This window comes from Maylandia zebra, linkage group LG10, assembly GCF_041146795.1.
Source record: "Maylandia zebra isolate NMK-2024a linkage group LG10, Mzebra_GT3a, whole genome shotgun sequence".
Taxonomy (NCBI): Eukaryota; Metazoa; Chordata; class Actinopteri; order Cichliformes; family Cichlidae; genus Maylandia; species Maylandia zebra.
In genome coordinates, this window is record NC_135176.1 from 24,831,781 (window position 1) to 24,975,959 (window position 144,179).

Here is a 144,179-nt window from a genome sequence, read left to right on the forward strand (position 1 = left end):
TTATTAGTATTATTAGTTGATTTCCAAATATTCAGAATTTTGTGTTACTTCGATTTAGTGACAGCCTATTTATAGCAAACCATTGCTCGACTGTATCGAATTATTTGTTGACAGTATCAAGCAGTTGATCCAGATTTTCTTCACAACCAAACAAAGTTGAATCATCAGCAAACAATATGCATTATAAATTCACAAATACCTTACATAAATCATTTATATATAAAAATAAAGGACCAAGTACCAAGCCTTGTGGAACACCACATGTAACTCTTTATAATTATGGGCTTGTGTTATTTACACTGACATACTGGTACCGATCTTCTAAATAACTGGTTAACCAGTTCTGTGGCATCCATTTTTTCCCCTGTAACTGTACTGTTCATGCAAAAGTTGTTGTTTATTTAGGAATTCAGTCAACCTTTCATGCAACCTATGAAGCATGAATTAGATGTTATGTTCGTGAAATAAAAATGATATGCTTTAATAAGGTCTTGTAGGTGCATAAAGCTGAAAACAGGTCATTTCAGCCTTTTGTTAGGTGGTTGCTAGGCAATTTGATCTTGTCATAATATTTTATATAGAAAGGAACCTTCAGGAGCATTAAATATGCCTATGTGTCAAGTTTGGTTGCTCAAGTTAATGGGATAGGAGGTTACTGATCCATCCATCCGCAGTTATCCAGTTCGAGGCCTGGCTGTTATGGGGAGAGAGGCAAGGTACATCCAGGACAGATTGTGAGTCTACAACAACAGTGGTCTTCCCTTTTAACTATATATTATGCAAAAGATGTCAAATCTGAACATTTGGCAGATATAAACTAGATTTTATGTTTTAAAATAAGTGTGAACCAAAAAAGTAACTGATGGTTCGGATTTCTTAAAAGGTGTTTTAGAACGCACTTCAAGGCCGCTTCCATAAGGAAAGAAACAAAAATGCGAAACCTGAAAATGTGACTTACAAACTGCTTGCATTTGAATATTTGAAACCGGGACAATGGCAGCAACAGGGGCAGCTGCTGCAAGTTTATCATTCATGACAGTTTGGCTGAGCTGCGGTTAGCTCGCTCAATAATGACACATAACACAGAACAGAAAACTAAACAGTGGCTTAAATTGTGTGTGCGCTGTGGAGGTTCCTCTTCACTGAAATCTCAAACCCAAAGTGTTTGAAATGAGCCAAAGCACAAAACATGCAGCATCTTGAGCTACTATTTGTGATACATGTTTCATGGCAACAGTAATCCAGAAGCAATCTGATGTGAGCAGCAATTCAGGATTCAGCCTGTTGGTTTACTTTGCTATGAATGTCGGTTATTGTTCTCATAGTTATTTGAAATGTAAAAAAAACTACATGTCTTAGAGAAGAATGAGAATAAATACTTCATTGTAAACCTTTTCCTACTTTCCAGACAGTCCTTGCTTTAGATTAATTTGAGTGTGGTTTCAAAATCAGTGTGCAGGGATTTAAACACAGTTGGAATGGGGCTATAAAAATGTTATCTGTCACTGTCAATATCTGCTTTTATTGATTGATTTGAAGCCCGTTATTGTCAACAATTTGCTGATATGCTGATAATAGATGCAGATGAGACATTGATTAGGATGGATGGCACCCTACTCAGGTCTTTGAGGTGTTTGAAATTGAATTTTAATGGCTTCCTAATACACTGAAATATGTCTACTATTGCTCAAAATCAACATAATGCCATGGAAAGCCATCATTAGTTATGTTTCATTTGGGGTTTTATAGTAGTATCCTTACACCCAGAAATAAATGTTGATCTCCTTGTGAGAAAAAGTCTATGGGGTCATATTAGACCAAAGCGGCTTTTTTATTTAAATTAAAGTTTTGGATCTAAACGGAGACTTGGCATGTTTACAGGATGCAGCAGCTGTAGTACAGATTTCAGGATCATGTGAACTGCTGCAGGGACCTGGTGGCAGCAGAAGGAGAAAACAAACAGAAGCTGAGCAGCATTAGTGTAAGTTGAGGGGGAGGCCTTGGTTTAGCAGAGATTGTTTTGTTTCTAGATGGGCTGGATTGCAAATGTCAGTCACACAATGGGTAGAATATCCCTGTAACAGCTTTAAATGCAAGTTTTGGACTCCTTCACCATAGTGCTGTATATTCGACTTGTCAAATACTAATAACTGCGCCACACTCATGAAGCCTTTGTTTACATTTGTTAATGTTGCTTCCTCCTTTATGCAGTTGTGTCAGCAAATACCGTTTCAGTCTGGTCTTCTTGTTGCTTGAAAAGATTTCCTCCATAGCCCACTATGGTGAAACTTCAGCCACGGCCACATTAACCTCTTACAGGGCCCAAGGGTAGAAATTATGTTGTCGGGCCCCCAACGCAGAATGCTGTTTGGGTAGCTTTATCATGTGATCAGAGACACTGGGATGGACCTGTGCTACTGTGGAACATCACCTGCAACATTTTCAGTAGAATTTGACTAATTAAATACAGCTTTATAAAAGAATGAGCACCATCTCATAAAGGATAATGCACTGCAGTGGAAAAAATTCACAACTATGACTGATAATCTGCTTCTTTGTAATGATGTCGACTAGTGTGTGTATGTGAGGTGGGGATTGGGTGTATTTTAAAGCTTTTTCATAAACAACTAGTATTTTTTATTTAATATCACTGTAGATTTTATAATAAAACTACTAATAAAGCTTTGCTTACAAATTAAACTTAGATTTTCTTGTGTTTATTTGTTTCCATGTTAGCATCGGCTTTAAGGCTTTAGCCATTTTAAAAGCTTAGCTACGAGTTATCATGTCACTGTTCAGAAACAGTCCTTGAAATCATTTTGAAATCCAGCAGAATTTCTTTGTGATACTGGAGTCCTTTTGCTATATTCTGCGGTGGTCTCAAGTTGCTGGGCTTCCACTAAGGTTTTATTTAGGTATTTTCCACCCCACCCCCTCCATCTGATTTGCAGAAAACCATTAAAAACTGCTAGCATTTCTTTTTCTTTTTTGTGGGGTTCAAAGGATGCCTTTAAATGTCTTGTTTTCTTCAGCAACCAGAGAGATGCACTTAATCTTCACAAATGAGGAACAGCAGTCAGTTGGATTGTTTTTTTTGTAATTCTTCACAATTATTATCAATATAGTTGATCAATTAATGTCTTGTCTAACATTTTCTGTCTTTTCTTTTCGTTTATTACATCTGGTCTGTGTTTTAACTCTGTAATGTGGGTAAAAGAAGGGGCTCAAAATGGGATAAAACACCATTATCATTATTTATTGCTGGCTCGGTTGCAGTAGTCACATTTGCTTTCTTGTGTGTCACATTTCCCTGTTTGTGTAGTCTGCAGAATGCAATGTGGGAATTTAGCAGAACTCACTCAAGTATATTTCGAGCACTGGGGGAGAAATAGTATGCAATTAACAGGATATTCAAAAAAATATGTGGTCATTGTATATAAGGAAAGAAGATTTTAATTGCTTTATCGCATAAGTGATGACCTATTATTGTATTAATCCCGCACCAGGTGTAGTTTGTTTGTATCTGGATGGATGTCTGGTCATGAAATGTTGGCTAGATTTAGTTGCAGAATTTGGAGAAGAGAAAATAAGTGTTGGTTATGTGCTGGGAATGTGTTGGAGTTTTTCCCAAGTGGGGCACACCTCCGTGGAACCTGTAGACCCAAACGTGCAGAAAGTACCGGTGATACAGTGAACATACACCTGGTTTACTTTTTATTCTATTATATTCTTGTATCTCCAACAATTCAGGAGCAGTGGGGATTTCCTCAACAGAGATACTTTAGTTCAAATATTTACCGGCTATAATGCAGCGTGTTGAACTTTGCCCTCCAGGTTCGGGCGCATTCACGTCTTTATTTTCGACTGGAAACGGGTATTATGGGAAAGGTTTACGACCGCCTGCGCTCTTTGTTTTTGTTACGAATCACCGTGAGTCTTTGGCTGCGCGTTGTCCTCTCGTCAAACATTTCTAAATCAAAGCGGATGGCTGCAATTACACCCGGTGCGCATGCCCGTCTTAAGTAAATGTTCCGTGCGTCCGTGCGCTCAGGCGCGCCCTAGGAAAGAATTTGCAGCCGGGCACGCAGTTGATATGACTGTTGTGACTTGTTGTGAATAGTGAAATCTCAATGACAAAAGAGCGTCAGCAAGGCCACAGCAGAAGGTTAGAGAAATAAAAACTGTAATAAAAATGTGCAATAGTCCTTTAAAGGAGCATAACCTCATATCTAATCGGATCTGGAGAGCCATCCAAGAGCCACAAACTCACCCCATGTTGATATTTCATTTTAAATGAATAAAACGACTTTAAAAAGAGGGAAGATCTCCACAAACGGTCATGTGCTGAGAGTGGAGGTAAGATTATGTCAAGATACAATTATGACGAAGTTGTGGAAGAATAATATGAAGCCCCCTTAGAAGACATAATTCATTCACACTTACTTTACACGAGCTTGAGTCACACTGCATTTTATGCTTATTAAATTACATAGACACCTTCATTTTACATGAAGTATCGAGAATAATAACCACAGAATCAAGGTAAACTTACAGTTGAGCATGGGAAACAGAGAATTTGATACAAAATGTCAGAAGGTGAGTATTACCTTAAGGAAATTGCTGTGTGGACCGTGTAACTAAAAAGTATAAAAAGTATTAGTTAAAAATTATTTTCAGTTTACATTGGAGTTTGCTGTCTTATTGAGATATGTATAAATAAATCATTTCTTTTCACTATCCAGTTGTTTATTAAAGTGTTGCCTCTAATCCAATATCCTCTAAGACCCAGCGCTATCAGTTAAAGCACACACTGGTGGCTGCTCCAGCAGCGCACTAATATCAGTCTAATGGTGAGTAATATAGATATGGGGATTTCTGCAGGTGTCAGAAAACAAGATAGGGTATTGACTGAAATCATTTTGTGTGCACGGGCTTGTCGCCAGTTGCATTTTTTCCTCCCCCCGGAGGTGCAAATAAAATATTCTAGCCCACAAAATATCCATGTAGATGTAATTAGATAAAATGTTCCCTCCAGGTGTGTTTGAAGATGTTTTTACTTATTTATTTTGTGAAATCTGCTCAGTGTATTCAGCATTTTTCGCCCCCTTCCAGAAAGTTTAACTGCCGTGTTTGTCAGTCCTTAATGTTCCTGAATGCGCACTCCAGGTTTCCACACACGCTGGTGGAACTCTTAATAAGCAGCTCAGGTTTCAGGTGATCTGAAATCATCCTTTTAGTGGGACATAATCTCCGTCCTTTAGTACGCAGACAGAAATAGCTCTGTGTTGCAGCAGAATAGCCAGGTTTGAATGAGCCCCCAATCTAATCTTCTGTATAGGGAGTGAAGGGAACAAAAGTCGAGTAAAATTAACCATAAATCTATTACTGGAAAATCCAGTGAGCGCTGAGATGTGTTCATTAACACGATGACCAAATAATAATGAGAGCAGTTCATAGAAATGTAGCTGCTGAGGTCCCAAAGTTGGGTCAGGTGGATTTATCTACCCACCCTCCTCTGAAATAAAAATGATATTAAAGGAGCTTCAAAAAACAAAAAAACAAACAAAAAACAAACAAACAAACACATAAAATCAAATATTATAGTTAAAGCTCGGACTGATTCCACTTTGTCGAAATAACCGCAAAGGATTCTTCATCTTTCTAAGGTAATTCCCCTTCCCTTAAACTAAGTGGACCACTACGCTGGGGATATTTAGCCAACCTATTTATTTTTCTCATGTTTTGAGGGGGGAAACCCGGAGCCCGAGTGCTTGTCTCCTTAAACAAAGACCTCTCTAAGACATGTACTTGAAATAAACCTCTCTTTTCCTGGAGTTTATTCAAACAAACATGTTACCATAAACACATGAGGACTTTGAATCACCTTTTGTATACAGTTTAGGCTAATGAACGTACTTCTGCAAAGTCTTACATTATTGTACAAAACACGTTGCACTCAAGTTAAACATGCAGGGTCTCTCTCTCACTCTCTCTCTCTTTTTTTCTATTGGAGCAAACAAAATGAAAAGCATTTCAAACGGGAGGCGTCGTGGAGTCACCCTGCATATGCGGTAAATAGAAAGCACACAGAAGCAGTATAAAGTATGTACAGTAAAGGCCGGATTTTCTTCTGTTTTCTCATTGATTCGTTACATGCTCGATTTTTTTTTGTTATTATTATTATTTTGATGCAAATCCTCGCTTTGGTCGAGTCAGTCTTCAAGAGTAAGCAAGCACAAAAAAGAAAAAAAAATCCCACCGTCTGTTTCACATGTTAGACCTGTATATATTTACATTTAGATATGTACAGTGCAGCCATGTAACACGTCTTCATCATTAAAAAAAAAAAATCCAAAAAACCTGGACATTTAAACTGCTGTGCAAGTTCACTGGTAAACACATGTAACCCGCATTATCCACGTTTTCTTTTTCATTTTCTTTTTCGAAAAAAAAATAAAAAATGATTGCAACTAATCCAGTTTAGTCGTCTTTGATACCCCCCCTCCCCTGATCCGCAGGTAGCCCATAAGCTATGACACCGTGTCCGCTTATCACATATTTATATATATATATATATTTGTATTTTTAAGGCCCCCCTTTTGGCCCGTCAGCTGTTGTATTGACAGGCGTTCAGGCTGGAGCCCGGGCTCTGCAGGCCGCTGTATCCAAATGTTGGATGCTGTTTGGATTTAAGTCTGAGAGAGGCCAGGCTGGAGTTGCAAGTGTCCCGGTAAACGCTGTACGGTGAGCCGGGAGGCCCGTAAGGACAAGCCGATGATGACATAGCTGAGTTGATGCCGGATGTCCCGATCCCATTCAGGTTGCTGATGTTGTTAAGACCTGGCGTGGGCATGCCGGGCACCGCGGAGTGGCCCATCCCGGAGGCCATGGTCATGGAGGAGATGGAGTTGGGGGCCGAGAACATGGACTGCGAGGTGAGGGGACTCATGGAGTTGAAGAAGGTGAAGTTCTTGGTGGACAGCGGTGCCGGAGTGAGGCCCTTGTTGGTCCAGTTGTTGTAGGTATAAGCCGGGTACATGTCGTCGTAAGGCTGCATGAGACCGCTGAACTGGGGCAGGTAGCTGTTCTTGCAAAGGTCCATCTGCTGGTTCCGCTCCCGCTTCCTCCACTTAGCCCGGCGGTTTTTGAACCACACCTGGAAGGGACACACAGAACCGTGAGCATTAACCACAGCAGAACGCTGTAAAATGTAAAATTAATTTTCTTGTCATAAAATAAACCTGCAACGTTGCTACAGATGATACAGGAATGACTCGAGTCCACATCCGAAGCAGCATTTCAAGCTCGTGTGATATTCAGTTCATGAAGCATAAGTGTAATTTTTTTTTTCTTAAAACGACACTAATGATCATTTATTGATGTCTGAATCATTTATTTCCACATATATTGTGGCAACAAGCTTCAGACCCCGCTTTGGTGCCCTTGAATTGTTGCCTTTAAGGTGAGTTAGTGTCTAGGGTGCCTTAAAACGTTTCATTAAAAGGAAACAAACAACAACAAATTAAAAAAAACAAACAAACAAAAAAACCCATTACAGAATAAAGGCATTTTTAACTAAATTATCTTTGAATTTTATAGCGGTTAATTGTTGATGAGTTAAAATCTTTTATAGGCCCACTGCATATTCAGCAGTTTCAGCTGCGGTCCCATTTTCAATGTTCTCAGATGTCAAATATCAACAACTGCTTTTTAATTTATGATTAGTTACGAAACACGCACTTCTTTTGTTTTTTAAAAATACCAAAACAGTTACTTACTTTTGCTTATTAAGATGAATCCGGACATTAAAAAGAAAGGATCCTTTTTTGAGTGAAATGCATATTCAGAGTTTCCATACCCGAGTCGACAAACTAGCCTTGGAGTCAGGGGGAGCAGTTTCTGCTGACGAGCTACAACCCGGTAAAATAAATACAAAATCAGCGAGACTGAATGAGTGGACATCCTTTAAGTTCATGTGGACGACGACTGCGGGATGTATTAATCCTAATCAGTGGACTGATGTTAGAAATTCGTTTTGGTTATATTCATATAGACTATACAATATATTCGACACTCTCTTTACAAATGTAATTTTTCCTTCCTGTAGACTATTTTGCCCTTTACAAATAAACTAGCAAATACATTAAATCGTTTATGAAAACTGTTTCCAGGTGTTTTGATATTATACATATTAGTATAAGACTACCACACACTTGTACATCACAACGAGAATGTGTGTTTACACCAGATCTAAGATGGAGGTGCATTAATGTAGATTTTTTTGGCCTCATTTCTTACAATGAAATAAGAAGTATTTCTAAAGATAAATCAGTGTAAATAAAAGGCGTGTGTGTCTGTGTAAGTCAGACGTAAAACCAGGTTCACAGAGCAACTCGAACGGCTCCGCGGATGACTCGAAATGAAACAGAAAAGCGCTTCTGGATATCCTCACACCTTATCAAAACCTAACAAAATACTAGTCGCTACTCTCCAATTCATTGTTAATTCATAGTAGAAACAATTTACAACTGGTATCACCAGACGGCCTCGCGGAAGCTATTTATAGTGGTGCGGGAACACTGTGCGGCCGACAAATTGTCCACAAAGACTTGAGCGATGTGACAGAGAGCTGTGGAGGAAACACTCAAGACTGCAGAGCCCAGCCTCGAGTTTCCTGCACCCAGCTATAAAATGCATGCTTTGGATTTTAATGACATTTGCACGACGAAAACCACGTTAAGAATGTGAGTATAATGACTGACGTGTCAAAGTGTGCTTGTAAATATTATGAAATTATATTTAAAATCATAATTGCATCTTATTTAATGTAAATTGATCTTTAAAATATTTCCAATTATTTCAAATTTCACTGAATCTCAAACATTCAGCGTACCATCACCCCCTTTTTTTAATCCTAATATTATTATTTTTTTATTCCTAATGAAAAAGGGGAACGAAAGAAAAAAAAAAGTCGCTGTTTAAATCTGAACCTGCTCGTGACAGCAGTGAGTTTCTTGGCTCAAAATGCATAAAAAGCAACTTATTTTCATTTTACACCTCAAACTGAAGATATTATAAGAACTGTGCTGATTCAAATATTATATTATTATTGTTATGATTCATTTTTACTCAAAACAGTTTAAAAATGTAGCTAGAATAAATATAATACATGTAAGTCATATTCTTTAAAAAGCCATCTATATATATATATATATATATATATATATATATATATATATATATATATATATATATATATATATATATATATATATATATATATATATATATATATATATATATATATGAGGAGAGACGTGAACGCTCTCCGTGGAGAAAAAAAAAACAAGGGTCCAGATTTTCGATGATGTCATCAAAATGCGAATCATCCATTGGCTACATTAGCAGATACACCCTTTGAAAGGACCTGCAATTTCCAACAGATTCAACTACTTTTTTTTCTCCTTACTTTCTTTTTTAAAGCTTATCTTTCTTCTGAGTTTTCAGCACGAGACGTGTTAACATGACTGCGTGCCATTAAGGCCTGTAACGTCCTCTGTGCCAGTATTGGGAATTGTGCACGTGCTGTAATAACGGTAGATTTACTTTTGGATGCACCGTAGCTGACAGCTGACAGTCAGGGATGACTGCAACTTAATATGTTAACAATATTCTGCTGAAAACCTCCGAGGTCTTTGGAGACGGATTTTCGTAAGCGTGTATTTGAAATGTATCACAGATTTAGTTTATTACTTCTGATCCGTTTAAAGTCACCAAAGTCTGTATGTGACATGGACTCTGTTAAAAATAGGAATAGTGACTAACGCATGAATTCAGAACCTTCAGGGAAATGTACTGACTTTAATATACATCTGATTTCTCGCTGTACTGACAAACAGCATAAATGAGTCTGTGACATCCTTATTTGAAAATTTCTACAAAGTTCTGTTTTTCTTTTTGTTTTTGTTTTTTTAATACTTGAAATTGGGTAAAAAGTCTTGTGGAACCAAGTTCAAAAGTTACATATTTTGACAATTTAAAAAATATATAATTTTAAGTTATTAAAAAATATCTTCTTCATTTTCTTATAATTTTTTGTTGGTTTTGGAAGTTTAATAATTGCTGTTTTTGATGAGCGTCTACTTGGCCAGCTTGTCTTTATTCAAACTTTTCGTATGGTTTACGCACGGCCGCTATCTTACCCGGACTCTCGCCTCGGTCAGGTTGGTCCATACCGCGATCTCCTCCCTGGTGCTCATGTCAGGGTAGCGATTCCTCTGGAACGTGGCTTCCAGCTCTTGCAGCTGCTGGCTGGTGAAGTGAGTCCGCTGCCGCCGCTGTTTTTTCTTCTTGGGGTCGTCCGCGTTTCCGTCATCGCTCCTGTGTTCAGCGTTTCTTTCCTTTTCTGTAGGTGACAAACCGGTGTGAAACAGCAGTACTCCTATAACATATTTTGAATGGCATGCAAATAAGGGAAGTTTAAACAATGAAGAAGTTAGTGTGTGTACGTCGACAGTTCAATATTTCCCACGAGGATTGAGTACAACGACGTGGATTTTTTTTTTTAAGTAAAGCAATTGAAAAAGACCCACCGCGATGAAACCAACCATTTTGGCTAATTTATTTACGAAGTCATTCATAAAAAATAAACCTCAAAAGAACAGAAACAAATTAGTCACACATTCACAAACGTGTGTCAGAGTTAGCCATCGGATCGCTCCGGTTTTCGCTTAGAGATCAATATCTTTACGATGAGGTCTGCCCACTCTTATCTCCCAACTGTCTTGTATTTTGTGTCCTAACAATTGCCTCGTTAAACTTAAGAGGCCACACGCGCAAAGGTCAGTCACACACACACACACACACACACACACTCGCACACACAGAAAGGGAGCTAGGATTTTGAGAGTTTCCTAAAAACAAAAAAAAGCTTAAAATCACGACTCAAGATTGTTATTTAAAACGATTTACTGTCGTGACTGATAGCTAAAAAAAATAGAACTAACTGACCTTGGTGTATTTTCTATTTGCTTCTCGTGCGCCCTGAAATACGCGAAGAAAGGCCAGAAAGGCCTCTGTTTTTTTCCCCTAAAATTTTGGAAAAGCTGAATAATAAAAAGTGTCTCCGGGAACTGTCAACACAGACCGCTTGGTTTTTAGTTTAGATTTGTGGATAGCTCCAATATTTATAGTTTGCTCTAATGCATTCACTGACAGCAGGCCAGGCTGCTCTGCACATTTTTCCCTGACACATCTCGGGTTCCTGCCAAATGTTTGGTTCTGGGAGCACAGTAAACAAAAAATGGGGAGTAACTGCACAAAAAGCGCTCACAAACACAAACACACTCAAATACTAAGATTTGATGGAAACACATTTTAGAGTTTGTCGTTTTCGTGCACGCTGCCCGATGACACACGGAAATAAATCAAGCAAACACAAGGGATATAAAAGTTAAATATTCTTTCTCTTTGTTCTGTAGCTTTTAAGTGCTGGAGATGCCTCTCTGACAGTTCGCCGTAAAAATGCTTACGGACACGTAAAATAAACTGTTACAGCACTCAGTGGGAAAAAGAATGGAGAGGCTAAAAGCACTCTGACTGTGTACCTGCCAACTCTGTGTCTGAAGACTCGCTGCTTGAGTTCTCTACAGTTTCTCGACTGCTGTTTGAAGTTCTCTGTAAATGAAACGCGGGGGCCACGTCGCGGGGCGGCGGTGCTCTCACTGCCTCTGCAATTCTGTCCAAATTCATCCCACCTTGAAGAGAAGGGTGCGTAAAAAGAGGAAACGGGGTGAATCCTGTGGATCGCGAGGCTTTCTTTCAGAGCTACGCTACAAAACATCCACCCGCTCTCAGACACACACCACGACATGGGATATTTAACCATGCAGGTTCGTTTGTTCTTCCACGCAAAACGTGCTTCGAGAGAATAGAAGAAAGAAAGGACAAAAAAATCACACGGCCCCGTTCCCCTCCTCTGAAGCAGTGACAGCCCTGTGCGCTCTCCTTCTATCCGCAGCAAGGAAAAGCTTCCACCCGCTGTGACTGAGAACAAGCTCCGGCTCTCCAACCCTCACATCAGACCCACCCATTAGCTGCGTTAAACCTCCCCAAAACAAGTCCCACCCACTAAACGTGACCGCTGCAAGAAAATACCCACCCAGACAAGACAAAGTCTGACGTCGCGCTTAACAAAGTGAAAAGGTGCATTTAATTAATTTTAGATTTATTAGACGTATATGTCGCATTTAGATCAGGAAATTTCTTCCAGTGTGAGTGGAGCGAAACTATAAGAGGTGACTCATCTGCTAAACACTCCTAACAAAAAACCTGCCACGGTGGCTGTCTGCTCATTTGTTAGTCTTAAGGCTAGTTATTGTTATTACTTTGTATTTTATTTCATTTTATTATTTTTTGCAGTGTACGCTTTGTCAATTATCGAGAGCGCACAAAGCGAAGCTTTGCTTTCAGGAGTAAAAAAGGGGCCTTTTATTCGCGCAGGCATGTTTGAAATGTGTCCAAAGCAATGCAGCTGGGCGCGCTTATACACACACGCTCGGCCACACAATGTATATCTCGGATATGTACCGAGCTGAATAAACATTTGCCATCCAACACGGTCCTGCCCAGTTACTGTGTCTCCAGTATGAAAAGTGCTCGATGATATCAGGCTCGTTGTGTGCGTGAATACGAGCGCTGTAACCTGACAAGAGTCGCTCTGTCAGCTCGCTCATTCACAAAGAGACAATCGGGAGTAATACACGGAACATTACATCTCTCATTATTTAACAGGATGTGTTTGTCCGTGCACCACATCGTTTGAACCACATCAGTCAAAGAATAAGTAATCTATCAGCAGCAGCAGATCGGTCTGCCCTGCACTTTGCCTAAACAGCCACCACCTCACCACTTCAGACATTACTGATATAATATATTTAAACTCCAACAACATGCACTCAGAATCCAACCGCTATAGATCCCAGCCTTTCAGTGACAACCGCAATATGACAAATGGACCGCTGCGAATGATGACACATTTGACTTTTGTGCGTTTTGTTGGCTATGACGCGCAAACAGCAGCAAGCAGTGGCTTGATAAAGGAGCCCCAACATCACCAGAACATAACGTCTTTGTATCCATTAGCAGTGCTAATTCAAACCAACCTCATCCCGCTAAAGATGGAAAACAAGTAAGATTAAATTAGATGCTACAGGGATTATAATCTGACATTCAGGTATGCGCAGTACTCGTGGTGCTTTAGAGCTAAGTGAACTGTAATGTGTCCGTGTGCAAAACTGAAGAGCTGAGTTGCTGATCGTAGTCTGTGTCGCACTGGCTATTTTCTTGTCTTTCTTGAATGCACAGATGCAGGTTAGATAATATTTAAAGTTTTACCCAAGCGCGGGGCTCTTTTATAGGATGGCAGAAATAGATTCCATGTAACTTTTGCATGAGAAAAGCTCTGCAGGCATTCTGCCACAGACTCGCCAAGAAGTCTCTGTTTTAACCCAAACCATGAGCTTTTCATCCACCAAACCAAGTATTTCGTTGCCTAACCAAATTGCGCATGAAAGCTGAAAATAATGTAAAAGAAAAGAAGGCCAGCGTAAAAAGCGTTTGTTTCAGACCACTATGAGTAACCCTTTACATTAAAGCAAAATGTAAAGGCCTTTACTCGTGTAACTGGAATCTGTGGGCAAAAGTCTCCATTTAGCATTAGGGTTTGAGTCATTAGACGCACAGAGTGTATAAATCACATTTCTTATTTGAAAGTTTGAGTTTGTATTTGAGATAAATATATTTTCTATTTAAATGTGATGTGCCTGTAGGTGTTTTGTTATAATATGACAAACACTTACGGGCAATAATAATTTATTGAGTTAAATCACCTCTGAGTGACCAGAAATCACAGGTTTACTGAATGTAAAGAGTTCCAGATTTCTCTTTCTAAGCTGATTAAAGATCAGTATAATTTGGCCACATCTTCGATATGAGACCAGCTGACCTGCTGGCTTGCTCGGCCAGTCTGCTACCTCCTTCAGGTAGAGTCGCACATCAGGCCTCAGAGTCTCAGGCTGACAGACAGTCAGACTGTCACAGGCGCCAGGGTCGAAGACTTTCGGCCATTGTATGAGCGTATGACTTTTGACACGAGATCCTCGTTTTGTTCAAAACGCCCCCGAAGGGTTTTTTTTTTTTGGCAAAGAATTGTGTTAGCTCAGCCTTTCTGCACAGAGAGAGTGGCACGTGTTTTCATAGACATCTACACTGAATGCACTCAAGAAATTTGAATACAGCGAAACTCATCAACGAACTTTTTAAATTTTTAGTGCACAGTGTGTAACTGTTGTATTACTATGGCATAAGTATTTGACTAGCTAATATGAATGCGTCACCTTAACCTACTGAGGATCGCAGTCAACAAGTTTACCGCCGCAGCTTACCGAAGTGCTTTTGGGCACGACACCAGCATCGCCTACCTGCTTACTCATATTCCAAGATGGTTAAATGGTTTGGACACAATATTTGAAAACAACAAAAGTTCATCTGCATCTAAACTCTGGAGTAAGAAAGCAGAAAAGGCGTTGATGAGGTGAACTCGAGGACCTCGTGACCAGCAGGTGGTCTTTACTATTCAGGTTGCGAAGGTTGAGTGAAAGAGACTACCTGTTGGTAGCTGGTAGGGTTTAGTGGGAGATAGTCTATCAATGAAGTGCTTAAAGCTCTAGCTTGTTTCAAGATTGCAGCGGACTCCTGAAAAACTAAAATCAGCCTAGAAAAAAGTCTTATGTGCCATAAAGTATTAGCAAAAGCAAAAGCAGCGGTAAAAAATAACAATAAACCCAGTGACTCTTGAGGTCAATATTATGGGATTTACAGCACAAAGAGATTCGCCATGGCGGAGCTCTTATGAATTCTACTTTGTTCTGTCCACATGTTCCTGGCTGATAGATGGGGGTAATCTAAATACCCAGCCTCCTCAGCCTCCATCTATGCCCGCGTCCCGCTCCTCCAGCACTCTGGAGGGCACTTGCGTGTGATGGATGAGTTAAAAAGCCTTTCCATCCGGCAGGACAGGTTAAAGGCCAGTGGCTAAGCAAACACTCATATTTTTCCCCCCAAGAAGTGAAAATAAACTCGGCGAACGCCGTGAATCACACACAAAAATACAGTCTTGGTTTATTTTTCTCTCCAGGGAAAGCGAGCACAGTAAAGCTAACCACAGGACCGAAAAAACAAAGCATATAGAAAATTAAAGCTGGCGAGCTGATTCAAGAGCAGTACAGCAGCGGAGATGTAACTGGACACGGTGCGTAACTGGAGAAGGACAGAGCTGATTATTGCCTTGGTGATGGTTTCCCTGCTTGGTCCAAGGCCTGTTTGACCTGAGGTCTGACAACCAATAAACAGCCTGTGCAGGGAATGCAGGTGTAAATAAAACAACGTCTAATAGCCAGCACAGGGAAACACCCATAGGACAAATCCACTAAACTGCAAGAATATGTAAAATTTCCTTTTAAACCCCTTCATTCGTTGTTAAACCAGAGCCAGTCCGCCACACGTTCGGTCGTTTCTTTTAGTTTTACATACACGCGGTGTTGATATTTGAAAAGAGAGTGGTTCTTAATATGTGAAAACATAAAAATATACATATACTGCCTTTTAGGGTGAAACTTGATTGCTACTGCATATTATTATTTCCTCGGGGAACGTTTTGTGAAAGGTTGCACACGATGTTTCATTTAAATTTCCCCCAAACCTCGAAATTATTCCAACTTTTTTACGTATCTTTTTAACGAATGGGAGATTCTTGGTTTTTTGTTGTGATTAAATCCAGAAAATACTGATTGGTTTATTTTTATGTGAGTTACGACTGCTGGATCTGAAGAAAAAAATTAAATGAAATATTTTCCACTGAACAGATTGGCATGTTTATGTGTCGTTTGTAGCATCTGGCTTGATGTTGCTTCGTTTTTCCTTTTGTTTTTAGTGTTTAAAAGATAAATGGTTGGGATTTATCACCAGAAAGATGAAAAAAGTTCATTGTTTGTATATGTACTTATTTATCTATTGCCGATGCCAATTTCACAGAGCTCCATAATCATTTTGCAGCTAATGAATCACAATATCCATTCTCTTCCGGTTATGCAATTGGGGGTCGCGGTCGGGCTGGAGCCTATACCAGCTGTCATAGAGCGAGAGGCGGGGTACACCCTGGACACGTCTCCAGTTTATCGCAAGGGTAACACAGCGATACAGACAACCACTCACTCTAGACTTGTACTTCACAATCAGCAGTCATCCTAACATCCTTGCGTTTGGACTGTGGGAGGAATCCGAGACCCACAGAGACACGGAGCGAACATGCAAACTCGACACAAAATCGCCTCAGCCGGATTCTAACCCAGTCCTAACCACCACCACACCACCGTGGATCTGAATATATATATGGATATTTTGAAAAGTCAAACATAATCAACATGTTAAACTGAGCACAGAAAAATGTCATACCAGATTCCCCACAAGAAATCACATTCTTCGACAGATTCAGTTCCATTCCAGTTGCCTGAAAAACACAAAAAACCCCAATTAAATCAAACTTTCTCCTCCAAATAAAAAAAAAAAAAAATAAATCAAAGAGGCTAAACACACCTATTCTCATTAAACCACATCATATTATAGTTACCATTACAATGTTGTTGTTTTTTTAATATTGAATAAATGAAAGTTTGTTTAAAAAAACAAGTCAGAGCAGGCTGTGTCACAATCCTACAACAGCAAGTTTAATTCTTTCTGGACCCTTGGCTAATACATTTGTATTAAAATTGATTGTGAGAAGAAACATGCAAGACAATTAAGGACAATAGCAAAATTAATAAACTGATTAATACAACTTAAAAAAAATAACGCGAATTTTGTGGTAATATTTATTCGTTTTTAAAGAAAGGATTTTCATGTTTTCGGCTCGCAGAATGAGAAACACCCTCTCCCTTGCCCATCACAGACCCTCAATCCCCCCCCCCCCCCCCCCTCTCTCTCTCTCACACACACACACACACACACACACACACACACACACACACACACACACACACAGAGCGAAAGACTGACCCTCTTATCTAGAGGAATCCCTTTGCTGCTTTTATGTCCTCAGTAAATCTTTACTCAGTACCCTTCGTACTTTCGTCCTTCGCGCTTCAGTGCGCGCACACGCTTGTACTCTATATTAGTTACTCTAAGTATCTAATGTAGTGTTTTTCTGGGCTACAGTGGGAATAATGTTGTAAGGTGCAGCTGGCTGACTCTAATGCTCAGACAAACTATTGTCACACTCGCTGCTGCAGTTCTATGCCAGAAATCGTTGCTGTGCGCAAAGCTCTATTCGCTCAGTCTCTACTCCAGGTTTTTGAAAACCAAATGGCCAACAGCATGCTCTTCCTAAAGGAGTCGGCGCTTTTAAATATTTTATTTTCTTCTTCACGCTGGACACATCTTCCCCTCTGATTCACATTCCCAATATCTTGAAGTGTTAAAAGGCACAGAGCTACCTGCCCGCCGACACCTTCTGACCAATTCCCACAGCTAAAATCCACTGACCTGACACGACACCGTGCGTGCCTTACTCACCAGTTGGTTCCCAGCAGAAGACAGAAAAACGGAATAAACCCTCACGGTTTCCCCATGCAGGTGTTCAGTAAATCCACTTTAGCGTCAGCTGCGCGTAAATGCTGCGTCCGCGGTAATCAGCACTTTGGTCGTCTCTGTGACGATACCTTGGTTTTCTTCACTGCTCTGCTGCACGCCTAGCGTTGACGTCATCACACCGCAACCCCCCGCTGCCGCCGCCACCACCACCACCACCTCCCCCGCTGTCACCCCCCAATCACTGGTCTCCTTTTCATCCCATCGCATCTTCATTTGAACTTTTCTTAAAAAAAAGAAAAAAAAAAGACATCACTGAATTCCTCACCTGTGCTGCCATCATCACCTGACGTCACCTTCTTCTTCCTCCCCATCTTAATTCACGATTTTCTTCTCCGCAAAATATGTTCTCAACGCCTTTTTCTGACTTTTACTTTAACATAGGAAAGCAACAAGTGATGTAATAATAATAAACCTATTTGGTGTGTGTGTGATTTGATTTTCATCAGAGGGTGTTTGTCCTCACACCGATGACCATCAGCTTGAGGAAAGAAAAAAAAATCTATTTTGAAGAATTCACATAAAAGAAGACGCACATCCTGTTATATGTAGACATATATATATATATGTGTGTGTATACATATAAAGATAAAGATAAATGTTTATTTGTTTATTTATTTATCACAGTTTAAATAAATTTAAAAAACCAAAAACTGTAAATCACACACAACCACACATCTTAAAGTTTTGTGTAACACATAGGTTAATTAATTAATTCATTTATTTTAATGTAATGACTTAAGTTGTTTTTCAAGCACGAAAAGATCCCAATATTTTGCTGACACAGGCGACAGCATTTTATTTCTATAAGTTGGCATCAGGCTTTTGCGTGGTTGCGCACTGGCCGTATTTTCCTCTTCGATAATGAACCGGGTCGGCAAACAATAAGCCGTCTGACCATTGTGAACCTCTCTGTTAGCAGATGATTATTTAACGACTAATTGTTCATTTTTGCACGCAGGGTCCAGATTTGTTTTGTCCTTCAAAGTAAAACATTCGATCTGCATCCCATTAAAAATGGTCTGAGGTTTTAAATGGAGGAAATATGACCGAGTTGTGAACAAGCGTTTGCGCCCTAAAAAGGGGAAATAATTAGGCTAATGTTTTCTGTAAAAGGAAGACGAAGCCATTCAGGCCTTTGTGTGTCCGTGAGCGGTTGCAGAGAGAGCGAGAAATAGAGTAAAAACGCCATGCCAACAAAACAACTCTTGCAAAAGCAAATAAACGGAAGATTTAGGTCGGGTAAACTCTGCAGCGTTGCTGTATCAACGGACAAAAAGCATGAAGAGAGACGCAAAGTAACAGCGAAGGCCACAAGAAACACAGACAGAGATTAGAGTTGTTCCACCGTAGCCGTGGAAGGACTGCATCACCGATTAGGCCACGAATGAAAATAAAACAAAGAAAATATAATAAAAAAACCTAAAAGAAATTTATTTTAAAAGAAAAATGAGTGACTGAAAAGTTATTACAAGTCCTAATTGTCTTTGCTAGATAGTTGATCCTTGGGACAAAACACACTTTCAGGCCGGATTTCAAGCGTCCGCAGCCAAGATTGTGCAGCCCACGCACACAGCCGGCCCCACCACTGAACCACCGCAGAGTTCGTGTGGCAGGGAGTATTTCCAGCTTCACATACTCAATTTACAAGCTCCTTCTTTTGGCCTGAGACATGGGAGAAAGTGCGAAATTTGTCCCACCCTTACACTTTCCTTTTTAACTCGGCCAAGAGCTGCGCACAAAGCAAAGCCCAGCTCTGAGAGAGGGATCCCGGAGGGATTAAAGGCGAGCTGCAGGCCTCCCTTTAGGACTCGGAGAGACCTGCTTCCCAAGGTGCCTCTTGGAGACAGGGAAGGCTGTATCTGGTCATGTTAATATTTATCCTGTGCATGCAGGAGATACTAAGGAATCCACAGACCCGAAACTGCAGAAAAGCCAGACAATTTGTACCATAATCATTTACTGCCAGGAGGTGCTTGTGCTTAGAATCAGGAGCCACTTTTTGCTGGATATTACTGTCACAACCAAGTTTATTATGGTAAAAGACAATAATAACTTACAATTAATTTACTTTTAATGTAAATTAAAAGTTTGCAGTTAAACCAACTTTATGCCTCAGACATGTGCCTCTGCTTGGCTGGAGCAACAAAGTAAATGTGTTATGGCTCCTTTAGACTCCAATACTGACTCCAGCTACTTCGTATGAAATTGTATCCAAAAAATAGTAATAATACTCTATAAGCATGTGTAATTGTCAACCTGTGAGACCTGGGATGCTAAATAATGAGTCTTTTACTCTCTGTCTCGCGCACACACACACACACACACACACACACACACACACACACACACACACACACACACACACACACACACACACACACACACACATGCTCACACTCTAATTAGGCAGTAGGCTGGCAGGAGAATGCTGTGATTACTCCACGAGTTACTCGAAGAGTTAAGTAGTACCCTGAAGGTGAGGCAGTGGCCTCTTCTCTCCTGTGCAAATAGGTGGAGGGATTGTTAGGGCTGTTAAGAGTGTATGTGCGAAGGGGGAGGAGGTGTGTATCTGTGGCCAGGAGCTGTCTGATGGTCACCTCTGCAGCATAAATAGTTATTCCTAAATAACACAAGGGCTAATCCAAGTTTGAGAGGTGGAAAAAAACAAGCCCAGAGTGCACAAAATGCCAGACTGCTTTTTGGAGAAGTCGGAAGGGTGAATTTGTGTGTTTGGGATACATTTAACACACACACACACACACACACACACACACACACACACACACACACACACACACACACACACACACACACACACACACACACACACACACACCAAGCATTGCACATTTTATATTTATTGTATTTTTTTGCTCTTGCCAAGCCCACAAAAAAACGGAAAGAAAAGAAAAGGCTCTCATTTTTGTGTTTTTCTCTTCACTGTGGCCTTTTCAGCAGTGACGCTCAACAATGGCCACATCCCTGATGATCATAGTAAAGCAGTGCTGGTTGCATTAAGGCCCATTTCCGCTGAGCGAGGCTTATAGAAGTGCTTTTGCACCACGTGCAATCCAGACTCTGTAGAATCAATCAGGAAGGTCTTGCAAGCTTGACGCCAGGCTGCTCGACGGGATGGAAAACCTTTTGTAACATCACAGCCGACCTTCTAACTCAGAGCAGAGCTGGAGAATCTGCCGGCATGTCAACAAGCTAAACACCCAACCAGCCAGCCTGCCCAGATGCTCAGACGGACACACGACAGCCTGTTATACACACTCTCAGCAAGCAATGCCGAGGTATTTACTGCATAAAGTTTCCACTACTGTGGATATATCCTCTTCAAAACATTTAAGTGGACAAGGATGAAGTCATTCTCTCATCACTAGGGTTATTATAAGGAATGGATGCTTCCCAGTTGCCTCCCCCCCCCCTTTGAAGAAGTCCCCCTTGAAGTGTGTTGAAAACACAGATGTCACAGTTTCCAATCGGCAGTGAAATTAGTGATGTTTTGATTACACTGGGCTTGGAGATTACTAACATAAACAGGTCTTGTGCATAGATCATCTTTTCAAGAGGAGGCATCATTCCCTTTTTCCACTCTGTCCAAACTCGGCAGCTCTCTCGGGCTTAGTGCTGATGAGAATCGGACGTCCAGCTTCCAGTTTTTCATCTGAGCATAAACTTAATGCTGACTAAGTGATATTTCCTTTTGTTGTAATGTTTCACTGGCTAAACTAAAACCGGCTGACCTGGAGAGCCTTACTCAGCACCAGAGTGACAGAGTTTCACTTCTTTATTAGATAAAGCAATAAGATTTACTCATCTTATTTCATTCATGCTTTTTATATCTGACAGACTGACTTTAATAACAAATTAGTACTGTAAAACAAAAATCTGAAAACGATCAGCTGAATACGTATGATTGTTTTTTAGCTACAATAATAAAAGGACATTTAATTTCTATTGCACCAAATCACAACAGCAGTTGCCTTAAGGTACTTTATATTGTAAGGTAGAAATCCTATAATGATACAGAGAAAGCCCCAACAATCAGACGACCTTCTTGAGCAAGCACTTGATGACAGTGACAAGGAAAAACTCCCTTTTAACAGGAAGAAACCTTCGATAGAATTCAATTCAATAAAACTTTATTGATCTTGAAGGTTAACCCTGAAGGAACCGGGCTCAGGGAGGAGCAGCCATCTGCCGAGGGGAGGAAGACAGGACAAAATCAAAGCTGAATTGAGTTATTGTGCATGTTGATTGGATGACATAGCTGCAACAGGTTAGCTGCGTGAACCCCATTTTCCAGTATTTGGAGTAATATCTGTAGCAGCCGACCACACTGACCTAATTTCCTTCAACTGACCTGACACCATAATTTCAGCTATGAAACTGAGTAATTCTGTGTGTTCTATGCATAAATTGTTAAATTATAAAATATATAAAAGACAGAAAGAGCTTCCAGGTCTGAAAAGCAAAGTCAAGCGGAGCCACGGAGAATTCAGGGTATACTGATTATGTACATTATTACTGACAAGTCACCACAATATAAGCGTGTATTATCCCTCTGTAAACATTCGATGTAAGGCTTCACTAACCAATGGAAGCCATTATAGTCCATCCTTCATTTCCAGTTTATAGGTCTAAGTTGGCATTCGATTCCAGCTGCTCAAATACAAAACAAAACAAAAAACTTCACGCAGTAGCTGCACATCTCTCGGTGCTCTCTTATTACATTTTATTCATCAAGCCAGCTGAAAGTTGAGAAACGTGCAGTAGCAGCATTGACACAAGAGATCACCAGCATCCAGCAGGAGTTCATGTCCAGAGGCAAAGAGTCTTAAACAATAAGCCATCGCCATGTTCTGGACGATAAGATGTTAAGCCTCAGATATTTGTTCCACAATGAGGCTTCCATATCTGTTTATCCCTCCAATCCACGTGCACCATAAATGATAAAAACTAATCCAGAGGAGCAGGCCTGTTTTTTATTCAGGAACACCTTGAGCTACAATGGACCAGTGGTGCTATAATATCTGTTATCCCAAATGGGATTAACATACTGATTTCACTCACTGAGGGAGTTTCTCTATGTCTGCCTGTTGCTGTGTATGCTATTTAATTTGATAATGATTTAAAACAGGTAGAGAATTTGTGCTTTTTAATATCAGCTACATGAAAAAAATCCTATTTTTCCCCCGTTTTCAGTTTTGATAGATTGTTTTATTTACTATCTCTTTCTCCAACATCTGGATTCTGGCCTCTGGAGCAGCACACAGCACTGAAAAAGCTTAGCTGTGGACGCGATCTGAGATTTATGGTGGTGGCTTATAGCACTCTGCTGTGTATGGGATAGCGTTGTCCTGCTTCGTCCCACTAAGTTCGCTGTACTCTCACCCGCTTTCACTCCAGGCTCTGGCTCGTCGAGGAAAACTGTCCGCCCACTTTTCCCCCTCTCAGTCTGCTTCTGTCACCAGCGAGGGACAATAAAAACCTCGAGGTCATGTGGCTGCTCTGGTTACAGGGTTTTGACTGTCGGATTTGCAGGAAAGTGGCTGAACTTTGGTGCTTCACATTCAGATGATTTAACTGATTTTTGATGGGTTTTCTCACCATGGCAGTTTATTTGCTTGACAGAATAAACCTCAAGTATTTAATTTACTTATCCACTTGTGTGTAGCAGAAATAAGTTGAACACAGTGCCAACTTATCATCGCCTCTAAAATTGATATGATGAACTACTTTACAAAATAAACTATTAGAGAAAACCACGATTGCTCATTTAGAGCCCTGCATTTGGGCAGTCTGATATTCATTCTCTCACTACCAACTTATGTAGGAAGCATAGCCATCACCATCTTGGTTTTTAAAACCGGCTGTGACGAGTGACAGGCTGATCTGACTGAAAGCACTGCACACTTGGATGGTAGTGACTTGTAAAGCATACTCTACTTTATCCTCCTTTTTGACTCAAATGGAAACCACAATTTAGAAATGAATACCATCATGTGTTCAACTAAATCGAGGGAGGGTGCAATCTTTTTATTTTTATAAATATCTGTATAATCTGGCTTCTTTTTGCAACCACAGGAGTTGCTGCCTGCTGACAAATTGGAAAGAATGCAGATTTAAGCCAATTGTGTATTGGTTTCACTTTTCAAACCCAGAATCCTCATCCATGTTTTCATTTCAGTCAGCGTTGAAACTAAAAACTCCACATTCATCTGTTATGTGCCTCATTTGAGTATACAGCGGGGCTTTTAGAGCTCTTATTCTGAAAAATGCTGCTTCTGTGAGGCTTTGCTTGGGTGAAGTTGCCAAGAAGTTGTTGAACAGTGAGTACAATGAGAAGTGCCAAAATCACAGTTTGTGGAATGGCCACTTGAGGCTGGCTCCCGTGCTAAAACATTTGCAGCACGACACATTAAACATTTTTTTAACCTGGTAGAAAAACAGATTTTTGTTTTAATAGCTACTTCATCCCTTTGAAACCACAGTAGTATGGAAGCAACAGTGTTTTTATGACCTCTCCATTTGAAATGTGTTAATCCAATTCAAGTTTGCATTATTAGGGCTGTGGCCGCTTTGATTGACAGTTGGATACCAGGACAGGTGAGTATAGCTGGTAGATGTCTGCTGAGCTTCAAGCCCTTTTACATCACTTTTTATGTAATTATTTCAGGAACAATGTGGCTGACCATGCGGTACTCTAAGGAGCCTGTATATTAAGACTTTTTAGCAGACATCCTTCTGTTTGCCATGAATTCACACAGTCAATGCCAACTTTCTATGGCACTTAGCATTAGCTGATAACTCCATAACAGCAGTCCACTCTGATGTCCATATATGGTCACCTCAGGTGCAAACCCCCCCCCCCCCTCCCTCCCCCAAACAAATCAAAAACATAAATAACTAATAAATAAAGAAAATAAAATTAGGAAAACCCCTTAAAAGGAGTTTGCAAACCAGTGCGTGACTTTGGCCATCTTTTATATACAGTTTACGTGATAGCGCCTTTAACCGCTCAGTTTTTGCACAGAAAATGACAACAAATACAAGATTACAAACAGTATAGTATTTCATACCTTTGTGTACTGTCAGCTGCTCGATGTTCCAGTTATCAGTAATGCCAGGATCAGATAACAGAAGTTTTAAAACACTAAACTATTTGGAAATCGGGCCAGGTCACACATGTAAGGAGAAACTTGACAGATATTCTACTCTCACTCAAAGTGACTTTGGCAATAATAGAATAACATCCACACTGCAGGAAATTATAATCGTCATCTTGTCAGAGGACAACACGCACGACCTCACGTGATGTCATGGGGGCGTAGATGTAAACAAAGATGGAGGCTGTGGTTGTAGCAGCATTACTTTGCAGTGAGGTGGAAAAACACAAGGTTAAACTGACAACAAAGTGGTTGGATAGACACTGTCAGCACAAGTTGTCTATTCAAGGTAAGACTTTGACTGGCAACAGTATGGTCGCTTATATTCCCTTTGATATTATGGGTCTCAGATTTGTCTTTGTCGCAGCTGATACTATCAGCATGCAAGCAAGCAGTTTGGGAGGTTACCAGATAATCTGGGATGACCACTGGCACTCTCAAAATAGAAATTAGCCTACTTTAATGTAGCCTTATTGTGGTATAAAGGCTTCCCAGTGGGGTGGTGCACACTGTGGTCATACCCATATCAGAGGTTAGTTATTTGTGCAACTGTGTTTTTCAAAAAAGTTTTAGTTTACTGGTTGAAATGGACTGGCATACATGTCATTTTTCTACTTTTAGTGACCACGAGTCCAGGAGGGCAAGGTTCTAACCTCAGTGTGTGGTGAAAGTGTCAACTTCTGCACCACTGTACCACATATATGCCAGAATGTTAAAACATAAACAAGGAAACATTCAAACTTCGTTAAATTAAATTTTACATAATTTTGTACTTATTCCTCATATTGAACATTAAAGGAAAAATTGTGTTAGTACCTTTTACTGCTTAAAAATATACACAGCCTCCTTGGAGTCCAGTGACTCATGAGAGTGCAAAGGCCAGTGTCGGAAATCTAATTAGGGGTGGATTGTTGCTAAATGTTAAATCCAAAACTCTCATAATCTGAGCCTGGCATTGTGCAACAAGGCCAATGCATTAAAAAAAAAAATCATAGCTTTTATATAGAAGCATATTTCTTAAACTTGAGTTCTATTTTAATGAAGTATTTTTATATAAAAACCTCACAAACAGTTTTTAAACCACTAACACACTGAAAGAATTTGTTTTAAAGAGAATGAACTCTGGTACTCTGCTACTTAAAAAAAAAAATACAGCTTTAGCCAGGTGTTGGGCTGATCTCTATCTCTACAGTGCATGTCAGTCAGTGCTTCTCCACTTCCTCATTTTTTCTTTGGTTTCCCACCATTTAAGGCACATTACCGTGACTTCACTCTTTGCTGGTCCACTCAACTTCACCGCATCATGCACAATATTAGGAAAAATTCTTTTGGCCATCTCAAAAAAATTCAGTTTAAACATAATGGAAGTGTAATTGACGGGTAATTTCTAAATAAGTTGTTTTTGGCTTTAGTCAAAGAGCCCGAAGCTTACTCAGGTTGATAATGGATTTTTCTGGAACACTGAAACAGCTAATGTTCAGTCTTGCTTTGTATTTGAGTCATACGGCAGAAAAATGTTCATAGCATGATTCGCTGTTTCATGTTGTGCATCTCTGCAAATACTCCTCCAGCTTACTGTACCTGGCCACGTGTAATAACGATACATGGAGAATGAGAACTGTTAAAAGAGACAGTTCCAGCCTCTGCACCATGCCTATATAAACCTACTGACAGCAGGCTGGAAAAACAACTTGGCTAAGAAAGAGAATAGAAAGTAGAGGAGAGTTAATGAGGAAAAAGAGAGAGAGTGTGACCCACCCAGGTTTTGACCTATAGCTCTCTTTGTATTCCACTGACACAAAGATTTATTATGCAAACATCACCGGTCCCAAAAATACATATTGAAACAATTTTTGGGCAAACATGAAACAAAGTGAGCCTCCTGTGCTGTCACGGGAGTTTGCAGCTCAGTGTGGGCCGATGAGGCGGCAAAGAGAGCAGCAAGTGCATTAGTAGTCTCGCTTCACGAGCGCTGAAAAGGTATGCAGGCCGGGGCGACGTTGTGGGCCGTCACACAAGAGCGAAGGAGAGAAACAAAAAGAGAAACAAAAAGGAGGGAGACATGATTGAGAGGCTGCCATGGACTCCCTGCCTGTTGGTGTACCTGCTTGCTCGGAGGAACCAGGCTGAGCAAAGCCGGAGAGTGTAAACAGTTATAAACACACTTCTGTGTGCATGTGCACAGACTGACACACACACATGCAAACTGAGATACTCGCACAGCTGCACGTTAACTCTTTCCCCCATAAAGATGGCATCTGATGACCTCGCCTGTGTGATGAGTTTTGCCTCTTCAATATATATCAATAAAGATGGTAGTTTCTGGGTTTTTTCCACAGGTAGCTGCACAGGCAGGGACCATGTTCACTATGCAAACCTAGTAATTTTGTTGTATAAGCAGGCCTGAAACAGCTCAGTTCGGAAAAGTGCTTCAAGGCTTACTCCTAGTTGAGCTCCAAGGGGTAAAGGTTTAAGTGCATGGACCCACAGATATATGGATAACTGCAGCTTTGAGCTCATTTACTGACTAGGCTGTATGCTAATTTATACATCTGAATCCAAATGTTCCTGTACTCGCTCTGCCAGTAGGGCGAGGAACATTTTTCAAAGACAAGTTTGTCCAGCTACGGCAGAATAGAAAAGACAAACTGGCCAAAGCATCATATAAGTAAACACAGTTCTCACGGGATGTTCGGCATCATGTCATGACTCACTGCAAATCTTTGCATAGTTCTTTGGACAGAGAACTATGTAAACTATCATATGCTACTAGAATAGCTTTGGCCATTGTGGACCACATATGGACCTCACCCTATGAGAGAGATGTCTCTTTACAACTACATGTCAAAACATTGCAGGGGGTTAATTAAGGTAGCCCAGGTGTCCTTATGTCCCATGATGCTCCCAGATCAGATTGGGTGTCTTATAATCTTGTGTTATTTCAGTTTCATGGTGAAGATAGGTATTTGATTCAGTTTTATTCATGATGTGCCAGATCACAACAAGTCACCTCAAAGCACTTTATATTATCAAGTAAAGACCGTCAAATAATATAGAAAAAACTCCAGCAATCAGATGACTAAACACTTGGCGACAGTGGGAAGGAAGAAACCTCTGGCAGAACTAGGCTCAGAGTTCTGCCAGACCGCGTGATGCTAATTCTGAAATTTTTTTCACTGAGATGGTGTGAGGAGAGATCTCAGTGATTAATAGTTGGGATCAAATGAAGTGAATGTGTAAAAAAACCTGATCACAAACCACTTTAGAGCTTTTCTGCTAATTCAGTTTCTTTGCACCTTTGTCACGCTGAGTAATGCACAGGACATTATCATTCTCAGGTGGCTGCAGTGACTTCCTGTGTTCTTGTTATGTCAAGTAACCAAGATTTTTCATCTTTAAAGAATTTCTTTAATGTGAAAATATTGATGATATGTTTAGGAATATTTCCCTTCTGATTAATGGACAAAATCTTTGAAGTTTAACTTTAAAGAATAGCCTTCCATTTGTTAGATATCCCGCTTTTTATGGGTTTGGTCTGTTTTGTACTTGAAATATGATAATAGCATTACCTGCTACGGCACTGTCACATTAAAGGTGCCGACATTTACTTGGTTAAGCGGTAAATAGTGCAAATGACTCCTCCTGCACCAGTAAAAATGAGTCTGCCAGTCATCCATATGGTGCACTGACTTACACCTCAGCCTTTAGAGAGCTGATAACAAACCCTGAATTGACCACAGCATCGCCTTGCGGATTTAATTTCTTTCTGAGATGCCAATACATAAATATCACATCCTGCACATTAGCCAGAGGTGCTGACATGTTCTTGGCGAGGTTTGAACTTCTCTGCAGCGAGTAAACGTTGCAAACTGAACAAGAGGTTGAATCCGCCTCCTTCATATTTGCTCTGGAGCCTCAGTAATGTTTGTCCATCAACAAAAGGTCAACCACATATTTAATTTCTCTGAAAGTACCGCACTCCCCATTCATCTCTATATAGTAGGTGGTGGACCTGAGAAAGTCATGGACTGAATGCATTCAAGCAGATATTTACATGAACACACGCAGACGCTACTCCACCTCAGGCCTCCCATGGAAAAAAAAAGAAGAAAAAAAACGAAAAGTGATGTATGTGTTTTTCAGAAAGGACACATGGGTGAAACTCAACATGCCTCCATTCTTGTCTCGTTTTCTCAGGGTGAAAGGTATTCAGGAGGGAGAGGACAACGTCTCCCCGCTGGACAATTTACTGCCCTTCTCTGGGAATTCTACATGATCCAGGTATGGGAATGGAGAGTGGGAATAGCTGGAGCAGTGAACTCACTCTGGCAGTTTTATCTTGATTGCCAGATAAAACAGTATCTGGTGTTTTAAAGTCCTACACGAGAGTCTTTAGCAAGAAGCACTTTAGCTCCTTCTCACGTTCTGGTTTCAGATAAAAATCACGAAAACACTGTCATTAAAAAGGCCAAGAAAGGTGCAGGGAGGCTGGAGATTCCTTAGAAGACTTCTATTTAAAGCAGCAACATATTTGCGGAGAAATAAAAACCTTTCTTAGTTCATCAATCAAAGACTCAAATGCTGAGCCTTTACTCTGTGAAAGCACTGTACGTCTGGTTGTTCTCTTTGTAAAGTGTTTTGATTATGAGGGATAAAACCAATCCTTTATAAATATTAAGGCGTATGAAACAGCACCACAATCACTTCTTTGGTGATTAAAATTTGCTGTACTTCTTGATTTTTAGGTGCAAATGTTGTGTAAAGCATTCATCCTTAATGGGTTTCTCTGTATTTTGCCCTCGTTCTTTCCCATGCTCACCGCCGAGCCAGATGCACAAACACAGGTATAGATCAACACAGGTATATACATGCGCTAATACCAGCACATACACACAGTAGCCTGACCCAGCAGCCCAGGTTAAATAGGGAGGAGGAGTAGGAGGATGAACTGCTGGGACTCTGGTTATCTTCAGTCGGTAAAATGCATTTTCCCAGAGCAGCACACGCAACAGCAGATTCACATGGCTGCCTGTGTGACGCAGAGTTCATCTCTTCTTTCGCTCTGTTAGTTTTATCTGATCATGAAGATTCCAATAAAAAATAACCTATGACCCCTGTGCTGCACCGTGCATACTATATATTTAAATAAACCAAGCATGTGCAGACACCAAGCTGAGCAGATGAGCAGATTTTAATATGTTGAAATGCAAAAATGTCTCTAACAAAATAACAAAATGGGCCATTTTTCACTTTCTCAGAGAGACACACTTTTATGTTGACTTCTTCCAATTTAATGTCTCCATTATATATATATAAACATATTTTTGTTTCTTTTAAAAGAGTTACCACTAAACTAGACTTATCATGTCTCTGTTGTATGCTTGTGTCCACTTACAGCTTATATCTATGCCATTCTGTGACAATATAATTTGAAATATGACCCTTGACCTTTGACTTTTTGCATCATCATCATTTTATCCTTGCGCTAGACTTTTTTCTATGAAAGCTTGTCAGTTAGATTATGAATCCTTATGCAACAGGCAAAAATGTGTTTTGTGAGATCGTTGTGTTCTTTGACATTAAACCCATCGTCATCTTTAAATCAAAGTGAACATTCTTGTTAAATTTGAAGAAATTTCCCCAACATAGTCTTTTCTAAATGCTTATGGTAGCACTTTCGATAAAGGATGGTCCGTCCGTCCATTAATCTATCCGTCAATCGATCAATCAATGCATAATCTGTGATTTATTGAAACGTGGAAAGGCAAAAGGCCAGTTTCTTGAAGGAAATCCAAAGCTCTGCTTTGGATGTTGGCTGCAATCCGATGGTGCTTGTCTGTGTTTATAATTTTACCCTTTTTCAACAAGATCCACCACTGGTTGAAATGTAGCCACAAACCATGACAGAGCCTTACGGATGATTTACAGATGGCTGTAGGCACTCACTGATGTAACTCTCCAGACTCTGTACAGTTTGGTGACAATTTGAACATAAAATTAAGTAGCTTAAGTAAATGAAGTCCCACTTAAAAAAAAGTTAAAATATTTTTATGACATATCCTTGGCGATTTTAATTTGGTTTTGGTACTAACTGAGCAGGAAATAAGGGTGTTTAGATGTTTAGATGTCATAACATAACAGAGGGAGAAATGGATAAGAGTATAAAACTTAGCAAACCAATTCAGTTATGGGATATGAAAATGGCTAACATTAGCCACCATAAATGCCAGCTGATATCAGACTGGCTACATTTGTGGCAGTAAAAGATTGTGTTGTGTGTGTGTGTGTGTGTGTTTTAATCCTTTTTAAAATTTAAAAGGATTTACTTTTTAAAATGAAATCTATTCTAATCATTTTAAAGCAACTTGTCCATTCTTATCTAGCTAAAAAAGTGTTAAATAATTAGGTGAGAAAACCTTTTCTCGCTGATCATTTATCTTTTAGCAGGGTCTTTGTACAAAATTTCTAAATACATTATTCATTCAGTTCATTATTCAATAGTTCAGTTCAGAACTATTAGCCTCTTCCTCCCTCTCTGTCCTTGTGGTCGTGGTTTTCCCCTTGTCTAACATCTGCTGTGCAAAAAGAGCAAACCCGTTTCCAATGTTTAGTTGGAGGGAAACACACTCCAGTGATAAAACAGGTGTGGGTGGCTTTTGTTAGACTCTTGTCTTACGCTGCTCGACTTTATTCCCAAATGTTTTGAATTGTTTGGAAAGGCTGAAGTTGACGGGGATTTGCTGCCTGAGTGCGTGTGTGTCTGCATGTGTGTATGTGTGTTCATCTCTGTGCACTTAAAATAGCAGTGTATAATACACTTATCAAACAAAATGTCACTGTCCTAATGGCCTGGTTACTTGGTTTGATCAATATTTGTCAATTAGTGTGACGCATGTTCAGTTTCCATGTCGAAACTGACAAACATACAGGGTTTCGTGGCATTTTTAAACATGTTGCAATGCAAACGATGAAGATTGGTGATATGTTATTTTTGGTTTGAATTTATCGGAAAAGATTTTTACACAATTCAGCATTGCAATTAAAACCTTATTGTTGGGTAGGAAAGACATTGAATCGACAATGTGCCATGCCAAATTCATATTATAGCATCTAAAAGTGCTTTATATATCTATATATTATATCTGTTACAAATTCTCTGATTTCAATATGGATTTTAAGCTATTTTTTGACATTTGACTTTTATTACCAGCTTTGACTAAACAAGACCATTCAGAGCGACTCATGCTGCCCAGAAAAATGGTTAATGCCTCAGCTGTTGTTCTGTCTTGTTAAAAATGTCTTCATTTTTTTGTTTTGTTGTAGCTTGTAAGATTAAACATCTTTGCCCCAATCTGCACAGTGAACATGATACTGGAACTGTTGATTCTCTTAGGAGTCATGTTAAGTATGTAAATCCAAGCCCTGAGGTATTTTGTATTTTAGAAAAACATTTACACATAAGTTAACTTGTTAACACAAGTCTGCAAAATGAAACGTGAAGCAGTCATGGCAGTTCTTTACATAGATTCTGAGTGATTTTAGGTAGAGAGTCAGCTGACACCGCTACTTTCAGAGGAATCTGTGATATAATAATACGATTTCATTTTCTAGTTTTACAATAAAAGTGAATATTTTGAATTATGATGTACTGTGCACAGACACAGCAGTGCTAAGCATCGTCTCTTTTCCGAACCATGTTGTACCAAATTAATGCATTATGAAAATGCAGGCCTACATTTAGAGCCATAGCCTAGTGGTGTTATGCTGATAGATGTGGGCATCATAGTGTATTATACTATATTGCATCCATCAGAATATGTGCAGCCACTACAATTTCAGTGTCCTTCTTTTCAAATCATAGCTGTATGCCTGCAGTTTTTTGAGCAATGGGGATATATAGTCAAATATTTTTTCTGGTAGGTTCTTATTAGTAAAAATGTTGTAATGTTCTTTACACACTGAAGCTGTTAAATGATGAAAAACATAAAAACCTTTGCACTGCATTTATACCCACTAACACAATTTTCTGCATGTCTGCAGATTAACACGTAGGATGGCTGGAACATATTTTGTTCAAAAGTTTTGCAATTGTAAATGCAATCAGTTGGAGAGCTGCGGAGCTCAATATGGCTGCTTTTGTTACGTCACTTGCGAGGCATCTCACGTGTAGCACCTTAACAGTTTCAGTTGAGAGCTCTGTTTTCCTTCAGAGCTATGGATTGCATCAAGGTACGAAGTTAAAGGCTAGGCAGATGAGGTTTCAGACATGAATCGTAGACCCAGGCAGGGGCATTGGGAAGATAAAACCGCTGGATGGAGCTCCTGACAGTGGGAGGAGGGTGTGATGGGAGAGGCTGAGAAGGGTGAGAGCTTTACTCAGGTAGGTCTGCCCAAACATGACTGCTTGTTTACCTGTCAGTTTGTTGCTTTTGTCTGGGCCTCCCACGAGAGACAAAAAAAAAGGAGCTTTAGCTCTTTGCAAGCAGGACCACCAGTGTTGCCAGTGTGTGCGCATTTTCCCCAATTGTGTAGTACAATTTCCTATAAGATAGTGCTCATGCTGAAATTATTGTCTATAAGTGTGTCCATCCATCTATACTTTCTCACGTGTTTCTGACCGTGTAATTGTACACATAAGATTTTTTTGAATGGCCTGTTACATGAATGCATGTGAATTGCACATGCAAGGACAGCCCACAGCTCCTGTTGTGTTTGTTGCTGGGCGGATTTGTGTACAAATGTAAATACGTGTGACTAATGAGTTTTTCAGGAGGAGCAGACAAAATACGCAGTAGAGGACTGAGGAATTGGGTTTAGGGTTAGCATTGTGTGTTTGTGTGTCTGTGCTTCTTTGTTTCCATCTATATGCAATGTAAGTGTTGCAATTTGTCATTTAAGACATGCATTTATTATGAGGTCCTGCCTGTGAGTTATTGTCACTGATGGTATATAGCAACATGAACACATAGTGGAAATAATGATCTAAATTGCATTTTTCTGGGAACTATTTGACATGAAAAAGGATAAATCAATCAATCAAAATTAACATCAGGTCCATTTTTTTTTCTTTTTTAAAGCTTTTAAGAGACTTAGCTCATGCAACACATAGCATGTCCTTGGGTGGAAAAACACTGAAGAAGACATCCCGCCTTCACATCAAAAACCCATCTTTTAAAGTAGTTCATCAATAAGTGAAAAATTGTTTTGGCAATAAAACAACAAACAAATCCTTGTTCTGTTCATCTGCTATGATCAAATGTTAAGTTCTCCTTGCACACAGTATAGTATCGACAGAAAAAAATCGATACTATATTAAATGCAGCAATATGTTTAACAAAAAAGTGATTAAAATGAATCTAATTATTTTAAATTATTAAAAAAATATTAGTTTATTTTATTATTTTATCTATCATGTACAAGTAATTGACACACATTACAAGAACAAACTATTTCATTTCAGCTTTTAATGTAAAAATGTTGATCTTTTCTTTTTTGGAATAAAATTAATTGTAACTAAATGAAATACCTTTTTAAATTGAACTGGATATAAATCTGTGCTTTTCAAATTTGGTTTGTGAGTTGTGACAGCTTTGTACATATGGAAAAGAAAATTTCAGAACATAATAAATCAGAAATGCTTAAATTTTACTCATATTTTTACTCAAAGGACTTATATGTAATAGTATGATTTACTCATTAAAGCAGGCATTTTTGCCTATAACATAATAGGAAAATTACAAGTAAGCAGGTATCATAATCCAACAGAGCCAGATGCAAGTCTAAAAAAACTATAAAACCACATAAACATTTATTACTGGAGTTAAGATTATATGTATCTATACATATAATAATAATTATTATTGTGTTCTTGCCATATGACTTTTTTCACAGCACAAAAAGCACAAAAAGGGTGAAACCACATGTTTTTTTAATGGTGACAATATCTGTGAGCTTATATGCATAACCTTTAAAATGTTTTCATATGACTGGTATCCAGTCATATCCAGAAATCAAAATTGGACACTATGACACATGCAAGCCTTATAAAACCTTAAACATTTATTACTGGTGTGAATATTAAATTATTATAAAAAAAAAAATATTTCTACTTCAACAAGCTCAATGTAATGTTTGTTTAAACAAAAAAACCCTGTTCTTGACATTTAATGTTTTCCACGGCATAAAAACATTTTTTTAATGTCGGCAATACCAGTGAGCTTAGCCCTTAAAACGGCTTCATTTAAAAGGAAGTCAGTTATTTACACTTGTTCTTTTCCTGCTATGACGAATCAAAATTTCTGCAGTAAAAAAAAGTGGTATTATTCCACAGAGACTTTTTGTTTTGTCGTTACGTATGCTGTAGGCTCAGCAGCATTCAAACGACATCATCGCTAAAAGTTCCCTGAGCAGGGTTCAATGGGATGCTGAGTACTGCTTTTAAATGGGGAAATAATGTTGAAGACATTACTCATCGGAAACCCCCTAATCGGTTACATTTTGTTCTCAACAGTTTTGTCAAAGGTTATTATTTGAGCTATACATTAAAAAAACCCCAAAGCTTTAAAGAACTTTTGCAGCTCCTTATGTGACTTAGATTGTGGATCCAGCGTCATTTTCTTAAAAGAACAAAATTTGGTTGAAACTTTTTAAGATTTTTTAAGTAGAATTATGAATATGAAAATCAGCTATTCCAATATAAAAATGACTAATGTACTAAAAGTATTTGCTGGAAAAATAAATTTAAGCATACGTATATGGCTCATTAAAAAGCTATGGGGCTAAAAATAATAGAGACTTTCTGGTGATTAATAAATAATCTGTGGTCTTAAAAACAATTTATATAACAAAAATCATGATATCCGTGTTTGCTTATGGTCGAACTCTTCTGGGTTTACCGTGTATAGAGTCTTTCCTGGTTCATTTCAGCAGAATCCAGTGGTTTCAACGAACCTCTTTCCCAAGATCCATGGAAACCACAAAGTTGCTAAATGTTTTTTATATGAATAAGAGGCAACGACAAAATTTTCACAATGCATCTTCTGAAGTGACGTAAAGGCTCTTTTCAAAAGGGGGAAATAACCCTTAAACTGAAACGGCGCTTTCAATTCTAAGAGGTAGAACATTAAACAAGTTTTCTTGCAAAATTGAGCAGCAGTTCAAAGGGATTGCAACAGTGTTGGATCCATTTTCATGTGTTCGGTGCTTGTGCTTAACTGTGTGTATCTTAAGGCTTTAGCTGCTGTCTGTGTGTGTGTGTGTGTCTGTGTGTTGTGAATATGCGTTTGACAGAGTGTCTACCTGTGTGGCAGTAGGTAAGCCCAGTAATCTCTGTTTGTCTCAGTCTGAGAAGTATAATGCTGTGACTCATTCCTAGAGCGGGTGTGCTAAAACCCAAAGCACTCGATCTATCATAGAAATCAACAGTCGCCACTGTAATTTACTAAACTAATCCTCAAATGCCAAATTAATATGTTAAGTATAGGTGTGATTAAATGATGTGAAAGATGAATGTAGACTGCTAATGTTCAGCCAGTGTTCCCATCTGTGGTGAGTGAGGATGAGTTAAATGTTATAATCCCAGAGATCTTTGCTTTTTCTTTCATTCAGGCCCGTGTCTGTGATGCTGTGTGTCCTCTTTTTTGAAATGGAATGTATATTGTTGAATGGTTGGAATTCTTCCCTCTTCGGCATTGATAGTTGTTGTTGGCAGCAGCTCTAAAAGCTGTTGTCTACACTGAGCTTAAATCTGAATTTTGGAGGCACTTATCTGACATTGCTTTCTGTCTTTTGGTTCAGTGTTTTTGATATCTGCACTTTACAAGCTCTTATTCAGTCTCTTATGTGCATGTGAGAAATGCCACGTACACAAGCAAGCAGGCATATATCGCAAGAAACAGTGCCATGGATTTTCACTATATGTAACAAATACATGTCCAGAGGTTATTAGTTTATTTCAATTGTGAACATATAGACTCAGATCTTCTTGTTTAGGTGTGTTAAACATGAACATGTGGCAACATCTGCAAATAGCAGTTGTTAAATATCATACTGATTTAATCCACAGCTGTGGCTCAAGAACAGCCGTTCAGATACAGATAGTCAACTAATCTATCACTCTGATCCAGACTAGATTATATCTGAAATCATCAAATAGACTGACAATATTTAATTCTATTTATTTATTTTTCATTTTCATTTCCCTGAAAATAACTTTATTGACTTTGGGGGTCCTGATGCATTAACTCTTGGGCCAGAATGAAAAGGTTCTGCAATGGCCCTCTTTTGATGTTAATTTAAAAAACCCAAAAAACTACAGTTTGTTTTTAGCAAAGCAGCACAGTCATAGTTTTGCGACTGAAAGATATGGGCACAGATATTTTTCTGACTGACCTTATTACATATACTCGCTGGTCACTTCATAAGGTGTACATGTCAAACAGCTCATTAACTCTAATATCTAATCAGCCAATCACATAGCAGCAACTCATTGTATTTAGGCTTGTAGACATGTTGGAGATGACCGGCTGAAGTTCAAATCAAGTTTCCGAACGGGGAAGGACAGTGATTAAAGTGACTTTGTTGTTGTTGTTGGTGTCAGATAGGCTGGTCTGAGTATTTGAGAAAGTGCTGAAAAAAACTGAGAAAAATCAAAAATATGCAGTGAGCAGCAGTTCTGTGGGAGAAAATGCCAGAGATCTTTATCCTCTGGAGTATGTGCATCAGACTGTTTTGATGTTAACTCAAATAACCACTTGTAGCAAATAAGGTGTGCAGAAGAGCATCTCTTAACACACAGCACATTAAACCTTGAAACGATCTACAGCTGCAGAAGACCACAGTGGTTGCCACTCCTGTCAGGTCAGAATAGGAAACTGAGGCTACAGTTCAAACAGGCTTACCACTGGATAGTAGAAGGTTTAAAAATGTTTCCCGCTTTGATGAGTTTTGATTTTACAGTCAGACAGAAAGGAACACACCGTTGAGGTGTTTTGGCTCTACAAAAAGCATTTGATACTTTTAATCACAACCTTTAAGCAAATTAAGCAGGACTTCTGTATGATTGGCCATTTAGATGACATTTATCAATATGCATATATAAATAACACAGATTCTGGTTCATTAAGGGTAGTGTATGGGGTGCCACAGGGTTATGTATTTGGACCATTGTTGTTTGCATTATTTGTTTTCCAGGTTTCTGAAGTGTATTTTATTTGTTCATGACCCAACTGTTTTGTTGCTGGGAAAACTGAAACACCTTGGAAATCAGTAGGTCTACTGATTGTTTAAAAATGGCTTGAGTCTAATAAATTGTCCCTTTGCCTTGGAAAAGGGAAAATAAATGAATGAAAATGAAAATGAACAAAGCCGAAAGTTCTTTAACCTGAATTTGTGGGAGTTAGTGTTGATAACAAATCTAACAGAAATTGCATATAAGTTATGCCAAAGCTAAAATGCCTAAATCTATTCCAGTACTGTACAAAGTGAAAATTCTTATGTCAAAAATTACTTCACGTATTGTTCCATATATGACTTACTGTTTACTGTGGACTTACTGAGGTGTGTGGAAACACAAGACAAACATCAAGTTTTGCCAAAAATCCATAAGAATGATAACAAAAAACCCTATCAAGAGTCAACAAATCCATTATTTATTCAGTTAAATATACTGAAACTCAAAGATTTTGTAGATCATAATTCAAATTATGTACAAAGCATATAATAGACAGTTACCGCTTAATATCAACAAGCTGTTCAAAATCATAATGAAAGCAAATCAATAGGAAATTGTATTTTTGAATACCCCAAGGTTGGCATCAATTAGAAGTGTCATTCTGTTACTGGGGTTACTGGGGTATCTATATCCAGATTTAAAGATATAGTTCATTTAATTTCTTTAACGTTACGTGATGATTGTTGTATTGGGCTCGGTGTTATATAAGCTGTAGCTTCGCCCTACACCCTTTTGGTGTGTTATTTACTTTATTTTTCATCACTGAATGCAAGTCAACTGAATAAAGATAATAAATCGATCTCAATCTCAAAATGCTAAAGATGCTAAAAATGACAGTGTCAACACAGCGTTTAATCTGTTATTAGACTCAATTGGCTTCTCTCAAAATGTAAAAGAACCCACCCACCACTTTAATCACACTCTAGATCTTGTTTTAACATATGGAATAGAAACTGAACATTTGGCAGTGTTTCCTGAAAACCCTCTCCTGTCTGATCATTTCCTGATAACACTTACATTTACAATAATTGATTACACAGCGGTGGAGAGTAGACTTAATCACAGTAGATGTCTTTCTGAAAGTGCTGTAACGAAGTTTAAGAATATAATCCACCCACTATTGTCATCTTAGATGCCTTGTATCAACACAGAGCAGCTACCTGAACGCTACTCCAACAGAGGTTGATTCTCTTGTTAATAATTTCACCTCCTCACTACGTACGACTCTGGATACTGTTGCTCCTGTGAAAACTAAGGTCTCTAATCAGAAGTACCTGACTCTGTGGTATAATTCTCAAACACGTAGCCTAAAGCAGATAACTCGTAAGCTGGAGAGGAAATGGTGTGTCACAAATTTAGAAGATCATCATTTTGCCTGGAGAAATAGTGTGATACTTTATAAGAAAGCCGTACGCAAAGCCAGAACATCTTACTACTCGTCACTGATTGAAGAAAATAAGAACAACCCCAGGTTTCTCTTCAGCACTGTAGCCAGGCTGACAAAAAGTCAGAGCACTGTTGAGCCAACCATCCCTTTAACGTTAACCAGTAATACTTCATGAACTTCTTCACAAAAAAATTTTAACCATAAGAGAAAAAAAAATACCCATAATCATCTCACAGATGTAATATTATCTACAGCTACTCTTAGTACCATTTATATTTATGTAGTCTTTTTCTCCAATTGATCTTTCTGAGTTAACTTCAATAATTACTTCCTCCACACCATCAACGTGTCTTTTAGACCCCATTCCTACAAAACTGCTCAAAGAAGTTCTAACACTAATTAATGCTTCAATCTTGAATATGATCAGCATATCTCTAATAATCGGCTATGTACCACAGGCCTTCAAGCTGGCTGTAGTTAAACCTTTACTCAAAAAGCATCTCTAGACCCAGCAGTCTTAGCTAATTATAGGCCAATCTCCAACCTTCCTTTCATATCAAACATCCTTGAAAGAGTAGTTGTCAAACAGCTAACAGATCATCTGCAGAGGAATGGTTTATTTGAAGAGTTTCAGTCAGGTTTCAGAGCTCATCACAGCACAGAAACAGCTTTAGTGAAGGTTACAAATGATCTTCTTATGGCCTCTGACAGTGGACTCATCTCTGTGCTTGTCCTGCTAGACCTCAGTGCAGCGTTCGATGTTGTCAACCATAATATCCTATTAGCGCAATTAGAGCACGCAGTAGGTATTACAGGTACTGTGCTGCAGTGGTTTGAATCAGGTCAACTCCTTGAGCCTGGTTCTGCTGGTTCTTCTTCCTGTTAAAAGGGAGTTTTTCCTTCCCACTGTTGCCAAAGTGATTGGTCACTTGATTGTTGTTGTTTTTTTCTCCGAATATATTATTGTAGGGTCTACCTTACAATATAAAGCGCCTTGAGGCGACTGTTGTTGTGATTTGGCGCTATATGAATAAAATTGAATTGAATTGAATTGAAATTGAAATCGATATCAATAATAGATCTTAAACTGAGCATTTCTTTAACATTTTCTGTCATGAGTTACTCAAATGGCTTCCACAAGCCTCAGATTTCAATCCAGTAGAGCAGCTTGGGACAAAAATATCATATTTCCCCCCCCCCCCCAGTATCTGTTTGAATATATGGCACAAAGAAATAAAGCAGTTCTGAAGGTATAAAAGTTATCCAACCGATTAACAGCAATGCGTACCTATTTGTAGAGTGCAAAATTTTGTAATGAAACATAAAACTTTAAGGTTTAAGGTTTTCAACCATCAATTTACTGCAAATTCTGCCAAATTTAATGGTGAAAAAAGTCATGTTTTATGCCCCTTGTTGTTCGGTTCTTTTATTTGCAATGAGAAGGTGGCATGTTGGTTTGTGTAATTGGTGCAGGTGGATGACTGAAGCCCAGAGCCAAAGTTCCTGAACTTTGGCTCTGTGCTGTAGTGCTTCACTCAGTCTTCACCCTCCATGATTAGAGAAGCCGAATCCTATGTATTTGTGATCTTCAGTAATACTGGCATTTAGATGAAATGGAGCGTAGCTTAACTGAATTGAACTTAATGTTGAGTGTCTTTCTTAGTGAGGGGGAGAATCCCAATAAAAGACGCATACAATGATCGAGCTTGTTTTGCCAAGTTACTTTTCACAGTGAGCAGAGCGGGTGGCAGTTTTTCAGGTTTTTGGTCACATTACTACACAGGGCTGTTTGCACAATGAAAACCTTTGTGTCTTGTACATGTCTTCTTTCAGCAGTGTGTACACAAAGAGGGACTTCTGAAAAAAATAAACTTATCTCTAGTATCAATTCTATGAAAATCTAAGTTGAAATGTCATTCAGCATCCAGCAGTTAATGGCACTTGGAATGACCTGAGCTGTGTTAGATTAATGGCTGAATGTTGTAATGCGTAATGCTTTCTTTAATAACACTTATACATATGACAAAGTAACAATAACTTCATTAAGATCAACATATCTCTTTCTGGGTTCTTTGTAACCTCCTAGATGAGTTGTCGATGTGCTAATTTTGGTCGCTCCTGTGAAGCTTCACCACTGTTCCAAGCTTTCTCCATTTGTATATAATGGCGCTAGAAATGAACCACACTGCCTTATTAGGCTTTGTAAACTTTTGCAGATTGTCAGTCACTTTGTTTCTCAGGTGTTTGTTTGGATGTGTTGCTTTTTGAGAATTTTTAGCCTCCTTGACCCAAAATGAAATCATTTCTTGATTTAATTTTTTTGAGTGTGTTTAGTAAAGCTGAACTCAGCTTTCCAAAAAAATGTGGTTAATCACAGTCCATTCATTATTTAACAAGGGGGGCAGTTACTTATTTGGAACCTTTCTTCCTTAATCAATGAAATCATCATTTAAAAACTGCTTTTTGTTTTATGTATGTTAAAATTTGTTTGATGATCTGAAACATTACAGTGTGACTAAACAATAGTGAATCAGAAAGGAGGGAAACACTTTTTCAAACCACTGTTAATGCATTAAGGAACCTATAACTAATAAAGTGGCCACTGCATGTATAATTGGACTAATATTGCCTAACAACAAACAGCATTAAGCCTTAAATTTTGCAAGTTTCTTTTATTTTATACTTTTTTTTTCTTCAGTTGTTACAGGCTGTTTTTTAATATGTAAAAAGTGGTTAATGGTAACTGAAGGTTAAATGCGTATTTTGGTGAACTTAACAGTTGTAGCTTGTGTTTGAAAGAGATTTAAGAAATGCTTAATCCCCTGATCTTTAGTGCGGGAAACAGGGTTGGTTTAGACCTGGAATAATTTGGCAATAACAGTGTGGCAATGAGTGGTAAAGAGTTTATAGCCTGGTGATTTGCTCTCTGAGCTTGGAAATAATTTGGATTTTGGTGAGTAGATGGCAGAACTGTGGAACTTTAATAGGAAGTGAGTGCACTGGAGGATCCTGGTGGTTTGTCATTGGATAAAGATAGATGTAGATTGCTCTATACAAGTTAATTATATTATTTGTTCATGTTTAAATGTGTTGGTTTGTAAATTTTTAAAAGCCATATTTATATTGAAACATATGTTATTACACTAGAAGTTATGCTGTTGTTACATCGCTCCACTTGTGGGTGCGATGCGATTTTTGGTTATGTTTTAACATCTAAACTCTTACTTTCTGCCTCACTGTATAAATTCCTTCATTTGATGTGAATGTTGGATGTAAATATTAAGGATTGGTACAACATGGACATAATTCTTAAGATACTGGGAACAAATTTACCTTCACATCGCTCCCCTTCCCTTCTGTAGTCATTGCTTTCATCCTTCTCCCACTCTTCCTTAGTCACGCTCTGCCATATATCTCTATCTCCCACTCCCTATATCTCTCTTCCTATCTACATCCATAGCCCTCTATTCTACCCCTTCCCCCTCTCCATCCATCTATCCTTTCCTCCTGTTTTGTCAAACCAGCTGCTTCTCTTTCTCTCTCCTGGGTTGCTGAGTTGAGTGCTGAGGAGGAAGAAGCTAAATCCAGCTGCACATATTTCACAGGGACAGAGAAAGATGTGGATCTGAAAGAGAGGGAACATGGTGAGACAACACATTAGACATTTGGGGATGGATGAGGTTCATACGCAAGAAACGGGATAAACACAAATTAATTGTGAAGAGCAACAAAGAGAGGCACGATGTGGAAACCCAGAGACAAATTTGGAGTTTGGAGGGGGTCTGGGGAGGCTTTTGAGCTTTGATCTGGGCTACGCATTGTGTGTAGGTGTGTGTCTGTGTGTGAGAGAAACTTATTGCCAGAGGCCAGGGCTGCAGGATTAGGGAGCAGCTCTTGTCTTCTGGCACAAAAAGCAAAAAACAAAAAGTACCCTCCTTCAGTTTTTGTCCACTTCACTCTTATTTAGATACTGCTTAAAGAATCTTATTTATTACAACATCATTTAAATTCAATATTTTGGTATAATTAAAACAATTCAGCTCTTTCATACTCAAGCTATTTTCATGTATAAGTCAGTTTACTCAGTCTGATTGATACTACTCAGGTTGAAAGAAACTTTTGTGCAACATCTCTTATGTCTGTGAGGAAGTTTTGTCATGTCTGAAAAATAAGCCTGTTTAAGTCTGGAATTATCAGGATGCCACTGATTCTTTATATGTAGGTGAAGGAAGCAGTGTTTGATTAAACGTCAGAGTTTCTCAGGCTTTCCTATGATCTAACCTATTAAAACATAATATAAGGCAAGGCAAGGCAAGTTTATTTGTATAGCACAATTCAACAACAAGGTGGTTCAAAGTGCTTTACAGAGACATTAGAAACAAAAACAAATAAAAAGCATGATTTAAAATTGATTAAAACAAGCAAACAAACAAACAAACTAAATATAAAATATAAATATAATTCTTTAATATAACTGTTTATTGTTTGTATGTATTTGGGTTAATAGCATTATATCTTTAAAATTAGTCCAATCTGAGAGATGTAAATACACCGGATGGTCTAGTGCTGCTGTGAAGGCAAAATGTAGTTTTCCTGCAGGTGTGTTTTTCATGAACGACATTTCATGCTCAGTCAGTGGATCTAACCTTTGCTCTGTTTTAATCAGGTAAAGTAGTGCTCCAGTAATCCATTGTTTGCAGCCGTGCTGCTGTGAGATACATGAGAGTGTGTCTGTGTACTCCTGCTAGTCAGACTGAGGTCTTGTAGAGATTGGAGTGGCCTTCAGGTCAAAGGTCAGATAAACACAGCTGGCACTCTCCTCCTGGCTGGCTTAGGAAAGCTGTTTTCTCCTCTTTTTATTTTCTCCACCTCCTCTCTCTTCCCTTATCTCTCCCTCCCTCGTCTGTGTCAGTCTTATTTTGTGTCACGTCTGCCTCCCTCGTGATCTTTCTTTTTCTCTCAGTCTTTTAGTTCAGCAACTTTCTTGCCGTCTTCGTATTTCCTTCTCTAATCCCTTTGCAATTTTCTCACCCACCTCTCTCTTCGCAGCCCTTTAACTCTTTCATTTACCTTTTTGTTACTATTCTTTCCTGCTAGTTCTTCTTCCTTTTCTGTCACTGTGATACTTTTTTTTTTTTTTACAGTTTGCTCTGATTTTCCTCTCTATCCCTCCTATTTCCCTTGTTGCTTGTTGCTACTCCTCTTCACATCTGTTGTCTCTTTTCTCTCTCTGTCTCTTCATCATCTTGGTTCAGACTGGAATGTTCCCCTGATCGCCAGATCCCTCTCATCATCTCTACACTTTTATTAATAAATCATTTTTTTCTTATTTCCGTCTCCTTTGTGGAGCTATCTACACATTGTGGCCAAAACTATTTGGATACCTGATTTTTACACGTGTACATTGACCGGTTTGAATGCAATTACATGAGCATTATTAAACCTGGCCTTTGATGTTGGACTCAAAGTCAGAGCTATCAGTATATCATATGGACATATCCTTTCTTTAGGATCTTAGGAGTCTTTCAGAGTTATTGTAAATATTATCTTGTGGTTTGCAAGTTAAGCTGTTTATTATGCTTGTTTATTATACAATTTCTTTTGTTAACCCCTGTTTATTGTTTTACTTTTACTGTATCTGTATAGTTTTGTGGCTGCAGTATTTGTGGTAACTTATTCATTGTGCCGCACATTGTGCTTCCACCTGTAACGTCGTGCTGTATAAATAAAGTTTTACTTTCTTGTTTGCTTTTGATCTTTATACCTAAGCACATGTGTTGTCCAAGTGTACAAAATTCATTGTTTTTGATAAATGTTTATGAAGAATTATTAAAAGCTGAGTATTTTAAGCATCTCAAACAGCCTGGAGTGATCTTTTTACTTGCTGGCATGGACTGATTTTCATAGATCATCCAGCAGACCTGTATGTGACAATGAAAATATATGATTTAGTTGGATTTGACATTACACAGTCTTTAATCTGCCAGCTCTTTAGTACAAAGTCTTTGTAATGTAATGTGACTTTGCCCTTGCAAGATTGGCACAGGTTACTATCTGGTGATTTCAGAGAGTGGCCGTGAGAGTCATGTTTCCTGCCTCCTCAACCACCTGCTGCTTGCCTAAACCAACCAAAGTTAAGAACTGATTTAAGGTTGCTGTCCAAAACTGATCCTCCTGATAGTGTCTGGATTTAATGAGTGAAAATGACTTTCTTGTCCATGCAGTGGCTGCTGAGATATTTCAGCAGACCAGCATTGCCATCCTTCTGAACATAGCATGGGTAAAAGAAATAAGAAGTATCTACTTCTTTTTCCTGTGTTTCCCGTGTACTGTTTGATAAATACAAAGGGTTTACTGATGTTTAAACACCTGATTATGCGGGCTGTTGTTGGAAAATTTGTATTGGATTAATTTACACTAAATTGTGTCCTATAATAGGTCATTTCCCACGAGTCTTTGTTCTCAAGATCTTAAGGCTGGTTCTGTTATGAACTGAAGAACAAGTGGACACCTTTGACAGGCCGTCAGCATGTTCTTATAGAGACTTCCCCCTTCAGTCAAGAAGATTAGAGTCTGTACACAAGATTTATGCGTCTAAGTGCTTTGGTGTGTATGTGCACGCATATGTGCGTTAGGAAATATTTGCTCTAAATTGTGTGCACATCTGTAAGTTTGTTTCAAGATTCTGTGAGCTACACGCCGGAGAGTCTTTCATCCAGTTATCATTTCTAGTGTCTGCTTCCCTCATACAATTTAGTTGATGAAGATGTCTCCCCAAGAATGTCAAACAGCAGCTTCCTCATTGTCTTTAGTTGCTGAGATTCCATCCATCAATGCCATCTCGTAGGGGAACCGTATCCCAAAAAGCAAAATGTGGGCAAAGAATATCTTTGTGTGAGGCTCACATGTGTGTCATATTATCTCCATACAAATTAGGAAAAAAAAGAAAAAAAGAAAGCTTCAGGAAGAAAGCCACCAACTTTCCCCTAAATAGAAACAGTTTCATGTGCTTTGTTATTGCTGATGTTCAGCAAATTCTGCTAAAATGCCTGCCTTGTGCCTTTGAACAACAACATTATTTTTGCTTTCTTCACAACTGCTGGATTATAGCCAGACTTTAGAAAAGTGTTTGTTCTTTTAAAAGCTTTTAAAAGCTATCTGTCCATTCATCCATATACTACTGCTGCTTGGCAGACTCAGAGCCACCCAGACCTCGATGTGAGGCTTTGACATAGTAGTTGTCCCCTAACTACTGCCTACAGCACACTGAGGGGACACCAAGGTAACTGAGCCTTTTCATGGTGTCCTGGATCTATGTAATTTCTTTTTGGTTGGTCTTGACCAAAACACATCATGACCAGATCTGATTTCCTCCTACCTGGAAAACAAGAGCCAATCATAATGTAGGACAATCTCAAAATGTGAGATCATTCCCACAAAAGTCCCACAAAAACTCCTGCCCACCTTACCACCACCCGATGGGTTGAACATGTTTCTCTCTTTTTGCAGTGCACTGGCACCATGGCATGTGGTACAACAGCTCTGTGGGCTGCTCTTGCTTGTGCTGTTGCTGGTCCGACAGTTGGTTACGGGGAAGAGCGACGTTATAACGTTAATGTATGTTACAATGACGTTATAATATGCAAACAGCTGAAATGAAACGAGTGTTAAAAACAAAGAAAGAATTTTTTCATGCTTCTTCTGTTCCTACTGAACTCAGTTGCTCCTTTCCCTGTTCTGCCCACTTGTCAACCAGTCAGCTATTTGACTGGTTGACATGTAGGTGAGCTGCTAACTATTGGGTTTTTGTAGGACTGCACGGGGGCATGTTTGCATAAGTTGAAAACCACTCTTTGCCTCCACGAACGGGTTTGTATAGGCAAATACCTACACAAACATGCACAACCACAGTACCATAAAGCAAGCATTAGTTGTCAGACAGCAAATTGTACATTATCAAATCTATGAGAATACTTAGCTGGACACTTGAATTGTTTTAGCTGAGACATGAATTCCTGTATCAACTTCGAGAATCATAGCAGGAATATTATAAGTGTACAGTTCTTACTTCTGTGTGTAAAGTACTTTTGAATGGAGCTTGACTGCCCGGCTGGTCAGCAGACAGCAGCACACAGTTGTGGGTTTATTGATGTGAAATAGACAATTGATAAAATATCAGCACAGAACAATAGAAGACAAAAAACTTAAGTGAAAGCTGTGTGCTTAAGTGAATAAATATTCAAGCGGGATTACATAAAGGTTAACAAAAGGTTACACCTTTCTGCTGGAAGATGTCAACTGAGAAAATATCCTGTTTGTTAGAGTTGTGGTCTAATTGAGTGAAGCACATACGGATGTGGTAATTGTGTTTAAGGACATTTCTACAGTAGGTGTGCACTTTTTCTTTCTTTGGGCGGTTTCAGCATTTGATGTTATGAATTGCTGCCCTTTTGTCAACTTTTCAAATACTGTTTTTAAGCACACAGGATGCGTCACCGTGATGCAGTTTTTTGTTTTGTCTCAGGAGGCGTGCCTGACCTTTGGAACTTCCAGTGGTTTCAGGGCATTTTCTTAAAGATCTCTAGCATGTAGCAGTCTTTCCTCTGCTCGGTGCTGGTCTGATTGCTTTTCTGTATGCAGATGTCAAGGCTATTCAGAAACACTGTCTGATTAATTCATGCACTCCCCGCCCTTTCCTAGCGCTACAACTAAATTTACACCTCTTCTGATTGTCTCCAACCAGCTCTACCTGCTTAAAATGAAAAGTGGCCTGCTTCAAGGTAGGCTGGGGCATCTGCATTGCATGCAAAGGAACTGGTTGGCTCCTGACAAGAAGCCACAGCTGCCAAATGAGAGACAGCTTCATCATTGTCTTCATGTTTCAGATGGATGGCAGTGCTGACAGACAGGTGGAATAAATTGGCAAGGAGATCAAGGAGAGACAAGCTTACATTTCACCCCCCCTTTTGCTCTTGTTCTTATAGATTGAAGGTGTATTTTTATTCAGATTCAGCAGGCAGATGATAGAGACCGTTGGCCTGGTGGTGCATATGTTTTGTTACAGTGAGTGAATGCAAAGCATTTGCTTGTACCAATTTCCAGAGTATATAGCACAACACACTTTGCATAACTGTAGAGCCTAATAGCTATGTACATGTGGGGCACGATAAGATAAAAGAAATGAACTTGTACAGTTAAATTCAGAGTTATGAATGAATGCACATCAGACTACTAATATTCAGTTTTCTTTCCTTTTCACAATGATCTGTTGTTGTCTTTGTGTGAGGCTGGCGTATAGGAAAACAAAAAAGCGGCAGCTTCTCACCTATAAGTCATACATAGTGTTTCCTACATTTTTAAATGCTGTTACTTTATTTTTCCCTGAAGTAAACAAACCTTGTTCAGTGTGATTCCAACATAGTAACTCATCAGCAATGACCTGATGACTGTGGGAACCATGGGCAATATTTCAGAGTTTCTGATGAAGTCAGCAGATATCTGGGCCAAAACTTCCTGTTATGCTTGCAGGTCATTTTACATGAAAGTGGATACATTTCAAACGCTAGTATTGTGTCACAACAATGATACAATATTAGCGATTCTGAGGATATATTTTAGCAAATGTGTCATCAATGATAATCATTTCCTCAGAAGACTCTGTGAGTGGTATAAATAGCTGTTGAGTCCTTAATAGTCACTGTTACAGGCTGTAGCAGCAGAAAAAACAACAACAAAAAGACCCTGAAGGCAAATGGTGTTCGTGCACGCTAAGTCTTTTGAAAAGCCGCATCTGTATCACATTCAGTTTTCACACATTCGGCACCTCTTATATAATGAATAATATGTTCAGTTTGTGCTGAAGATGTTAGATTATGGTTGTAAAATGGCTCAGCATACATGCATAGAGGTACGGGGTCATAGATGTATGAGGTCTAAGCAGGCTTTTGCACACCCCTGTCCTAGAGACCTTTGGTTTGTAGTGTGTTTGTAAGGTGGGAGAACTCACTGGTGTGTCTTTCCAGATCATTTTGTTTGGCTGTGCTTCCCAAATCTAAGCTTGACTGCTATTTCTAGATTGCTTTGTGTAACTGATGTCTTGTAACTGCATGTCTGTAATGAATGATGAATCATGCTGCAGCCCTACAACTTGACTTGTGTGGGGTAAGATGTCACAGGTTGCCATTTGTGTGAGGAGAACTGGTGATTGGCCAAGTTTGTGTTAGTGTGGCCAAAAATACTCGTGCTTCTTCAGTGTCTTGTGTATAGTTGTACAATGGCAGGAAAGTTTTTTTTCTGCAGAAAATCTTTCCCCAAATGGATTGCAGTAGAAGTCTGGCAGTCTAACCCTGAATCAATGTGCAAACCAGTGAAAAAGAAAGTAAAAAGAAAACCAAAGAGAGCCCTTAAAAACAAACAAAATGCCTACTTTGCATCTCAAATAGTTGATTCTGTTCATCTGTACGTATCGTTTTCAGTGGGAATAACTTTGCCTCCTTTTGATTTAGTTCCTGATACAATGCATCACCTTGACATGCCCACTAAAGGCTGCTGTTTGGTTACATATATACACTCTTATAAGCAGTGATGATTTTCAACAGGCCAGTTTGAATCAGAAGTCACTGTTTGTTCTCAGTGCAAATGTGATGTCCGATGCACTATAGATGCAGAGCGCACTGTCAGAGAGAAACCTTAAAAACAGCAGCCAGAGATGCACAAGCTTGAAGGAGAGGTCAGCCAAATTTAAATTGGGTATGGCTGTTCACTTTGCATGGATGGAATTGCAAATCTTTGTGACTGCACCTTAAAGAGATGAGACTTGTCTCTTTCACATCAAGCAGCTCCATTCACATCAGTATAAGCTTACGGTTTAACACATATTTAAAGCAAAACTTTGTAATGGAGCACCTAAAGTACTTTTTTTGCCATCAGAGCCATTAACAGGGACCGTTCTATCTTATTTAAAGGATGGTGTCTGTTTGCTGGACTTATGGTTTACTTTTCAAACTTTGTGTCAAAGTCGAGCAGTCCTCCTGCGCTTTGGAACCACATGGCAACTTCACATGTTGTTTCAACACCCATTTCCATAAGCCATACCCTAAACTAGATGTTTAGTGGTGTTTTAAGTAAAACCTGAAAGGAGCAGAGGCCAGAGTGGAACCAGATAGATCATTAATATATACAAGAAAGCTGTTTATTTGCATCATACAAAAAAAGAGTTAATTGTGGAAGTGTGCGTGTGAAATCTTTCTGCCCTTTGTGCATGGGCCTGGTTGTAACATTAATATCTATTTGTACACACTTGGCAGGATTTTTGTTGAACCATTTGGTGTAAACAATCAAAAGTAGAAAAGAAAAGACCTTTATTTCCTGTATGTGTTTTAACCTAATGAGCCATCATGTAGTGTGTGACAGATTTGGGTTTGTAATCAATATATAACAAAGGGGGATATCTTAATCATCAACCGTTTTAAGCGACCTCAGCACTGAACCGTGTGAAGAACAAATCATTTGCTTTTTTCACAGCTATAAAAGAAACAAACAAAAAAAGCGAAAGAGATTTTACGGCCCACGTGATTACCTCTGTCAAAAAACGTGACCGCAGTGGCAGTTTACGGCTTTCAGGAGGGCCGGAAGCCAGGTATTCCCCACCATACATATAATTAAAACTGATTATATATCTGTATCACTAGCTTTGCCTTTCTCAGCGAGTCCTTGTTTTCTTTTAGATATTCTGCGCAAGCTGTTGAAAACCATGAGTGTGGGACTTGATCCTCCTTAGGTTGCTTTTCTTTTCCTAAGAGAAAATTGCATGTGATTAAAGAGAAATGTCAACATTTTCCGACAACTTGTAACCCTGCACTGCATAGCTTCTCTAATAAAAACAGAAATTATGAAGAATACTCTTCAGCCGAAGTGACGAAATAATCTGAAAGCAGACAAACAAAATGTTTTTTCCGTTGTGCATTCTCCTTCATGATGAAGAACATTGAACTGTAGAGATTAATTCTACTGTTGAGAACTAAGAGTTACCAAAAAGTAGTGCCATTCTGCATAAAGAGTGCATGAAAATGAAAAGTTTTATTGTGTGTATTTTTATTTTCATGTTTATCGTTTGTGGGGGTTTTGTCCATATGCAGACATTCTACGAGACAAACTTTCTTTGCTTCCCTATTTATTAACAAATTTTGGAGTGTTGTGACTGAATGATTGTGGTAAAAATCCAGGGGGATTCAGGTGTGACAGTGATACTGTTGTTTTGACAGCATGTTAAGGTGAAGTCCCACCTGAACTATTCAAACATGGCAACTGAAGTCATTGCACACAAACCCCATGTGAGCCTTTGATAAGCCGTGATTGGAGAGATGGAAAACAGAGAACAATAAAAACTAAAATCGTAGACGAATGCATGAAAAATGCCAAGAAAGAAAAAGACAAAGATGGTAAGCGTGACTGGAAAAGTCATGAAACAGAAAAGAAAGAGCTGGAAAGACAGAGCGAGGAAGAGACACTGAGAGAGTAAGGACTTACTGTGGACTTACTGTAAGTCCTCAGTGTGTCACTCTGATATCTAAGCCTAATGCCGACACCTAAGTGGCCCTCATTTAGTCTGTTAGGAGCTACCCCGGTCAGCACACGTAAGTGAGGTGGAAGCAGACGCAGAAGAGGACAGGATGTGCAGGTTAAGGTAGGGATTGACTGGATATGGTGCAGCGCAGATGTAATCCTGTCTCTCCGCTGCTTGAGTTTCGATCTCTGTTGACGAGGCTATGTGTTGAGATTTGCTCCCGGGCCTGGAGATACTGCATCTTTGAATTTGTATCACAAAACTGTGCAGCCAATTTGCTACAGGACAGTGACAGAATATGCGGAAGAGAGAGTTTACATCTGTATACCTGCGCAATCCTTCTAACCCCCTCTGGGGAGATAACCGGTCATTTTGGATTCTGCACTGTTCAGCTTGAGGTCCTGGCTGTGTGCTTAAGGCAGCAGCAGAGAACACAGTGCTTCACTGTCTTAGTAGTCTTCACACAGGCTTCACAGACAAAGTGCAGACAAAAGTCTGAGCTTACACCTGTAAATGTGCCTCACTCAGACTACCTGCTGTAATCCTGTGAGCCGCCACAATCCGCCAGTACAAAGAGAATTGATGATAGGGTATTATTGCAGTATAGTAAATACGGCCCACCCTTAGAAGTGCCTGAGATTATATATTAACACTGTTTTCCTAGATGCAACTGTACCAACACTGAGCTGCTCTTTAGTTTGTAATTAGATGATGGATTTCTAGATCAATCGTTGGATGAAACTACGTTGTGATTATGGTTGTTTGTGTAGATTTCAGCTGCTTAACGAATAATAAATGTTTAGCCTAAATTGTTTTGTTCACTCTATCATGCAGCGTCATTAAGATGATGATGTTCTACAAAATCTGCATACTTAAAAGGTTAAGTAATGATGCCAGTATTTCACTGTAATACCTGCCGATCATGTCTCAAAGCTTTTCAAAATATATGTTATGACAGAACTGTTATTAAAGTCACAGATGTCAAGTGTCTTATATAGTCTTACCGTAAACTGTAAGATTCCTGCCATCAGAGATGGTGTGGTGAATTAAAAGATTATTTAAGAAATTGCAAACTTTTCTACAACAAACCATGTCTTGGAATAGAGTAAAATAGATTATTAGAAGTGTGGCTATGTTGACTGACAGGTAGATGTACATTGTTGCTACTGCTGCTATCTGCCTGCTCAGCATCACCTCGGCTAATTAGAGTCACTAACCTCGCCTTTTGCATTGTGGAGCATTTTTTAAAAATCCAGCTATTTGACAAATATCAAGGCTTGTGTGATTGCTATGTGATTATTTGTAGTAACAACCTGCATAAGGGGTCTGTGATCAAGTTGTGGAGGTTGAAATTCTAGAATTTTTGTTTTATGTTACTTAACGCTAACTAGTATGCACTCACTAGGCACTTTGTTAGGTACACATGTTCAACTGCTTGGTAACACAAATATCTAATCAACCAATCACATGGCATTAAGACATGTGCCTACATGCTCCCCAGTATATCTCTGACCTGTTGAAACCTCATGCTTCATCCCGAGCACTTAGGTCTTCAAGTCAGAGGCTACTGGTGGTCCCACGTACTAGGTTTAAAACACGTGGGGATCGAGCTTTTCAGGCACTGGCACCTAGGCTGTGGAACTCTCTGCCGTTGTCTTTACGCTGTCTAGACTCTACTGACTCCTTTAAAAAGCAGCTGAAGACATTTTTATACAAACAGGCTTTTAATTAATTTTAACTTGTATGTCTGATCTTATTGTAAAGCACTTTGTGATTTTTATCTGTGAAATGTGCTATATAAATAAATTTTACTTACTTACTTACTTACATGTCTAAATGCACTGAGTTTCTTTTACTGCTCGTGTCAGCCTGCTGAAGTTCAATCGAGCATCGGAATGTGATATGGCTGTTGGTGCCAAGTGTGCTGGTCTGAGTATTTCAGAAACTTCTGATCTGCGGGGACTTATCATAATCATGTCAATGGTTTACAGTCAGAAAAGGAGAAAGTAGCCAAGTCAGTAAAAATGATCTTTTGATGTCAGAGGTGAGAGGAGAATGGCCAGACTGCTTTGCACTGATAGGAATTAAACAGTAACTCAAAAAAATCACTTTTACAACCAAATGCAGGAGAAGCAGATGGGCTAAGAACAGGAATCTGTGGAAAATCTGTGATCTGATGAGTCTTGATTTCTGCTGCGGTGTTTAGAATATGTCATAAGCAACATGAAAGCCTTGATCCATCCTGAATTGTATCAACGGTTCAGGCATTTATGTATTTCAGATGTACCCGTACAGTCTGTTGTTCTACCTTGCTAACTAAGCAACCTAGCATTAACTGATAGCTTACCCTTCCGCAGTCTGCTTGGTCCAAATGGTCATTTCTCGCTCGAAAAAACTGATGGAAATGACCAAAAAGCATTCTTCTTTAGTTAGTCGAAGTCTTTAAAGCTTCACAAACTAAAGAGTGACGTTGTGATGGTGACTCTTTCTATGTAACAGGATGATGGTTATTCGTCTCACCTTAAGAGTAAATGTTTTTATACATTTAATTGAATCACTTCTGGTGATGATCTAAAGAACTTTTTCTTTTCTTTCTTCTTTTTTCCACCCTGTTCTTAATTTATAAACTCAACATGGTCACTTACTTTACGGACGATAGAAACTAAGTTGTTTGACTGGCTTTTATAATCAGATTGATGTTTCTTAACCTGATTGAACTAACGAGTCTCAGTTAAAATAAGCAGATTTTCAATGAAGTAAAGGCAGCATCAGATAAATCCTCTTGATTCTTGTTTGTCTCATTTGGACTCCAACAACAACAGCCTGGCTCAGGGCAGTAATAACTTCCCAAACTATTTAGCAGAAGTTCAGTGGCTTTGAATAGCAGGTAAATCCGAGTCACAAAAAAACGATGGAGGCTTCAATCAGCGACATTACAGCCTCGAGTTAAATGTTTTGCCTGTTTGTCACAAAGTCACTTCGGTGAGGATGGGCTTTGAAATGCACAGATGCGCAGAGATCCTGCAATGAAACGTCACAATAACTCAGCTAAAGAGGCATGTGATTACAAAGAAAGCTGGCATACACATGTGCGCAAACATACAGACGCTCTTCCCGTTTACCGTTCTCCCTCTTGTTCTGGCACAGTCGGTGTGTCAAAGTGACAGAGGAGCATTTGAATAGCTGTAGCAACAACATTGAAGGCAGGGCGACCGCGTGATGCAAGACTGACACTCTTAACCTGCCTCTATCAACACGCACGAACTGCTTCAATGGCAGAGTGGCAATTCTCTCACGGCTCTAGTCAAAACAAGGTGTTCACACACTTTGCATTGGCCAGAAAGCTTCTCTCTTCTACACACAATGCTTATTTGTTGTATTCACACACATAAAGAGCACAAAAATCAACATGCTGTTCTCATAAACTCAAAAGAGCCCCTGAATCCAGGTGAAAGCCCTCATTTCCTATTGATTTCACCTGTTAAATCCACTTCAAGCATGAAGAAAAAATGAAGTTTACAAAAGGATTTTCAATTCCTAAGAAGATTTGGATTACTATGGACAGGCTGCAACCTAATATTGAAAAGATAGTCTTTATAGTTTGTAAATTCATGGTAGAGTACAACAGTCTTTTTACTAATCTGTTAAGGCCTAGAGATAATTAAATTTAGCTTTCTGAGTCAATCTTGGGAAACTGATATAAAAGATTTTTGGCAGGATGATCCCAAGAAAGCACTTTAGGATCTTCTTACGTGCACAAATTAATGGATGAAGTGTCATGCTGTAAAATCAGAGTTATGCCTCCACTGTCTTTTGTCAAGTAGTAGCTTTCCAGGACCAAAATTTGACAGGAAGTGTACAATGTGCGAAAATACAGTCACAGAATGTGACTGCATTCAGATTATACATATCCACATTAACTACTTACATTCAGAATTGAAACAGAAATTCTGAAATTCATCAAAAAGTTGCTGCAGAGTTTATTTTATTTTATTTTTTTTAGTAACAAGAAGGTTCAGATAGATACACAAGGGAAATTGTTGAAATAGTCTGAGGTTTAATCTTTTCATCGCTCTTTCTAATCGTGCCTCTGGTCATCATTAAAACTCTTGCTTGTGGTTTGCCTCAATCAGCTATGGTGTTTTTTTACCCTGGAGGAGTTATGACTAAATTATTTTTAACCTGTGACGAAAAATAAGCCCTTGAAAAACAATCTGCCTTACAGACAGCCCACATAATTTCCACTCTGAAAGATTGAGAGAGATTTTACACCAACGGTGTTTACATTAGGCAATAAACACGTGTAAATGTAGCATGTTGGTTTATGAATCTGTATCCCTTCATAGAGCTGCACGTGGTGAATTACATGGTTGAAGGATGGTTGAGTATAGAATAAGGGTTGAGAATAAAGGTTGAGAAAGCTTCGTCCAAAGACACCATTAAAATTAGCACGTGTGCGGGAGATGTTGTACATATTAACATTATCATATTTTACAGTGAGCAGAACAAGATCAGTGGACTTTTACACTTTATTGTGGCTATCTTTGATATTCCTTATAGAGGTCAGTCCCCCTTTAGTGCTTGACTATCATTACCTCACAGATAGTGCTTCCTGTAGAGTGACAAGAACGATTTTGGTCTACATGATCTTGAGGTTAAGTAGAGGAGGTGAAGGACAGTGTAATTATCACCGTGCAGATTTTCCCTCGAGTCCTTTGCACTGTCTCTCTCGCTGTCTGCTTTCCTTTCCTTAGCATGACAGAATTCCCCGAAGCGTGACCTGTCAGTTACTGCTGTTAAAAGAATTGGCTCACAAACAAAAACAAAGGAGCATGCACACGTGAGTAGCTGCAGTAACAAGTAAAGATTCAGGAAGTCTAGTTTAGAGCACACCCTGGGAGACTATTACTCTTAATGTCTGGCTTTGAATTGAACAGTCAAAACAAACATAATCATGCACATACAGTGTGCGGGCATTAGTGCACAAATAAATAGATTTACATTATGTGAAGAAGTTTTTGATTCTGCTTTTTTTTTTTTTTTTTTTTTTAGTATGCACGCAGTCAGCTGGACAATTGCAAGAGCATGCATGTGCATGCGTAAACTGTGGCTCATGATTAACACTCCCAAATGACTCATCATGACATTAAATGAAAATGAGAGAGCGATCAAATTATCTTTTATCCGCCGGCTGCTGCCTGACAGAATCGCAACTGTGTTTGAAAGTTACAATTTTTTTTAAAAAGCCTCTAAGGCTGGGCTGAAGTTCAACGGTTTCAGGATGTCTGCCATGCTCCACCCGTGTACTATGTAAATCAGACAAATGAGCAAGATTGCATGATGTAATAAGGGAGAAGACTACAATGTTTGGGTGTGTCAGAGCATGGAAAGTTTAAACCAATGAGGTACCTCGAGAAAGGCATGAAGTCACCTTTGGAGAGCCTGTTTTTGATAGGCATGAGAATTTTGAAAAAACTATTCAGTGCACGTATTATCGAAATCACTCATTCTCAGTACTTTTCACTTCAAGTTTCACAAACATGCCAAATGTTTTTGATTGGTTGCCTTCATCTAAGGAGTCATAGTTTGTGTGCAGATAAAGTTCATTATTTTTTGCATTATCGTCTTGATGCATTTTTGCATTTAGTTCAGCATGTTAGATTAGAGGCAGTTATTGTCATTTGTGATGGCTATCCTTTTCATAACGCTACTGAAGGTTTGCGATATTACTGTCACTTCTTGGATGTTGTGTTTTGGAGTGCAGAGCTGTGTTCAAAGCGCTTTCCTGCTTTCCATTATAACATTAAGGGAGATATATACAGAATAGCTTATATTTGATCATCATTTTATAAGTCATGATTTCCAGAAAGCCTCATCTTGTGTTACTTCTAATATTAAAAGATGAAACCTTAGTCTTTGTGGCTTTTGATCAACACATTCTTCTTGCTCCTGTAGGTTTGTCTACAGGTTTAACCTGATTCTGCCTGTGACATGGACAATTGCCTTGCAAGTATTCGAAGAAGCAGAATTTGCCAGTCAGAGTTTCTAGTAATAACTCCTTTCAAATATCATCCTCCATTTTACGCACGCCATCGTTTGAAGGTGTGAGATGTGTAGCTCTAAACATTTTGACAGTTTATGGAAAGTGTTCATGCTTTCTGCAACTATAAAAAAGCACAGTGAAACTAAGGGCTTGTCATATTTCATCCTCACTGGAGGAACATACCTACCTCTCAGGGTTTTTTCCCAATCTTTTGTCACATTTGAAAAAGAAGCGTACAGCCAGGCAAGTAGTTTTGTGAGGGACAAAGTGGCATTTTTGTCTTATGCTTCCACTGGATGCCAAGTCATGGAATCAGCATTACTGATTGTAATTTCAATTTCACGGTTATCAAGGCAGCGGCTATTGAGATTTCGTCAAAGAGCTTAGACGTGAATCTCCGAGGAAACATCAGGGGATAAACATAAACAGATTGCAGTCATAGTTAAATATAACACATTCAGATATGGGTGTGGAGTTGGTACAGCGCATAGCTACCACGAAATTCCACCCACGCTGTTTTATACAAATGGTTTGTGTAAGTTCCGTGAGCTTTGTTAGATTCAGACGTGCATGGCTGAAGTCAGTCTGTCAAAACTCTTTTGTGAGTCATGCATCTGTCAGTACACTGTAGCACGTTAACAACCAGCGCCAACTTTGTAAAGGTCAGTTCACAACATCCCATGTGGTTCTTACTGTATTTTCAAGGTATTTGTTGTGACTTGCTGGTTTCAAGTAGTCTGAACTCTTGAGTGTTATAATACAATTTTCAGTGAGTGACAGGTTATGTGGTTTTTGTTAGAAATACCTCACCTTACAGTGACATCTAGAGTAACACTGATCCAGTAGTGCTCTATAGATACCAATTATAGGTTGGTGTAAAGGATACTAAAAGATTCCTGCATACATGGAGTGGAGTGTTGGATTTTCCTGAATTCCTAAATTGCTGATGTAGATTTAGATGACCTCCATTAGAATAACTAGGCAAAAAAAAGGTATTATCAACATTGAAATTTTGCAGAAAGCTGAATTGATTGTCAGGTGAATGCCATGTTATTACTGAACCACGCTGAGCTTGTCAAACAGAATTCTAATCAATTCACGTGAGGGTGTCTGTCGGTTGTATTTCAAGTAAAGCTGCCTCGGGCCAAAGAGATATCAAAGACACTGGGCTGTGACAGCTCACACCAAGAAGAATCAACACCTGTGGATTTTCAGATATTAAAACATTTAGAGTCTTTGTAAAGGTGGATCATGTAAAGGCATGACTGCCTGAGGATATGAACGTTTGTTTTTGATCAGTGGAATCTATCTGCATTTTTCGTCTTTTGTCTCTGCAGCTGTTGTTTGTTCTCTTGTGACCTGAATCAGGATGAGAGCTGATTTAGCTGAGCTAATGACACATATCACACTAAAGAATCATCACTTCAGTTCCAACGCATCACTTCACTTTCCAGCATTTTGAACTGCTGCTTAGATCTGAAGCTTCCACTACGCCTGCTAATCAGCACTACATGCAAGTCAGGATCAAACTTGACAACAAGAACAATTCAGATAGTAGTTCTGTTTTTTTTCTCTGCAATCTGTTAAATTCTTTGGCTTGTAAATATTTTATTCACACACACACACACACACACACACACACACACACACACACACACACACACACACACACACACATATATCTATATATGAATTGTTTAAAACTCAGTTTGCAAGTGTGTTTAAATCCTTGCATCAAGCAGGCGAATACTAAACTTTCACTATAAATGTCACTGAAGAATAGCTGCATTATTTTTGTATAAGTTATAATAACTTATAAATTGGCAGTATTGGTAAATCTACCACTTTGCTGGAAAATGCTTTAAATAGAAAAGCAACTTGTAATGGGACTTTAAAGGAGCCAAAGGGCAACTGTAAAAAGTTTTCACTCTGCAGTGTGATCATTTGTCTGCTCCAGAGAGCTTTAACAACTCTTATAACAAATGTCAAAGTCTCCATTTAACAAGTGTTTTTCTCCTCTTGGCATTCGCTCCCACCTGTCTGGTGTCAAACTTGTCCTTTAATTTCCAGAAAACATATATGTCTATATGCATTTTTCACCCTTAAAAAAGTTCCTATCTTTTTTAATTGACTTGTCTAACAGATGGGCTGTCATATCGGTTTCTCTTAACAGCCACATCCACGATTCACCCACTAGAGGATAATGGCCAAGTGGAAAGGTGCCTTTAGGTGCCTCCGAGCCCTTTTTCTCCTGCTACCTTGGCCTGATTAAAACAATTGAAGGGGAACACACAGGATACTTGACCCAAACGGTCTATCGCAGTAAATTGCTTTTGTTAGGTGAGGCTAGTGCTATGCCTGGCCTGCCTATCTGCCCGTGTCTAGAGGGGATTTGAGATGCATATACATGAGCGGTGCAGGTTGGGAGGGGAGTCAGGTGGAGTCCTGGAGTCCAATTTAGGTCTGCTGGGAGAGGTGAGGAGCACAAAGGAGAATGGAGAAAAGGGCATGAGGCGAACCTAATAGAGCTTCCTGCTAACAAGCCCCATCTCTGGGCTTTAAGTCTGATGTCACCACATCTTCTCCTCCTCTTCTAGGAACGCTCACTGTTTGCCTCTGCATAATGTCCCACACTCATTTTGTTATGCTGTAATGCTACTTTCTCGCCTTTCCTCCTCTCACACCAATTTGGAAGGGCAGCAGTGAGTTAAAGACCATTTCTCTTTCTGCCTCATTTGTAGTGGCATAGAATAGCGCATGTTCTAGTGTTTGTTTGCATGTTTGTGTATCTGTGCATGTGTGTGCGTGTTGTCTGTCAGACAGGTGCTTTGTTAAGCTGCTGCCAATCATTGTCTGGGTTGTCTTCACCTCCCACAGGAGCGAGGTTTTTTCTTCCACACACTGTTTGTTTGCAAGTGTAACCAAAAGGCTGCAGGCAGGTTCAGGAGAGGAGATTACATCTCTAGTGGTTTTTTCCCATCTTTTTGATATTTCTCATGCGTCCCACGCTCCAGACAGTCACAGGAGTTCATTAAGGTGGAGTCCTTTTTAGCAGTGCTTGGGGTCTGATAGGAAACAGGTCAAAATGTTTCTCTTAGGCAGCATCCTTTTTTTTAACAAAGTCAAAAATCTTTTTACTTCTTTTTGTTATCTAAGTTCAGGTTATGGAAGTCATACTTCTTGTATGTGAAAACTAATTTCATCCAAGATGAAAGTGGAAAAACTGACTGAGGCATTTCTATATCGATTAAAAATGTGAAACTCAAAAAGCGAAATCAACATGGTCACAGCCTCTTTAGCAAATCCCCTCCTTCCTAAAAACTGATTTCTCTCTAAACTCACTGTATTAAGGCTTAAAAGGAAGCTACTTTGATTCACTGGTATCCAAACACATTAAGCAGGAGCCCGGCGCTTTCTGCTGGGACAAAACTCTTGTAACTCAAGCTAGACCCTTCCACCGTGTTGGTGAAGTTGGTGGCTTTATGATCATTTTAATTGCATTTTCTGACAAATAACACAGCGTACTGTAAGGTACAGACCATCTAAGAAGTTGATGCTCCACTTTTGATGTTCTTTATTCTGTTACGTGATCAATACGCTAAAGTTGAGGTTTCAAAATGCGAGAGTTGAGGCTCAGGTGTGAAATGTATAGTTTTCAGAGTTTTTATCGGTTTTCAGTGTGATTTTGTTATCGTTTTTATCATTTACTCGGTTTTCCTGGGTCTTTTCACGTGTGCTATGAATAAATTTTCTTTTTTTCGGTACCGGTAATAGTTTTATTTTGTTGTATTTATCCGCGACACCTTAAAGGCCGGTCCATGAAAATATTTTCGGGCATAAACCGGTCCGTGGCGCAAAAAAGGTTGGGGACCGCTGGTGTATATGATCGATTATTGTGGTCAGTATAGTACAACCTAGTACCATTCATTAGTGTACCTTGTGGGCCAAAGTCTGACACATATAGTTTACCACATACTGGACACTCAAAGAAATGCTCTGCAGTGTTGGTTCTGGTACTTGATGCCGCACGCTTTTTCACTTGGCTGCTTTGTCTCTTATTTTCTGTAAACGTCTCTTACCTTATATCATCATATCACATTTCCAGGCGGGTTATTTCAAGCTGTTTATAGCGAAGCTTTTTGTCTTCCTCTTGGCTGTTTATGCTTGGCATCTGGGCTTGCAAATTGTTAAGTTGCAATTGATCTATTGATCTGTATTTCAGGCATGTTTGCTGTTTAACCCAGGGGTGGGCAATCTCAGTCCACGTGTCCCTGCAGGTTTTAGATCTCACCTTGGGTCAACACACCTGAATCACATGATTAGTTCGTTACCAGGCCTCTGGAGAACTTCAGGACATGTTGAGGAGCTAATTTAGCCATTTAAATCAGCTGTGTTGGTTCGAGGACACATCTAAAACCTGCAGGGACACCGGCCCTCGTGGACTGAGATTGCCCATCCCTGGTTTAACCCCTTTCCAGGTTGAAACATCAGTTCAGTATTCTTAGTGCTTATTGTTAGTTCAATTGTAGGATTTCTTTTATTTCGTTACTTAGTGACAAAAATGCTAACATAGAGGTTTTTAAAATGCAGACAGCAGAAGTCATGGTGACTATGACCATTTTTTATATATAATGAATCATTGAAGCCAATAAGTTCTGCTCTTTTGATTTAAATTACAGCATAGCTGCTTAATAGAAGGTTTCACAAACTCGTCAGCCCAAGACTGCGAGGCAATACGTTTTCAGTCAGGAAAGGTGTCTGTACACAGCCTGCACCATATGAAAAGATAATGCCAACCCTGCTGCTGTTTGGCAAATGATGCAGAATAGATGGATCCAGAGATTTGGATTTATTTCTTAGGATAAGTGAGCCATTTGATCTACTGCTCTTGGCAATAGAGAAAAGTCAGCATGTTCACGCTCTTAAGACTTTGAATATATGTGCAAAATTTAAAGCAAATTTATCTAGTTGCTCTGAGATATTCTAGTCTTAACCAAACTGTTAGACTGGCCGATATGTCCATTCTTTCATTTGCTAGCTTAGTTGAAATTGCCCAGCATATGTACCGGTCTTTCTCGCACACGCACACACCAAAAATTGCGGTCGATTCAAATGCAAAACCCTTTTTGACCCCACAAAACCTCTTGAATGTGAACAGCTGCTTAAATTGAGTTGTGTTACCACTTGATCATTCAGGAGGTGCTCTGTCAGTGTGCTGGGTTAAACTGGGAGCTTGTCTGCTTGTCAATCAAAGCAGTACAGGATGAAACATCTCTGTCAAAATCAAATTCACCCCCCGTCAGCTGCACCGCACTGCACTCATTTTGACATCTTTGTTAAACAAGGCCTCTGACAAGTCCTTTCTCTGCAGGCTTAGATAGGCTACCTGGGGAAATCACAGCTGTCTGGGTGTGTGATTGTGTGTATGTACATGTCATACATATCCATGATGCCACCTCTCCTCTACCTAACATGAAAGAAAGGCTGCGCGCAGGTCTGTGTTAGAGCATCGATGTGCTTGGGTTTAGTGACTCCTGGGGGTAATTGACAGGCTCAGGCTCCCTTGCTAATGCTGGTCTCACGGGGGGCAGTTAGGCTGCCTATGCTCAAAGCTGCAGACCTCCACTCATGGAGAATGCATAAAGGGATCTCTAGTGGATCTGTGGATTAGCTGCACTGTAAAGAACGGGGTGGCAAACAAGGCCACAGCAGGTGAAGTTATTCATCATGCTTCACTTGTGTCTATTTGTATGACTTTACAAATTGCACCAAGTATTATAAACAGAAAGACCAATTATGCCTGCATGATATCAAATTCAAAAACCTATAATTGCAGTGCAGTGAATTTGGGCTTGAATGCAGAATTTTAATAATTGCACAGGGTATTTCCTTTTATGTTCTGAAACCATAGTGATGTGTTTATCTTGATTTATTAAAGGTTTTACTGATTGGTTGGTTTAGTACAGTTTCATTATTTTATTCAGTATAAATCAAAATATGAGCAGTTATAGTATGGTAATAGTATGGTAATATACAGTATAGTATTATGTATGTATTTGTACACATTTGACCCTCTGTGTATTAGAAAAAAATGTAAGTACATTCAAACTTGTGCACCCAATACTTATTTAAGTCATTAAAATGTATGCTGTATAATAAATCCACCCTGGAAAAAGAACAGTTTAAAGAAATCATTAAAAGTTCAAACGTACCATGACATTCACACCCGTGATGAATACATGTAAACATTTGGCCACAACTGTACAAACCCAACTCAAACATACAGAAAAGAGCACACCTCTGTCCTTTTTTCCACAGCTTCTCCTTCCATATCTGAGTATTTCTAAGGTAATGTTTGCCACCCACAGGCAGCCTGACATGACCCAACTTGAGGTAGTGCTGACCTGGTAGGTCTCTGCCAGTGGCGGAATTAACAAATACTATCTCTCATCCAGAACATCAAACAGGGCATGGCCTCAAGGAGGAACTAAGGGAAAGGCTAACAGGTATTACTAACGTTGTGTTTGTAGATCTTATCATTTAATATTTAATGAGCTCTTGTATCTACAATGACCCAGTTCTCTACCAAATCAGGCGTACATAATTAATTTACATAGCCATGAATCAAGTATTAGTATTACGAGCAGAAGTAGCAACTGACAAAACACCTCAAACACAAAGGGTTTTTTCATCACTCTGGAAAAGAAGACCAACCATCCAGGCAAGTGCATCAAGCAAAGAAACAGCAGGCACTGTAGTATGTAATACCCAAGTTCTATATTTAATAGTAGTAACTAATAAATATTGAGGGTAAAATCCATTTGGACATTTTTTTTTGCATATTTGTCACACTTACATGTTTCAGAAAATCAGAGCAATGTTAATTTATCTGTGGCAAAGATAACCTGAGTAATTAGAAAATGCAGTTTTTAAAGCTATGCAAACCTCCCTGGCCTTATGTGAAAAAGTAATTGCCCCTCTTCTTGCTAAATTATGAAGTAACTGGGAGTAACCAAATTTTTTTCAAGTTCACTAGCCACACCTAGGTCTGATTACTGTCAGACCTGTTGAATCAAGAAGTCACCTGTCTGACAACACGAACTAGGCTAAAAGATTTCAATAAACAACACATCATGGCGTGGTGTAAATGTCTGTTTTTAATGAGAAACAAAGTCACTGACATCTGTCAGTCTGGAAATGGTTACAAAGCCATTTCTAAGACTCCAGCAAACCACAGTGAGCGCAATTATACAGAGGTGAGGCCTGCAGTTTGCACTTGCCTCAGTTAATGTCAGTGTGCATGATTAGAATAGACTGGGCAAAAATCAATGGGAGAATTCCACAGCAAAAACCACACAAATCCCCCACAGAGGCTTGTTTCATATTTGTCAGGAAAAAAAAAACATCTTTATGATTTCAAAGACTTTTGGGAAAACAATCTTTGGATTGATGAAACAGAAGTTGAACTTTTTGGAAGGTTTGAGTCCCAAAACATCTGGCATAAAATTAACACAGCATCTCTCAAAAAGAGCACCATACCAGCCGTCACACATGGTGGTGATAGTGTGATGGCCTGGAGCTGCTTTGCTGCTGGATGACTTGCTGTAATTAATGGAACCATGAATTCTGCTCTCTAACAGAAAGTCCTGAAGGAAAATGTCCAAACATCAGTTTGTGTCCTGAAGCTCAAGCTCACTTGGGACAATCTTCATTTAAAAATGGCATTTTTTATGATAACTTGGGTTATCATTAAAATTTGCTTGGTGATCTAAAAGATTGAAGTGTATACAAACAATAAGAAATCAGGACAGAGGATTTTTTTTCTGGAAGAGAAGACTTATAAGATGAAAATTGCTGTTTAAAACTCTCCAAATATCCTTTCCTATGATGCATCGACTGCTTTTTACCTCCATCCATTTCTATGATGATTTATATTAAGCATGCTAGATTCTTGAGCTGTGTGTTTAATGCCGGATCACAAGACCTGATAAAGACTTGCACACCTTGCTGTCTTCATAGTCAAACCTCACAGAGATAAAATATGAAACCAAACATAACACGCGAGACACTTGACACAATTAGCTGTTCATCAGAACAGCAACCGTGCCAGCAACACCTCTCCTAACACATCTGCTGACAGAGCAGGAGAGCATTACATCAAAAAGCGGCATGCCCATGCTTCGTTGGTTTCTGAAACTGCAGCGTGACACAACTATTTTATGACTGTATGAAATACATCTTGTTGTCAGTGATGTTAACCAAGCATGGCTGATCACAGAGGATGTGTTTATTTTCTCTGTTTGAGCTTGGCGGTTATGTCTAAAGTCAGCAAAAGTCAGAGCAGAACGTGGTCATGTTAGATGGTTGTAATAAACTGATTACGATCTGACAGCATGTAGATAAACAATAGCTGATATATCACTCAGTGTGCCAGAGAGATTGTGTTAGAGGAGAACTTTTGATGTCGCTGTCTAGACTTCTTAGTGTCCCGCATTGGGAAATGATTGGTATAAATATCTAAGCAACAGTAAGTAGTTCTGCTCCACTCTGTTCAGTTAGAGTCCACTTTTCTTTGCCCTCTTCAGCCCATTTATATGCCATTTCAGGTGGCTTCATAGCTATAGTCTAATTGTACAATAAACTCAAATTCCAGAAACTAACAGTTTCTTGTATCTCTCTTATTTGTTGAACAAAGTACGACTGCACCTGTGTAACGCAGACAGGATGTGGGTGGCATAGGGTTAAATGCTCCTGAGCAGGTAGCCCTGTACAGTCACAGGTCTGCTTTTTTGGGCTTGGCTTGGCACTGTACAGATGGCATTCTTCTGGGGTAAACAAGACATAATCTCTCCCTGCTGCGTGTAATTAATCTCTGTCTTTTGAATATCCCATGTGGCACAGAAATGTACAAATATGTGTGGTGGAAGGCCACACAGTGCTAAACCCCAAGGCGTGGTTGCCTGGTATGGTTGCCTCCTCAGTGGATGGCTGTTTGATTGGTATGTTGGCAAGCTGACAACTTGATTGATGGGCTTTTCTTTTTTTCCTCTCCTTTCTTTTTGCTAAGCCATTCGACTGTTTGTCGTACTCCTGCTATGTTTCTCTTCACTTAAGATGATTGGTTGGTTGGTTGATGCTCATCTGGCTGCTTGTGGTTCTTGCCCTGTGGGAATGAATATGATGTTAGCTGGTTTTCTTTAAACCTTAGAAATCAACCTGATGAGTAAAATGTTAATGTAATTATAGCCAATAATTTAAAAAAAGGTGAAAATTACATTTATAGATCTGTCTTTATTCTTTGAATATTAAAACGAACATGGAAAAATGAAGAAAAGACTTAAGTTTAACGTTCTCCATAACAAAATCTAAAGTTAAAGTTAAAAAACATACCCCTTTGTTTCATTTTTAATATATAAATCTTATTCTTTCTTAGTAGATGGTGTAACTTTATTGTGCATTCACAATACAATGTTTTTTCTTAGTCTAGAACTAGAAAAACTGAAAACACCCCCAGTTGGTTAAATTTCTTACTGTAGGTAGAGTGGTGGCCCCATGATCGGAAGGTCAGGGGTTCGAATCCACTGAACGGCTACCCTGAGGTACCCCTGAGCAAGGTACCATCCCTAAACATTGCTCCCCGGGCGGCCAGTGGCCACCCACTGCTTCACTGAGTGAATGGGTTAAATGCAGAGAGGAATTTCCCCACGGGGATCAATAAAGTATAAATTATTATTATTATTATTTTATGAATATACAAAGGCAGCCACTGGTTCAAAGATGTTAATATGCCACCCACTACTACTCGGTGTTGCAGCCTTGACAGACAGCTGTGCTGTATCCCTGAATGGAACGATAAACATCAAACAATGTTGAAAATTTATTAATTATTTTAAAAATGCATAAGTAAAAAAGAACAAAAAACAGTGGCTGTCTGTTGGCTTCATTAGAATAAACTGGACTATCGGAAACTGAATCTAATCACATTCGGCACTGGGATGTGGACTCTAGCTAAGGGTTAGCCACTCTATAAATGACTGACATTGTGTATCATTATATACAATTATATATTATATAATGATATTATGTTATTATATACAATGTAAAGTTTCAAATTGAAAACATGATTTGATTAAGCGTTTCATACAACTTCCTACACACTGAAAAAAATATGTTATAAAAATATTAAATAGATTGATTGATTAAATTAGGATTTAAAATTATTAGAGTGGCTGACTTGTCTGATTTTTATTTTTCTCATTTAACTACTGTTAAATTTACCATTTGCAAATTAGTTATCATGAACATCCCTAATTTTTCTATGATGGCATCAAGAAAGTTTCCATTAGAAAACGGAAACAAACATTTTTTTTTACCTTATAAATAACAACTTGATTTATTTTTTATTGTGGAGTTGTGCCATTTCAAAATATTAAGAATACTGACCAAAAAATTCATTTTTAATCTCCATGAGTGTTTAATGTTCGGTATGATTTAAAGTTTTTTTGGCAACACATCCTGAGTATGTCCAGACTTGCCCATAAGTGGTTCGAGAGACTCCTCTTCAGAAAGTTGGTGAGAAGGACGTTTAAGGACGTGATGTTTAAAAAATTAATCCCTGGGTCTTTAATGAGGTATGTGGCTCTGCCGCATGTGGGTTTCAGCTGTAACAGTCATCACTGGGTATCGGCCACAAACATTTTTATTTGATTCTATTTTTTCCTGGAGAACTTTAAGTGTTTGTGGGTACAGATTTTTTTTCTGTGAAATGCAGAGATGAATAACAAAGAGAGAAAGAAAGCAAAATGGGACTGAGATGACAAAACCTACAATATTTTCTTTTCTTTGTGTGATTTATATACACGGATGTGTATTGAAAAAGTGTATGAGTTTCTTGACACGTATGAATATAACTGATATATCTTTCACAATGCGACCCTGTCATTTAATGTGATTTAGTTGGAGAAATGCAGAATCACACAAAGAGTGTAATTAAATTTGCTACAACAGGAACATAGAAAAGATACAGTACACACTAACTTTTGTGTATCTACTTCTGTACATGAATACATAGAGTCATAATAAACAAACTTGCATAATATACCATTTAAGATTGGTATATTATTGATATATTACCATTTAAATTTTACAGTGAGACACAATTATAGATGACCCAATTTCAGTATTTAGTCCTGAGAAAAAAAACTAGCTTCATGATAGGCAGATTGAGTTTTTTGATAAGATGAAAGTGCTATAGAGTACTCTCAATACAAGAATGGGTTGAGGACATGGCAAGAGTCGCAGCATTTAATGTCTTACAAAATGCAGTGAATATCTACTAATATGTTTTTGTTTTTTTGTTTTTTGACTCTCATCTCGGTCTATAAACTGTGCCAATGTTTTCTAATAATGGATTTGAATGAATATATGATTCATAATGTGTTTTGGGAAGTGAAGGCTCTGTGTTTGTTGTTGTTTTACAATTTTTTATATAGATTTCAATCAGTGAGAGAATGTGTTTAAATGCGCATAAATGTTATCAGCAAAAGAACCATAACCTTAATCATTGTTTTGATTTATATTTTTGTCGCTTTGCTTCTGGAGGATTTCTTATCTGCTAATCTGCTATCTTTTTTGCTTACTCCTTCAGCACAGGTGCGTAAAACACTTTACGAGAAAGAAAAGAGAGTTACTATAAGTTATGACTAGGACTCATCTTGGTAAGCCTGACTTTCATGGATCATCAGCAGCCTCTTTAGTTGATCCAACATCAGTCATGAAGTTCATGGGTGGGTTGTTGTCAATCGCCACTGTGTAGCTTTTGCTCTTCCCATTTCTTGCAATAGAGGAGCTAATGTACTTCCTGTAGTCCTGCAAAAAAAAAAAAGTTTTACAGTTTTTTGTTGTTTCAGTGTTTCAACTGGCAACATTTTAACACAGAGTTGTACACATGCTTTGAAGGTAGAAAAAAAAGTATAAAGTAGGTAATCGATCATCCGCCAAGTTATTCAGACCATCATAACATTGTTTATTATTACATTTGAACAATTGTTGTAAGATGAATAATCAGATAAAGCAAGCATCCACAGCCCAGGTCTGCAATTACACAATTACACTGTCTGTAAAATGAGTCTTTGTTCTCATACGTAATTGTCAGACATTGCACTGTTGCTATTGAGCAAAGCATTTATCCATTAATCTTACTATTTTCAATCAAGTGTTTGTTCAGTCAGAATGCAGGATGAAGGTGTGTGTATTCTCGGTGTTATTTCCTGTCCTATTGTGTGTTGTCATACAGTGGCATGGTGGGAACATCGCAAGTGTGCTCTCATCTTTTCATAGGAGTGTTTGTCTGTGTTTCTGTGTGTCTAGCGGCCTCTGGTTTCTCACACAAACTAGTAGCTGCTTGCCTCGCGGCTACATCTGAGGTTGGGAGTGTGTACGCGGTGAAATGTGTACATGTCTGCTGTGTGTGGGGTATGAAGTCTCAAAGCGTCAATCAAAATTAAATCCAAAGATTAAAGGAAGGGAATGCCCTTCCCTGCCTTTTAATCATAGTGTTTGTGGTGAAGGAGTCAGGAAACGCAGAGGCTAATGTAGCATACAGTAACTTGTGTTCCGCTTACCTGGACAGGCAGACAATACAATTCCCTTACTGGGAGTCTCATGCCTAATTAATCATTTTTATTATGGGTTAAAGGCAAAGAGGGTAGTTGCCATTGTAACCCAGGTATTTGGTATATTGTTTAAAGCAGAAGGGAGAGGCTTGAGGCAGACAGGTTAATCCTCTCCAGGCAACCGATTATAGACTTCCCTGTCCCGTCCTTCCTCCCTTGTATCATCTCATTGACTCACCCTTACACTCCCTTCACTCCTTGTTACCTGATTTTTATCCCGAGCACCATACCCACCCCTTCTCTCTTCTCTTTCCTCACACTGCTGTCCAATTTCAACATATGGGATACGTAGCTCATGCCTCATGTCACCACTTTTACTTTAGCATATGTGTAGCTAAAGTAGAGGGAACACATTTTATTAATATTAACATTGGGAAAAGTTTAAACCAGAGTGTACAGTATAAACGCCTTTATCCATTCTTTTCCCCATGGTATGAAAAACACTTTGAAAAATACTGTTTGGTTTAAACCGCTAGCATCTCCAAATTATGCATACTTGTTCGTGAAGTATAGTCCTTGCTGATGAACATGTGAGTTACTCCACAGCCAAACCTTTAACATTTGCTACAATGGGATGCTTTTTCACACCCTCGCAAATAAAAACTGTGTACATCATTTGATCTGACTAATAGACCAACCAACGACTTTACATGGTTTTCTCTTCAGTCACAATGTGCCGCACAATATTTTCTGACTAAGCCAATCAACATTTTTACCAGCTTTTAGAAAAATGTTCACAAGGTGGGGCCTGCTTTGTTCTTACAGTGTGTTGATGTTCTCTGTGTGCCCCTGTCTGTTCTAAAGACATGCATGTGAGCTCTGAATGTGGTTGTCTGTGTCTCTGTGTTAGCCATGTAATGGACTTGTGACCTGTCCAGGATATACCCCTCCTCTCATCTTATGACAACCATACGACCCTGAAAAGGGAAAGTGAGATGGTCTTCTCTGGACCAAAGCTCATCTACAAAGGACTGAGGCAAAGTGGAAAACTAAAAATTCTATGAAACATATGCTCCCATCGAGATTTCATGTTTTCAGGGATTGATATGTCATAGCTATTACAACAGCATGGCTTCATATCAGAAGAGTCGGGTACTGAACAGTATGGGCTGAAACACTTCACGTCCCTGCTGGTTAATTCCACATATGAACACTTAGGAGGATGGGAAGTGATAGAGTTACTATAAATAGTTGTAGTAAAGTTGTTGTAAAATAAAATTCATGTCAGTGACATGCATGCAGGAATCTGGCAGTAGCACATGATAATTTATTGCAAAAACCTTCACATTTGTCACAAATATTTATGTATTTAGTCGACAGATGAAGATCCTGAAGTTCAGTGATGATTACATTTATCCCAAGATACATTTCCTGTAACAAATACATGATTATAAATTAGTATATGAAAGTAATTTGTACAAGAGAATAATTTACAGTGTTGTTAGTGTACTTCTTGTTTTATATTGTTTGGGTAATTGAGCTGGATTAGCTTTATTTCTAATGCATCGTAAAACAATGAGGCAAGAAAGGCGACGTACTGGAGCAGACGAGCTTTTCTGCTGAAGCTTTGATCTGCAGAATATCTAATCCTTTAATGGATGAATGCTGAGTCATCCCGACAGTCGTCACACCGAGAACCATCTGTCACACACACAGCAGCAGCTTATGAAATCTGGACTGTACCACGATGAGCATTACTTCCTCATAATTCATACAACATATAATGACTTGAACTATTTTTTAATGTGGTTAATACACCAAGATTATTTTTCAGTTTACTTTTCTATGTCTTTATAGCTTTACTGGCTCTCTCTTGTTTGTCTTTCATGTGGCTGTCATTTCCTTCACTTCCTTTTTCTTTTTTTGGTTTACAGTTTCTAGTCACACTGCCAAAACCAGAGATTTTGATTCTGGATCAAACATCAATGTTTATCACCCAACTGTGTTTACTTTAGCACTGACAAAAACATCTTTATTTTGCCAGTTCTCAATTAAGACACAGAACCCACACAAAATAAGCTTTCACTTTGTGCAGCTGCCTTGAAAAAACTAACACCCCCTTAGACACGTCAACAGATGTCTCACTGTCCATTTTATCGTTTCTATATCTCATGTAGATAGCTGCTTAGGATGTAACTGTTTTTTATACAAAACCTATACATGCACTATATACATGCAAGCTGATCCAGAATGATCTGATTCCACTTCAATCAGATCAATTCCTGAATTCAAGATGAAGTATGGAAAACAGGATTTGACATCTGGAATATTAGAATATAAGATTTGTTCTGGTGTGTGCTGTAAAACTGTCCTTTTGCAATCCAACCTCTAAGACGAGAGCGGAGGCGGTTGAATGTTTTCGGTGCCATTTATCTGTCTGCCTGTCGTCAGGATTACGCGAAGACTAGCAATTTTATGAAATATTAAATAATGTTGATAAAATAATTCCAAGATGAAACTCACATAATTGGACCCAAATTAAACTTAAATATGTTATGACAGATTTCCAAAGAATAGCTGTCATTCTGGACTGACTAGCTTTAAAGGTCCCAATTAGGCCTTTGCTCCCTCAGTGCACCTGAGGGAAGCCATCACCCACAAGATCTCTCCCCCACCCCTTACGAGATCAATCCCTGCGCAGGGATTAGAGATGGTTTGGATGAAACAGAGGACCCACAAAGCTTCTTGATCTTTCATGTTACTATGTGAGAGAGTAGGTGTTAGTTAGTGAGAGACGAATGGAGGCAAAGGCTCCAGCATGCTACTGCAATGGTATTGCGTTAGTAACATGTTGGAAATACTTTATTACTAAAGAGCTTTGCATTGCTCCGCAGACACATGCCCTTCTATTTTATGCTGTCTACTGCGACTGGGTTAGGTTTAGGAAGAAAAATATATAGAACAAGCAGAAACGTTGAATACTCATGTGGGACCTTTTATCTCTTTGGAGCCTGCTGCTGAGAATACAGAAGGCAGCCTGGTGTTAATAAATTAGTGGTCGGTGTTGGGGATGAGCTAATATCCAGTAGGCTGCATAATAATCAGTTACAAAAAATGCCCATGAATAGACCCATTGTTTGTTAGATTTCTGCTCAGTGGCAGTGGCGTGGCTGCCCCTCTGTTGGTCTTCCTTGGTCTCTTGTGTTCTGGGGGCCTCTGGATGTCTGGAGTTTTGATCTCCTCCACACCTGCTTCATGCCCTGGAGGACGGGGCTGTGGCCCCCCCACACCCTCTAGCAGATTATTACATGAAGGAACCTTTTAAAAAAAACAAAAAACAAGCGCGTCCATGCTCACAGGTGTACACACGGGTGATCACACCCACAAACTACACCCTTTTTGGCTCCTACCTCAAAGCACACTGTGTTCTATTGATCTTATGTGCTGCACAATAATGTTTAACATTTAGTATTTACTGTCATATTCCCATATATCATTGTGATGTTGTTTATTCTATTACTCTTGTTCTCTTCTGCTTGCTTTCTTTTTTCTTTCTCAGCAGGTGATCCAGGTGATTGATATATGCTTTTTTTTTTCTCTGCCCGTTCTGTTGGTTTTTGTCTTTTGCCCTTCTCCCCCGTCCCTCTTCTCAGCTGTTTCTCTTTCCCTCTTTCTTTCTCCCCTTCTTTCCCCCAGTCAAGTCTGTCCCGTATTCAGTAAGTGAAAATAAAATAAACAATAAAAGGTGAATCAAATGGACCATTACGGCAAGGCTGGGATGGTCAGTTTGGTAAAGTAAATCCGTTGGGCATCTTTCTTTGCCTTTAGACAACAATTCTGATGGCAAAAGAGCCAAACGGGACAGGCCAAAAAAAAAAAAGAAAAAAAAAAAAAAAAAAGATTTCTGCTCATCACCCAGTCCATACTCAGTCTGCACATACAGCAGGGCTACGCACTCAATCGAATTCCCATAATCCTACTCATTGCGTAGGTGGAGAGTTGCGCAAATGAACACCAGCGGAGATCTAACGAGGTGTGTCTGCACATTTGTGAACTGTCAGCATTCACTGGGAGCTGGGTGGACGGTTTCTGTCTGTCTTAGTCTGTTGATGGGTTGTTCCGCTTTTGTACCTGTTTGCCTGCTAACCCGCTTAGGTTTTCATCTGTGCTGGACTTTACCATAAGGAGATCACTACGCAAAACTTTGAATATGCTAAAATGGCAGACACGTTGCTCTACTTACCAACCGGCTGTCATTACACATCCATTATAAAGTGCCACAAGGTGCCAGCATCTCCAAGATTAGCCTTTCAATGGGATCATCCGCAACCACAGAACAACAAATAACCACAGATTGTATGGGGAAAAATGTGACAAATAACAAACCTCTAAGATCTGAAAAAAACCTTTCTTCTGTTAGCTAATTTATTTTTTGATTATTTGTACAAATCCCTGTTAATTGTATACTATTGATTTATAATACTGTGGTAATTCTGTGCTGCAGCTGTGGCTTACCCTGTAGCCTGAAATGTGTCTATGGATAACAGCAACGCAGAGCGTAACAACTGTGATGAATCCTTTTGGTAGCACTGTGCTATGTAAACATAATATTTTGATTATCACAAATATCATAGTGCTGTATAACAAATTGTAATTGTATCTAGTTTGCTCAATATTGACAAAGGAACAATAATTTATTGACATTTTTCTCCCCCACATTTGCCACAAATAATTTGGTTTTCTGTTTTTTTCTTTTCTTTCATTTGTTTTAAATCTTAATATTATGTTAATATAAATTCTTAATTTGGAAAATGCTCACTTTTCAAAACTATGAAGACTCTTATTCATAGAGCTGTGATAAACGTCTGCTTCCTCACTTCATCATGCTAAACTACATTCAGTTCATATCTGAAAAAGGCTGTTCTGTTGCTTTATATTCATTAGTTTGCTTCTTTTTTTCTTTTTTAAAAATCTGATCACAAGTGCTACTTTTCCAGCCCTCTCACTAAACATTGGACGTCGGATAGATTTAGAACTCGTGTCTATATTGGGCCTGTCAGTCCATCTGTACGGCGTCCAATCTAGGTCCACAATTTGGACGTCCAACTATGACCCAACCTGGACATAAATATGATGTTCAATATTTAAACTTTGGATGTCATGTGGACGTCTATGATGCAGGGAGTTTACATGATTAACAATTTTTTTTTTTTTAATTTACAAATGACAACATTGTTGTAATCAATATGATAGATATAAATATGGATCATTTATAAACAAACATGATTTATTATGTGTTAGCCTGTTGATTTATTCAGTACATGTGGGGGTTTTTTGTTTTGTTGGCTATTTTAAATTTTCCTGTTTTTCTTTAACTGGTTTATTTTAATTATTAGACTTATGTGCGTGTAATCAGATTAAAACTGACATTTATTAAGATTTTATGAAATATTAAAAACATTGAAATCCATGTTAAATGTCAAATAATAATGGTTAAAGTATGTAGAAAAAAAGGGAATTCGTGTTAAAAGGAGTACAATGTGTTTAATAAGTTTAACATAACATTTGCAATATATTTTTGTTTTAGTGAGGTTGGTCTCCTGTTTTATTGTGAAGAGCTGTGTAAGAGGAAGTGAGTGTGTTTGTGATTGGTAGCAGGAAAGTGTGAGAAGTTTGTGCAAGTGACTATGTAAGAACTGGACTATCTGCTCGACAGTCTTTGTTGATGTGCACATTTTGCAAACTGCCTGTGCGAAGCTCAGGACATTTCTGCTCCAAATCCCCTGTACAGCTGCTCACTTTTGTTTGAAGTCGAGAGCTCACGCCACCTTTGAGATTCCTTCAAACTAAACTGTTTCTGCACAGAAAACATCATCTCCACCCTCTGGAAACCGGGGACTTCAGAGCCTATACATGTGGAAGCAGTATAAAAAGTTTAACCTTGAAAAGATGTCCACAACAACCACATTTGGACTATAAATAGCCAGTACACAGAGGTCCTATGGACATCAACACTAGAAGTATAATAGACATCGAAAATAAGACGTCGCCTGACGTTGCAAAACAACCCCTTCAGTGGACCAAAACTGTACGTCCAAAAATGACTTATAAAGACGTCACTCCAACGACACTTTGCGCAGTGGGCTTGGTTGCACTCAAATCTTCCACTGCTTTAAGCCTCTTTGTATTTAGCAAACAGTTAGAGCTAACACAGGACACAAAGACATGCATGCATGCATGCACACAATGACGCTTGTTAGGCCCTGGCATAGAGAAGAAAAAAAACTAGTAAAGGAGGGAGAGGGAAAAAAAATATCCCTGAGGTAGCTTGTAAATTGCACTGGAATGCTGATTTAACCAATGAAATCTCAGGAATTGGAGCCAGAGTAGGAGGAGCGGGCATTCAGCAATGATGATGTTAATACAGCCAATTAGAGTTGTGCGACCACGCTCAGTTTTCCCCCCTCCACAATGTCAATGGCAACATTTATCCCCCAATAAAACAGACATGATCTCAGGTGCTTGGGCCCTGCCAGGGCTTTCCGTTCCTACAAATTTCAGTTGATTGTACAGTGCTACGCCTGTAAGCACTTGGAGGGCTGATTACTGAGCTTGTGTTACATGTTTAAAGGGAGAATCCACTCATTTTTATGAGCGGGGTGGGGTGTTTCTCTCTGCAGGTTAAAATATTAGTTCTTAAACAGATTGCCAACAACACACAGAGAGAAAGTTGACACAGTAGATGTATTTCAAGCAGGATTAACCCCCTCGGGTAGGAAACAGCGGGAAGGACACAACAACCTGAAACAGTTAACAAAGGGATAAGATCAAGAATCTAAATCACATCAAACATCAGTTTTTCCAGATCTCACTCTTTATGCAGTTAATTGGCAATATACTTTATTAGATTTTATTAAGTTGGGTTGAAAGTTAAGTAAACGTGATAAGTTTACTTAAATGTTAAAGGAACATATGAACTTTTGTATGTAGCATATGAGCTTCCTGGCAACTATAAAAACCATGCACAACACTACCTACTCAAGCATAACATCATCAGATAAACTGTACATGGATATTCTCTGTGTGCAGACAAATGAAATGTGAAAACCCCCCAGAAATAAAAGAAAACAGACACGGAGAGAGGAGAGCAGAAAACTTCAGATGTATGCTTCATATTTGTGCAAAAATTTGTGATTTACTGCAATTACAGTAGCAATGCAGTTAATCTGCGCAGGATTGTTTCATATTTTAGAAGGTATGGCTGAAATATTATTTTAAAATGTTTTGTACTCTCAACATCTAAGTTACCCAGCTGCCTTTGTAGATTGAAATGCATGTTTTTCAGAGGCTTGGACGTCTTTTTCTAAATGAACTAAGTTAAGGTAAAGTTGTAATTATGAATAATGCGTAACGAGCTACTTAGATATGTTTATCCAGAGTGTTTTGTTCTTTGCGCTGTAGCAGGTTTAGTTTAACCAAGAATAAAGAATTCAGCCTCAGCGTAAGGACAAAGAAATAAAATACTGGACTCTTTTCTCCATTATGCTGCATTCATGCAGTCAACAAACGTTTAATTGGTAGCAGTTTATCTAATTCATGAAAACATCACACAATATTTAGTCATTTTAAATCTAACTTAAAGGTATTTTTTTCCATTTAATGTTGGCTAGTAGCTCATGTTACCACACCACAGCTTCTGCCCTACATTCATGCTGTTACCTTAAAATTACAGTCAAATATTTGGTTGCGGCAGCCTCACTGTCTAAATGGAGCTCTCTGACGCTGCTTGTGTGTTCTGCACCAGCAAGAAGGTGTGGATGAAGTTGCCGCTAATCTTGTTTTTGCATCTAAACACCATAACGTTTTAATCTGCACGACAATGTTGGCTTAAGCCTGAGGAAGCCTGCTGAATTAACACAGTAGTACGGGCTGTGTGGTGTGTTGATGTTTTGGAGGAGGTCAGTGTGTATGCTTTTCTCTGCAGTACTTTTTTGTAGCTGAGTTTTCAAAAAGTTGTGCGTGATGGTTCAGATCCTTCATGTGTGTTTGTGCGCTCTTGTAAATTGTGTTACTGGTTCAGGAGCAATTAATTTCCTGGAGTGCAGCTGGAGTGCAGAAAATGTTGTGTAGCTACCTCACAAAAGAAGCAAGATTACACTAAAAGTGGAGCATGCTTCAGCTCTCCTAGCTGCATAATTGCACGTGTGCACGGCCTCCTTTTAGAGTTTTTTTGGATATCGAGTAATGGTTTTGCACATAATACAAGCTTGCTTGTGTTATATACAAAAACAATTAATTACATATGTTACTTTTTATTTAGTAATTAAACAAGTCATGCCTGGGAAAGTAAACCAGTTTACCTGTATCCTACTCCTAACTAAGGCAGCCAAAACTCTGACTGAAAGGATTTCAGCCTAAAGAAATCAGCTATGACACGGTGAAGTATCCTGTGTCAAAATAAGATTTAGTCTTATTAGGACAAAGCAGTTTCTAGGTTTGTCGTTGAGTGCGCTGCCAAAAGGCACATTTTGGCAAATTTGTCAGATTTCATGCTTCCTGTTAGTTACATCCAGCTGTGTTCTCCAGACCTCTACCTCTGTTTTCTCGCTATCACACTGTTTTCATTTGATTGTGTTCCACAAAGACAGGGTGTTCAGCATTATCCAGCAGTGATCTTCACCTCTTCCTTGTCATTAGCAGTGCCACTTAGCAGCTCAGTTATCTTCCTGAGACAATGCTTCATCACTGGATTAGGCTTTAATTGGCTGCATTAGCTGGGTGCCTTCCCCCCGGCTCTGCAGCAGCTGTGATCTCAAATGCCCCGCCGCCTGAGCCAGACACACTGAAGGCTTTGCCTCGCCACTAAGAGTCAGGTAGGAATGGCAATATGTTTTGGAAACTGGTGCACTTTTGGATAAACAATACAATTCAACACTTGCTTGTAATTATGCTGCCATGGTTACTTTTCTAACTAATGCTAATCCTTTACTTTAGACCATAAAACAACAAAAAGGCAAGATGAGTAAACTCAGTGGCTCGTTAGCAACCATGGGGTCAGAGAAAAAAACCTAATCAACGTGTACATTTTTGCTGGGTCCTGTATTTATTTATTTTTTTTGATTAATTGGTTTGGGGCAGTTTACATATTTAAAAACACATTTCAAGATGTTATAGTCATTTTTAATGTCTTCCTGGCTCAGCAAATTCAATACAAAAATAAAACAAAAACAACAGAAAAACACACAAAAACCTGCATAATGGCCTTAAAAGGGTTCGGACCAGTACTGACATAAGTGAAACATGAGGTTTTCGGTCCTGGTATTCCAAAGCTGTGAAGGATTCAATTTTTATATGCTCACATAAAAAAGGTAATCAAGTTAAAATGCACAAACACGCTTCGGATGACATGTTTCCGCTCTACATGCAAAGTTTTTTGCACGTCTATTGTCTTTTCCTATCTCCACAACCACATCTGCTAATCTTTAAGGTTTTTTTTAATGAATCTTATTAGGACTATTTGGTTGAACTGAATCCATTTGTAATTATTGCTTTAATTGAAAACTAATTAAACAATATTAAAGGATCCAGGTTGAGGCTTTAGTGCTATAAAAGATCAGCTCGGCTCAGTCGAGGCCTTATGTAAGGCCCTGCAGCGCTGACCCCACATCTGCTGCACAAGCCTCCTATAGAAGGCAGGCAGAGCTTTGTGTGTGTGTGTGTGTGTGTGTGTGTGTGTGTGTGTGTGTGTGTGTGAGGGGCTTATGGCTCTGCTGGCCCAGCGAACAGCCTGGCAGGGTTTATAAGACAGTAAGGACTCTATTATAAAGCACTCTGTCTGCCTGTTTGGAGGTAAGACTGTGCTCTAACATATAGTGGGAGACTTCAGTATAAATTTAAAGTCCTTATTACATCATTGAAATTCTTCTTTTTATTTGTTTGTTGTTTTTGTTTCACCCCTTTGCTCTGTAAAGCGTGCTGTTTGGTTTTTAAAAGGTTTTCTTTGTTCTGTTTTTTAGCATTATCTCCTTTAAATTCATGTTTCCTAGTAATTTTCACTGCTGAAGCAAAGGGATTTACAGCCATTTCTTGCTGTCTGCATTTTTATGAAAGCCTGAACAATAAAAGATTGTACTTGCAGCACAAGTAGAGTTGCACTTCGGGTCAGTTCAGAGCAGCTTTCACATTTTTTTAATTCACTTTTTATATAAGTATATGAAAATAGATTTAAAATAATAAAAAATTAAAGAAAAGACTACATAAATGTCACTGCATGATGCAGTGATGTTACACTAAAATATACATTGGTGTTATAAACACTAAAAATGATGTTACATTTTGGCATTTGATGCATTTCTAATAAAAACGGCCTAAATTGCAAATCATTCATGTATTTAATTTGATTTAGCTCAATAAATAAATAAATAAATGCACGTTTAAAAGTGTTTTTGAAAGTTCTCGAGATCAGACAGGCTACAAAAAAAAGAGACAACATGATTTGTTCTGAAATTATAGATACCTCAGCAGATATATTGGGTCTAATTAAAAGAGCGGGCATCCACGTACATATTTCAGACTTTAAAGCGCAGTGACCTAAGAATAATTTCAAGCATTAAGACCATGAGTTGAGATACTTGAATTCCCTTCAGGAAGACAAATATTCGATGACACGCGCGCGCGCGCGCACGCATACACCAAGGGATGATTCATGTCTATAATGCGTCCTCAGCTGGAGACTGAGGTTTAAAGCCTGGAAATCGATCCGTGTCCATCAGATCAGGTGACATTTGCTGCCTCCTCTGGCTTCTGTTAGATGATCACTTCTGATATTTGCACTCTTTTTATCTTCCTTGCTCTTCTGGCCTCATGTTTTCGGATCATAATCTCTCTCCTCTTCTTTTTGTGAGAACCAAAACAACGAAACGGTTTCATCTTGTGACGCTTTATATCCTCCGCGGTGCACTCTGGGACTTCTTTTCTGCCTTTTTTGGGGTCAGAAACACTGAAGTGCGGGATTATGTTCTCCCAGTATTATTTTCGTTAAGTGGGGTATTTTTCTGCTCCTGGTAAATAAGGAGCTTCATTTGTAATATTTTAGAATACGATTAGAGATGCAAGCAATGTTTATTTTGCTTATCTTCCCGTCCTTTTGTGTTTCCGGGGGAGGTGGACATTTAAAGTGACAAGGTTTAAGTAGCCTATACTTTTCTAAGAGTGTGTATGAAGTAAGAAGCATTAGTTCCTTATTTTCAGGAAGAAATATAAATACACGAATGCCCACATATTTTATAAAATAAAATAAATAAACCACGCAGGCACTTTTTAAGGCCAGATAAATTTTACGCTGTGTATATTTTTTTTGATGTTTAGTTTTTTAAAATTCCTTTAGATATTTTTCCTTAGATTAGAAATATGGTATAAGGAACCGTTATTAAAAACGATTTGTTTACTTACTTACAGTTACAGTTGGATTTGGTGAGGGACTTTTGAGAAATATTTCAACCGTAACTGACAAAATGAAACAGTAAATGTCCCTTTTTATATTTCTATGATGAATCACGTTTAGTTGAGCCTGAATCTGCCAACGTGTGTCACAGTTTGTTTGTTTTATTCATTAATAAAAGAAAAACTCTTATTTTTTGCTTTAATCCCCTTAAATTCCTCCACTTTGTCTAAACGTCATCCTAATTGTATTTTTAACCCCGATGTCTTCTCTGGTTCAATAAAAAGCGTCTCTTGTCGACGTTTCCTTTTGATTAAAGGTTTTTGCTCGTGTTTTAATGAATATTAACAAGCGGAGTGAAATGCCTGTTTGAATTATCCGTGGAAAACCGATTTTTATTCCGAGCAAATTAGCTCATAAGATTTTTAGTCGTTTGGTGTTGCTCGTGGCTTTTTATTTCAAAGAGGGAAAATTCACTTGTCGCGATATTAAAATGAATGAAGACGCACACGGATCGTCGCTAATCGCCGTTTCTTGCACAAAATAATTTTCAGCTTTTAGTGGTGGCTCCCAATAAAGGCTGTCATGGAAAAGTTAACAGCATCTGTGGGTAGACTGCATGCATGGGTTAACCAGTGGTCTGTTTATTAGTGCCATGTCAAATTAAACGTGTTTGGCGTTTTAGTTCAAAAGCTGAGCAGGAAGTTAAAATAAGTGTAATTAAACCAAATAGACTGCTGACATGAACGCTTTTCTTTTTTCGTTCTTTTTCTCTCTCTTTTTAAACAATGCAGTAAAATGATCAGTTATTAGTGCTGAGGTTTCTGCTGCAGGTTTAAATCTCCATCAGCTCAGCTCACTTCTTTTTGTTTCTGAACAAACCTCATGATGTCTTTCTCACACAGAGCCAAGTCTCTTTCTTCTTCTGCTTCTTTTTTGTCTTAAAGGGCGGTAAATTCTTCTCCCCTCCTTCTTTCCTCCTTCATTTTTAACCAAAGGTCTGTTTTTGATTGAAGCCTAAAGGTCAGCTTTGGAGTTTTACTTTTAAAGCATCTCTGACTCCAGCTTTGTGGCCAAAAGCTAACAATAAAGCCCTCAACTCCCCTTGAAATAACTGAGATTTTTTTTTATCAAGCCTCTGAACACCCTTTTTCCTTCAGTGGGCTTAAGTGCTTTCATGTCTGTAATAACTTTGTATACAGTGTATGTATACACGCTAAGCTACAACAAGGTGATAATAAACCAGCTGCTAACTGCTCATGGTGTGGCTAAAGCCTTGCAGAATTATGACTGGTGTGCCAAAGATTTGGAGATTTCATAAAAAAAAATGAGTACATGTCAATAGGTTTTGATTTAATATCACTGTGGTCACTTTCGCCAACTAGTTACAAAACCAGACAATTTTAATCAAATTCCTCAACTGGTTGGAGTAAAGTTGTGCTGCAGCTTCACCATAATGGGGCTATGTGGGATTTCACTGTCATCAAGAGGTAAAAGGTTCTGATTGATGCAGAAAATGTTTTTTCTCTCAGTTTGCAGCAAGGTAACCTTAGCTCAGTTGCTTTTCACTTTATAATGTGTATTTTACTACTTTTTTTTTCTCCATCATTTGAATGTACTCCAAATACAATGCACTTACTGAAGTGTAAAGTACTGAAACTACATATATAAAATACATGCAGAGAATTTCTTGTATAATCTTTTTCCACAAATTAATATGAATATTAAAACAGAACTGATTCTCCTAAAAACACAAACGTAACAAACCAATAAAGCTCATTTAGTGTTCTTCCATCGTGTATCCATCAGCAGCTCTGCAGCCCTTCCCTGAGCCCAGAGCCAGTGCTCGAGCCACCCTGACTGCTTGTATTTGATATGGTTGCTGGGAGTTCTCTCTCCACTCCTCAATGGCCTGTGCAAATGCTTTTCATCAGACCTGAAGTGATCTTCATACTGACAATTGCTGATAACATGAAGTTCACACACAAGGACACAACTGCGTGACCGCCATCAGCTTCCTTGTTACTAAGATTCAGCATTTTTCCATTTGATCAGTAAGGAAAAACCTGATTTTTATCATTCATGTTGTCCAAGGATTTTCCTGGAGTTAAAAGCAGGCCCTCACGCTTTTCCTCTAAATGTACACTCAAGTAGGAAGGCTTTCTGACAGTTTTTTATTTTAGAGGATAGACAGCTACCTTTAGGCATGTATGTTTATCAGACTTTTCATGATTATTTTATTTGAGGTCTGCATGTGAGCTTGAAGTTCCTATGCTGTATATGCGATGTGATAGGCCAAACATAAAAATGTGACATTTAGAGCTGTTGAGGATCTTCTTTTGAGGTTAAAGGTGCAGCCGTAGGCCTTTAGTGTTGACTCTATAAAATACACAAAGTAGAAGTAAAGATACTTGTAATTATATTACCCAAAATTACAGGTTGGATTTTTAACCTTGGTTTAAAAAAAAAAGAAAGAAAAAAAGCCTTGGGTCAGTATGGACGTTTACTTTGTCTCTCCTCCTGCTGCCTGCTGTTAGTCATGCACAGGCCTCCCGTCCTGCCTCCAGCTCTGGTAGACACAGAGGCACTTTCTCAGGGCTGCAGCTCGGCTCTGCTGTTCCGTGATAATGATAAGGCCTTAAATCCCTCTGTAGATTTGACCTTTGTCCTCCTTCTCTATTTTTAAACTGTCTTGTGCATTTTGAGAGTTGTGATCTGGCCGGTGCTGGAAGGATTAGGTGTATGTTTGGGCAGAGGTGACTTTGAGAGCCCCCCTCTGTTTGGTTTGGCAACCCAGCAACCACCACACAGCTGCTGGCATAACCCTGCTTGATCTACCAGATACCCAAAATCATTATGTGGTGTTTGTTATGGAGGGAGAATAGTGAGGAGAAAAGAGGGGAGAAAAAAACAGAAAAGAAGATAGATTTAATTTTGTTTGAGGAAGACTTTGAGAGTTCGGCCACTCAGACATGTTACAGACGTTCTTTCAAACTTGATTAAAATACTTATCATTCGACTTCCTCTTTTAAGACGTTACCAACGGGCTATTGACCGAGCACGTGCTACACTGGCTCGCGTGTTTAATCCATGCTACTTTTAATCAAAAATCATGCAAAATGATATGGTAATGTCCTCACCCCACCTTTTTCATAGAGTGTCTGGGATAACGGTCACGCCATACTAAAAATTCTTAGGCAAAACTTTACTGAATGTAATGATGCTCATGTGCTGTAAATCTAAACATATATCATATAGAACTCAAAATATATAAAACTCAAGGAAAAAGTTACAAAAATTCAGCACAGGTAGTTTTATTTTAGCAACTCTTAATAGACTTTAATAAATGAAACTCACATCAAAACTCATTCTACATGATTTACTCTAACTCTAGCCCTTTTGTTGTTTTTGTGTATTTAAATTGAGCTTATTGCCACAAATTAATATCCTGTTACATTAAGTGGCTACTTTGTTTCACATTTTATCCTGTTTTTTTTTTTTTAAAATAAACTCATAACTGAAATCTGGAAAAATGCTAAAAAAAAAAATCTATATTTTCTTCTAAAATGCAGTGGAGCATTAGAGTAAAAAGGACCGGTACATGAAAAATGACTATATGTGTCTCAAAATATACTTTAAAAAGCTTTTTTGAGCTCTGAAATGAAGCAGGGGTAGTTTTCAGATTAATCAAATCACAAAGCAGGTTTTGTTCAGAATTTTTAAAAAATACACATCTTTAAAGGTTCTTTGAAGAAACTACAAAGAAGAGTGACTTTTTCCAAAAAACCCCATAAACAAACAGATCCCAGCTCTGTTTCAAACCCCCTTTTCCTCGACTGACTGGGGCCGTCTCAAGCATTTGAACAGTCAAGCAGTCTGTCATTCTTACAAAGACAAACTCGTCCTCCGGCTGACAGTTAATGGGTTTGGCCCACTGATTAATTGTGATAAATGGGAGCTCATTCATAACCCATTGTGCAGTTGGCCCCTGTGTGCTGTCAGTGGTCCTGGATACAAAGACAGCAGCAGAAAGTTGAGTCACTGTTTTTACAGTGGAAAGAGGCAAACTACTGCCCCCCATTGGCCTCAGGTGCTCACTGAGAACACTGCAAGGGCTTTGGCATGATAGATGAAGAGTTTTCTGACTGCAGTTTTCCAAAAACGTAAAATTTAGTACATGATTGTGAGACTTTCAAGACAGATAAACAGGAAGTCAGAGGCCTAAAATGCAAACACACACAGGCCCTGATTAAGAATAAGATATTTATCTTCTGTGTCAATTCTTGCGGTAATATGAAAAACACATGAAAAGTGTAGCTGCAAGCGGCGATCAAGGGGTTTAAGCCCATATGGGAATGTTAATAATTTAAGGCTGTCAGGGGTCAAGAGCTACATGGGAATGCTGGGAATGCTGAGAGCAGAGTTTCTGGCAATCGTAGACATAATGACATGGAAACTATCCACAAAAGAAAGGTTGCCGTTGTTGTTATTATTATTATTGATATGTTTATCCTATTTCACATCATTGTTGTGATGGATCCGCTGCTACCTTCTTGTTTTAGGAGTAAATCCTGTATGTGATGTATTTCAGGGCTTTGCGTGCATGACATGTTTGTCCAGGAGTGTATAAATCTACTTTGAGTTATTTTAAGACACACCCAAACTCACAGGCCAGTAGTGCACCAAGACATTTGACTCTAGATTTAGACAGTGTGTTTTTATTGTATGTTAATGCCAAAGTACTAGTTTAAAAAAAAATACAAAGGCAGCAAGATAGAGTCATTGTTAAAGGGATCTCATTTCTTTCTTCTTCTTTTTTTTTTGAAACTTTTATACTCTTAGTACTTTTTCTTAAAAAATATTAATCTGAGGATAAAACCATCTGTGGTTTCATGGCTAAATGTCAGTTCTTTTTTGCTTGGACTAACGGTTAAAGTCCATTTTCTCCGAGCTGCAGACATTGATGTGGTTGCACGGTACATTTCTCAAAGTGTTTGGTGTTGATTGATTAAAAAGTGAAACCGTGTCACAGGAAATTTAATGTCTCGCCACATTAAAAGTCCATCACTGACAGAAGCTGATGTCAGCTTTGGACAGAAACTAGCCAAGTTTGACAGGAACTTGGCTAGTTTCTGTCACTGACCTGTGACTGTCTGCTATTTTGTTGGTAAAAACCATCCATTTTTGCTGACTTTTTTTTAACCCCTTTGCCTTCAGAAGTGCAGTAATTAATCACAGATAGCACAGATTCAACAAGGTGCTGGAAACATTCATCAGAGACTTTCATCCATATTGAGACGATGGCATCACACAGTTGCTGCAGGTGTTTTGGATGCACATTGATGATGTCAGTCTCCTGTTCAGCCACATTCCAAAGGTGCTGTATTGAACGAGATCTGGTGACTGCGGAGGCCATTTGAATACCGTGAACTCACTGTCGTGTTCAAGAAATCAGTTTGAGACTATCTGAGTTTTGTGGCATCCTGTGTTATCCTGCTGGAAGGAGCTAACAGAAGATGGAATAAAGGGATGGACATGGGCAGGAGCAACAGTCAGGTAGGCTTTGGAGTTTAAATGATGCTGAGTTAGTATTACCCAAATCATTACACCACTGCAGCAGCCTGAACTGTTGATACAAGGCTGGATGAATCCATGCTTTCATGTTGCTTATGCCAAATTATGACCTTGTCGTAGCAGAATGAAGAAAACAAGCAGATTCCAAACAGAATTGTCCCATCTGGCCAGTTGGATTTGAACCCAGGGCTTTTTTGCTGTGATGTGATTGTGCTAACCACCAGATGTATCCTTTTTAATATAAATAAAGAGTACACAATGCATTTTTATTTAATAAAATAGTGTCAGTGTATCTGAATATTCAGTGTGTATCTCATCTCCTACATTGACACATTGGCTAGTGATCAGAGTTTGGCTCTGATCACTAGCCATCTCTGGCCATCACAGGTCAGAGCTAAGTTTTATTTACTTCTGCCTGTGTAAATGAGCACAATAGAAACGCCCACTCCAGCATGCTTTATTTATCTTTAGAAGTTTTCCCAGTGAATAATTTGAAAAAACACATATGCAAGCTTTTCCTCACCGAACATGGAGACCTCCTATTAAAAAGACCTCACTGGTATGATGAACAATGGGTATCTTCTGTTGGTAAGCACCATTAAGTGGTTGCATGAGGCCAAATTAATCAACAATTTTCCAAAAGACAGCACTCTTAAAAGACTATATATAAATGATGTGTGGAGCAAAGCAGGAAGTTTGGTGACATAGCTCCAGAGCCAAAAAGCCTGTGCAGGAATATGGAGGTCAGTGGAGTGGCCAACGCTATTTTGCACTTTAATGCAGCGGGCTGTTTTTTTGGTTTTTTTATATACCTATTTTAAACCGATTGTCAGCATTACTTCCTTTAGCACAGATCATTGCATTAATCTTGCTAACTCTTGCTAAGTGCTTATTTTAATCCAAACCATTGCTATCACCCAAACCGCACTGAGTTCTTTCCATTTCAGACCTCATCATAGGATTTTCATCTTATCAAAGGCTTATCTTTTTATTTTTAACATGGGAAATATATGTGACCGAATGCGTGTTTACCTCTGGCATAGCTCCTGCTGCTGGTATCTGCTATTTTTAGATTGGTTAGCTCATTCGAGAGCAGCAGTAACAAAACTGTATTCTCCTTTCCTTCTTTTCTTAAATCTCTTTCAGTCACTCAGGCCCACATAACTTCCCTTATACACACACCCCTGCGCGCACACACACACACATATACAGCACCATGCAGCTCGACAAGATCTGAGGCCAGATATTTGATTTACACCAGCAAGGTCAAAGAGAATGCATTAGGACCTTTTGCCGGAGAGGCGCAGGGAACAGGCACGAGTTATAAAGTGGTCAGATGGATGCTGACACATGGCCCTTCATAACAATCAGTAGAAGAGTTAGTTGCACTGGCCCTGACCTCCTCCTCACTAGCACTGTGATCTATACTCTCCAGCCCCCAGCTCCTATACACCACACCCTGCCAAACATACCAACTCCCAGGTCCTGCCTGCAAGAATCTGACTAAAAGTTAATGTTAATGTTCTTAGTCTTCACATTTTCTTTTCATAGTGAATTTTTAGCACTTTTTGCAAACTAAAGGTGTTTTCTCTACTTCTAATAATTGCTGTCAACTAACACTGGTCGATATACCGGACACATTCAAAGTCACAGCTCTTTTAATATGTGCTATAACTTGGCTGTGAAGAGCCAAGGCTGAGTAACTCCCTTTTTAATGTGTTATCTGAAGGTCTTTGGGGTTTTTATGTCTGTCGTTACAGCTCTTTATCTTTGTTTGAGCTTATTACATAGTGAAAGGATCCTTTCGGTCCATAAAATAGTAAAAGAAAATACCTTTGTTTGGTCAGATAAAGTCTTTGCAAACCATCATATATTAAGACAGTCACACATTTTTTAAGTTTAATGTTTACACGTGTACAAAATATTACATAGATTTCTGTTTTTGTGATATGAAGCCTGTTTGCTTTTTGGAAAGATACATAAATGCAACATAGCATTTGGATTATGTGCGATTAAAAAAAATCAAATTGTGATTTTAGGAATGTGCAAATTAAAAGACAAACTCTTTGTTTATTGTGTTTTTGTTTCTCCATCTTTTCTCCCACTTCCCTCAATAGCCCCCATACCCAATCAGAGTGATTGAGTGTTATTGGTATTTTGATTGATGCTTTAAAAATCACTTTGCCAACAAGATGGCACATATATTATAATATGATCTATTTATCACAACTTATCACAACTATCTTAGCTTTAGGGTTGTGGCGATAATTTCTCAATCACCCAGTTAACTCTAATGCAATCTGGAAATACTGAGTGATGTCCAGAGGGAGAAAACTTAAACCAAACAATTTGAAAATAGAAAATTAATCTCTACATGGGCGAAAACGCTAAGTTTAAAGCATAAAATGATGAACAAAACAAGAATAATAGTTAATAGTGCTCGTAGAAACCAGTGCAAAGTCGAAATGTATATTTCATCCAGCTGCTGCATTCTCCATTTTCATCTTGTTCTTTCTCAATATTTGGACTAAAATATATGAAAATTGTGATGCTGCAATAAGTGCTACAAAAACAAACTTGCACTAAATAAAGCATCAATTATGTACTCCTCAGGTATGTTAAGAAGTGGCTGATGTTGAATGTTTTACTGCTGTTTAATTGTGTCATTATATTGCAGCCTTCTTGATTTCTTCCTCTTCTTCTTGCAGTGATTTATGGTAGCTGATTTGAGAGTTGCCTCCAGCAGCTCTCCAACTTGCTGAAGCAACTTCTAAAATTTGCGCAAAGCAATTAAGTACATAATCTGCTTTTCATTTGCAGTTTTTTTCTTTAAATCTGTCCTAAATTGTGGTGGAAAAAAACAGCTCGTAATTCACTAACGGTTCAATTATATACAAAAAATTAAATAAAAGAATTAGTGGATGCTCTGCAGAACGTAATAACCTGGTCTATGACAGCAGTCTCCTTCATGACCTCTCTCCTATCTAGGCCTCTCTCCCAATGTTTACATCACTTTTTTATAAGTCTGGGATGACATTCACAGACCTACTACAGCCCAAGTTCTGCACATACATACACACATACACTTAGGCAGTTGTGTCTGGACAGCGTCAGGCAACACTTCAAAGTGCAGGATCCCCCTTTTTACAAGCCATATTAGGCTCACATCAAAGCGTGCTCCGCACTTCAGACCAGAGTTTTCTGGTCAGACGAACATCTCTGCTGCACAGTGCAGTGATGAAGCACTGCAGCGCAGCGCGTCACATCTGACCCGAAATCAGACGTGCACGCAGATAATACGGCACGGACTCAAACCAACGTACACATACATATACTTTGGCATTTGAGCTATTGCTATTGCTTTATGAGCCTTAGCTGTGTAAAACATTAACAACTGAAGGAATCTAAGTTTTAATGTCGTGCTTGTTGGGAGTGTGTTTGCTCACGGCATCAGTTACCATGACAAGACTAGTGACAGGGCGAAACCGTCTGAAATGGCAAATTCCTTTCATTAATTTAGATTTCAGTGCTTTTTTCCATGTGTACAGTGTGCCAGAAAACCATGAAGTAAATTCAGAGCAATCTTCTTTTCCCTCCTCCTCCTCCTGTCGGTAATCTCCTGATGAAATGCACTTCAAAGTGTCACGTAAAGCTTTTGCTTAGCCGTTGTTGCTTTAGTGTGTTTCACGCTTGGATTCTCATGCAGTGCATGGTCCTGGTGAAACGCTGGATGCGTCATTAGAGAGAATGCCGTTGTCAGAGCTTTGAGAAACGTGCTTGCAGCCTACATTAGGTCAGTCCAACTGTAGTCACCAAATAAATAATGAGGGTCATTACGTAAAATAATGTTGACAAAGGGTGACTATCTGTCTTTTTGACAACAGCCGAGTCCTTTGATAAACATTGCAGCACCCATGACTTCTTACAGATACTGTAGGCTTTGTTCAAAAAAGATTTTTCCCCACTTGAGCATCGGTCTCATTTCAGGTAAAAGCTGATCATGACTTTAAGTGTTGTAAATGGTTGAATAGCAAGGCCACTGTGCAAGAGTTTATTCAGTTGTTTTTGCCTTTACTGTACAGGCATTCGTGTCATTTGCCCAGTTTTAACTTCTCTTCCCTGAATTTTCATATTTGTCACTAAATCTTCTTGTAGACGTCTCCTTTCAACTGCTATATGCTTTGTTTTGGACTAAGGCATATTATAAAGAGTGCATCAGTAGATATTTTCACTTGGCATGAAATGACAGTGAACTTTCTCTAAATTAAAAGATGTCAAACAGCATTTTTCTTTTTTGCTTTTCACTCACCACTCCTCGCCCCACCAAACAGAACATGTCGTCCACCTATTCATCTACATTTGTTTACTCTTTGTTTCAGACCCAGCTTGTTTTTCCAATGAACGCATTTTAAAGGGAAACTCCCTTCCAAGAAGTTTACTTTGTGCAACCGTACCACCAGGCTTGATGCAAAAGTCCCATAATTCATCCGTTCCTCTCCATCACAAGGTAGCTTACCCACTCACCCCACCCCTCCTCTACCTCTGCACTTGTCTCTGCACAGGTCACCATCCACAGACAAGACACTTTCGTACTGTTGTGTACTCCTTGTTTATGATGCAGAAAATGTTCCCAACATGCAACATAACAGATATAAATACTAATAAATACTCCTACTACTTCTAATCAAAGCGGTATGTCAGTAATTACTACAGAGTATTGCAATTGTTCTGCCATTTTTCAGCAGTTTTTCTTAAAATATCTACTTTACAGATCAATATTTTTGCAAATTACTGCACTGGCAAAAATTAAACCATTGAGTGGTGTTTGAATTATGCTATTTGACAATACAACCAATTAGGTGCAAAGTCATCGATGGCATTGAGTTCAAATTCTGAGACCGGGAATGGAGCACATTAACATCAAAGTAAAAGTTGTGCCTTTTGAAACGTGTTGGCTGCAGCAGAAAAGCACGGTTTTTCCTTTGAAGATGAACATTTTCTGTCTTCCATGCAAACTAGGACACCTCTTTGTGACCACTTTTACCCACAGACTGGCAGCAACAGTTCAAAAACTGGTTGGCAAACACGCATTATTCCCTCCCAGTGGTTGACAGATGGTTGCCGACTGGTATGTATTTTGCTGTCAGGGAAGAGCACTGACACTGATTGAAAGGGGGGCAATAGGGGGGCAAAATATTCACAAAGGCATTATCCTTTTACATCCTTCAAGGGGAAAAAACTCCCTAACATTGTTCAATACAACTCTGGCCTTGTATTAAAGAGTAAGCAAATGTTTTTGATGCAGGGAACACAAAAACTCCCCATTTTTACATTTACGTGCTTTCTTCTACCTCTTCTTCTTCTTCTTCTTTGTCTGTGTGTATAGAATGAGTCACTCCAAGGTGTTTTCAGTGCAGACCAGGCAGAAACTCCTATTCATCAAACAGGTATGTGTGTGTTGTCTTTGCTCACAGAAAGGATGCGGGGAGGGGGGGGAAAGGCTAGTGAGTTATTTTAGCAGTGTTTGGGCTTCCCTCCAAGCCTTCATACCATCCCCGGCCATCCTATCTCCTACGTATGAGGCCTGGGGCTGGTGGGGGGGTGCTGCAGAATCCCTGTCGGATTAACACAAAGTCCTCTAATGGAGCTCGAGGTGGACAGACACTGAACACACCAACAAAATTTAAAGATCACCACTTAAGCTTTAGGTACTTACTTAGATACTCAGGTAGTCTGGCTCCTGGTGTTCAGCACTGTGGTCTGTGTATTCTGATGGATAAATGGTAGTTGTTAAAAATGGAAATGTAAACTACTATAAAAACTTGCCATTATAGCAAGCTATGGCAGGCTCCCTTATATTAATTAAAGTGATTTATTTACTGACCTTTGATTTAAGTTACAATTAGCTCAAATCCCAATCTGATGCAGAATTCTGTCATTTCTGCTGATTCATTTCATTTCCTAACTCAGATATAGAGGCACTTTCTTCTCCGATATTCATTTCTGAAAGTTTTGCATGCCATAAATGTTAAAGCACTCATCGACCAACTTCCTCAAACCACATCACTCCTGGTAAACTGTGAGGAAATCACCATCACCTTCTGTTTGAACAGGGATTTATATCTTCTAAAAAGGACACAGAGGTAAAACGAGATAGGCCACATTGACCAAATACTCCCAGATTCATTCACCCAAACTATCTTTAAGTCATTGAGCATTAACAAGGATCTAATGGGCTAATTGCCATTAGTAACGGTTGTTATCAGTAGGGCTTAGGCGGCCTATCGCCCAGTATGTAGCTTGTGCACATGTGCATGTGTGTTCCTCGCCCTCAGGAGAGGCTCTTGGGTAATCCAGTGTTGACCAGAGGGCTTCGTGGTCCATTACAGGTCACGGCTTGAGACGGAGGGTAAACAAATTCCTAACTAACGAGGGGGGGAGGAGGGAGGAGGCTGGCCTTCACACCCTCCTTCTCCTCCTCCTCATCCCCCATGATGACATGACCCTGCTTGTGTCACAAAGGCAAATCCAGACTTAAATTACTGCTACAGTGGCTGTTGAATAATGGCGATATAATTTATTCAATTTTTTGATTGCATATCTTAGTTTAGACGAGCTAAACTTACAAAATTACTGAATAACAAACTAATGAGGCACTAAATACATCAAGCATAATATCAAACATGCAGAAATCTGGAGAAAATGTTAATAAAATTAATTCATGTTGGTTTTGTTGGATGTATTGTTACCCTCATTAAACTCCTGGAATGTTTTCTGCCTTATTAAGTAAAATTTGGAATAATTGTGTGTATTTTGTTATTTTGCTTTTTTGTAGATCTTCTTGGCAAATTGCTCAGCTACTGCACATTATTAATAAAAAAATCCAAAGGAATGAAGGCGATACAAACTGTCTAAAACAAATACACGCACTGAAGAAATCCCTTTTCTCTTTAATTACAAGTTGAATAACATTAGAAATCTCCGAATATGCACAAAACCTTTTAATAGCTGCTCTCTCAGTCTTCTAACCAGTGACATGTGATGAGTAGCTGGCAGTCGGCAGCAGCAGCAGTACAAAGAGCACTTTCTCACACAGCTCTGGACTCATGCACAGACCTGTAAGTGCTTACTGCGCTCTTTTAGACCACATTTACAGAGGATCAGAGAGAACATTTAACTATTTGTGGAGCAAATGCCACCTAAAGGATCTCTAAACAGGGCTAAAGTTGAACGAATATAGGCTCAGTCTGTGAAGTTTTGATCTGCGCTACTGAAGAGTTAAAAGTGTAATCTTTTGTTTTGTGACTCTTTTTTTTTTAACCTTGTTTAGACAGTCAATTAAGGTAAAGACACAAATTTACAGTAAACTGTAATTTTTAGGTACTTTCCAGAAACCATGATTGGTAAATTCATGACTTGTAATAAAGTGAAACAATGAATAAAAAGGGTTTGTTAAATACACAAAACTCTCTTTAGCGGCCAACAAGTCTGCTCAGGATCAGACATGTTGGTTTTACTTTAACTGTATTATAAATAAACCACCACATAAGTAGGTATTTTGTTTATCTTGACTTTGAACCTATTGTTGTTTTTAATATTCTTTAACATCTAATTTATTATCTCAATTAATCAGTAAGTCCTTTAAATTCCAATATGATGATCCATCCATCTTTTTTGCCAGGTATCTGGATCCGGGTCCTTGAGGCAGATCTAAGCAAAGATGCCCAGACCTCCCACTCTCCAGCCATTTCCTCCAGCTTTTCGGGGGGGGCACCAAGATACTAACTGGAAAACATCACCTAGGAGGCAGCAAGATGCCTAGTGAGATGCCTTTACCACTTTAACTGAGTCTTTTTGATCTGAAAGTCCTTTCAAATGACCAAGCTCCTCACCCTATCTCTGTTATGACCTCATTATTTGAGTCTCTATCCACAGGTTGCTGTAAGTTTAGTGGTTAGTGTACATTTTCCAAAAACCCAAATATATTCGATTCACAATCGTCAAATAAAGAAAGATAAAATGTGTATTATGGTTATTTAGAGTCAAAAGCATTTAGACCACATTGAAAAGGGAATCAGCAACATATTTATGTACTGAAAAACTTCTTTTTTGTGTGCATGCATTATCTTACTGTGAAAACATTACACGGGAGAGAAATTTGGCCTCTTGGCGGCAAACTCAGCCATCAGGAGGTGAACTTTGCAGAAACCTTTCAGTGTGAATTGAAAATGCTCTTAAGCCTGTTCTGCACACAAGCTGACACTTCCTCTTTTCCTCAGCTTCACCCCTGGTTTACACAAGCAGCTGCTGACAGTGGATTGCTTCCTCCACGCTAAAATGCAGATCAGATAAGGACAACAGTCCCGCTCTCACTAAGACCTTCGAAAACACTAACTCACAAATCCATCCTCTCAGACATTGACAACAGTGGGAAGTGGCGGAGTTGCACAACAATCTGCCATCTCATCATCTTTAACGCATGATGTGCTGCTACAACATGGCAGTATCCCATCAGTAAGCAGCGATGATACAAACTGATTTGGTAACGTTGTGTTCAAGGAAGTTAAGCAAATAAGTTTGTTAATGATGAGTTCCCTTTTTAGAAATAAAATGAGTTACAGTTACAAAATACATGATTGATGTGTTTTTGTGTGTTTGTGTCTAAATAATCCACAGTAAGAGATGCATCAGTGCTCCTTATTCTTGGACTCTTCCATTTGAGTAGCTTTGTATGATACATGATTTAAAATAATCCTTATTATTCCTGCCATCCCCTCAACTCATCGTCTGTATGAAATGATCCCTTATCATATCCTCTACCTCTACCAACATTCTTCTGATTGGCTGCCCCTAACGAATAAAGGTTTGAACAGCAGGTGAGTGGAGCTGCTGTGGTTGTAGCCAGAGCTGTGTGCTTGGGGTAACTATTTTAATGCTGTTCTTTGTATGTCTGTCATTGATGACACATAGCATTGTGTCAACAAATACAGTTTCACATGACTCTGTGCAGTTGCAGAGCTGTGAAAAAGTATTTGCCCCGGATCTTACGTATTTCAGATCATCGAACAAATGTTTTCACCCTTTCTTACCACCTGACATCTTATCCTCTTAATTTTGATGAACCTCAACTGTTGTACCTAGCCTGGATTTATACATATAGCTGGCAATGGCTAATCCTGAGTTCCCCTAACTATGACTGTCTAATTTCACATAACTTTATAGCTTGTCAAAGAAGGACAGCACACTATAATATGTTTTCACACCACTTTACAATTGTTCTTGTTGTTGACTTTATGTCATTTTACCAAATAAAGTCTCAAATAATCATAAATAGCCCACTGCAAACTAGTTCATTAAAGGCTAATTGTTATTTACCTACTTAACTGACCTACTTATTATAAGGCCTAAATATGTTTTGCAGCTCCAAAAATATATTTTGACTCTTTTGATAGTAAAGGTTGGCAATCTGTGCTCTAACATTAGTTTAAAAAATTTTATTGATAAAATTCAATGAACAACAATTAAAATTTCCTTCCTCAGCTGTACATTATGTTTGTGTCTTAAAAGCAGATATTGTGCATTTGAAAGCACTGGGGTAAATGAGTAAACATGATAAAAAATTTTCTGCTTGACATCAGTAATCATGTCATCAGCGTCAGTAACATTGACTCTAGATAGTGAAACAAGTCGCTTACAGACCGTTAAACACAGATCATATCTTCAAGATTGACACACTAGCTTTAAGGCCTTAAATACTCATTAGAAGAAACATATTTTACTTTATTGCACCGCACAGACATGCAGATTTTCTAACACACACTTGTCCCAAACGATGAGGCATAACTTGAGCTCCTGTCTAAGTTTTTAGGCAGCGCACAAGCCGGACGCCCCGGAGCCATGCCTCCCACTGACGCCAAACATCATACTTACATGTCACATGTGTCAGTTTCATTTTAACACCTTGGGCAGGTTATGGATGGAAAAACAGCAGTCCGACTGACAGACGGACCAGTTTGACCTGACTTTCACAGCAAAAGCTGTGACGCATGAGCAAAATATTGAGGTAATGTCAACCCGGGCCTCTGGGATTTGTTAACTTAGTCTGTGTACATTATTTAACCATGTAGTATAATTGTACACACATATGAAGACAAATAGTACAATTAGAGCTATCAATCGTAAAACTTTTCATAGATTTTATTATCTTTATTTTCTAATTAGACTAGAAGACTTTTTTTGTGTGTCAACCATTTTTCATTGATAACAAATGTAACATAATGTATCGTTTTATTGGCAAGATAAGTCACTTTTTCAGTCAAAAGACAATTATTTAACAAGGGATCTGAGGACACACACAGACACACGCACGCACGCACACAAACCCCATTTGTTTTTTAGATGTTTAGTAAAACTTTTTACTCATTATGTTGCATTTCATTTCCACAGTGACATAGTTGTTTTTGAAATGTTATGATTTTTAATGCCCAATTGTAAACATAATAAAATACTACACCATAAAAATGTAGATGTGTGTAAGTACACCATAACAAATGTCCCTGTTAAATGACAGTAAAACACTGACAATGAAAACTAGTGTTGCCATCCTTTAACTTTTATAGCCACAGTAAAAATACTGTAATGTGTTATAAAAAGTGTAACCTTTAGCAAATAATACTATAAGCTGTTTGGTTGTTATTACACTGTTATTCTTATTTTATTGTTCTATGGTAATCTCCATAAACAGTTCATAATAGTAAAACATATAAAAGTATTTCATCCAGATGTATAAAAACACCATGACTTGTGTCTTGGTCTAAAGTGCTTTGGGTTTATAGGCTAAAGTGCTCTATGAATTTATGGTTAAATATCACTCATAGTTTAAAGGCTTGGTACTCTTTGTTCTTTTTAAATGCACATAAAGAAATTTGTATTGCAGTACAAATCAGAAAAGTGTAACATGACAGAGGTTTCCTTTGATTGCACAAACATTGTGTAAGCGTAGGTAATGCGGATTATCGGTATTGATTTGTAAATAACTAGACATAAAGCTTGAGTTTATTATATAATTATAATATACTACAGTATATTTCTAACTAACTAGGTAGCTCATTCTCTTGAAAATACTTTAAAAGCAACAACACATTTTGGGGTCAACTTTAAAGAAATGCAGATGTAAAAGTGAGGTCAGAGGTCAACTGTGGCATGATATTTGAACATAAATGTGATATTTAGAATCCCCACACACCAGTATCATTTCCTAAATGTTACAAATACAAAAAAAAATTATAATTCTAAAAAAAATTTAATGAAAGCTTGACCTTGTTTGACCTTGAAGAAGAGGTCAGAGGTCCAACGTAATGAGGTATTTAGAATCCCTGTATATCCCCATATACCTACATGTTGTCAATTCAAGCAATGGCAATAAGAAACAGTTTAAATAGCTCGATTATCCTTCAGGTAAATCTGTTGACCTTAAAGGAGAGATCAGAGGTCAGCTGTGACATGATATTTGAATTCTTTATACTTAATTCAATACTTTTAATGTGTTGACAATTCATAGCGCACTTATAAGAATCACAGTTTTTAAGCTATTAGCCTTTTTGTCAATTTTCAACCAATAAATCGTCAAGTTGAGCTTGATGACCTCGGTGGCTCGAGCCATATTTCAATTAATTAACATGACCCCACTCCCTGCAAAGTTTTATATTATATTATTCATTCAAAACTTTTTGAGCTATCAACAGAATGATGACACACACGCACACAAACGCTACCAGAAACAAAACAACTGATATGAACTTTAACCTTTGTATTCGTATGTATTTTTGGCCTCGATCAGAAGGAGCCGTGTTTAATGTTTTCTGTTATCCATACTTTTTAAATGTTTGGTCAATGAAGTCAAGAACCGTCATGCAACATATTGCTCAGATTTATGAGAGTTATGAGTTGACTAAAGCAACAAAGAGTGACGTCAGTATGAAAACAATCCTGTGGTATAATGTATAATTATAAGATTTGAAATGGCTCGATTGTATTTAAAAAAAGAGCAGCACAATATTTCAAATCCCCAAAATTCTCTGTATTCTCACAGCTAAGATGTAGTTGTCTTTCCTTTAAGGGTTGCTATAAAATGAACAGGTAACTGATCCTGTCGTGTTAGCAGGTTGCAAAGCCGCAACTTAATTTAACCTTTGATCTCTCGTTGCCGGTTTAGATCATGCAGGGTTTTTTGTATCTCTCATGACAAAACAAACTGAACATCATCACTATCCAAACATTAGAGCAGGTTGCACTTTCTGCTTTAATGACAGAAGACATCAACGGGGAGTCAAACACACCTGCATACACGAGGTATCAGCAGCAAAGATCTTCATGTAATAAACCTCCAAACAAAACCACGTTTTTTCATGACAGATCACAGATTAAAGGCCTCTTTTCCTGGCATGTAGGTCATTACATTGATCAATAACCAGCACATGCAAATTCTCCTCTGACACAAACCCAGCGAGTGAACAAATGCTTAGTATCGATTACCACAGATCCCAACCCCAAATTAACAGCCGAGGTGTTTATCACGATGGCCTCCTGTGTGTCCACTGCAGTTCCTGTCGCAACACAACGCAGGGGAGGTAAACATTGACTAAGAGTCAACAACACCAAAGACCGCTCGACAAACAGAACTCACACAGGTATGCATATAAAACTACGAGCAGGAATGTCACAGGTGAAGGCAAGCTGTTTGAGAATGAGTGACAATGAGGGGTTAATGTTTTGGCTTTTTAGGTCAAACCAAACACCAAATGTGCGACATTTATATAAGAATGTTTAGATCAGCTGCTTGTAAAACCATTTCTGTTATGACATTTTTTTACTATGAGACAAATTTTCATATATTATAATAAAGATTTTTTTTGGTTCTTTTAAAAAAAGAAATGGGGTAAACAAAGAAAAGAATTTAGTTTAGGTTCTATTTCCCTTTCCAGGAAATAGATATAGATCTGAAAAGAGATATGGTTAGGATTAATAATCCCAGATTTTTTTTATTTTTATTACAGATTAAATATCAGATAAACATTATGCTCATCGTTTGTTTGTTTTTATTTCACTTTTACTTTACTTTTTTACTCTTGTATTTCCTCAATGATACTAAAACAGATACTAATAAACTTGAACCCAACTTTCTACAAATAATGACATCACAGGTGATGTGCAAGCAGCATATAATTGCTCATAGTTACATGTGAGCTCTAGTTACACCTCCAGTTTTCACCTTTAGATTGTGTAAAATTTTTCATGGTGGAAACCTGTTAAAACAGCTTTCCAACATGTGTTTGCTATTGTAAAACTGCCTGTTTGAACCCAAAACATAATCTTTCCCAGTGGCTTTGTTTCTGAAACATAACCGAACAACGAGAAAAAACCCAACTTAAAAATAGTTCCAGGCCTGATTTGAACCCCAGGCTTTTGGTCAAAATTCAAATTTGACACTAAAACATTGAAAAAGGATTTTATCATTATCTGGTGAATATGTGGTGTATTAACTATTGGCCTATCTCCTGTAAAAGCTCAACTCTTTCACAGTGATCTAGATGGTTTCTCAAAGATAATTCCTGAAATGCTACCATGTAACAGCAAAGTGGAGCAGATGAATGATTAGTACACAATACTGATGCTCAAAATTCATTAGCTAAAGACTCCATTAAAAAAAGTTTCTTCTCTTTATTATCTTTGTATCCAACAAACAAATCAGTCTCGTCTGTTTGCTCACCTAATTGCACGGCAAACATTGCGAGAGAAGACCAGAGCTTTTACCACCTCCTAGCAGCACATCTAACCTTGTTAGACATGGACGAAGCCCTTGTTAAATAAATATCTGCACATAGTGACACAGACAGAAGGCATAACAGCACAGATTTCGCATCGCTGCATTTCACTGTCAACATATTGTTTCTCCCCTCAGATAACATGTGTTGTTAATAAGAAGTTAATACACACACGTGCAGAAGGATTCCCTAGATTATTTCCTCCTGTGTGTGTTTGCGTGTGTGCTAACAAAGTGTCAGTGGTTGCTCTGCTATAATCAAATGGTGAAGTTACCGTCTCTCTCTCTCTCTCTGGCTGAGAGAGATGAAACAAATCTCATAAATACTATCATTGAGGAAGGGAATGTACCTTAACATGGTAACTCTAGAGTCTGCTGCAGCACAGCCAATGTGGACCAGCTGTGCAGACTAATCTGTTACCTTACAGAGGCTTTGGGGCGACCATGTCAAATTTAATTGAGCATTAATTATAAACAGTGCAATTTCCCGCCGAGGTCGGCTTGGTGCATGATTGGGGGGGCACCTCTCTTTGGATTCTTTGGGTCTGAAGCTCTTCTGATTACCCCTCCTTTTGGTCGCTCACACTCTTTCTCCCACTGACTCTCATTGGTCCTTTTGCTATGTTTATGTCTCATCATGTTATGCAAAGGCTTGGAAATTTGTGGCAAGGCTCTAATGTGTTTGTTGGCTGAAGTGTTGCGTCACAATTTCAGTGAAATATCTGGAACTAAATATATAGCAAATATTGGACTACAGTGGATTGCAGTAACTCTTTAAAACCTGAACCATGAAATAATTGCCAGAAAGTGAGGATGTTTATTGATTCTTCTGACAAATAAAAAAAAAACCCCAGACAGTGTATCAAATATGATACACTAGGTATTAAGTTGTTAATCTAAATACCTGAGAAATTAAACATATTCAGCCTTTTTCATTCAGTAAACATTACACCGCTGCATCAGCCCATGTGCTTTCTTTGTGAACAGGTTAGAGTGATGATGCTTGCACTTCGTTCGTGTACAATTAATGCCCTTCTACTCAATTTGCTGCACCCAAGTCTCCGAGTCATGACAAGCTGAAATGCATGCGGGCGTCCACACAAAAATTTGCATATAGCCTGTGATGATGAAATGTGCTCGTCTTGCTGGTTTGCAGTTTATTTTACCCACCACATGTCTAATCATGAAAAGAAGAGTCATGGCCAAAAGTACTGGCAAAAATCTTGTGTTTCAGACGTTGCACCACTTCAGGTTTAATTCTGAAGATTTTTTTACGTTTCTATGATTTTGTGAGGAACAAAAGAGTCAGTATTTACAGCGTTGACCTTTGCTGGATATCAGCTTTTGAGCCACATCTTGACTGATGGCGATCCATATTTGCCTTACCCGTACTCCAAGTTAATCACAGTTTGTGAGTTCTGGGGGTTTCTCTTGTTTCAGGTCCAACCAACACAAATTTCATCAAAGACCAACTTTTTCGATGATCTGGGAGCAATTTGGTGACTATGTGCATTTTCCAGCATGATGCAACACCATGTGACAAGGGAAAAGTGATAAGTGGCTCGGAGATCAACAAATCAGCATTTTGGATTCATGGAAACTCCCCAGATCTTAATGTGACTGAGAATGTGTGATCAATTCTTAAAAAGCCAAATACTTTCAGTCAGAAGCAATGTAGCTGCTTAAAGGTTTTTAGCTTGGTTGTCATAGGCTATGCTCATTATTCTCAATTTATACAGTAAGTGGTGCTGCTGTTTCTAAATAGATTGTTTATTTGTCTTTATAGCTTAAAAGCCTTTCAGAAATCACGTTGTGCAGGGGGAGTTGAAGAGGTTGGGGGATAGCGACACAGAGTCCTCTTTATTCTTCTGTTCAGTGTTTAGGAAACTAACTGCAACGGTCTGTTTTGTGTTATGGTAACACCAGGCCACAGATATATGAGGTATCTGCTAAATAATACAGATGCAAATGCAGCAACACACACACCACACACAGACAGATACAGTGTAGTGTGACAGGGTGTCGATCATCTCTTATCAGCTTGTTCTCTTTAACTGTGTTTGACCCAGACCTCTGCTGTATGTGTGTATACACTCCAATCTTTTATATATATATATATATGTATATATAGTAAGAGAGTATTATGAGAGAACACGTCACTTGGTGAATGGCTGGGAGTCACTGCAAAACTTTCCATATGATGAAATTATGAAAATTACTCATCTTGCTGATTTTATTTTGCTCACCACGTCTAACCATGATAAAGATGTTGATGGCAGAGTCATGGCCAAAAGTTTTAGCAGTGGGACAAATCTTGTGTTTCATACACTGAAACACTTCAGGTTCAGTTTTACATGTTTCAATGATATAGTGAGGAACAAAAGAGTCAGTGTTTACCCTTGCTGTTTATCAGCTTCTGAGCCACATCCTGACTGATGGTGATCCATTTCTGCCTGCAGGTTGTCATGGCTTATGCTCATTATGCTCAATTTATACAGTAAGTGGTGCTGGTGCTGTTTTCTAAATAGATTGTTTATTTGTCTTTAGCTTCAAAGTCATGAGATCGCGTTGTGCAGGGGGCGCTGAAGAGGTTGGGGATAGAGACACAGAGTCCTCTTTATTCTTCTGTTCAGTGTTTATGAAACTAACTGCAACGGTCTGTTTTGTGTTATGGTAGCACTGGGCGTACAGGAATATGAGGCATCTGCTGATTAATACAGATGCAAATACAACAACACTCACGCCACACACAGACAGATACAGTGTAGTGTGACACGGTGTCGATCATCTCTTATCAGCTTGTTCTTCTTAACTTATGTGTTTGTAAATATGAAGGCATGCTGGCTCGGACGTCGCCCAGATCAACAAGGTCCGCGTCAGGTGTTGAGGAACCAGGGCACCCTGACGAAAAGTGGGCTACTGGAACAAGAAGGCATCGGTGGGCAAGAGACGAAAACAGGGCGTTGTTGGAATGCTACTACGCAAGTAACCCCGGCGGAAGGGGCTACATGAATAATAAGAAATACAGCAAGCTGTCCTTACCTGAGGCCTTGGAAACTGCCAAGCAAAGACTCATAGCCTTGGGCAGCCGCTTGAGGAGGTACACCAGAGAGATAGAAGGCAGGAGAATAAACCAGCTGTTCTCCACAGAACCAGCAAAGGTGTACTCTCAGTGGCAAGGGAACAATAATAATAAGAGAACAGCACCACCAAGGCTGGAGACGGAGCAATACTGGAAGAGCATATGGGAGAAGGACACAACCCATAACGGCAATGCTCAGTGGCTAGTGGATCTGAGGGCAGACCACAGCGACCTCCCTGAGGACAGTGGCAGATATCCAAGAAAGGGTCTCCAGTATGAAGAGTTGGACAGCACCAGGGCCCTACTGGCTAAAGAAGCTGACTGCACTCCACGAGCGTCTGGCATGAACCAGCTGCTAGTTAACGAGAGACACCCGGAATGGCTAACCGAAGGTCGGACGGTCCTGATCCCCAAGAAGGGACCGGTCCCCTCCAACTACCGACCAATAACCTGCCTCAGTACTACATGGAAGCTCCTGTCAGGCATCATATCGGCTAAGATGAACAGGCACATGGGTCAATACATGAGCGGGACACAGAAAGGGATTGGCAAGAATACCAGAGGCGCAAAACACCAGCTACTGGTAGACAGAACAGTCAGCTGAGACTGCAAGACCAGACTGACCAACCTGTGCACTGCCTGGATTGATTACAAGAAGGCCTATGACTCAATGCCCCACAACTGGATACTGGAATGCTTAGAATTATACAAGATCAATGGGACCCTAAGAGCCTTCATCAGGAACTCAATGGGGATGTGGCGTACAACACTAGAGGCCAACTCCAAGCCCATAGCACAAGTCACCATCAAGTGCGGGATCTACCAAGGAGATGCTCTGTCCCCACTGCTGTTCTGCATAGGCCTGAACCCCCTCAGTGAGATCATTAACAAGACTGGCTACGGATACCGACTACAGAACGGAGCAGTTGTCAGCCACCTCCTGTACATGGATGACATCAAGCTGTATGCCAAGAGTGAACGAGACATCGATTCACTGATCCACACTACCAGGCTATACAGCAATGACATTGGAATGTCGTTCGGACTGGAGAAGTGTAGTCGGATGGTAACAAAGAGAGGGAAGGTAGTCAGAACTGAGGGGATTGAACTACCAGAAGGCAACATTGCAGACATAGAGGACAGTTACAAGTACCTGGGGATCCCGCAGGTGAATGGGAACCATGAAGAGGCCGCTAGAAAAGCTGCAACCACCAAGTACCTGCAGAGGGTCAGGCAAGTCCTGAAGAGTCAGCTGAATGGTAAGAACAAGATCCGGGCCATCAACACGTACGCCCTGCCCGTGATCAGGTACCCTGCTGGGGTAATAGGCTGGCCAAAGGAGGAGATAGAAGCCACTGACATAAAGACAAGAAAGCTCCTTACCATGCATGGAGGGTTTCACCCCAAGTCCAGCACCCTGAGGCTGTACGCTAAGTGGAAGGAAGGGGGCCGGGGACTGGTGAGTGTCAGCACCACAGTCCAGGATGAGACAACGAACATCCAAGAATACATTGGGAAGATGGCCCCAACTGACCGAGTGCTCAGTGAATACCTCAGGCAGCAGAAACCCAAGAAAGAGGAGGGAGATGAGGAACCATCATGGAAGGACAGGCCCCTGCACGGTATGTACCACCGGCAGATAGAGGAGGTGGCTGATATCCAGAAATCCTGGACAAAGCTGGACTGAAAGACAGCACAGAGGCACTAATCATGGCAGCACAAGAACAAGCTCTGAGCACAAGATCCATAGAGGCTGGGGTCTATCACACCAGGCAAGACCCCAGGTGCAGGCTGTGTAAAGATGCCCCAGAGACAATCCAGCACATAACAGCAGGGTGCAAGATGCTAGCAGGCAAGGCATACATGGAACGCCATAACCAAGTGGCCGGCATAGTGTACAGGAACATCTGTGCCAAGTATAACCTGGAAGTCCCGAAGTCAAAATGGGAGATGCCCCCAAGGGTGGTGGAGAATGACCGAGCTAAGATCCTGTGGGACTTCCAGATACAGACGGACAAAATGGTGGTGGCTAACCAACCGGACATAGTGGTGGTAGACAAACAGAAGAAGACGGCCGTAGTGATCGATGTAGCGGTTCCGAATGACAGCAATATCAGGAAGAAGGAACACGAGAAGCTGGAGAAATACCAAGGGCTCAGAGAAGAGCTCGAGAGGATGTGGAGGGTGAAGGTAACGGTGGTCCCCGTGGTAATCGGAGCACTAGGTGCGGTGACTCCCAAGCTAGGCGAGTGGCTCCAGCAGATCCCGGGAATAACATCGGAGATCTCTGTCCAGAAGAGCTCAGTCCTGGGAACAGCTAAGATACTTACTGCGCAGGACCCTCAAGCTCCCAGGCCTCTGGTAGAGGACCCGAGCTTGAAGGATAAACCGCCCGCAGGGGCGTGCTGGGTGTTTTTTTTTATACACACACATATATATATATATATATATATATATATATATATATATGCCCACTTCTTCTTGCAGAGAGATTCAGTGTGAACTCAGTTGGTCTGTGGACAGACAAACTATTGTACTGTTGTCACCAAATGGGTTACTGTAGCAGCTGTGAGGGAGTTTACCTCAGCAACTGCTATTTCCTATGTAACATGTAGATGAAGTGGAACACCAGTATTAGCAACTGACTTCAAAGCACTTAAAAAAAAACAACCCTTTTCCTCATATAGTGGCTCCACAGTGTAGTGGTTTATCCATTTGCCTAATGAGTGAAAGATCCCTGTTTGATCCTGGGAAGATACACAAATCCCTTTGGAGTTGTGTTGGGAAGGGTATCCAGAATAAAAATGTAGTGACCCCCTTGTGAGTAGAAGAGAAGCCTAAATGTCGTCCCTATTCATCACATACTCTCTGCCTTTTTTGGGTCAGCAGTTAGGCATCTATGAGCATTTTTCAATGGCAGCCCTCTGAATACAGGGTCTCACCTGATCTTGATTCCTCTAGTAACATGAAGATGTGTCTACATTTCTTTTGCATATAATGCTCCATTTTTAATCCTGGATTTTGAATCGTGTCCTTCAGCAGAAAGCTGAACATTTTACAGGGGTTTATGAAGACTGAATTTAAAGACAGAAATCGTTTTATCCGTAATTGAAGCCACTCATAATTTCCCAGCTTCTTCTCATTAGAGTGATAGTGAGAGCGTGCGGTGTGGTGACGGGTGGGGTGAGCAAGTCTGAGGAAATGAGAAAAGGATGAATTGATGGTTAGAGGGCTGAAAGAGAGAGGACAGAGGGTGGGAGGAAAGGCAGTGTTGGTTTATCTTGACCAGCTTTGAGTGGTTGCCCCCTCAGTCAAATATACACGTCTGACCCAGACGCTTTCATCGCTTTCATCTCCCCTCACAGAGAGAGATGGAGTCACGCTGCTGGCCCAGATTATACAGTGAAAAACAAGCTGTCCTCGGCTAAAGTATGCTGGGATCGCTGGCAGACACGAGAGGGGTAAATGGGAGGGTGTCATAGTATAAACACAACTCAATCCTCAGAGGCCATCAGAAGAGGGAAGTCGAACTCAGTGTAGCATGCGCCCATTTACACCATTAATGTGATCCTCTCTCACTAGGTGAGCAGCGAGAAGCACTAAAGTTAGCGTTGCTTGTCGCTCCTGGGAAGGAAAACATCATCAGATTTAAAAAATCAAACAATTTTGTCTTTCCTTGTTGGAAGCAGTTCAGAAATATAACATGGTTTTGTGCCCCGGAGCTCTTGATTTGATCGACGATGTGGTTTCCACGCAGGCCGGTTTTGTCACAGCACAAAACTTTCTCTGTCTGTCCGCAGTGTTTGTTTACATTACGCCTGGTAACAAATAGACATTTCGCAAACAAAACCATAGGATCATTTTACTAAGCCAACTGTATTCTGGCTGATGCGGGATATTATAATGTCTGCTACCGGCTCTGCAGAGCAGGTGGGTTTGCACAAAAAAAATGGCGTGATTTGGCAATAGGAAACATGAATGTGATTTTTGCTACATTTTACTTGTTTCTGTTTTTAAAATTGTTCATTTTAACCTGTTAAAGCTTTTAAAATGATTCAGGAACAATCTCAGAATAACATATGACTTCGTAGACTGTGCGGATCATGGTAAGGGATTTTAGAAAAATATTGTTGACACAGTACTCCGGCATCAGTTGTTAGAGCAAATGGCGTACTCTATGTTTACCTTCAAATCACAAAGGCATCTGTTGGCCATGGGATTTATCACTTTTGTCCATTCAGAACCAATAAGGAAATAGAATGACTTTGTTTTCTCTGCTTCACTTATTTAATTTCTAATCCCAATTTAAATATGACTCTACACAATTACTGGCCAAGGAGTCGTTCCATTGTGCGTCTTCATCTACTGTTTATTTCTACTCACTTGAGGCAGAGCGGTTGAAATGGTCAACAAGTTAGTGCTTTCCACTTCTAATGCAACAATGGTTTCTTTTAACCATGACTGAGAGTGACTGAGTGCATTAATAAGCTCTCTGTTTTAACATGAAACTTTCCTGTGCATTTGGTCTGAACAGAGCTTAACATTTTGAGACATTAAATGGAACTTTATTGAGGTTTGTAATGGAAAATAAGGGTCTGATTACTGTATGATGCTAGTGCATGAATGATTTGCACAGTGCACTCGATGTGTTTCTGAGTCCTGATTCTTTATTGAGTTTAGTAGAAATTTTGGAGTATTCCTCTACGGTTACTTGGGGGACGGGGTCAAGTGAAGCAATGTCTGTGCAGTTGTGTTGAGAAAATTTAATGAGTTTAATGCTCTTTTGCCAAAACTTGAACTTCATCTGAAAACCTTTTAACCCTCAAAAAAGTAGTGACAAAAATGACCAAGATGGTGATGATATTTAATTAACTCTACTGTTACCTTTATCTGTGTTCAGCATTTTAAATGTTCTAATGTAATTAATTATGGTTTATAATCATTTTTATGCAAAAAAGGAGATCTTCCCTGGAAAGAAGCATTTTCCAGATTAGACCTATGTATTAAAGGCCATCCATCAATTTTCTTATGCTCATGCAATAGTTGGGAGCACTGGACTGTTGGGAGCTGGAGCCTATGCCAGTTGTCACAGAATGAAAAACAAGGTATACTCTGGTTGGATTGCCGTTCTGTTGCAGGGCTAACACTTTAAAACACACATTTATACCTGTGAACAGCCAGAATCATCAGTTAACCAAATAGGCATGTCTTTGAACTGTGGGAGGAAACCAGAGTGCCTCGAGAAAATCCATAGTCTGAGGGAGAACATGCACACTCCACACAGAGGATTCAAACCCAGGCTTTTAGGCTGTGAGGCAACAGTGCTAATCTCTGCACCACTTTTGAAGACCTTTAAACCCATTTGGTTACCGGCCTATTTTAAAGACCTTGAAAGTTAAACTTCTGGAAAAAAGATGGTATCAGAATTATCAGAGTTGTGATAGGATCACTACTGTTTAAGATGGACAATGCACTGCGTAGGTTTTTTTTTAAAAAAACAATAGAAGACATGTTGTCATTTTACTTATTCACCTTCAAAGTCTTCCTTTTCTAGGTATTTCAGCATGTTGCTCAGAGGTTTGGTTACACATAAATGATCTTCCCCCCGAAAAAAAATCTAAAGACAAATGACATGTGTTAGTTATATGGCTGTGAGGGAGTGTCATTTCACAATCATCCCTCAGTGTCACGCTGTGGAATGAGCCAGAGCGTGGACGTAAAGATGATCTGAGGTCTACAGATGTGGCCATCGCCGACATTTTCTCTGGTCACCTGTCGCCTCGTCACCATGTGTCTCTGCTCATCAACATTTTTGTCCCATTCTGCTGCTCATTGCATCTCATTATTACATTCTGCTTTGAAGAGACAAAATCATTTGTTACAAGTATCCGACATAGTACAATCTGCCCGGTTCTTCCACACCACATTCCTGAGTGCCACAGACATTTTTGTATAAACCCTGACCGCATCATTGTGGCCCATAAGTCAACAGAACCTGTTCAGTAGTTCCTCTCATGTGTTTGTTTATGTTAATATATTCCCAGTTTCTTCTGAAAGCCCCACATACAGTTTAGCTTACTGATTTTCAGCTCGTCGTGCACAAAGATCAATTAAAGTGTGGTGGATGTTTAGAACTTGAGAACTACTCAATGAACTGTTATTAATTCAGCAGCTGCTGGTGTATTTTCAATTAAATTGATGGCCTAACGGATAAATTCAAGTACATTTAAAACCATGTTTTGTGAAGCATCAGTTTGGTAAAAGCGCTTTAGTTGAAACTTGCAGTTAAATGTGTACTACATCCCTGCTTCACTCCATGCTACTGCTGCTTTATTAAAGTAACCAACATATCTGCGGCTAGTTGTGCCACCACCACTTAAACCAGTACATCAGGCTAGTCGTGGTGTTGCATTATGAGGACCTGTCTGCTGGTAGATGTCTGTTATTTGTATGTTTGTCCTCACAATGGGTGTTTGTGTTGTTGGGCTGCTAACAGGGGTGACGGCAGCTCTCTGGTTTCAAATTGATTCAGCTGAATGTTTCTGAGGATTAGAGGTAGTAGCCAGCCAGTCTAGACTGGTCTCCAGTTACAGTGGACGCACACAATGATTGGGATGCCGACAGTGGGGACACCATGGACAATGTGCTTAATGGGTGGAGGAGGTTTCTCTCTCTCTCTCTCTCTCTCTCTCTCTCTCTCTCTCCGTGTGTGTGTGTGTGTGTGAGACAGAAAAAACGTATTAACTTCTACGAGCTTCCTAAATATGAGGATTCACTGCACTTCTCTGTTTTGCAAATGGGGTATCTCAAAAATGTACTATTATAGGGTATGGGTATTCAAATGTGGGGCTGTGGGAACTGGATATTTATTGTCATTTTGAAGCTTTATCGACAAATCAATACAAAATAGAAGAAAAGTACCAAAACACTTGTTACCTCAATTTATTTTGTTAAAACTCAAAATAAATTCATTTACACTCCACAATAAGGTAATAGACTTTGAAATGATGATAATGGTAAATAGTGAAGACTCTTCATCCTTGTCAATCTTGTACAGTCATCCTTGTACAGTCTGTGGAAGTCGTCTAACAGCCTTTATTTCCTGTTAAACAATGTCGATTTTACATATAATAGAAAGCAGACAGAAAGGCAGGCATTAAATGAAAGAAATACAGGCACAGAGAGATTTCGAGTGTGCTCCCCTGTCAGTATTTGTTAACCTGGCAGCAAAAGGCCCAGATCCCCCTGTAAGCTCCTAATTGAGCTCCATTGTCCTGCTGGACTTTGAACTCTGAGAGGTGATAGATGACACCCAGGGCTGCTGTTTGACTCCTGTACACCCTCTGTGGTGTGTGTGTCTGTGTGCATGCTGTGTGTGCATAGGATGGGTTAAGGCCTCAGATCTTGAAGGTACAAAAAGCAGAAGCTTAAAGTGTCGAGACCCTGACACCCAAAACACACAGATAAAGGTGTACATGTGTGGCCTGAAAAAGCATGAAAACCCAGCATATAAATATATAAAGACTCAAAACACCTGTGTGACAATAAACACAGAGGTACATGCATCTAAACATGCACTTTTCATGCCCAGACCAAAGTCTTTGTGATTCAGAGTGTCTCGTAAAGCATCCAGGCTGAAGACCACCAGGTTGGCTCCACCTGTCCATCTTCCCTGAAAAGATTTTCTCAGACATAATCTGTCTCCAGGGTCGTTTTCTTATCTCACAGTGGTACATGTTGTGTAAAGGGGCTGAGATATCTATGGCACAGGTTTGCACCATAGATGTTGGAGGGTTTTCTTTTGATACAATTACTAACATAATTGGTTTGTAGAGTCTAAGTTGCAGCCCCTGACATCTCAGAGCAGAAGGATGAAAAACATTATGCGATCAAACACATTTGAAGATATCTCAGTCTCAACTTCTTTTTTTGTTGACAAATTAGGCCTTAAAAAGTGGCCAGGAATTTAAGTTACTCATTATATTGTTCATGCTTAAATAAGCCATGTATATGTAGAAATACATTATGATATACAGTGGGGCAAAAAAGTATTTAGTCAGCCACCGATTGTGCAAGTTCCCCCACTTAAAATGATGACAGAGGTCAGTAATTTGCACCAGAGGTACACTTCAACTGTGAGAGACAGAATGTGAAAAAAAAATCCATGAATCCACATGGTAGGATTTGTAAAGAATTTATTTGTAAATTAGGGTGGAAAATAAGTATTTGGTCACCTCAAACAAGGAAAATCTCTGGCTCTCACAGACCTGTAACGTCTTCTGTAAGAAGCTTTTCTGTCCCCCACTCGTTACCTGTATGAATGGCACCTGTTTGAACTCATCATCTGTATAAAAGACACCTGTCCACAGCCTCAAACAGTCAGACTCCAAACTCCGCCATGGCCAAGACCAAAGAGCTTTCGAAGGACACCAGGAAAAGTATTGTAGACCTGCACCAGACTGGGAAGAGTGAATCTACAATAGGCAAGCAGCTTGGTGTGAAAAAATCAACTGTGGGAGCAATCATCAGAAAATGGAAGACATACAAGACCACTGATAATCTCCCTCGATCTGGGGCTCCACGCAAGATCTCATCCCGTGGGGTCAAAATGATCATGAGAACGGTGAGCAAAGATCCCAGAACCACACGGGGGGACCTGGTGAATGACCTGCAGAGAGCTGGGACCAAAGTAACAAAGGTCACCATCAGTAACACACTACAACGGCAGGGAATCAAATCCCACAGTGCCAGACGTGTTCCTTGCTGAAGCCAGTGCATGTCCAGGCCCGTCTGAAGTTTGCCAGAGAGCACATGGATGATACAGCAGAGGATTGGGAGAATGTCATGTGGTCAGATGAAACCAAAGTAGAACTTTTTGGTATAAACTCAACTCGTCGTGTTTGGAGGAAGAAGAATACTGAGTTGCATCCCAAGAACACCATACCTACTGTGAAGCATGGGGGTGGAAACATCATGCTATGGGGCTGTTTTTCTGCCAAGGGGACAGGACGACTGATCCGTGTTAAGGACAGAATGAATGGGGCCATGTATCGTGAGATTTTGAGCCAAAACCTCCTTCCATCAGTGAGAACTTTGAAGATGAAACGAGGCTGGGTCTTCCAACATGACAATGATCCAAAACACACCGCCCGGGCAACAAAGGAGTGGCTCCGTAAGAAGCATTTGAAAGTCCTGGAGTGGCCTAGCCAGTCTCCAGACCTCAACCCCATAGAAAATCTGTGGCGGGAGTTGAAAGTCCGTGTTGCTCGGCGACAGCCCCAAAACATCACTGCTCTCGAGAAGATCTGCATGGAGGAATGGGCCAAAATACCAGCTACTGTGTGTGCAAACCTGGTAAAGACCTATAGTAAACGTTTGACCTCTGTTATTGCCAACAAAGGTTATGTTACAAAGTATTGAGTTGTATTTTTGTTATTGACCAAATACTTATTTTCCACCCTGATTTACAAATAAATTCTTTACAAATCCTACCATGTGAATTCATGGATTTTTTTTTCACATTCTGTCTCTCACAGTTGAAGTGTACCTCTGGTGCAAATTGCTGACCTCTGTCATCATTTTAAGTGGGGGAACTTGCACAATCGGTGGCTGACTAAATACTTTTTTGCCCCACTGTATGACATTTTTCAATTGCATTAAAGAGGCTAAAATCTGTTAAGGCGTGTGTATTTTTGGCCTCCAAGATTTTAATTTGACTGCATGCAGCGTGCGCTTGTGTTTTTTAGCCTCTTCACCTGCTTCAAAGCTTTCTGAGTCTTTAGACTGTAGCCTCCCCAAGACTGTAATCAAATGAACAGTTAAGAAAATGTGTGGCATTTGTATTTATTTCATTTCTTTTTTCAGTCAGATACAGACTTGTACTCGCTGGGATGATTTAATTCCTCCAAATTCAACACTACTCACTGCCATTATGTGTCATGGTGGTCGTTTATGTGAAACCAAATGCATCCCAGGACATCTAAGAATCAATGAGCTGACACGTCCTGACTAATCCTTAGATGTTCTGTGCTGTAAAAACATTTTGTACCCTCTGGGTCATTTATTATTTATGATTATTTTTCGCACAGATCCGTAGTGCAGATATGTAAGAAGCAGTGTTTGGCGCGGCTTGCGTGAAAATCATCCATCGTGTGGTCGAGTCAAGTGATTGTCAGTAAACCTCCCTGATGTCTCGGTTACGATTTGTTGTGTGATCACAAGCGGTTGTTCTTTGATTTGTAGACAGGTGTTTTTAGATACAAACGTGATGTATCTGTTTTGGGTTCCATCAGGAAGTGCATCCGGCTTAAAAAACGGCCAAATGAAATATGTGTCCCTGCCGTGACAACCCTCTGTGAATAAGGAGGAGCTAGAAGTAGCTTTTTATTCTACCTGTCGTTCAAACCACATAATGACCGGTTCCAGATTCTGTAAAGCATTAAGGTAAATTATTACAAATATAACTATTGCTCCTTAACTCTGAGAAATAATGAATATATTTATACCATCCAGACATCTGTTGAAAAATAAACAAATAAATAAATAATTATGATTATTATTAATAATAATTTCATCTTATCAGGGTTTACGCTGGGTTTTGCCAAGGTAATGTATACTGGGACCCTAACCTGATTCAAAGCAGGGCCAAAATAATGAGTGGCTGTGTTTTTCAACTCATTATTTTGATCTAATGTCCCCTCATTTGCACTTCTCCCTTCTATCTAAACTGATAATCAAAGTGTAGATGCGTGAAAATCATCCATCGTGTGGTCGAGTCAAATGATTGGCAGTAAATCCTTCCTGATGTCTCGGTTACGGTTTGTTGTGGCACAGTCTCTGGAGATTTGTGATTGGCACTGGTTGATTATCTGTTTTGTCTCTGTGTTTGGAAACACGATTGTGTATTGTGATGGAGACGTGGGTCACTGGCACAGGATGTTTTTATTCAATTTTAGTGCAAATTACTTTCTTTGAAATTGTGAAATTCTGTTTGGCAAAAGATGTGGATCTGGAGATCAGATAGGTAGAGCTATAAACTGTTATTGCAACTTACAAATTGTGTTGTGTAGCTATGTGACCTGGAGTGGCCATGGGAATGCAACACTTGGCCATAAATATGATCCAGTGTCATCAGCTTTGGATTGGGTGGACATCATTGCTCTGAAATCCTAATGAAATGGAAATTTTATGTGGAAATGTTCATATATGCTATTTCAGAAATAGCATATTTATGATGTTGTAGATGATAGAAACAGTGCCCATGAAGTTCTGGTGCAGTTCATGATTATACCAGCTATGTTTTATAAAAGAAGTGATTCAGAAAAGGAAAAAAAAATCACAAAAATCTTTAAACACTGGCCTAAAACCAAAAGGAAAATCGAAAACAGACAGTTTCCTACTGATACCTGAGGGATGATCGTGTAAGCTATGATGTCTACACTTGCATTTTCCATCTGTGCACGTGCTGTTGTCTGTTAGTGCCAGTATTCTTGGATATCTGTTTGTAGATGCCAGATGTAACTGCTTTAGATGGAGATTAAGCTCATTACAGATCTTGTTGACAATTTCATTTGAACCATGTGAAAATAAATCCAAAGCCGCTTTGATCCAAGTAATTTTTTTTTCAATAGTGTTCACATAGTTTTGTGGTTTTTACAATGGTATAAGGAGCAGCCATCGCCTGCTGTGTGATCACAAGCGGTTGTTCTTTGATTTGTAGACAGGTGTTTTTAGATACAAACGTGATTGTATCTGTTTTGGGTTCCATCAGGAAGTGCATCCGTCTAAAGGAAAACGGCCAAATGAGATATTTGTCCTTACCGTGACAACCCTCTGTGAATAAGGAGGAGCTAGAAGTAGCTTTTTATTCTACCTGCCATTCAAACCACATAATGACCGGTTGCTCTTTACCTCTAAAGAATTATGAATATATTTATACCATCCAGACACCTGTTGAAAAATAAACTAATTAATTAATAAAATAAAAATAAACTACAGTTTACAGCACACACTCAGAAAATGAACTACATTGCTGTAACCGTAGATAGGTGCAGTCCCCTCAAAGGTGTCGTTGAACCTTAGACGGGGGGGAACTTATCTTTCTATTGTATCATGTAGCATAGAGACTCGTCTTCAAGCATTGGTGACAATATCTACTTATTTATTTCACCTACAGCCAGTTTAGAATTACCAATTAACTTAACATGTGTGTCTTTGGACTTTCGGGGAGATAGCATAGAAACAGGAGAAGAAGAAAAAACAAACACCAGGTGACACAGGGAAAACAAAGACCTCAGGAGAGCTCAAACCCAGAAACTTCTTGTTATGAGGCAACAGCGGCCAGATAACAGCAGGAAGGTTGGTAGATCGAGCCCTGGCTCCTCCAGTCTGCATGTCGAAGACACTGAACTCCAATTTGTCCCCGATGTATCCATGTGAGTGTGAACAAGATTGATAGGCAGGATGTTTAGGATTGAAACATTTTGCTTGTATGAATTTATGTGTGATGTCTGACGTCTTAAATTTGTGCAAACGTGTCAAAATCTTTATCTGATTTATTTTTGTATTTGAGTCACACACACTCTTTCCTGATATTGCACATAGAGATCTTTAGGGAATGGTGCAAACTTCTATTTTTCCTGATTGGGAAGACACTGAAAAACTAGTTCATCTGAGGTCCAATAACAATCCCTAGGCATTTTATTTTTGACAGTATTTAAAAATGTAATGCTTTGGGACACATTTTCTTCTTTTGCTTTATAATTAAAAAAGTTACACACTTGACAGTTGACTCCATATTAAAGTGTTCTCGCTGCTAGTGATGCATGTGAAAAGCTAACACGCTATTGTCCACAATTCTCACCATGCCTCCATCTGTTGCCATCTTTCTTCTGGCCTCGGGAGATTCAGGAAATCAGTTGGCTGAAGAAAGTGGCGTCAGTGGGCCTGCGTGGCTGAGACCAGCTTCAGTGGATTTAGGGTCACACCCAGTGTTTGAAATTAACACCAGCCTAACACCAACCAAATGCTGATAGATGCAAATCTGCAAATGGTCTCCAGCTCTCTGACAATATTCTAGCTGGAAGAGATAAACCTTTAATGTTGGCTTTGTTCTATTTTAAAAATTATTTCAAGTCACTTGAGCACAACTGAATAAATATTATTTTTAAATCCCTTTGTTATTAAAAGGAAATTTAATAAGAAAATACTGCTTATGTAGTGCTTTTGTTAGCACGTACATATATTTTAGGCTCACTTGACTTATAGCTCATTAATTACAATATCATTTAGTTTTTTGGTTGGTGTGTACACTTACAGTGATTTCTGCTGATTTTACTTTGTTGATTTTTACAAAAGTCAGCAAGAAAATGTGTGAGTTAGGAGTTCTGATGCATTTTCTTTGTCTTTTAATGATCAATTATGGCATTAATTGAGTATAAGAACTTTTCTGTCAGTTTTTCCCACTGTGTTCACTCCCAGTTACACACCGTGCTGCATCGCAGGAATGAGCAGTCGGACGCACCGAACGCACACTCACCTCCCTGTGTATTCAAAGTGTGCAGGCTTCCACATGTGCATGCATGAATACAGACAGGTATACATCATATATACACTAAGACACAGGTAAAGCAACACTTCCACCAACACGGAGCTGAGCATGAGTCATGGTGCTAAAGCTCGCCCCGAGGTGAACCCTCATCTTACCTCCACCCTTCTCTATCCTCTTCATCTTGGGTGGGGAGGGGAGGCCTGGTGTCACCTGTCTGTTTCTGAAGGTGTCAAAGCACCGAGGTGAGAGCCCTCTTGCTGTTCTGAAGAAGGTTGGGATCCTAGGTAGCCGAAGGCCAGCATCCTCCTCCACACAAGCATCGCAGTGATGAAGAAATGTGGAGACCAAAGAGGCCAGAGCGGCGAGTCCTCTTTTTAAAAATCATAATGGCAGCTGCATGTGTTTTGTGGCCTGCTTTGTTGAAAAGCTGCCCAGCTGTTGGTGCCTCCCAGCCTCCATTCACTTTTCTCCTCTCCAGTTCTTTCTTGGCTTTCTCTCCTGCACCTCTCCTCTTTGCCTCCTTCCCCCCCTCTTCATTCTGGCCCTCCCTTCATGCCAAACCCCCATGCTTTGATACCCTTCATTTAGCGTGTCAGCAGCGATGACACATGTACCCATTCAACCTCCCCTGTCTACATTGTTAGAAGAGTATTCCAAGTCAAGCAGGAACAAGCAGAGCCCTTTGCTTCCCATTGAAAATTTTCTGCCCAATAAAGCCTCCAGACATTCGACTGGCTGAATATTTGGCCTTTTGAAAAGGATTCCTCCTTGGAGGGCCCTCGTACAAAGCCATGAGAGAGTATAATTTGCATGGTGTGTTTACATCAAGATCCCCTCCTGTCAGGGGTGAAGACTCTTTTATCTCTGCGGGTGTCTTGAGCACGTCTGGTTCAGAACATGCAGGGGCACAAAGCTGAGCGACAGAATAACGTCAGCATGAGTGGCAGTGGGCTCAATAGCAGTGGCTCTAACAAATCCTCCTCTATCTGGCCCAGAATCCCACCGCTCGAACTGCAGTGAATCACACTGAGCTTAATGATTTGCAGATATACGCAGAGAAGAAAGCTGGAACCTCCGGGGCCGGAGTTTATCTCTGGACCTGACCCTTTGATCTGGCCCTCAGATTAACCCCGCAGACAAAGAGATAGAGCCTGTGCGCGTGTGTGTGTGTCCCGTCAGCATATATGTCGTGTGAGAATATGTGTGTGGAGATGGTTGAGTGGTGAATAACCTCTGTATGACCCTAAAGACCCTGGAAAGACCAATAAAAGCTATTTACAACTGACCAGCAATGCATTACCTGACCCTGCGGTTCTGTTCCCAGGAGAAATTCACTGTCATGTTTGTCTGTCATGTAAACACCTTATCTATGATTCTGCAGCAATGCTTTTTCATTAATCACTAGAGTAAGATGGAGATGGCAGTCTCACACACACACACACACACACACACACACACACACACACACACACACACACACACACACACACACACCATACTGTACTGTACTGTATCTCATTAGCTATTGGAATGATTCTCATTCAGTTCGACCTTTTGAAGCTGGCATGTATGTAAATGTACAACTAATGTAAATTATTTGTATATTAATGAAGATCCTTTTTTTCTGCAAATGTATAGTAAAAGAACTAAATACTAATTTACAGAAAATGTAAGATTAGTTCTTAAGCAGTGAACTGTGAACAATCATATCAAACTTATTTGATATGCTTATTTGATTATTTCTAATCAAACAGTGAATAGCAGGGTGAACAACAGGTTTTTGCTGCCCCCTCAAGCACTAAGTTGAATGGGCAAGCTTCTTGCACCTAAACCTACTGGCTAGCCTGCTGACTTAGCTACTGAGGGCAGTATATACAATTTTTTGAGGGGTCGACTCCCAGTGTAGACAGGATCTGTCAGACCCAAGACTTCAGTTCTGTCCATCTCTCACTTGTCAAACTATCAAGATCAAGATGAGATTACATTTTGGCAGATACAATTCCCCTTTTGCTTAATAAATGAGCCCTTTACCTACACACAACGAAAGCCCATTCAAAAGTGATCGCTCATTTGCTCTTTGCCTAAAACCGCTCAACAAACAGAACCCATAAAACGTCAGGTTCTAAAAATATTTCCACTGCATTTTCAGCGCAGCATCACTCTCGCTAATCACATCATGCTACTGGAGAACACGTTTGCATCACTGCACCAAGCAACAAATTATCAGCATGTTAGCATTTTCTGCCTGATTATACTGCAATATAACCAAGCCCAGAATATCCATGGCCCCCAGAAGGTTTTGGTGGCCAGACTTGTGTTTTTTGACATTCTTGCTCCCCAGAGGATGAACTTTTGGACACTGTTGCAGCTTGTGCAGCTAAAGTCTTTATTTGAACTCAGGACTTGTGATGCTTTTCATGCCCACAAGGTCTTTCCTGTAGTGCTAAATAGTAACTAATACCTTTTAGTTACTAACAACATGTTGCAAATTGCACAGCAATGTTTCATCCTTCATGTTAATCTGGCATTGGTCAGCTGGCTGGTCTTGGAGAAAAAAAACACATGCCCAACTCCAAGCAATTAAACAATCTAATGAGTGTGTAGCCAATAAAATACCAAAATATTAATTATAACTTCAACGCTCGCAATTTCCTCAGACCTGAGGTAAGCCACAGGCTGAAACAGGTCAGTTTTTTCCACTACCACGCCGTAATAAATGCATTATATCAAGTCAAGTCAAGTCAAGTTTATTTATAGAGCACATTTAAAAACAACCAAGGCTGACCAAAGTGCTGTACAGTAAATACAGATAAAAATACAATAGAACACAATTTCGTAATAACACCTCGCTGATAAAAATAAAATAAAAATATATAAAACAAATAAATTAAACCTTTCTAAAAGCCAATGAAAAGAGGTGAGTTTTAAGAGCGGTTTTAAAAGTTTCTAGGCTTTTGGAGAGTCTGACATGAGGAGGTAAACTGTTCCACAGTCTGGGTGCAGCCACAGCAAACGCCCTCTCTCCCTTTGTCTTTAATTTATACCTGTCTTTAATTTATATACGTCATGGTGAGTGCTGAAGTTCTTATTAATAGTTTGGTCTTGTTAAAAACCCAGCATGGTATTAAGAAGGAACTATTTGTTCTTTACTATGTTAAAAATGTTCAGAAATTATGTTTAATATGTTCAAATTGTAGAGTACATCTGATTGCCCCGTCATTAGCGTGTCCTTCTCAGACTAGTGCTAAAACTGAAAGGTTAAGCTAATTTGCCTGGCAGTAAAGAGAAAGCCTCATGATGGTAACAGATTTGTCCTAGCTGTGTGTTAACGTTTAAGCCAGTGATAAAGTTTATGATCCTCAGATTGTTATCAAATGTCAACGTGAAGCAGAGTTTATTTTGAAAGATCCAGCCGCAATTCTTAAACAGAAGATTTTTACTGAGGTTATTGCACATTTTGTTTTCTTCGAAATAAGTTAGTAAAGGCATTTAATTGAACCTAAAGTTATAAAGCTGTCCCTTTAAACAACAGAGCAACACTGAAAGTGGAGCTACAAGGTCAGCATTCTTTGCACTAAAACCCAGAGGCTTCATGTCCTCGGTGGACAAAACTGGTCTCGCTTTATTCCACTATAATGAAATTCTGTTCCGGTTTGACTGCTCACCAAACGGTGGATGACGACATCACAGCGGCCACCCACAGCTGCTCATGTATCACACAAGAACAGCACACAGTCTGTTTGTCTGCCGCTGACGGATGGAATAAGCAAGAAGGAAGGCGAGAAAGAACCCGAGAGCCAGCCCTACTCTACGTCTCCGTCCACACGTTCATATTAGGCTGGCTTTTGATGACTCGTTTAAATTTGTAATTCAACATGGATGCCTTGGGCTGCGCTGTAATTCCTCACCCCAAAGCTAGTTTTTGATTCAGCTTTCTTGTCGGTCTCATTCACAGAGACAGACACAGATCTGAATACAGGCAAAAGATTTGCTTTTCTTAACATAAAAACATCCTGGAGTAATGGATGTATAGAAAGTCACGTATGTGTGACTGCAGTGTGTCTCAAACATGTCTTTTTAGGACCATATGAGAGGAAGAGCCTTCAGCTTTCAGGACTCGCTTCTGTGGAACCAGCTCCCAGTTTGAATTCAGGACACAGACACCCTCTCTACTTTTAAGATTAGACTTAAAACTCTCCTTTTTGATAAAGCTTACAGTTAGAGCTGGGCCTAGACTGCTGGGACTTCCTATAATGCACCAAGTGTTTCATCTTCACTCAACACTTCACTCTCTATCTGTTTATACACCACTCTGCCTTTAATCTTTAGTTATCATTAATCGCTGACTTTCTTCCACAATGTGTGTTTTGTCTTCCTCCCCTCATAACTGATGCCCCTCCCTGAGCCTGGTTCTGCTGGAGGTTTCTTCCTGTTAAAAGAGGGTTTTTGGTTCCCACTTGTTGATTGTTTTCTATGCATTATTGTTGGGTCTTTACCTTACGATATCAAGCACCTCGAGGTGACCATTGTTGTGATTTGATGCTATATAAATAAAATTTAATTTAAATGAGTACTTCTTTCCCCTCTCTTTGACATAATGCAGTATCACAGCTGTAAAACTGCAGCTCTTTGGGAGTTTTGTCCCTTTTGACAAAAGAACCGAGGATTATTGCTGCCGTCAGTCAGTATGTGATACTCTGTTGAGGAAATAATGTTTCACGGTTCACAGATATAAAGGACAAAATATAGATGGATTAAAGCAATAAATGAATTACTTGATATCAAAGATAAAAACAGATGATTACAGCAGGTATGGTCAGCCAGAGCTTTTATACCCTCTTCTATATTTACTCTTCCTTGCAGATAACGGGACGTAGTGATGTTCTGCAGTAAGCTGCAGCCTCCACAGATCTAAATAGAAAACATATAAGCAGACACAGAATTGTGTTGTGTTACTTAGACTACACTTACTTGATTCATAATATTTTACCAACAAATATGCATTAACATTACACACATTAATGCTATTACTAGGGTTAAAACTTTCTAATCCAGCTGGATGTAAACACTATAATATTAGCTTATGCAGTTTTAAAAATCTCATCTCAACCACTGTTATTTTTTCTTGTTTTATCATCCTTCAAAGCCCCCGTGTTGCTCTGCTGTTCAGAGTCATGGGTGACATTGACTCACAGCGGTAGAATAAACGTATAAAACCGGCCTGTTCCCCTTTGTCCATAAGACTGGCGGCTCTACTAAAGCCCCTCAACCTGGAACAAGACACTGGGGATAAAGACTGAATATCTGGAATCTCAGACTCTTGAGCCACTTGGGGACACATCTCCGTCACTGTCCTCTGTGCAGTCATACCTCTGTTCACCTTCTTAAACTCTTTGCAGTGACTGACAGCTGCACTGAAGCTTTTCACAAAAAGCCATATTTTAAAATGTATTTACCATTTTTCTGACTGAGGTGGAGATTGATGGAGGAGGAGGGGTTGTGGACAAGGAGAGCAGGAAGAGAAGGAAAAGCTCCCCAGATGAAAATCCTAAATCAGTATGCCCTGCTGCTGCAGCTGAGGCCTAGGCTGGGATTGCATTTAATTTATTCTCTTAAGCCTGGGAATCAGGCCATCAAAAGGAACCAAACTATCAGGTTTCCTGCACTAAATGGTCCAACAGTGTGATGTGGCCAGTCTGGGATCCAACTTAACCCTTTCGAGGTGGCAGACAAGCATCAGAGGCAGCAGCCTTGCTTGTCCAAACTAATTTCTTTCCCGACAATCGTAGGCTGCAGACTGAGAAACACATCGACTTGTTTGTGTGTACTGAAGGTGACACCATGTGTGGAAGGATGGCACTCCCTCCTAATGTTTGGTAGATGTTGGCGATCCCTTCTTTAGCCCTGTTTAATGGTTGCGGATCATGGGATTAAGGGACACAGGCTCACAGTAGGTCACAGGAGTTCGGCATAGCCTCCCTTTTAGTAAACTGTTGAAATACCAGCCTGATCATTCAGCGCGGCATATTTTAAATCCAGTTGAGTACCCACACAAGATTTTTATAAAGTAAGGCAAAAACATGAGGACGTTTCTCTACCTCACAATTGAATTTGCTGCTATTGCTCTGTTGCAACACAAAACACACAAAACTGGAACGCAAGTATGTGTGATGCATTCAGCTTTCGTTCCGGATGCGAGCATTTTCACCCGGTTACAGACCCACACCTTTCACCTTTTCCCAAGCTTTTCCTCAACCAAGAAAACTGGGTGTTTTATTTATCTAACCCGCACCAGAGTTTAGTGTTAATAAATTAAATCTCAGCTATGTTAAAGCTAGACTCTGTGGACAGAAAGCATGAATATAAAAACTGTCATGTTGAATGAAAGCTTGGCTCTAGTCCTGTCTGGCAGTGTACTTCATATAATACTGCGCATATCTCGCCTGTGACATGAACCAGTGTTTGCCATAATAAATCCTTAAGTCTTAACCATACTATTATAGTTGTAGCAATTCAGTACTGAACAACTTCAGCTAAATGTGATACTAATACAGTATATATATATATACAGGCTATTTCTGAATAGAAAGCTAGATAAGGAAAAGCACAGAGTTTAGTGTAACACGATACAGCTCAGTTTAACTAAATATAGAGTTGAAGTAGCCTTAAGTGTAGTTTAAAGAGACTTTTTAAATATTGAAAGATTGTAGCAGTATGTTAGATAGAGGAGAAGAAGAAGAAGAGCTGGACAGCGTCTCCAGGACTGTGTGGGTGTGATTTGATCACATTTGACTGATGGTGGCATTTTCCTGGCGGCAAAAGAAAACAGCAGCAACTGCCATCAGCTTCTGATTCCAGTATTGCTAACATCTGCCATTTCCCCAAAGAGCGCAGCTCACTTCAAACCGACGGGGCTAGCGCAAGAAATACAAGAAATTTAGAAAACTATCATGTGAAACAAGCAAAATTGGCCTTTAAAGAGGTTGGCAATGATACTTGTTTTGCATTTCAGCCAATATCAACATTTTGTAAAGTGAGTGGGGTTTTTTCAAAATGCAGAAGTAAAAGCAGTCACATGTTATAACCCCCCAAAACTGCAATTACTTTCACATTTTGGATGTTTAGCAAACAAATGCTTAACTCAAATACTGCTAAATATTCAGTAAAAAAAAAAAAAAAGGACTCTGTGCAGTCCTGTGAAAACATCTTTACAGCTGCTAATCAAATCAGATCATCAAACAAGTGTGAGCACCTCCATAAAGGAGGTTATGCTGTGTGTTAATACAATTCTACAGTCTTCCCAGCAAATTCTGACTCTAAGGTCAAACTGTCCAGCACTCAGAGAAAATGCAAGAAACAAACAAACATCTGAACAAACCACAAGACCTCTGAAGCAATGTCCTTTGGACAACATGACCAAAGTGGAGATGTTTGGCCATAAAGCACAGTGCCCCACCTTTTGTCAAAGCCAAGCAAAGCCTATCAGCACAAACACCTTATACCAGCTGTCAAGCAAAGCAATGGACAGGTGATTATTTGGGCACCTAGCTCTCACTGAGCCGTCTGTATACCAAAGTATTCTAGAGTCAAATGTGAGGTCGTTTGACAAACAGCTAAAGCTTGACCAAAACTTGGTCATGCAAAAAAAACGACGATCCCAAGCACAGCAGCAAATCTACAACAAAAAGACTGCAAAGGAAAAAAATCATAGCGCTCCGATGTCCCAATCAAGGTTCAGATCGAAGGAGCTTAAGAGAACTGAATGAACTGAAGCAACATTAAAAAGAAAGAAAATTTAGCCAAGATTCCTTCACAATGATGCGACAGGCTCATAAAGTCATACAGAAAACGATTATGTCAAGTTATTGCTGCTGAAAGTGGTTCTGCAAACTAATCAGTCATGGTGTGTACATGGGGTTTTTCACATGATTGGACACAAATTCTTGCTGGACGATTCAGCTAATGTTTTACATGGTCTACAACCTTATTGTATTAAAACAACTTTTTATTTTAAAACTACCGTAACTGTTAGAAACCAAAGTTTAGTTTTATCTTAGATGAAATTCACCCCTGTTGCTATGATGCCAGGGAGTAGAAGAAAGCATGTGAAAATAGAGCTCTTTAGACACTAAAGTTTGTCATTTTTGGACACAATTCCTGTTGTCTTTATGTGGTCAAACTGGGACCATCCGCTCCTCCAAAGAGTTTAAAATTTACAGTATACAGGAAGTGATTGAAAGTGAGTCTTTTGTTAGGTCTGCTTTAAGCCCAGATTCCATGGTTTTCCCAAAATAACCCACTTGGGTCACATGAGGTCAGAAGCAATATTTTTTTGCTCATGTGTAAATCCATCTCTTGAGTTCTTGGAAATTATCAAATTTCTCGCCGTGCTTTTGTCCTCGACCACATGAAACCCCAGCTTGACCAAAAAACAACCAAAGGCTACTGTTAAACCGTCTCAGAGAAGCACAAAACACCAACCATGCTCACAAATATACTTCACAGAGGCTTTATTTCCTGCTCGACTTAAAAACCAGTTGCACCGCAGAGGGTTTAGGAGGTTTTTATTAACTTATTCAAAAATGAGAAGCAGTCTGGTACACAGGTTTTTTCAAAATGTCCTTGGAGCTCTGAGAGGCACCATGAAAACGTAAGCTGTGTATTTACACTGGAAAAGTGACCAAACTGAACATGCTTTTTAAAAATAGTCATAATAATTTTTCTTTAAGTTTATGTTAATGTACAGTTTTGTTTCATTTGGGGGGGGGGGGGGGGGGGGGGAGCAGGAGGTTGCAGCTGAAATGTAAAAAACTGTAGAAGATAGTGACAATGACATCAGAAAGAAGCCAGAGTAGTTTACCAATAAATGCTGCTGATGAAGTTCTTTATTTGGAGGTTTTATGTTTTTTATGCCACTGAATGATCTGTATGTAGGGGTGTTTGTGTTGTAAGCTACATATGTTAGCTTTTTAGAACATCCTGCAATTTGCAGAGTCCGAAAGTGGCCAATTAATGGAAACTGTTTTTATTAAAAGAATAGAAATATAACATTTTCTTCCTCTTTGATTTCAGTTTTATGAAATAATCAAAGTGATAACACCTTTAACACACTTGTTAGCCTTTTCTTTGACCCTCTATTAATGACTCTTTCTTGTGTTCAACTCATCTCGGTGCCAACACGTACACTTCGATGTCCAAAACCAGTAGCAGTTGGAACCAGACTGTTGCTGTTATTAGGCTCCAGTCAGGACTCATGGCTATAAAGAACATAATATTGCTCTCGTCTTATGAATACAATGAAAAGCGGGGCAGATCTCTGATGACCAGCCTCTTACCCCTCATCTTTCTACTCCTTGATCTTTCCTCACTGTTTGCTTTACTTTATTTTCTGTTTTTCCTTCCCCCCCCTCCCCCTGTAATTTTTTCGTGCAAAGAATAAAATTTCATCTGCGCGGGCTCTGGGAAAGGCGACCATCGGATTGGCCCTTGCCCGTACAGATGCTTTGAATTTATGGGGCTTTTCTGCCTGCGAGCTGAAGCGGGGTTGGATGGAGGGATGGATGGTGAGATGGAGGAAAAGAGATGGGAGGGGTTGGAAGGGGGTTGAAACCTGCCTGTATTTCCTGGGGATTAGGCATCAGATGGGTGCCCTCAGAGGAGGTCTCAGGTCCCGGCCTCCCTGGATGGCTGGGAAACTGACCCCCATCTGACTTCCATTGTCTTCCCTGTTCCCTACCAGCATGTAGCCCCAGGACAGGACCAAGGCCTGGGCTCTATCCAATAACCAGCCGGCTCACCTTTTCCTGCATGGTGCACCAAATATAGAATGTTTATTTCATGTTTTTTTATACCTTCAAAGACTTCAGGTTTAGTGTAACTGTTTTTACAGTTTTTCTTCATCATTTCTATCTGAAGTAACAATATGATTACTGAGAGCTGGGAAAATCACTGAAAAAAGACAGCCTGTTTGATTTTGTTGGAGCAATTTTCCTCAGTAAATAAGACCGACATTAAAATGACTGAAATGATTCAAAAACTATTAAACTTAGCCTGATTTAAATGTAAATAAGAGGGGGGACACAAGTATACAGTTGGTTTGAGAAGTCTGATTCACAGATAATATACAGATGAGGTTGAAAAGCATGACATAAACTTGACACAGAGGACGCTCGCCTAATGTAATGTGTTGACATGTGTTGGCTGAAGCACTGAGGCACAATTTTGACCTTTGTGTCAATTTTGTGTCACATCTTTTTTCTCTTACAGTTTCTCTGCTTATAGAACCATTGGTAAGTGTTGGTAGACCAGTCTGTGTCTTCCAAAGCAATCACACAGCGGTTTTCGGTACAGAACCATATGCCTCACGTCAGCCAGCTTTACCTTGGGACAGCAACCATTCAATCGGGGAATGCCAATTTTTCCTGTGGTTGCCAGACTGCCACCAACTGGTCTCCAGGCCTATGCCATTGAGGCCTAATGGTATAATCATACGAGGGAAGCCAGTGGTTGGACACGCCAGCGCAACCAAATTACTGCAACTGTGAGCAATGTTGCCTATGACAAGGTTGCTTTAGTGACAGGTACCAGGTCTGTAGTCAATCACCATCAGCTGCTGTCTTCAAAGCAACTTGGGCATCAAAACAGAGTTACAATTGCAATAAAACTGAATTTGCAACAGAATGGAGTCAAGTTGGCATTTATATGCAGTCTGTTTGCGATAATACAGCCATTAACTGAGATAAACCAGCTAAAATCACAAATCTTTTGCTGTTTAGCATACAAAAATTAACATTAACTATTGACATTCAGACTCCAGCCTGAGGCTCACAGATTTGAAATTCAGAGATTCCTTCACAAATAGTGAAACAGTTACTATAGAAACTATCGATTCAACTTTAAACTCATAGACAATCTGCAACGTTGCTTTCATGCAGGAATATAACCAGAAAACCACAAGTTGTTGAGTCCCGTATTGCAAAGACACACATCACAGACAAGCTGCTCAGCCCATACTGACTCAGATTGATTACACTGTGTTGGCAATCTGTCTGTGTTTATCACGTAGACCCAAATTATTTCCAAACCCTAACCAATCTGTCTGAGAGTGATTGCAGCCATTCCCAGTCTGGCCACAATTGTTGGGGGTGTTGCACGCTCAAACTCTGGGCAACCAGTTGGTCACTGCAACCACTTGGAGTCACTGTGAAAAACACTCAGTGCGATCACTGAGCAACCACCGATTTTTCCTAGGTACAAGGAAGTTGTCGTCTTGTTTTCACTATAGTATGACTGAGACATACCACAATTTTTTACCAGCAATTTTAATGAATTTTATGTTGCAAATATATTATTACTACTGTACCGGCAACATTTGTAGATCAACAATGGATCACATGGTGGTACAATATCCCAGTTTCCTTATTTTCATCTTTCAGCTAATTTTTGATTTTACCTGCTCTACATGCCCAACACCAAACAAGCTAGAGACAAGATAGCACCTGGTGGCTGAAATCAGTTGAGAACATAACTTCAATTTAATTGAATTTAATTGAAATTTTATTTATATAGCACCAGATTAAAATAACAGTCATCTCAAGGCGTTTTAATGAATTTGTTATAAAGAGCTTTTAATATAAGAGTGAGAACATCAACTATATGACAGTCCCCTGTAAACAAACTCTCCTCTTTAATAGGAAGAGACCTTGAGCAGTAGAGTCAGGAGATGAGAAAAACAGATGAGAAAAAATGAGTTTAAAAAGTAGAGTGAATATTAAACCTGTTCACCACGTGCCAAGTAACACAACTCTAAATGACTCCAAATGTTTTGTACTTGTTGAATGAGTCGGCAGAAAACACACACTACTTTAAAAATGATGGTGCATCATAATTATGCATAGAGGCTTTTTGCTCAAAATACCAAATGAGTATTTCAGAGGGCCAGCTCAGGTTGAGCTAAGATGGTTTGGACATGCAGGGCAATGAAGAGCAGGGATAGGGGAAGAAGACGACTACAGAGAAGGTCCATGGATGTAGTGAAGGAGGACATGGAGAGGGTTAGTGTGATAGAAGGGGATGGTAGGTGTAGGGTGAGATGGAGGTAGATGATCTGAATGTGTGGCACTTGTAGGTCGCTTTGCTTTCACTCTTCTGTCCAGTTCATCCCAATGATGAACGATGGGGTTTAAGTCTGGAGACTGTTCTGGCCACTCCATGTTTTCAAGCTTACCATCTTGTTCTTTTTTCCTGAGGTAGTTCTGGCAAAGCTTAGACGTATGTTCTGGGTCATTATCCTGCAGTAGGATGAACCCCTGATCAATTAGGTGCATATCAGATGGAATTGGATGGCGTTGCAGGATGCTGTAGTAGCCCTCTAGTAGTAGTTTGGTTCAGAGTGCCTCTCAGTCTATTCAATCATACATCCTCGTCCATGTTTGACAGTGGATGCCACACACTGTGGAGCTATCCTTTCACCTACTCAACAGCGTGCAAAGATCCTGCGTAACAATTTCAAATTTAGATTCCTCAGTTCATAATACCTCTTCCAGTCTTCAGCAGTCCAGTGGCAGTGTTTCATTTGTCTTATTCTGACATCTTAGCAGTGGCTTTCTTGCTGCAACTCGTCCTGTCAAACATGCAGCTCGAAGTCTTCTCTTCACAGTTGAAACTGAGACTTGCTTACCACGAACACTATTAAGCTGTGCTTTAAGCTGTTGTCCTGTGAGTCACCTATCATGCAAGCTGTTAACTCTCAGAAACTTGTCCTCTGATTCAGTCGTGGCTTTGGGTCTGCCAGACCTCCTCCTGTGACAGTTTACCCCATTTTCTGAGTGCCTTTTAACGGTGAAGGAAGCTGTACTCACAGACACCTCGACTTTCCTTCAAATTTCTCTGTAGGAAAGATCGACATTTTTAAGTGTTACGATGGTCTGTCTCTCCTCCATTGTTATTTGCCCTTTTCTTACCATTTTTGTAGCAACACACTACTTTCTGCAGTACAATGTAGTGCAACTGATGCTCACGGGGGTATGGTACCGCAGTGTTTTCCAACACTGCTTTCATGCAGACAGAGGGGGTTATAAGTAATCCAGAGAAGTTGGAACACCTGTAAGAATTGGTAGCACCAGCTGTCAAGGCTTGATTAACCTCCAGCTTTAAATTGTGTTCCCTGAAAAAGGCCTTTTTGTATAATTCTGAAATGTACATTATCTTTCAGTTTTGAGTAACCTTAACTTTTTTTTTTTTTAACCATACCTTTGTACCATTTTAAGCTATTGATTGGACTCGAACAACTTGAATTGCAATAAGTAACTGGAAAAGTTTGGGTTTTCTACGATTATTATTTTAACATTTGCCTCCTTATGTTCCATTTTACACTGATGAAAATGGGAGATATGCGAGAAGCTCATGTGAAAAAATCTGTAGGGAAGTAAAAGTTAAGCAACGATGACAAACTCATCCTAACCAAAAACAGTTGCTTTAAGTCTTTTGGATTCATGCACAACTTGAACCAATCTTAAACGTGTGACCCTAAATTAAATTAAAAGAGAAATGAAAACTACTCAGGATTTCTTCCAGTAAAAAAAACTCGTTTGGGCCTCCTGAACACAGACACGCATATGCTCAATGAGCTGAGATTCGTGAGGCTTTCGCTGTGGCTCTCAGTCAAATCAAATAAATGTAGCGTGTCATCTTTTTGCCATTTGTTCTGCAACACTTACAATTATGCTCACTTTAAAACAGTGGAGAGGGATTTATTACTACATCCAGCATACACACACTCTTTTCCAAAGGGGACAACAAAGGCTTCTATTTCAATTAAACTTCACGCTCACACATGCATTTTTAATCATGAAGCTCACGGTTACTGGCAGCATCCCACAGATCTGCATGAAACACAAAATGATCTCAGAATTTTTGAAGGTATTTTATTACCGGAGTGTGTACAGACCTTTTGCAATCATCAATTGTAGCAATTATTAGAAAGCACCTTACTTTTTTTTTTTCCCATAAAAAGTTAGACTGTTGAAAAGTCTAAATGCAGCAAAACAGTCCGGTTCCTCATGTACGTTCAAATAGTCCCAATTCAAATCCAACCTCAAATCAACCGCTGTCTGTGTGAAGAGGTCTGCTGCTGCACAAGAAAATGGCTGAGATGGAAAGTCCAATTTGTGATTATAGGGCGCCATCTGGTGGTGGCTGAATGGAAAGAACCAAAAACCAAAAGCAACAGCAAGACAGCCTCTGAATGAGTACATACTGTATGTTTTATGGCTTAACAAAGACAAACACACTTCTACATTTTTTTTTCCTTCCAAATACCGTGCCACTTAGAATCAGTCAGAAAATTAAAATAGAAAATAAAAATCTATGTTACAGTTCATTATTTTACTATAACATTTCACAAATACTCCATCTATATAAACACTTATAGGAACACACAATATAACCTATTGTTGCTCTGCAAAGACCTCCAATCTCCACTTATTCAATGTAAATGTACATTTTTCCAGGTGCAAGAATAAACTCTTAATATTAGGGTCAAGACATATCAATAAACTCTTTCCAATTGAGGTTTTTTTTGGAAATTGAAGGCATCTGCAGCACACTGCGAAAGCATCTTTTGCCTGTGGAATCAAAGGCAAAAAAAAAAAAAAAAAAAAAAGAGGAATTTGCAACACACAACACAAAAACAAAACTCACTCCTTTAGTCTTTAACACCGATCTCGTAAAGACCAAACCAAACGGAACTTTTCTTTACGCTTTTCATTACACAGTGCGATACCAACAGAAATTATCCAAAAATGTAGACTTAATACCCAAAAAAATACAACACACGATTAAGTGTCCTGTGTTACTAAGCACGAAAGAATGAGGGTAGCTGTTTTTATTGACTGTACTGTGTTTACATGCATTAACCCGTATTTATCGGCCTTCTCTGGAAGCCTTTTGTACTTGAGGTGTAGCAATGTCTCATAGCATCTTTTTAAACCGTATATGTTCTGAAAATTAAATCTTAGAGTGAGTGTTCTCACTTGTTCAATCTGTTTTGTGTGGCACTGTGTGTTAAAAGACCGCAGAATGAACAGTGCACGTCTACATTTAAATGCCAGTGATGACAAGTAAATAGGAAATTAAAAACAATATAGGAATTTTACAAACTTAATGCAAAAACAAGTTCCCAGCCTTAAGAAAAAATTTTCTTTTTTTCTTCTCTTCAAAATTAATCGATCACTAGTAAACGCCGCCTTCTTTCCTTGCAGGTAAAAACAAGGAGGGGAATATTCCGTACTTTTAGCTCGTCTCCAGCTTCGCCATTTCTTGCACGTAGATCCCGATGCTCTCGCTGTCAAACAGCACGAAGTAGACGGTCTTGATGGTGGAAGACATGGTGGCCACAAAATAACTGGAGATGGCCTTGAGGATCAGCTGGGCTGCCGTCTGCTTCGGGAAACCATTCCTGATGGGAGAGTTCACACACACTTGGTGAAATGTGGTCTCACACGCACACACTGCAGAGATTGTCATTATGTTAGTGGTAAGGATACACATGAAGGTAGTTATTTACTAGGCACATATTATAGATTGAATTTGGAACCAAGTTTTACTGCTTTCAACTCAGGCACCAATTTTAAGCTGTAAAAGGGTGAATGGCGAGGTAAAGTTTTTCCTATAGCTGTTCAAACCTCATGAACCTGAACTTTGGCTGCCCACCGTTATTCGCTGGTTTCCAACCAGTGGCTTAACAAAGGCTGGGAAGATCAAATCTGAGCTTCTGATTATCAAGATAAGAAATGAGGAAAAAAAAGGTTTCAAGCTAAATGCTAATGAGAACAAAAGTAAAAGTGCTAAAAAGTTTAGCAGGCTAATTACACATCGTTAGCTAAAAAAGTCAGACGTAGCCAGTATAACATCATCCACTGGTCTTGAAATTGTCGTCTTGTTGGCATTTTGGTCTTTAGATACTGAATGCAGCCACATTTGGATGAGTGGGTGGTGTGGGTTAACTAAAGCTCATGCTAACTATCTTGTTTAGACCTCAGTAACACAGGCCTAAACTGTGCGACCATCCGACGAGGTTAAAATAAACGTTGACTAGTTTGGAGTACATGCTGAAGGTTTTTGCGTGAAGCTGAGTTAAATCTGTTGCAAAGAAGGTGCAGCACCAAAAAAACCTCCATGTGATTGCTTTAGCAGATTGCTGCAGTTGTCTGTAGTTTGCAGGAAAAATGACGACTTGTCTGCAAACATCCGCCAATTTAATTTCCCAGCCATAGTGAAACTTGGAAGACGTTCACGTTCAGCAGCCTTACTACGGCAAACATATTTCAAAAGGCACAGCGTTCACTTTAAAAGGTGAACAGCCTGGGCCACACTTTTCAGAGTTTCACTCCTGCTAAATAAAGACTGAGTTGCAAACAAGTCAGCATATTCCATGTAAACTACTACCACCAAAGAAATCGCAGAGGTTTGCAAAGGATTTCATGCTACCAATAGGCAACTGGTCAAGGAATACACTCTGGATTAAATCACAACCTATTTTATCTCAGTCTCCTCTAAATGAGGCCATAATTATCATTTCTTCATTAAAATTAAATATCATTTATTTCTATGAAAATGCAAAGATGTGGCTTTAGACCAGAAAAAGCAATCTGATTGCTATGCAGGAGTCAACTTCTGCAGGCCTGTTCATCTTTTATAGAGTTTAAGAAAACAACAAGTGTGTAAAGACATAAGATGTTTGCAGATCACCAAAAATTTTGCCAATTTCTCCTCAGACAGATGTGAATGTGTGTTAAGTTGACTAATGTAAAGCCACATAGCATTTTACTTTGGAAAATGTTGCTTTATTGCTTAATTTTGATGCTACAACATGCAGAGTTACCTTTTCAATCAAACCTTTGTTTGAACTTTGAACCATTGTCAAATATTCAGTAAAGTAATTCTGAGTAATTAATATCAAGTATGTAAATCTAAAATGAAGATTGGCACTAGAAGCGGGTTTGATTTCAGCCTTATAGGGAAAAAAAACGCTTAAAATGCAACATCACGTACAGTCAGGATGTCATGTTGGTCATCTCCATCTTTTATATACAGTCTATGACCTCATTGTGCTGCTCTCAGTGCTTTCTATGGGATCAAGCTGGATGTGTTCACCTCTGTTGCCAAAGAATTCGTCTCAATCCCCATTTTAAGTTACAAAATAAAAGAAGGAAAACTGTATGGGTACGCACATAAACATGAGCATGAACAATATTTTCTATAGCCGAAGATCCAAGAATGCTACTCAAAGGAGATCTGAGACGTTTCTCCCAGCTGGAATGTTATTTCAGGAGAACTCAGTACAGTTTTTTGGGTTTCCAAAGTGTTCATATTATCCCCCTTTTTAAAAAAAACAAAAAAAAAACCAAAAAACACTTTTAGCTTTAGACCAAAAAAAAAAAAAAGTAAAAGTAAAAATGTCCTTAAGTGGATAATCATACTGCATACTGGTGATATACAGGATGTGGACCAGATAACATTACATTTTCTAAGAGTGTCTTGTTTTTACAGGCGTCTTTCATCTGCGTGTTTTCTTACCTTCCACTCCCGATGGAGGGAAAGGCCACAGACTTCAGTTTCTTCTCATCTGCCAGAGCGAGGCAGTTCTTCACCGTCTTGTCCAGCATCTCCTCGCACTTGTCGGACCCCCAGCCTGGACTGTTACAGTGGATAACGTACTTAGCAGGCAGGCCAAAGCCAGCGGTCAACACGGCTGAGAGAAGGGGGAGGAAAGAATGGTTAATCACTATGAAGGAAAGAGGAGAGGAAATCGAGACACCAGACGGAGAAGAACTGGGAAACAAGTAAGGATAAATACTATGCTTGCACAAAATGCCATTATTTTTAGTCTTGTTGCAATTATGAGTTTTTTGAAACACAGCCCGAGATTCATTTAGTCAGAACAGTCAAATGTCACAGCTTCTTTCACTCAGTTTTGTCAGAAATAAAAACCTACAAGTTGTTTGGAGGCCAAAGGTGCTAAAAGATCACTGCTTAGTGGAAAATCTCCAAAATCTCCAGGATATTTCAGTGAGGTGGGCTGTTCCTCCAGACAGCAGAGAAGAAGGGGGGAAAAGAAAAGTAGAACAGCAAAGACGGGGAAGAAAAAGGAATGAAGTGAAAGTAAGAGAAAGAAAAATGAGAGAAGCCTGTACTCTGTTGTTTAACATTTAGCTTAGTCTTCCCTCAAACCCAGCAGCTGTAAAAAGTGTAACTCAGCCAAAGCCTCTGATTCTGTGAAGTGCAAAAGCCTCCAGTCAGAGTTTATTAGCCCACAGCGAACGTGTGACTGGACCGAAGTCAACGCTGAGGACGAGTTCATTTCCAGATGGCTCAGAGAGGACGGAGAGACTTCACACAGCTGAGCGAGAGCCAGTCACGCCGCATGTGTGATCTGGTTGTGAGGTAAAGTTGAAGGACGATGATGATTATGGTTTTCATGACTGCCTGCCGAGTCCAATTTGTTTTATGGTTTGGGTGGGAGGAAGTGTGTGTGGTGGTGTTTGTGCACTGCGCATAACCTGCCGATCAAACGATGATGAAATCCAGCCCTGCAACACTTATGTGGATTTTCTGCATCTAGGTGCAAGGAACTTATCTGGTTACGCTAATGATCGCTGTCTTTTAATCAATCTGCCACTGAAATATGAACACCATCACATTGCTGCAAGAGACAAGAACCTTCAGGAACCCAGCATGTACCTGTGGGTCTGATACTGCCATTTACAGGCTAAAAAAAAAACAAACAAAAAAATATATATATACCCAGTGCCAGCTGCTGGTCGATGGCCAGGCTAATCATATTGTGCATTTAAATTTTGATACTCATGTTAACCCTTTATTGACCCCAGGTCTGTCAGTCTTAATTTCTCCTAGAGACAAAATTCAGATGTTTCGGAGAGAAGAATGTGCTTTTACCACGTGCACTTCACATTAGCTTATCCCTCAACCATTTTGTGCTAGAGAGAAAATTCAAATGGTTCCTGAAAAGATGAAACTAAATTTTTGTTCAATTTTACAGACAAAATCCATCCATCAGTTCTGTATGAAACTTTGTTGATTATTATATGCATCCACTGGAAACATGACTGGCATTATGTACTGTCATCTGACATATATTACAAAAAACAAAACACTAAATATTTTTATTACATAAACACCTTTTTATTTACCCTCAGACCTTATTTGTTTCATCTCTGCTGGACTGGGATGACCCATCCAGCCTTAGGGTTGCATGGGGCCATCTAGAGCAGCAGGATGGTGTTTGTGGGACTAATTGTGAATAAAGTGCAGTGGCAAGTTCCTTCATTAGTCACGCAGGAACATGTGCAAGAGTGTGGTTAATTCCTGCAATTTTATAGTGCTGGACAACAATGGAGCTTTATGGCACTGATGATTAAGCCATATTGAGTTTTGGCTTCTTGTTAATAGATAAACCCACTGCTGCTTTTCGTGCAGAGTGTATTACAAATGAATCGATTTATCCTCTAAGAACAGTAAATGTTACAGATTTAATGAGCTAACTGTAAATCAGTAAAATTATCAGTTTTGCTGTTTATTCAATCCAAAATTCAGAATCTTGGCTGCTCATTTAAAAAATCTTCTATAATCAGCAGAGCAAGTCAGGCTTCGCAGAAAACTAATGAAGGGAAATTTCATGCACTCTGAGCTTTGCTGTATAAATAAAACAATTAGCTTTTACTTACTCAGCTAACATTTTCTTTTATGTTATTATGCAGGCAGCAGCAGTAATTTTAGAAATTACCACCTAAAAATCACTCGTAATTTCAGAATATTAAACTAAATGAATAACCTGGGGTTGAATAATTCACTTTAGTACCTGCCTGGACTTAAAATGTGAAACTTTGCTTGCAGAGAGACAAAAATGTTGGTAAAAGACATCACTGAGGACCTTTTGGACAGCTGTCCTGAGGCAGGTGTGGTCAGCGTGACCACAGGGCCGATCCCAGAATCCCCGTCAGGCGCTGCTGGCTTGGTGTTCAGTCACCTGGTTATCTATTTACGAGCTCCGCATAGAAAGCAGGATTAGGATACTGAGCGAACTTGGCTGAAGGTGGGCAGCATTTGAAAAAGTGAGTGTGAGTGATGAATAATGAGAGAGATAAAGCGAAAGAACCAGAGACAGATGGAGAAAGAATAAGAGAGGCACTAAGAGCGAACAGACTGAAAGATAAAATAATCTTTAAGGACTAAAATAATATTGCTCTCTGAAGGCCAATCCCTGTAGCTGCAGACTAAAGTCGCCAAGAACAGATGCGATGTGCCAGTGCTAAATGTCTTTGATCACAGTCATGACCAAAAGGAAAAAAAAAAAAGTTCCTGGATTCACGGTTTCAAGTTCAACACTGAGCTTTTAAGTAAAGAATGAATTAGTCCAAGTGTGTAAAATCTAGGCTTCCATGTCCAAAGAGCTAATCCTGGCTGCGGTGTCATTTTCTTAAGCTGGAAGGCCAAAAAGACCCTGCCCTGCCCTGCATGGTGTGCGAGATGAGAGATTTATGAGACACGCTGACATCACTGTCATACGAGCTGGGTGGTGCTCGAGTGGATCAATATGCACTTTTCCAACCCCTTTCAATCATGTAATCAGATCAAAGTGTGGAAAAATCTGATGCAGTGTGTGAATGTTAAAGTAATTTTTAAAAAGAGGCAGTTTCAGCGCATCTTAGTGTTACGCTCATACTTCCTTTCCAGCAAACCAAATGTTTCATTAAAAAGATAAAAAAAAATTTTTACAAAAAAAATCTAGAAACAACACTGATCAAGAATGTTTCTGGATACCAAATTACAATAAACTTGTTAACATTGTTAAAAAGGACCCAGGAACAGTTACAATACACTTCGAAAAGAAGTGAGAACGAAAAGGTGGGAGTTGTTATTGAGCACTTAAAATGTTAAGCTAATCCTGTGAGGTGGCAAAATTCATTTTTATTTTATGGACAGTTTTGGTTTTTCATCACAGTGTGTGTGAAAGCCAGAGATTGTTTATTCCTAAATAAAAGGAAGACTTTGAAAACACACAAGACGTCAGGGTAAAGAAAATAACTGAATAATCATGCTGGATTTCTCAACTGACATCATGAACTGGGTGTGTTCAGTGAATAAGTGGATGCCACTTTGATTATGGAAATCAAAATTGTCAACCTACAGGGGCCTGAGTTCAAAGACACACCGAAAATCAAAGTGAAAAAAAATATTTTGGCAGGTTAGTCAATTTTACTGTATGGATGGACCAATCACTGACTTCTACAGACATGGAGATGGACCCACGTGTTTGTTTGCATGTTTGACAACATCAGGGCGTGCTTCTAACGAGACAATGTCATGGATACAGTCCTGGGGGATCTGGAGCCGGACAGTCTGAGGTGCAATCTGACAGCATCGGATAGGTCCCCTAACAGCAGTCAGGGTGCCGTCGCCTAGCCCGTAGAAGCCTGTGCGTCCCTCGACTATCATTGACCCGTCAGCAAACCAGTCATGCTGAATGTTACAGGCAGCACAACGTTCTCTGTTGCTTCTCTGTGCTGGGAGGTGCAGCAAACCTTCTGGAAAAGGCACCCTTTGATGTATCAGGAGTTGGACTACTTGTGCCACCTCTGTAGGGTCCAGGTATCACCTCATGATATCAGTAGTGACACTAACACTAGTGGCAGCACCTATGGTAGGAATTTAAAATTCCTACATTGCTTTGTTCTCAAGTTATTGCATTCACAAATTTGGGTGTCCATGTCCTCGCCTGCCCACAGGTGGTGCACCTGTAGTTAATTTCTTGTTAACACCAAAACAGCAACAAACCTCTCTGCCATTTATCTGACCAGATCAATAGCCCAGATTTTTAAATGACTTGATGCCACAGCCTTATTAAAAAGTGTTCCTCTAATTTTTAATCGAGTAGTTTAAAAGTTTAAAGAAGCACATGCTTATTTGTTACTGTACAAGCCAGTAACAAGAAGACAGTGAGAGGAGCACTCTGATGTGATTGGAGGATAAGGTTAGTGTAGGCAGGTTAAAGCAGTAGACCTCATCCAATCAGCAACTTTTTCAGACTCCAAAGAAAACTAAACTCTGAACCTGCTCGCTCATCACATGGTCTCATAATCATTACCAGAAATTATAGGAGTTCTTGTCACTCTTCAGAGGATTTATCGAGCCTGAAAATGTCTAAAAAAATTATTAAAAAACAAAAAAAACAAAAAAACAACTCACTAGGATTATCTGGATATTCCATCATTGAGCAGGCATTTAGTTTTAAATTTCTGGATTTGGATCTTGTATTTATTTCTAAGTAAAATATATCATTTCCCCTTGTTCAGCTGATACTCCTCTTACTCAGTGACGATGATGTTTCAGTTCACCTGTGTTGCCAGCCTAGCATCATGTAGCAGGTTTTTATACCCCTGTGTTTATGGCGATTTATCTTTTTATATCACTAAAATACACCAGCGTTTATTTGAAAGAAAAAAAACAAAACAAAAACATTCTGCCAAATTTTTATCATTTCCACATGTTTATCTGTATGTGGTGTTAAAATAATGGTGATAGAATGATTTAATGTCTTATTTACAGTACCACAGCCAAGTCCGAGCGAGATCTTTCAGGCCTCCTGATATAACCTCTACTTTCTGTATCTAAAATATAAATAAAAATAATCCTCTGTGCACTTACCACCAGCCACCTCCAGAGGGCCGTTTTTCTTCTTCAGCTCTTGCACTGCATCGGCGAACTCTTTACCCCCCTTTTTCTCCAGAGCAGAGCCTGCGAGGGGAGAGAGGACTAAGGTGAATGCATCCTCACATACTGCAGCGAGAAAAACAGCAAGCAAGAAGAGAGCTGACTGGTGATCATGCAGACAGACAGGCAGGCAGACACACAACAGACAATGATGCTGTCAATCATTTCCCCCGGCCTCTCTCTGAATCTCTGCACTCACATTTATAATCAAACATACATGTTCCTGTTACTTTAATTTTAAGAGTCTGGGAAAGTCTCATAAATGAAGTGTAAGGATTCAAAGCTGCCATTTTCAGAATGACTCATTCTGAGAGTTAAACTAATGTATTAAAGCTTCAGTCTGTAATTACTTCCCTCTGTCCTTCCATAGTGGCTTATATACAGTGAGGAGAGTATTTTCTTTCACTCTCAAAATAGCAACAAAAAAAGTGGGTGAGCGAATATTATAGTTAACAATGTAAAAGCTTTGCAGCACTGATGAATGGACTTAAAGTAAAATAGTCCTAGCAATTTAAGTTTAACTAGGATACTTGATTTCATGTGTATTCATGTCTCACTGACGACATTTATACCACTTTAAAATGCACTCAGAGCTAAAGAGAGAAGAGGGGAGGCAATTTAACGTCACCAGAAGCAGACAAATGAATGCTCTGGCTGCAACAATATTAAAAACAGGCGGGGGGGGGGGGGGGGGTAAAAATCAAGGTCTGGAAGTAAGAGTAAAAGTCAGCATTTTAAAGAAAAGCCCCTGAAATCATTTAACAGTCATTACAAGAAAAGCAGACAAAGGGTGATGGTCCTCGTAGGTAAAGAGCTAGTTAATATTTGTTCAGTCATTAATCCAAATTGCCACAAATCAACCCTGACGGGTTTTAATATGAAGCTTCAGGAAACAGCGTCTTAGACATTTTCTCTCTTTCTAACCGTCTGAACTGACAGCACAGTCAGAGAGGTTAAATGTCACAGGAAATGAAGCGAGTCCCAGACTGTCTGCGTTTCAGTCGAGTGGAACAAAGCAACAACAAGCAGCAGCACTGTGTTAGGATCACACTGAGAAAGTGTGTGTATGCATTACTTGATGCTTGGACTAAGAGAATCACTAGGAGAAGCATAAACATTGTGTACATTGTCTTTGGTGGGAATAACTATGAAAGGTTGTTGGAGAGAGCACAGCACAAAAATATGCGCTACCCAGGTTAATTGTTACACATTCTGCAGGCCAGCTGGAAATAATACCTGGATGATGTGATAATAAACTGGCAAAGATTTGAAAGTTAGCCGAGACCATGAACGTTTAATGCAGTCTGATTTAAGATTTTGTGGCAAGGAGCCAGACTCACAAAGCAGGAGGAATAATTTAGGCAGAAGATATGATATGACTCTGAAAGCTTGTTGAACACGCTTACAAAAAGCTTATAACACGCTACGCTCCAGATACATCTCTGAAAAGCTGTCACAGAAGTATGTGGCAGTCCAGCTTTTCATCCACATATAAACCTCACACAGTGTCAGCGCTTCGACCCCTGGTGCTGACGTGGGAGTTCGAGGTCACCCAGCTAACTACAGTTACACTGCTTTTGCGAATGAGAACGAGCGGGAACCAGTTTCGAAACATTCTGAGTCGAGATGAAAACCAAAATTTACATGAACCAATTGAGTTGAGTGTCCACATTTTGTTTGCCTACTGGCTTCGGTTTGTGGAAAACATCGCGTGTGAATGCAGAACATTTTTTTGGCGGCCAACTTTCAGATCTTGGCAGTTACCCACGAGTACCTCATTGCACTAATCTTAAAGCCTTTACTTGCACTTTTCAAGCCTCTGCAAGTTAATTTTTCACTGATAATGAAGGATGGTTTTTCCTCCCTTTTCAATTTTTAACCATCGAGCAATTCTGATCATATATTCTGTGGTTATGCTTTTACAGTAAGAACAGCAGGGACCTTGGTCGTGGTCTAAAAAGCGCTTCATTAAAGAATAAAAACTGTGCTGCTGCTGTGATGTTTGCCCACAGACTGCAGCGCTGACCATCTGGATATGCAGAGGGAGAGCAGACAGGCAGTCGTGGTGTCTGCAGTGTCAGTGGTTCCTTTACCTACTTCACCACCTGTATAGAGGGAGGAGTTGGTCGGGTGAACGACAGCGTCGCTCTCCACGATGGAAATGTCGGCTTGGACAACTTGCAACTACAGACAACAACAACGACAGGCAAACAAACATGGTGGTAAAAAACACAGTGAGTGACCAGGAGCAATAAGATGGCAAAAAGAAAAGAAATAAATGAATGAAAGAGAAGAAGAAAAGAGAAAGTGAGCACGCTCCTTATTGGCTGAGGACATCACAGGGAACAAGGAGGCAACTGAGGGAATGGTAGGTCATGTTACAGTATGTAATCAGGAAGCAGGACTGCACAGTTGGCTAGATTTGCTTAAAATAAAACAAGAATAGAGTAAATAATCCAAAAGCGTGTAATCGTCAGGGCATATAACCACACCCCAAAATATTTTTATTCCTACAGTTTTCCAGCAGCAGAATTTATTCCGTCCAACTGTGTCATCCCGAGTCCTGAATGTTATGATCGCACTCCAGGTGAACAACCTCACAGTCAGGCTGAAGTGAGCGCCTAAATGAGGCTCGTGTCGGGTTTTCTCTCGCTCTACTTCAGTGCACTACACTGATCTTCAAGCATTACAAAAGGTCCTGCAGCCCTTTGAAAGGAGGACAACCTGGAATGAACCGCAACACATTTACACAACAGGAGGAGCAAGCAGGATCGCTGCTCTGAGGAGCTTTGAGAAAATCCTTGAAAGTCTCCACAGAAATCGCTTTCTTCTCCTAGAAGCGGCATTTTATCCATGCTTTTCTATTGATTTGAAGGAAAATTTCCACCTTTCTGCTCTTATATTCACGAGTCAAAGAGCAGGAACGGCTACTTTAAGAATCAAAGCATCACATAGTTTATTCACACTGTGAGCAGTTCTGTTACTTCCAAGGAGCTGACCATCCAGCAAGCATCGAATAAGTCTACTAAGGAACGTTTACAGGAGCATTAACCAAATAGATAAGCATAAATAAAAACAAGACGCAGTTATTTAAACCCACACCCCAAAAAAGATCTAATCTAACATTTGGCGTTTACTAAGCTTTAATATATCTGATCTTCTATTTCTATTAAATAGAACATTATACAATTATAATGTTA

General features: G+C 39.4%; 2 protein-coding genes and 1 long non-coding RNA gene across 11 annotated transcripts in view; 1 reads left to right on the plus strand and 2 right to left on the minus strand.

Moving 5' to 3' along the window:
* Nucleotides 1-5,820: 5,820 nt before the first annotated feature.
* Nucleotides 5,821-17,769, minus strand: pitx1 (paired-like homeodomain 1). 3 transcript variants are annotated; one of them, XM_004561777.3, is made up of 5 exons: nt 17,629-17,769; nt 16,513-16,567; nt 11,607-11,756; nt 10,203-10,405; nt 5,821-7,156 (listed from the first exon to the last, which is right to left on the minus strand). In XM_004561777.3, exons 2-5 carry the CDS (start codon nt 16,556-16,558, stop codon nt 6,608-6,610), a joined length of 948 nt encoding a protein of 315 aa, XP_004561834.1. In that variant the 5' UTR covers nt 16,559-16,567; nt 17,629-17,769; the 3' UTR covers nt 5,821-6,607. The 3 variants fall into 3 exon arrangements, with proteins under 3 accessions (XP_004561834.1, XP_076745481.1, XP_004561833.1); XM_076889366.1 differs by lacking the exon at nt 11,607-11,756; XM_004561776.2 differs by lacking the exons at nt 16,513-16,567; nt 17,629-17,769 and adding an exon at nt 11,865-12,062.
* Nucleotides 17,770-25,057: 7,288 nt separating this feature from the next.
* LOC143420689 (uncharacterized) lies at nt 25,058-96,358 on the plus strand. 5 transcript variants are annotated; one of them, XR_013100414.1, is made up of 6 exons: nt 25,058-25,170; nt 29,079-29,162; nt 92,115-92,242; nt 93,122-93,182; nt 95,417-95,556; nt 96,015-96,358. It is a non-coding gene; the product is annotated as an uncharacterized LOC143420689 (long non-coding RNA). The 5 variants fall into 5 exon arrangements; XR_013100415.1 differs by lacking the exons at nt 25,058-25,170; nt 29,079-29,162 and adding an exon at nt 33,098-33,261; XR_013100412.1 differs by lacking the exons at nt 25,058-25,170; nt 29,079-29,162 and adding an exon at nt 52,074-52,184.
* A 35,739-nt stretch (nt 96,359-132,097) lies between these two features.
* The window catches only part of macroh2a1 (macroH2A.1 histone), a 20,225-nt gene continuing 8,143 nt past the window's right edge, over nt 132,098-144,179 (minus strand). The window contains exons 6-9 of one of the 3 annotated variants that reach the window (XM_004561780.3): nt 143,073-143,163; nt 140,914-141,003; nt 135,766-135,940; nt 132,098-133,645 (exon numbers count right to left, since the gene is read on the minus strand). In XM_004561780.3, coding sequence (XP_004561837.3) covers nt 133,480-133,645; nt 135,766-135,940; nt 140,914-141,003; nt 143,073-143,163 — 522 coding nt within the window. In that variant the 3' untranslated portion in view covers nt 132,098-133,479. Of the gene's footprint in view, nt 133,646-135,765; nt 135,941-140,913; nt 141,004-143,072; nt 143,164-144,179 lie in introns of those variants that run through there. The other 2 variants (XM_004561779.3, XM_076889367.1) reach the window with 2 other exon arrangements.

Bases quoted from the DNA above. Each gene is read 5' to 3' on its own strand.
- pitx1 (XM_004561777.3), bottom strand. From the start codon at position 16,558: ATGGAACTGAATCTGTCGAAGAATGTGATTTCTTGTGGGGAATCTG. The intron at 10,406-11,606 runs GTACACAGTCAG...TGTCACCTACAG, and splicing joins TTCAGACACAGAGTTGGCAG to AAAAGGAAAGAAACGCTGAA. The intron at 7,157-10,202 runs GTAAGATAGCGG...TGTCCCTTCCAG, and splicing joins TGACCGAGGCGAGAGTCCGG to GTGTGGTTCAAAAACCGCCG.